At 42.7% G+C, this 144179-nt stretch overlaps 7 protein-coding genes across 10 annotated transcripts in view; 5 read left to right on the top strand and 2 right to left on the bottom strand.

Moving 5' to 3' along the window:
- Positions 1–3184: 3184 nt before the first annotated feature.
- Positions 3185–23363, bottom strand: LOC109891413 (stathmin-3-like). The gene is made up of 5 exons (XM_020483923.2): positions 23209–23363; positions 6844–6939; positions 6303–6478; positions 5930–6121; positions 3185–5275 (listed from the first exon to the last, which is right to left on the bottom strand). Exons 1-5 carry the CDS (start codon positions 23225–23227, stop codon positions 5216–5218), a joined length of 543 nt encoding a protein of 180 aa, XP_020339512.1. The 5' UTR covers positions 23228–23363; the 3' UTR covers positions 3185–5215.
- Positions 23364–39269: 15906 nt separating this feature from the next.
- helz2a (helicase with zinc finger 2a) lies at positions 39270–63437 on the top strand. Of its 4 annotated transcripts, none has more exons than XM_020483915.2 (20): positions 39270–39414; positions 41975–42593; positions 44684–44870; positions 47525–47632; positions 48471–48982; positions 49082–49735; positions 50058–50850; positions 51165–51240; positions 51343–54886; positions 54992–55074; positions 55968–56108; positions 56199–56360; positions 57042–57186; positions 57402–57518; positions 57667–57856; positions 57950–58084; positions 58272–58484; positions 58576–58732; positions 58844–59011; positions 62842–63437. In XM_020483915.2, the coding sequence occupies exons 2-20, from the start codon at positions 41995–41997 to the stop codon at positions 63006–63008; spliced, it is 8151 nt and encodes a 2716-aa protein (XP_020339504.1). In that variant the 5' UTR covers positions 39270–39414; positions 41975–41994; the 3' UTR covers positions 63009–63437. The 4 variants fall into 4 exon arrangements, with proteins under 4 accessions (XP_020339504.1, XP_020339503.1, XP_020339506.1 ...); XM_020483914.2 differs by having other exon boundaries at positions 39270–39438; XM_031825670.1 differs by lacking the exons at positions 39270–39414; positions 44684–44870 and having other exon boundaries at positions 42480–42593.
- Positions 63438–87116: 23679 nt separating this feature from the next.
- LOC109891410 (serine/threonine-protein kinase 35-like) lies at positions 87117–96777 on the top strand. The gene is made up of 3 exons (XM_020483912.2): positions 87117–87809; positions 90189–90961; positions 94072–96777. Exons 1-2 carry the CDS (start codon positions 87317–87319, stop codon positions 90908–90910), a joined length of 1215 nt encoding a protein of 404 aa, XP_020339501.2. The 5' UTR covers positions 87117–87316; the 3' UTR covers positions 90911–90961; positions 94072–96777.
- A 4996-nt stretch (positions 96778–101773) lies between these two features.
- LOC109891652 (proline-rich extensin-like protein EPR1) lies at positions 101774–103726 on the top strand. The gene is made up of 2 exons (XM_031823914.1): positions 101774–101778; positions 102025–103726. The coding sequence occupies exons 1-2, from the start codon at positions 101774–101776 to the stop codon at positions 103724–103726; spliced, it is 1707 nt and encodes a 568-aa protein (XP_031679774.1).
- A 20107-nt stretch (positions 103727–123833) lies between these two features.
- On the top strand, positions 123834–125866 carry LOC109891651 (fibronectin type III domain-containing protein 11). The gene has a single exon (XM_020484171.2). It carries the CDS (start codon positions 123841–123843, stop codon positions 124870–124872), a length of 1032 nt encoding a protein of 343 aa, XP_020339760.2. The 5' UTR covers positions 123834–123840; the 3' UTR covers positions 124873–125866.
- A 13983-nt stretch (positions 125867–139849) lies between these two features.
- LOC109891408 (serine incorporator 3) overlaps positions 139850–144179 on the top strand; it is a 46107-nt gene continuing 41777 nt past the window's right edge. The window contains exon 1 of the mRNA XM_031825669.1: positions 139850–139964. The gene's annotated coding sequence lies outside the window, so the exon portion shown is untranslated. The remainder of the gene's footprint in view (positions 139965–144179) is intronic.
- LOC109890299 (P2Y purinoceptor 1-like) lies at positions 140089–141642 on the bottom strand. The gene has a single exon (XM_020482279.2). It carries the CDS (start codon positions 141488–141490, stop codon positions 140471–140473), a length of 1020 nt encoding a protein of 339 aa, XP_020337868.1. The 5' UTR covers positions 141491–141642; the 3' UTR covers positions 140089–140470.

The following is a 144179-nucleotide window of genomic DNA, read 5'->3' as shown; positions in this document are numbered from 1 at the left end:
GATGGTCACTCTGACAGAGCTCTAGAGTTCCTCTGTGGAGATGGGAAAACCTTCCATAAGGACAACCATCTCTGCAGCACTCCACCAATCAGGCCTTTAATGGTAGTGGCCTGACAGAAGCCTCTCCTCCTAAAAAGCATATGACAGCCCACTTGGAGTTTGCCAAAAGGCACCTAAAGACTCTCACACCATGAGAAACAAGATTCTCTGGTCTGATGAAACCAAGATTGAACTCTTTGGCCTGAGTGCAAAGTGTCACGTCTGGAGGAAACCTGGCACCATCCCTACGGTGAAGCATGGCGGTGGCAGCATAATGCTGGGGAAGGCTAGTCAGGATCGAGGCCAAGATAAACAGAGCAAAGTACAGAGATCCTTGATGAAAACCTGCTCCAGAGTGCTCAGGTGTGCCAAGCTTGAAGCGCTATTGATGAGGAAAGATTTTACCTACATACTCTATTAAAAGATATTCATCGTACAGCATTTCTCCAATGCCAAACCTGTGTGTCTTCTTTGCAAAGAAACTATCGCTGTTTTGTAAAGATTTAAATCTAAGATGTCATTATGAATCTAAGCATTGTACTTTCAGGAGTTAATTTTCCACACCAGACATGAGGCACGAGTCCAATGCAGAAAGGAGGTAGGCCTATTTAAAGACAAACAGTGTACAAAACATTAGGAACACCTGCTCTTTCCATAACAGACTGTCCAGGTGAGTCCAGGTGAAAGCTATGATCCCTTAGTGATATCACTTGTTATATCCAATTCAATCAGTGTAGATGAAGGGGAGTAGACAGGGTAAAGAAGAATGTTTAAACCTTGAGACAATTGAGACATTGATTGTGTATGTGTGTGCCATTCCGAGGGTGAAGGGGAAAGACAAAAGATGTGTGTATCAAGAATGGTCCACAATCCAAAGGACACCCAGACAACTTGACACAACTGTTGGAAGCAATGGAGTCAACTAAGACTGATCCCATTTAGTCGACTGGTCGATTGTTTGGTCGATAGGCTGTTGGCCAACAGAGATTTCTTTAGTAAAGCAGTCTGTGGACTATTGTTTACGCTTAAATCATAGTCCACAGACGCTGAGACACCAGCATCCGATTGCGATAGCCGAGATCCTTTTAACTGTAAATTCAGATAGTCAAGATTTCTTCACCCTCATGTTGGTTATAGCAAGCTAGCAACCAGGCTAGGTAGTGCTAAGTATCAACAGCCAATCCACTAGGGGTTGGAAACTATAGTGAGAGTTGATTGGTCAATAGCAAGTACAAAGTTTTCCCAACTTTGGTCCAGCCCTGTTCAAGCTCCCTCGCCCATTCCAAAGATTATGGATATACTGACAAGATACATTTCTCTCCGCCCTAAACAATGGGAGTCTTTGTCCACAAAGCGCCACTGCTGGCTGTCTAGCTCCCACCTATCCTTTCTTTGGATTGGTGAATACATCTCATTATTTTAATGTTTTAAATATTAGATTAGGTTGTTGACGTCAAACACCAGTATTCAATGGAAAGATATGCTAAGCTACTAGCCTCATGTCATGAATATGCAAAGCCATACTGAGACAACTCTGATATTAAGTTTTTTTTTCTTAGTGACCGGGATGTCACGTGTCCTATTTATATCAGTACATTCTTACAAAACGTCTATTCCATCAAATAATTGTCCATTTGTGTAGCAAATAAGCCATAAATGTTTTTGTTGACCAAACTACTTGCTTGGTGGGCGAAACAACGAAAAAACGCCACCTGCTAGAGGGAGACAGATTTTCTGCCGAGCTGGGCCTCTCTCTTCCTCTTCCTCTCTGGCCATTCTAGCATCGCCCAACGGTCCTCCCGCGCACTTCGCTTCATTCATTGAAAATTAATGTGCTTCTGTTGTTTCATCGCCCCCAACTTGCTATATGGATCTATTGACCACCGTCCACGATGGACGCACAGCTCAAATTCCCAACCAACGCGGCTCCGTACCCGTTCTCTATTCATGTGAATGTGTTTACAGTTTACAGAAATTGTTAAAGCCGAGCTAAGAATGCGAAAAGTATGAAAGACACATATGGTCCAATATTTGTGCGTACACGTTTTGGACGGATCTTATAGGCCGCTTTACCTTGCATACCTTTCACCAGGAAACAATTAGATCATTTGTTTTCATAAATAAAAAAATGCAACATCAAGTAATTCCTGGTTTGATCTAGAAGGAAGTCGCAGGTTCGTCACATTATCAATTATTTACAGAACGTTCGCTTATAACCCACACATGGTTAATTAACTAATTTTAAAATGCTGAACTCACCTCAATAGTTTCAGGAGTTTTAACAGTCAGACATTTCACATTAAATTGAAACTCCAGTTTCTTCCGTTGTATCTGTTATAGTGGATATGGGGACAATAAATCCCTCCCATCGCTGGAATATAATTTAGTAATGGGTTGTTCGCGAATGAACGGCTCTTTTTGAACGGATCTTTTTGGTGAACGTCGGCAACCGAATCGCATCGGTGAAAGAGCCGATCATTTGGCTCCCTGATTTGCATACTGCTAGTACTGCTTTTTCCCTCCTGCTACTGCTTTTTGAGCACAAACTAACTTTTTTTTCTGCAGAGAAGTTACAAAATAATTATCTAAGGAGTGTGAATATTCAGGGCAGAAACAACACATAGGGGGGAGAATGCGTCAATCTAGTCCAGATTTTTTGCAGGCCATCTAATTTGGCCAGGTAAACGTTTATTTGAATGCAATTTAGCTATTTTTGTGGTTGTAGGTCGATTCTTAAGCATTTTCAACGAAGAACCGTTTGGCCTACACCGAAAAGACTCGGAATGCCCATCACTAGTATTGTATGCACAGTTAAGTTTCGTTTCTGTCATTCTGGGCGTCAGCATGAGGGCATCATCATATGATACTCTGCAGAATGACTCTAGTATAAACATACAGTTGATAAATAATACGAATAAGACTAGAGAATTCTTCCATAATCTCTGCTATAGACCCTCGATTATATCCGTTATCACATAACACATTTTACTGGTCAAACGTTATGACAGACAAATCATGCAAACGTTGATAATAGTCCGGGAAATAGCAGATAACTATCACATGATGATTCATCATCCATTTCGTTACCTGTGGGTGATTTGGCACCAGTCCCCTGCTCTTCGGATGAACCAGATAATCACAAATGTTTGAACGTGCCATGAAGGTTTTATTGATCCAGTGAAATTCATTCTGAAGCATCATTTTTTACCAGGCTAGATTTTTCAAAGATGTGTGAAAGCTATATCATCAGATCTCATGTGACATATTTTACTACCATTGTAAACAATACATATGTAAATGATTAAATGTCACGAATGTAAATTAAAAAAATAAGTTATCCCCAACTTTATTATAGTTTATCAGACTTTATATGCAAGCCACAACGGCTGACCTTGTATCAAAGGTGAGCTATTGTTGAGTTATTCACATAGAGTCGTATGTGCAGAGACTGTGTGTATGTAAGCATAATGGACTGGTGGACCCATCTTAGACAAAGATAATTAAAACAGTAGTTGGCACGATGTCAAGGTTACTTAAGGCAAGGCGACAACCAACCAAGTCAAGCACCAGCATAACGGGATTGTATCCTAGCATAACCCCACTGTGTGTCCTAGTGCAACCCCACTGAAGCTTAGCAGCATTATCCCAGCATTATCCCTGTATAATACTGTATAGGGAAACCTGGCACGAGTAACCTAGGCCTGCCTATATGCTGCTAGAAGGGCAAGTGTGTCTGGTAATACATTCAGGCTATGTCAGCATTTGATACCTCTACATCGCATGCCAAACTTCACATCATAAACCTTCTTATTTGCATATGATTTGCATAAAACTAGTTCTGTCACATTGACTCTAACTCACTGCAAACTAACTACGGCATTCTGTCGTGGAGTCATCTTTTTACTCAATGTAGTCCCCTACAGTGGCACTTACTCAACAGTCACAAGTGAGTGACTCTCAGAAATAAACAGACTGTGTGGAAGATTTCAGTAGCTCGGAAATGAAACTGAAGCGAGAACGAAAGCCACTCTTCAAGCAAATTAAACATATGTGTCGTAACCTAATTCATTTCCTGACCTACAGCAACGTGAATACTGAACTTTATTGAACTGAGGCCTAAATGTGACTATGCTCCATTTTATACACTCAATTGATTAACTTTACAAGTTTGATTGAAGACAGCTGCACAAACTGACAATGGGTGTCACTATACATGATGAATGGCCAGGTTAGTGTGTTTGCCTGTAGATTGTGCTGAATATGGTATATTATCCCGTTTCACGAGGTCTGAGCAAGCCTCTAGCACAGGGGCAACTCTTGAGTCCATTTAGCGTGGCTCTGCTCCCATGTCATAAAGTACCTTATGCAATAGAATTAGGGATTGTGTTATGACCTCAAGCTCATTTTTCAAGATAATGACAGTTTGGAAATATGTGGAACAAATTCACTCCCAGTACAGATGCAGTGTAGACATTGACTTCCTGTGAGAATTGAACATTACCTATTGAACTGCTATGTTTTGAATCGACTCACAGCCTTTCTCTCTGACGTAGGCGCACACACACCCTTCTGAAAAGGTGTGCATGAACACACATAAAACTAGCATCTGTACAAAATCCCCAACATCCCCAACACAGAAACAAACAGTAAAGATGTACACACACACACCAGCTCTTCTCGCCTGCCCCATGTGCCAAAACAATCAAATATTTCACCATACGCCACACTTTTACAGTAGCTTTTTAGGTCTGACACACAGACAGATTTTCCAAGCATTTACACTAGTGCAAAAATTAACTGGTCATTTTTCTGGACAGTACCAAACATAATTATTTTTTTTAAAAGGTTAAAAAAAAAAAAAGTCAGAGAAATAACTTTTCAATTGTTTTCATGTTGTTCCTTTGTATGAACTCACAGGTGCAGTCTTAACACAGGTACAAAGGTTTAGTAAATCTGACCTTTGACCTACTGTGAATCGCATTTCAAAATGTTTGTCGTTTAAAAAAAAAAATACACACAGAGATGAGAAACAATCTGTGTACATTTTTAGCTTGTGAAACCAGTGTATACTGAACAATGCAAGAGCCTTTGAGACATTGAGATTTTAAAAAGTAGCATTTCCTCCAACCAAAACCCATCAGATGAGAATCTCTTGACAAAACTGTAGAAAATGTTTTCAACCACAGAGGTCAGCTTGGAGCTCTTTGTTTCTACGGACCTCAGCGGCATGGATTTCCTGTGATGAAACAAAGTGAAAATTAGAGAAGATGTGCTATAAAATACTGCAATAGAAAGTAATTTACATAGTCACCACCATTGTTCTCTATTCTCTTTATTTACATATTTTAAACAGAAATTTAGTCGCAGGAAGTAGGGGTGTTGAGGGTACTGCAGTAAAAAATATATATATTTAAAAAATCCACAAAATTAGTGAACTAGGCCTTTATTACTCCTGTATGAGTGGAGAGAAATACTCCTCAGCGCCCTTCTTTCCTTTATTCTTCTATTAACACTGGTTAGAGTTTCAACATCAACTGCCATCAAACAAAAGTGAAGAATGTAGGAATCTGATTGTTTCTGCATTCAGCAATGCTAAATTGTTTCCTTGCCAATTTAAGTTACAGACTGGTCATCCATTTACAGACTGGCGTTCAGGCTAATCATTTCATGCTAATGCATATCCTCCTGTTGCCAGAAAGGCGGCTAGGTCATCACACTCCTCCAGTAAGTATTCACAATGCCCATGTCTACGGCCTTAGTTCTCCTTGTTTTTTCATTACAGTAGACCCCTAAACAAAAGATCACCTCCAATCATGTTTAGGATACTCTATTCTCTACCCACAAAACACTTTTTTCTAAGTTAGGCCATAGCTTTGATTGACAGTCTTACCTTCGCCCGGAGCCGCTGCTTCAGCGCATTCAGCTGGGCCTCGCGGTTCTCTTTGTTGACCTCCATCTTGTAGTTAAGCTTCTCTTCGGCCATCTTGCTGAAGTTGTTGTTCTCCTCCACAGCCTTGTGGAGCACCTGTCGCTCGTGCTCCCGCTTCTCAGCTAGCTGCTTCAGCACCAGGGCCTCCTGAGACTGCAGAGAGAGACGAGGGAGAGAGATGGTGAGGGAGAGAAGGAGACAATGATAGCGAAGAGGGAGAAAGAGAGAAGGGCGAGAGGAAACCGGATAGATGATGAGAGAGATTGTGAAGAGTGAGAAGAATCGAAGGGTGAGAAGAGATGCTGACCCATTCTCTGTCATGCTCTCCATTTACCTTCCTCCTCTCCTCCGCAGCTTCCAGCCTCTTCTGGAGCTCGTCCGGGGAGAGGTCCTTCTTGGGAGCAGAAAGCAGGGGCTGGGGCCTGTCCGGAGAAAGGTCAGCGGGGGCCTTCAGGATGATCTCGAAGGCCTGGCCGGATGCCCGCTTGTTCAGGGACTTCACCTCCATGTCTGTGGAGAACAACAGGTATTAGGGCAGTAAGGCTGTGGCGGCCAGGACTCAGAATTACTGGCCTGTTTGTACACCATGCTATGGTACTAACACACAGCAGCTTGAAGAGAGACAGAGAGAGAGACACAGAGAGAGAGAGACAGAGAGAGACAGAGCGGGACGGATGGACGGGCGGGCGGGCGGGCAGACATAGAAGGGCAGACAGACAGACATAGAAGGGCAGACAGACAGAGAAGGGGAGGGAGACAGACAGGCAGACATAGAAGGGGAGACAGACAGACAGACAGAGAAGTGGAGAGATCATATACAGCATTTATATAATCTCTAAGGGACACGGACAAACACAGAGCTCTTCACTACTAACCTCCATATTGGTAGAGGCTGTTGGGGTGTGGTTGTGAGTAGAAGCAGGAGCAGATCAGAGACAGCATGGACATCTCTTTGATCTTGTCGGAGTAGGCTGAAAAACAGGGAGACGAGAAAACACATCCACGGTTATCCTTACATTTAAAATGGCATGTGTAATTTATTGTGAATGCCACAGTAATTTAGCATTTGCTAAACTGGCTGATATCGTCATATGACTAGATAATGTATGCGTCTAATGGTAAAATGGTGAATCAAGGCTGTACTGTACAGTGCATTCGTAAAATATTCAGATCCCTTGACTTTTTCCACATTTGGTTACGACTTATTCAAAAATGTATAAAAAAAAAATTCCCCTCATCAATCTGCACACAATACTCCATAATGACAAAGCAAAACCCCAAAAAATCACATTATTTACATAAGTATTCAGACCCTTTGCTATGAGACTCGAAATTGAGCTCAGGTGCATCCTGTTTCCATTGATCATCCTTGAGATGTTTCTAGAACTTGGAGTCCACCTGTGGTAAATTTAAATTGATTTGACATGATTTGGAAAGGCACACACCTGCCTACATAAGGTCCCACAGCATGTCAGAGCAAAAACCAAGCCATGAGGTTGAAGGAATTGTCCGTATAGCTCCGTCACAGGATTGTATCGAGGCACAGACCTGGGGAAGGGTACAAAAAAATGTCTGCAGCATTGAGGGTCCTTAAAAACACAGTGGCCTCCATCATTCTTAAATGGAAGAAGTTTGGAACCATCAAGACTCTTCCTTGAGCTGGCCGCCGGGCCAAACTGAGCAATCGGGGTGAAGGGCCTTGGTCAGGGAGGTGATCAAGAAAACAATGGTCACTCTGACAGAGCTCCAGAGTCCCTCTGTGGAGATGGTAGAACCTTCCAGAAGGAGAAACAAGATTGAACTCATTGGATGCCAAGCATCACGTCTGGAGGAAACCTGGCACCATCCCTACTGTGAAGCATGGTGGTGGCAGCATCATGCTGTGGTGATGTTTTTCAGCGGCAGGGATTGGGAGACTAATCAGGATCGACTGGGAGACTTGCTATATTGTATTTACTTTGCCATCATGGCCTTTTTTGCCTTTACCTCCCTTCTCACCTCATTTGCTCACATTGTATATAGACTTGTTTATACTGCATTATTGACTGTATGTTTGTTTTTACTCCATGTGTAACTCTGTGTCGTTTTATCTGTCGAACTGCTTTGCTTTATCTTGGCCAGGTCGCAATTGTAAATGAGAACTTGTTCTCAACTTGCCTACCTGGTTAAATAAAGGTAAAATAAATAAAATAAATAAAACTAATCAGGATCGAGTGGGAGAATGGGAGAAACTCCTCAAATACAGGTGTGCCAAGCTTGCAGCGTCATACTCAAAAAGACTTGAGGCTGTAATCGCTGCCAAAGGTACTTCAACCAAGTAAAGGGCCTGAATACTTATGTAAATGTGATATTTCCTTTTCTTATTCGTCATAAATAAAAACCTGTTTTTGCTCTGTGATTTTGGGGTATTGTGTGTAGATTGATGAAGAATTGTTTTTAAATAAAGTTTAGAATAAGGCTTTAATGTAACAAAATGTGGAAATAGTAAATGGGTCTGAATACTTGCTGTATATGCCAGGAGGTATTTCATATATTTTTTTTTTTTTACCCGACTTCCAGTAACGTGAAGTATTCTCAATTATTCATACATATACTTTTATCTCTGGTCTTAACTCCACCCACTGGGACTGTGGTGTGTGTGTGTGTGTGTGTGTGTGTGTGTGTGTGTGTGTGTGTGTGTGTGTGTGTGTGTGTGTGTGTGTGTGTGTGTGTGTGTGTGTGTGTGTGTGTGTGTGTGTGTGTGTGTGTGTGTGTGTGTGTGCGTGTGTGTGTGTGCGTGTGTGTGTGATTGTGTGTGTGTGTGTGATCGTGTGTGCAGGTGGGTTAGGTTCCCTCCACTCTAAATGGATATGGATGAAGCTTGCCAGAATTTTTTTTCAGCCAAATTACTAGGGAGGCTGTGCAGACAAGTTACTAAGGAGGCCGTGCAGACAAGTTACTAAGGAGGCCGTGCAGACAAGTTACTAAGGAGGCCGTGCAGACAAGTTACTAAGGAGGCCGTGCAGACAAGTTACTAAGGAGGCCGTTCAGTCAACTTACTAAGGAGGTTGTTCAGTCAACTTACTAAGGAGGCCGTGCAGTCAACTTACTAAGGAGGCCGTTCAGTCAACTTACTAAGGAGGCCGTTCAGTCAACTTACTAAGGAGGCCGTCAGTCAACTTACTAAGGAGGCCGTGCAGACAAGTTACTGGGAGCACTGCCACAAAAACAGCCCGAGCTGCCAGTAGCTTCTCCACTTAACCCTGTGCCTCGTGTAAATAATATATAATTATAACAAGTGTTTAACGAGAATTATATTTTGTTTCACCTCTTGACGCCTCTTGCATACACACACACACACACACACACACACAATAACATACACACTATATACACACATACACATGGATTTAGTACTGTAGATACAGTATGTGGTAGTGGTGGAGTAGGGGCCGGAGGGCACACAGTCTGTTGTGAAATCTGCGAATGTAATGTTTTTAAAATTGTATAAAACTGCCTTAATGTTGCTGGACCGGAGGAAGGGTAGCTGATGCCGTGGCAACATCTAATGGGGGTCCACAATAAATATAAATATACATCTTGATGTTCAAGTAAACATATTGACTCAGGTTTGGGAATGACGCTAATCATGTTGACATTTGGAGTCAGCGGTTGGTTCTGCTCCATTGTCGTTGAAAGTAAGTGACAATAGAACTGGTTCATGCTGAAAAAATAGTTCCAACCAACTCAACAATGAACATAAAGTAAGTTGTTCAGGCTTTAGTCAACTCCCTTGTCATTTTCATGCCAAATCATGTTTGGGCAGCGATGAAGGAGTTGACTGAGGCAGAAACAAACTGGCACACAGGCTACAAGTTGAATGACTTTAAAGTAATACTTGTATGCCGCAAACCTCCTCCTCCCTCTCGACTCACTGTGCTTTGGCTTATGTAATATTTATATAGCGTAGATGAGCAGCAGGGCCCTCACGCAACGCATGTGCCAGGCTTCCCATGTTAGCAAGGATAGCCTCAACACAACTGAACTTGGCTAGGTTCATCAAGTTCATTTGTCTTTGTAGCAGCGACTTTTAGTATCACAAGCTCTTTCAACAGGGGTTTAAGTTACTTCATAGAAATGACACCTGTATCTGTATAAAATCATAAGAGATCTTCACTGATCTATTACTGACCAGCACAACAAAATAAGGTTAGAGGAGTGTCTAAATGTTCAATATGCCACACACAAAAATATTAGGGTTCCTCAATGGTTCTGGGAAGGGTGATGGTTCTATGTGGAACAATAAGGACTCAAGAACCCTTTGAGCTCTTCAACGGTTCTTTACAGTTCACTAAAGTTTTCTTTGCTCTTTTAAAATGTATGGTAGCTGAAGGATGGGACTAAAAACAAACAAAATATAACTATTGTAAAATATACTGTGTCTGTAGAATGTATATACAGTAGTAGGTATAAGCTGGAAGTAGAAGCCTAAGTGCTGTTGTCCATTAGGTGTGGTGGTGTTAGAGGAAAATAATTAAGGAAAATATACACTACCGTTCAAAAGTTTGAGGTCACTTAGAAATGTCCTTGTTTTTGGAAGAAAAGCAAATTTTTTGTCCATTAAAATAACATCAAATTGATCAGAAATACAGTGTAGACATTGTTAATGTTGTAAATGACTATTGCAGCTGGAAATAGCAGATTTTTTAATGGAATATCTACATAGGCGTACAGAGGGCCATTATCATCAACCATCACTCCTGTGTTCCAATGGCACGTTGTGTTAGCTAATCCAAGTTTATAATTTTAAAAGGATAATTGATCATTAGAAAACCCTTTTGTAATTATGTTTAAACAGCTGAAAACTGTTGTTTTGATTAAAGAGGCAATACAACTGGCCTTCTTTAGACTAGTTGAGTATCTGGAGCATCAGCATTTGTGAGTTCGATTACAGGCTCAAAATGGCCAGAAACAAGGAACTGAAACTCGTCATTCTATTCTTGTTCTGAAAAATGAAGGCTATTCCATGCGAGAAATTGCCAAGAAACTGAAGATCTCGTACAACGCTGTGTACAGTCGTGGCCAAAAGTTTTGAGAATGACTCAAATATAAATTTTCACAAAGTCTGAAGCCTCAGTTTGTATGATGACAATTTGCATATACTCCAGCATATACACACTCCCCCCCCAAAAAAATTCCACTGCATTTCAGCCCTTCCACAAAAGGACCAGCTGACATCATATCAGTGATTCTCTCATTAACACAGGCGTGAGTGTTGACGAGGATAAGGCTGGAGATCACTCTGTCATGCTGATTGAGTTCGAATAACAGACTGGAAGCTTCAAAAAGAGTGTGTTTTTTTATTTTATTTTATTTCACCTTTATTTAACCAGGTAGGCTAGTTGAGAACAAGTTCTCATTTGCAACTGCGACCTGGCCAAGATAAAGCATAGCAGTGTGAGCATACAACAAAGAGTTACACATGGAGTAAACAATTAACAAGTCAATAACACAGTAGAAAACGAAGGGGGGGTCTATATACAATGTGTGCAAAAGGCATGAGGAGGTAGGCAAATAATTACAATTTTGCAGATTAACACTGGAGTGATAAAAGATCAGATGGTCATGTACAGGTAGAGATATTGGTGTGCAGAAGAGCAGAAAAGTAAATAAATAAAAACAGTATGGGGATGAGGTAGGTGAAAAGGGTGGGCTATTTACCAATAGACTATGTACAGCTGCAGCGATCGGTTAGCTGCTCAGATAGCTGATGTTTGAAGTTGGTGAGGGAGATAAAAGTCTCCAACTTCAGCGATTTTTGCAATTCGTTCCAGTCACAGGCAGCAGAGTACTGGAACGAAAGGCGGCCAAATGAGGTGTTGGCTTTTGGGATGATCAGTGAGATACACCTGCTGGAGCGCGTGCTACGGATGGGTGTTGCCATCGTGACCAGTGAGCTGAGATAAGGCGGAGCTTTACCTAGCATAGACTTGTAGATGACCTGGAGCCAGTGGGTCTGGCGACGAATATGTAGCGAGGGCCAGCCGACTAGAGCATACAAGTCGCAGTGGTGGGTAGTATAAGGTGCTTTAGTGACAAAACGGATGGCACTGTGATAGACTGCATCCAGTTTGCTGAGTAGAGTGTTGGAAGCCATTTTGTAGATGACATCGCCGAAGTCGAGGATCGGTAGGATAGTCAGTTTTACTAGGGTAAGCTTGGCGGCTTGAGTGAAGGAGGCTTTGTTGCGGAATAGAAAGCCGACTCTTGATTTGATTTTCGATTGGAGATGTTTGATATGAGTCTGGAAGGAGAGTTTGCAGTCTAGCCAGACACCTAGGTACTTATAGACATCCACATATTCTAGGTCGGAACCATCCAGGGTGGTGATGCTAGTCGGGCATGCAGGTGCAGGCAGCGACCGGTTGAAAAGCATGCATTTGGTTTTACTAGCGTTTAAGAGCAGTTGGAGGCCACGGAAGGAGTGTTGTATGGCATTGAAGCTTGTTTGGAGGTTAGATAGCACAGTGTCCAAAGACGGGCCGAAAGTATATAGAATGGTGTCGTCTGCGTAGAGGTGGATCAGGGAATCGCCCGCAGCAAGAGCAACATCATTGATATACACAGAGAAAAGAGTCGGCCCGAGAATTGAACCCTGTGGCACCCCCATAGAGACTGCCAGAGGACCGGACAGCATGCCCTCCGATTTGACACACTGAACTCTGTCTGCAAAGTAATTGGTGAACCAGGCAAGGCAGTCATCCGAAAAACCGAGGCTACTGAGTCTGCCGATAAGAATATGGTGATTGACAGAGTCGAAAGCCTTGGCAAGGTCGATGAAGACGGCTGCACAGTACTGTCTTTTATCGATGGCGGTTATGATGTCGTTTAGTACCTTGAGTGTGGCTGAGGTGCACCCATGACCGGCTCGGAAACCAGATTGCACAGCGGAGAAGGTACGGTGGGATTCGAGATGGTCAGTGACCTGTTTGTTGACTTGGCTTTCGAAGACCTTAGATAGGCAGGGCAGGATGGATATAGGTCTGTAACAGTTTGGGTCCAGGGTGTCTCCCCCTTTGAAGAGGGGGATGACTGCGGCAGCTTTCCAATCCTTGGGGATCTCAGACGAGATGAAAGAGAGGTTGAACAGGCTGGTAATAGGGGTTGCGACAATGGTGGCAGATAGTTTCAGAAATAGAGGGTCCAGATTGTCAAGCCCAGCTGATTTGTACGGGTGGTGCTTGGAATCATTGTTATTCCTCTGTCAAGCATGGTTACCTGCAAGGAAACATGAGCCGTCATCATTGCTTTGCACAAAAAGAGCTTCACAGGCAAGGATATTGCACCCAAATCAACCATTTATCACATCATCAAGAACTTCAAGGAGAGCGGTTCAATTGTTGTGAAGAAGGCTTCAGGGCGCCCAAGAAAGTCCAGCAAGCGCCAGGACCGTCTCCTAAAGTTGATTCAGCTGCGGGATCGGGGCAACACCAGTACAGAGCTTGCTCAGGAATGGCAGCAGGCAGGTGTGAGTGCATCTGCACGCACAGTGAGGCGAAGACTTTTGGAGGATGGCCTGGTGTCAAGAAGAAAATAAGCCACTTCTCTCCACGAAAAACATCAGGGCCAGACTGATATTCTGCAGAAGGTACAGGGATTGGACTGCTGAGGACTGGGGTAAAGTCATTTTCTCTGATGAATCCCCTTTCCGATTGTGTGGGGCATCCGGAAAAAAGCTTGTCCGGAGCAGACAAGGTGAGCGCTACCATCAGCCCTGTGTCATGCCAACAGTAAAGCATTCTGAGACCATTCATGTGTGGGGTTGCTTCTCAGCCAAGGGAGTGGGCTCACTCACAATTTTGCCTAAGAACTCAGCCATGAATAAAGAATGGTACCAACACATCCTCCGAGAGCAACTTCTCCCAACCATCCAGGAACAGTTTGGTGATGAACACTGCCTTTTCTAGCATGATGGAGAACCTTGCCATAAGGCAAAAGTGATAACTAAGTGGCTCAGGGTACAAAACATCTATATTTTGGGTCCATGGCCAGGAAACTCCCCAGACCTTTAATCCCATTGAGAACTTGTGGTCAATCCTCAAGAGGCGGGTGGACAAACAAATCCCACATATTCTGACAAACTCCAAGCATTGATTATGCAAGAATGGGCTGCCATCAGTCAGGATGTGGCCCAGAAGTTAATTGACAGCATGTCAGGGCTGATTACAGAGGTCTTGAAAAAGACAGGTCAACACTGAAAATATTGACTCTTTGCATCAACTTCATGTAATTGTCAATAAAAGCCTTTGCCACTTATGAAATGCTTGTAATTATACTTCAGTATTCCATAGTAACATCTGACAAAAATATCTAAAGACACATGTCATTCTCAAAAATGTTGGCTACGACTGTACTACTCCCTTCACAGAACAACGCAACTTGTGAATTAACACAATAATAACACCAATGGAATTTTAACAATATTAAATGGCTGACTAGAATAAAAAAAATAACTGTATGATTCTTCAAAAGGATCCACAAAGAACCTATCAGATTGAGAAAGGTCTGTTGTATAACCTGGGGCGGCAGCGTAGCCTAGTGGTTAGAGCGTTGGACTAGTAACCAAAAGGTTGCAAGTTTGAATCCCCGAGCTGAATCTGTCGTTCTGCCCCTGATCAAGGAAGTTAACCCACTGTTCCTAGGCCTTGATTGAAAAAAAATGTTGGTTCTTAACTGACTTACAAGTTTAAGTAAGTAAAGATATAAAAAAACATTCTCTATAAAGGTTCTATAAAGAACCCCAAAAAGTGTCCTATATAGCCCCAATCAGTAGAACCCCTTTTTGGTGCTTTATAAAATCTTATTCAATGGTTCATTATAGAACCTTAGGAAAGTTTTACATTTTTTTTTATAACCCATACAGGTTCCATTTAGAACCTTGTGAGCATGGTTCTTTATAGAGCTTTTTAAAAAGGGTTCTATATAGCACCAAAAAAAGGTGAAACAATGTTTATAAGCCAAAGAACCCCTATCTGGTACTGTTTAGAACCATTATTTTTGTGTATACAACACAGTGTTAGATCTGGACATACTGGTAGGCCCACAACTGAAACAAACGTTAGCTTTTCTCTGACATGAGTCATGACGCTGTATGAACATAAATCACCCCAGTAGAGTATGAGCAGCACATCTTATCTGAATGTACAACAAACACTATGCTAATGAAACCAGCTTCTAGCGTTTATATCACCTTCATAGAGGTAATTGTTATGCATGTGTATTACTCATTTCCTCTCCCCAAAATATCACTTTATCCAAATGAATCATATCTAAACAATATCTAAACAATCTAAAATACAGCAAAGATCCAGTCATTGTGTTGGTATGTAGCCTGCCTTGGGAGGGGGAAGCCACAGAGATTTCCTCATATCAAAATAATGTTGTGAAAATATGCAGAGTGCATCCTCATTGTTTGACTTTTTTGTTGTTGTTAGGTGTTGGACACAGTCAGGCAGCAGTCATAGAGAAATGTTAGGATGACACAATGAACCTTATAATCAAATCTAGGCAGGTGTTATCTAGCAGGAGTCCAAAGGAACAGTCTTCCTGCTTTAAGAAACCGTATACCTAGACTAATGTTCTTTTTTTATCATTGAATGCATGATCGTAAATTCTCACAGACACCCCAGGTAATTGAATAGAGGCGGGTGTAATCAGACAATGGCACACACAGGCACCGTTTCCCGGGCAACACAGTATGTGGGTCAGTGGGTTCGTGCTGTGCCGAGTTGAAAGCATTGTCACTGTGGGTAGATGTCTGATGGGCGTGGGCGGCAGCAAGGCACTCTGGAAATCGCAGTCTTAGCTAGGCAGAGTGCAAACCCAACCCAACCCTCCCTTTCTCTCCACTCACTGCAGCAGTACTACTCAAATCAGCAGCTCAGAGACGGAGGGCGGGTGTGTGTGTGTGTGTGTGTGCATTCGAGTGAGTGAGTGAGTGAGTGAGTGAGTGAGTGAGTGAGTGAGTGAGTGAGTGAGTGAGTGAGAGAGCGAGAAAGAGAGAGGGAGAGCGAGAGAGAGCAAGATAGAGAGAGAGTGGAGGGGTAGCTTGTGTGTCTGTGAGTTCAGTGCTCCTAACAATGTCTACAATCACAGTGTGCTGCCAAGATGGCATCTCTGGCTGCTAGGCAGGGAACAGGTTCTCTCTATCAGCTAGATGATGCCATGTCTGAAGCAGCAGGCATAGACAGAACACCCTGAGGCTGTGGTCTACCTGTAGTACTGTGCCCCAACAATAACAACTGGCTATCGGGCTATTCAAGGGCCTCTTTTCACCGACAAATCCATATCTATTTATCAGTTTCTTCATTCTGATTCGTCATTCATTATTCAAATCATACCACATACAAGTCAAATCAAATGTTATTTGTCACATGCGCCGAATACAACAGGTATCACCTTACAGTGAAATGCAAGAAAAAAATAACAATAGGGAGGCTTTATACAGGGGGTGCCGGTACAGAGTCAATGTGGAGGCTTTATACAGGGGGTGCCTGAGTCAATGTGGAGGCTTTATACAGGGGGTGCCGGTACAGAGTCAATGTGGAGGCTTTATACAGGGGGTGCCTGAGTCAATGTGGAGGCTTTATACAGGGGGTGCCTGAGTCAATGTGGAGGCTTTATACATGGGGTGCCTGAGTCAATGTGGAGGCTTTATACAGGGGGTGCCTGAGTCAATGTGCTGGGCCACCGGTTAGTTGAGGTCATTGAGGTAATATGTATATGTAGATAGAGTTAAAGTGACTATGCATAGATAATAAACAGAGAATAGCAGTAGTGTGTCAAGTATTGTCATTAAATGGTTAATTTAATCCCAAGTACTACTTGAATTAAGCACTATATATATATATATATATATATATATATATATATATATATATATCTGTAAAATGCAGATTCAACTTGATTTCACTTGTTGCATACACATATTATGTTCAATATGAGATTGGTATAATTCTGTCCCAAAAGGACCTTGGACAACAATCGTTCAACTCAAGGTGGGATCAACCCTAGACACAACATTCAATCATCATCAATACATACATAAAGCTATTTAGATATACAAATCAAATCAAATTTCATTTGTCACATACACATGGTTAACAGATGTTAATGCGAGTGTAGTGCTTGTACTTCTAGTTCCGACCATGCAGTAATATCTAACAAGTAATCTGACCTAACAATTTCACAACAACTACCTTATACACACTAGTGTAAAGGAATGAATAAGAATATGGACATAAAATATATGAATGAGTGATGGCCGAACGGCATAGGCAAGATGCAGTAGATGGTATAGAGTACAGTATATACATATGAGATGAGCAATGTAGGGTATGTAAATGTTATATAAAGTGGCATTGTTTGAAGTGGCTAGTGATACATGTATTACATCAAGATGGCAAGATGCATTACAGCTAATGGCCTAGTGATGTAATAACAGTGGAGCAGATTGCTAGTTTTATGTTCCTTGCTTACATCACGGATAAATCCTCACAGGCACCATCATCAATTATTGACACGCTCGGCTGAGTACGATGCACATTAGACCCACTCAGGAAAATATGTGTTTGTGTTTGCTTGTGCGTGTGTGTGTGTGTTAGGGTTAATTTTATGGTTAGAAGCTAGGGTTAGGAGCTAGGGTTAGGAGCTAGGATTAATTTTAAGGTCAGGAGCTAGGGTTAGGAGCTAGGATTAATTTTAGGGTTAGGGTGTTCTTGCATGTGTGCGTGCATATGTGTGGAGAGGGGGTAGTATGCACAAAAATTCTAGAATTGTACCCTAGAATACCAGAGGGCAGCTTCTGACAGGACCAAATGTTCAGTACCTCCACAGAGATGGATCATGGTTTTATCTTCTGTCACGATCATCGTAAGAAGCGGACCAAATCGCAGCGTGGTGTGAATGCATCATTTTAATGGATGACGAAACACAAAGTAAACTGAACAAAACAATAAATGAACAACGACCGTGAAGCTATATATGAAATGCGCTGACACAAGCAACTAACATAGACAATCACCCACAACCCACAATGACAAAACAGGCTACCTGAAAATATGGCTAACACCTGCCTCTGATTGAGAACCATATCAGGCCAAACACAGAAACAGACAAACTAGACATACAACATAGAATGCCCACTCAGATCACACCCTGACCAAATAAAACATATACACAAACAAAGCAAACTATGGTCAGGGTGTGGCATCTTCATACATCAGTCCCTGTGGTCAGCTATCTATGAAACGGCCTGGAGAAACAACATGGCTCTATGGCTGAAAAATGACCCCTCTCTAGACAGACAAATCCCTAAGGTAATAGCCTTGGACTGATACAGCCATATTATTACCTCTGAGCTGTATATTGTATATAAGCTGTATATTGTTACCTCTGTGAGCTCTATTAAAACAGAACTAAGCTGTCTATTGTTACCTCTGTGAGCTCTATTAAAACAGAACTAATATGTATATTGTTACCTCTGTGAGCTCTATTAAAACAGAACTAAGCTGAATATTGTTACCCCTGTGAGCTCTATTAAAACAGAACTAAGCTGAATATTGTTACCTCTGTGAGCTCTATTAAAACAGAACTAAGCTGTATATTGTTACCTCTGTGAGCTCTATTAAAACAGAACTAAGCTGTATATTGTTACCTCTGTGAGCTCTATTAAAACAGAACTAAGCTGTCTATTGTTACCTCTGTGAGCTCTATTAAAACAGAACTAAGCTGTATATTGTTACCTCTGTGAGCGCTATTAAAACAGAACTAAGCTGAATATTGTTACCTCTGTGAGCTCTATTAAAACAGAACTAAGCTGTATATTGTTACCTCTGTGAGCTCTATTAAAACAGAACTAAGCTGTATATTGTTACCTCTGTGAGCTCTATTAAAACAGAACTAAGCTGTCTATTGTTACCTCTGTGAGCTCTATTAAAACAGAACTAAGCTGTATATTGTTACCTCTGTGAGCTCTATTAAAACAGAACTAAGCTGAATATTGTTACCTCTGTGAGCTCTATTAAAACAGAACTAAGCTGTATATTGTTACCTCTGTGAGCTCTATTAAAACAGATCTGAGCTGCAGAGGACATAGTGGTGAATCATATCCAGCCTCTCAGCCCCAGGCCGAAAACATGTCATTGCCCATCTGCAGCCTTCACTGTATATTACAAAAAGTGAGGGGCGGCAGGCTAGCCTAGTGGTTAGAGCTTTGGACTAGTAACCGGAAGGTTGCAAGTTCAAGGTACAAATCTGTCGTTCTGCCCCTGAACAGGCAGTTAACCCGCTGTTCCTAGGCCGTCATTGAAAATAAGAATTTGTTCTTAACTGACTTGCCTGGTTAAATAAAGGTAAAATAAATAAAAAAGAGAGAGAGAGAGAGAGACTAAACAGACTACACCTGTCTCTCTCTCTCTCAAAATGATGAGCTGAGAAGCCTATGATCTATGACATACTGTATATTGTTATGTACCTAATGTGAAAAAGGAGGACTTGAAAACTAAACCTCTTTGGAAAAAACTGAACGCCTAACGAGACACCTACTGTGTGAGCTGTAAGTCATTATTCCCCCAAAATACTTCAAAATGGCCGCCTTGTATACCAGGTCATTTTCAGGGTGCTGACTAGGTTGACCAGAATTTACTAAGACCAGAATTGACTTTTTAGGAGGTTAATAGAACGTACGCAGCAGGTTAGGAGAATTAACGTAGCAGGTTAGGAGACTGGGGTTAAGGTTAGGAAAAGGGTTAGTGTGAACAGGGAAACCCAAGAGCAGACTCAGACGAGGAGACTGGGATGAAGTAACCATGGTATTTATTGAAACACGGGGGGAAGATGGAGTGCAGGCCAGGGGAAGCTCAGGTGGGTTGCAGGAGGCTGAGGCTGGAGCGGGAGGGGTTGGGACAGGGTAAGCAGGTCCGGAGAGGAATCCAAGGATGCAGTGGAGTGGGGGGTCCAGGACAGAGTAGCGGGATGAGGAGATGTGGGCAGAATTGTAGCGTAGTGGAAAACCATGTCAGGCAAGGAAAACAGGCACAACAGGATAACAGGATCTAAATAGTAACAAACGGCTAGAAACATAGACTGACTGAGCAGAGATTACGATCTGGCAGTGTGGAAGTGGCAGGACTATGTATTTGTAGAGGAACAGGTTGCAACTGGTGGGGATCTGCTCTGACTCCAGCACACCTGTCTCCGACCACACAATCACACACACACAGAGAGAGGGGGAGAGGGAGAGAATACTGGGGGAGTGGTGGCAGGTCAAGGAGACACAGGATGAGCAGTAGAGGGCATGGCAGGAGCAGATGTAACATAGGGTTTGTATTTGTATTTATTATGGATCTCCATCAGTTCCTACCAAGGCTGTAACTGCTCTTCCTGGGGTCCAGTGAAATTAAGGCAGTCATACAATTTTAATTGCATTAGCTAAACTGCTCTCCTAACCTGCCGCGAAAAGTCCCTTCCGGCCGTTGCTGCACTCTATCTAATCACAACCCATTTTCAGGTTGAAAATATAACTTTCAAGACCTGTTTAGGAGATTAAGGAAATGTTTCAGTGATTCATTTTCAGAATGTGAACTCTTGTCTTGCTCGACAATCTGGGCATGAATTAGACACAAATTCACATGTATCTCTTTTTTCCTATAGTCTTTCCTTTTGACTCCCTACTGTGTGATAGAGGTGTGTTTAACCAGTAGCATATAACAATCTGTGTGTTTGAGAACAGGTTCAAACCACAAAAAGAGTATCACTAGCTGAATGATCAGCCAGGCTATGAGCAAATGCATAATTCACTGGGTTTCTGCAAATAAATGTTTTAGCGATTCCCTGAGGTTTTGGGGATTTATGTTGATCAAACGCTTCAATTTCATAAACGGATACTATGAACGTCCTATTAACATGATTTAAAATGTATATTTACCATGGTTTTAGCTAAAAGATCACTAATGTGAACGTACAGTACACTAGCCTCGTACAACCACCCTGAAGCTTTGAGAGCACAGCAGTTAGGATGACACCATACTCCCACAAAATACATTATTGACTGACAGGATATTGTTATGTAAAGGGATACTTTAGACATTCTTTTGACACTGTAACAACAGAAATGACAAGAAAGGATGATAATCCACATTGCCATAAGATGTTTACTGCTTTTTCCCGTGCTGTATATATACTACATCCGTAATACCTGTGCAGAGAACTGTTATTCTTTGATGAAAAAGTGGTGAAATTAGATATGTTGTTAATCTGCCTGACTTTTAGCTGGATGCATGGGGAATGATGCTTCTAGATCCTATAGCTGTTGTCAATGAGGTGCCGATTCTCTTTTTCCTCAATCAAGCGTGGAGCTATTATACTGTATGTCAATGTTCAGACAGAGATGAGACTAACCTGTGTGAACAGATGAATGGAAGGACAAGACGTAAAGAAGCTGCACATGGAACACTGAGTTACCGCTGGTTAATATCCCTCGTGTTAATGCGGTGGCCCATGGGGGTTGCAATAGGCCATCAATAAAGATATCCCTCTAGTGGTGTGGGGGCTGTGCTTTGGCAAAGTGGGTGGGGTTACATCCTTCCTGTTTGGCCTTGTCTGGGGGTGTCCTCAGATGGGGCCACAGTGTCTCCTGACCCCTCCTGTCTCAGCCTCCAGTATTTATGCTGCAGTAGTTTATGTGTCAGGGGGCTAGGGTCAGTTTGTTATATCTGGAGTACTTCTCCTGTCCTATTCAGTGTCCTGTGTGAATTTAAGTGTGCTCTCTCTAATTCTCTCTTTCTCTCTTTCTTTCTCTCTCTCGGAGGACCTGAGCCCTAGGACCATGCCTCAGGACTACCTGACATGATGACTCGTTGCTGTCCCCAGTCCACCTGGCCGTGCTGCTGCTCCAGTTTCAACTGTTCTGCCTTATTATTATTGGACCATGCTGGTCATTTATGAACATTTGAACATCTTGGCCATGTTCTGTTATAATCTCCACCCGGCACAGTCAGAAGAGGACTGGCCACCCCACATAGCCTAGTTCCTCTCTAGGTTTCTTCCTAGGTTTTGGCCTTTCTAGGGAGTTTTTCCTAGCCACCGTGCTTCTACACCTGCATTGCTTGCTGTTTGGGGTTTTAGGCTGGGTTTCTGTACAGCACTTTGAGATATCAGCTGATGTACGAAGGGCTATATAAATACATTTGATTTGATTTGATCAATAGTTAAGGAACATTTTTGTATTTTAAATATAAGGTTGCAAATTACAATTCATAATAACAGAAATGTTGGATTTTACTTTTCCCCCCACCCCACCCCACACACAAACACACACACACACACACACACACACACACACACACACACACACACACACACACACACACACACACACACACACACACACACACACACACACACACACACAGGCACAAAAGTGAAATGTCATGATCATGAACGCCATCAAAAGAGGGATTAGCAAATACAGTATCAAACTATATCAAATCAGATGAATTCAATATAATATTTTGTATCCGATACTGTACCATAGTTTTGTCAGAGGTTTACACCCCTGGTGATTCCTATATAATGAACTGTATAGGACCTAGAATTTGAACTGTATGATCTGCTGCGTGCACTGCAAGACTCAATGTGAGATTCCTTTTTTACTGCTTCAGATCTGCGTCATCAAGCCGGCAGTTTACCAGCAGGCACACCTTGGCTGTGTCACAAATGGCCCCTCAATTCCCCCTGGGGCCCTAGTCAAAGGTAGTGCATTACATAAGGAATAAGGTTACCAATTGAGACGCAGCCCTTGGTATGACTGGAGGTAAATCCCTGAGATCTCTAATCACAAATGGAAACCATCTGATCCCCTGAAATAATCCACACAAAGTCATTTTAGAGAAACATACTCAGTTTCAACATACAACCTTTAGAAGCACTCAAATGAAACAAATGCGAAACCTAGATCTCATCCATTCATGAATGGTGGAATTTGATGTGGCCAGACATTAGATCAAACAAAAGATGCTCTGAAGATCTATTTGACATGTAAAATGAAGAACCTATTTGAGCAATACATATCAAAATACCCATCAGTGCATCTCCAATAACATCTAGATATTCCATCTAAAACATCCAACAGAAGGATTTTATCTGATAAATACATACCCCCCCCCCCTTTTATAAACGATAGGTTGTAACATATGCCTTACCTGATACAGTGCTGGACATGGTTGCTGGAGATGGAGGCGAGAGCAGGATGTTGCCTGATGGAGGAGAAGAGAGAATGTGAGCGAGGAGGAGGAGAAGGAGAGACAGAGGGCTGAGTGTATATATCTGCCCACGAGTGGCGCAGTGCACAAGCTTTTCTGAGTGGCTGCGTTAACATTGTGCAGCCGGTTCAGCACTAGGGGCTGCTGCAACCTGCCGGGGGGGCACATACAGTAAATCATTTGTCTTGCCCATTCCCCCACTGAATGGCACACATACACAATCCACGTCTCCTCTGCTTCATCTACAGTGATTTAAGTGGAAATATCTCTGACATGGGGCGATGCACAATTGGCCCAGCGTCGTCCGGGTTAGGCCGGGTTTGACCGGCTGACCAGGCTGACCAGGTCGCCAGGTGTACGGTGTTTCCTCCGACACATCCGGGTTGGATGTACATTGTGTCAAGAAGCAGTGTGGCTTGGTTGGGTTGTGTTTCGGAGGACGCATGGCTCTCGATCTTCGCCCTCTCCCGAGTCCGTACGGGAGTTGCAGCGATGAGACAAGACTGTAACTACCAATTGAAAACCATGGAATTGGGGAGAAAAAACGGGTAATAAAAAATAAGATGGGTGACACCTGGAGGGGGGTGGAGACAGTCACGAGGACAGGTGTGACACTTACTGTGAAAAGGTTACTTAGAAAGCCCTTAACCAATGCCGTTTTTAGAAAAATACCTAAAAGAACAAGAAATAAAAGTAACAAATAATTAAAGAGCTGCAGTAAAATAACAATAGCGAGGCTATATACAGGGGCTACTAGTACAGAGTCAATGTGCGGGGGCACCGGTTAATCGAGGTACATGTAGGTAGAGTTATTAGAGTGACAATGCATAGATAATAAAATAGAGCAGCAGCAGTGTGAAAGAGGGGGGGGGGGGGGTGCAAATAGTCTGGGTAGCCATTTGATTAGAGTGAAGCTGTTTAGAAGCCTCTTGGACCTAGATGTGCTCCAATACCGCTTGCGTGCTGTCTGAAACAAAAGAGTATGTTGGCGCTAGAGCATTTGTATGATTGATGCCAGCAAGCATTTAGCCTCCCTGGATAAAAATATATCAGAGTTAGCCAAACAGGAGAGGCCAGTTTGGATTTGGCTTCACACCAATGAAATCACATTATAAGCAAAACATCATCACTGTCAGAAAAACGTGTCGGACACTCGTCGGATGTGGCAGGGTTTGCAAACTATTACAGACTACAAAGGGAGGCACAGCCGTGAGCTGACCAGTGACGCAAGCCTACCAGACTATTTAAATTACTTCTATGCTCGCTTCGAGGCAAGCAACACTGAAGCATGCATGAGAGCATCAGCTGTTCCAGAAGACTGTGATCACACTCTCCGTAGCCGATGTGAGTAAGATCTTTAAACAGGTCAACATTCACAAGTCCGCACGGCCAGACGGATTACCAGGATGTGTACTCGAGCATGCGCTGACAAACTGGAAAGTGTCTTCACTGACATTTTCAACCTGTCCCTGACTGAGTCTGTAATACCAACATGTTTCAAGCAGACCACCATAGTCCCTGTGCCCAAGAACACTAAGGTAACCTGCCTAAATGACTACTGACCCACAGCACTCACGTCTGTAGCCATGAAGGGCTTTGAAAGGCTGGTCATGGCTCACATCAACACCATTATGCCAGAAACCCTAGACCCACTCCAATTTGCATACCGCCCCAACAGATCCACAGATGATGCAATCTCTATTGCACTCCACACTGCCTTTTCCCACCTGGACAAAAGGAACATCTATGTGAGAATGCTATTCACTGACTACAGCTCAGTGTTCAACACCATAGTGTCCTCAAAGCTTATAACTAAGTAACGACCCTGGGACTAAACACCTCCCTCTGCAACTGGATCTTGGACTTCCTGATGGGCCGCCCCCCAGATGGTAAGGGTAGGTAGCAACACATCCGCGACGCTGATCCTCAACACGGGGGCCCCTCAGGGGTGATTGCTCAGTCACCTCCTGTACTCCCTGTACACTCAGGACTGCATGGCCAGGCACGACTCCAACACCATCATTAAGTTTGCCGACGACACAACAGTGGTAAGCCTGATCACCGACAACGATGAGACAGCCAATAGGGAGGAAGTCAGAGACCTGGCCATGTGATGCCAGGATAACAACCTCTCCCTCAACGTGGTCAAGACAAAGGAGATGATTGTGGACTACAGGAAAAGGAGGACCGAGCACTCCCCCATTCTCATTAACAGGGCTGTAGTGGAGCAGGTTGAGAGCTTCAAGTTCCTTGGTGTCCACATCACTTACAAACTAACATGGTCCAAACACATCAAGACAGTTGTGTAGAGGGCACGACAAAGCCTATTCCCCCTCAGGAGACTGAAAAGATTTGCTATGAGACCTCAGATCCTCAAAAAGCTATACAGCTGCACCATCGAGAGCACTGCCTGGTATGGCAACTGCTCGGCCTACGACCGCAAGGCACTACAGAGGGTACTGCGTACGGCCCAGTATATCACTGGAGCCAAGCTTCCTGCCATCCAGGACCTCTATATCAGGCAGTCAGAGGAAGGCCCTAAAAATGGTCAAAGACTCCAGCCACCCTAGTCATAGACTGTTCTCTCTGCTACCGGCAAGCGGTACTGGAGCGCCAAGTCTAGGTCCAAGAGGCATCTTAACAGCTTCTACCCCCAATGAGACTCCTGAACAGCTAATCAAATGGCTACCCAGACTATTTGCATTCCCCCCCCCCCTTTTACTCGGCTGCTACTCTCTGTTTGTTATCTATGTATAGTCACTTTAACTCTACCTACAGTACATGTACATATTACCGAAATTATCTCGACTAACCTGTAACCCCGCACATTGACTCTGCACCGGTAGCCCCTGTATATAGCCTCACTACTGTTACTTTACTGCTGTCTTTATCTATTTCTTATTTTTTACTAACTATTTTTTATTAACACTTATTTTTTCTTAAAACTGCATTGTTGTTTAAGGGCTTTTCACTGTAAGGTCTACAACTGTTGTATTTGGCACATGTGCGATTTGATTAGATTAGATTAGACATTTACAAATTGCAAGTGTAGAGGAGTACTACTTCAAGCAGTTATTTAACCATGTTATGGTGTGCTATTGGTTTACCAGTTGAGGTGAGGAAACCAAGATGTTGCCACAGGGTTCCAAATATGCTACAGACACCAAAAGCGTACTGAGAGTCAGCATACACTGTGAGGGATTTTCCCTTTTCCCAACACACATGCGCTTGTAAGTGTGACAATACAGAGGCGGATGCAAGATGCAAGCAACGATGGTTTAATGAATACAGTTACAGCAGCAACAGGACAGACAGACTGTACTCAGACGGAATCCGACCCAGGGACTAGGGCGCGTCTTCTGATGACAGCGTGCTGAGAAATCCAGGGGAGTGTCCACACAAGCAGATAATCCACACAAGGACACACGACACAAACTCAGAGAAGTAACAACGATCTGACAACAAGAAACACTGGTTACAGAACATATAAAGGGAAGATAAGTGATTCCAGCTGGCACAGACAATCAGGCCGAGATTGGGAACCACGCCCACACAAACACGGGAGAGAGAGAGAGAGAGAGAGAGAGAGAGAGAGAGAGAGAGAAAGAGAAAGAGAAAGAGGGAGGCAGTGGATTCATGAACCGTGACAATACCCCCCCCCTAGGAACGCCTCTTGGCGTTCCCAGGCGAATTTACCTGTCGATTGAAATCATCGATAAGGGAGTGATCCAGAATGTCCCTAGCAGGTACCCAACTTCTCTCCTCCGGGCCGTAACCCTCCCAGTCCACCAGGTACTGGAATCCGCGTCCCCTCCTTCTAGAGTCCAAAATACGATTGACAGAAAAGGTGGGTTCCCCATCAACAAGTCGTGGCGGCGGGGGAACCGGGACCGGCGGGTTAATGCGTGCCTGAAACACAGGTTTTATTTTAGACACATGAAAGGTAGGATGAATTCTCCTATACGCCGGAGGAAGCTTGAGCCGGACCGCCACCGGACTAATGATCCTGGTGACTTTGTACGGGCCGATAAATTTGGGGGCAAGCTTGTTCGAAACGGATCGGAGTGGAATGTTCTTAGTAGAAAGCCACACTCTTTGGCCAACGACGTATACCGGAGGCTTCGACCGGTGGCGATCGGCCTTAGCCTTGGTGCGCGCCCCCACCCGGAGAAGAGTCTCACGGGCTCTGCTCCATGCGTGACGGCACCTCTGGATGAAAGCGTGAGCGGAGGGAACAGTGACCTCGGACTCCGTACTGGGAAAGATAGGTGGCTGGTAACCTAAACTACACTCAAACGGAGAGAGACCCGTGGCTGCCACTGGCAACGAATTGTGAGCGTACTCAACCATAGAGAGTTGTTGACTCCAGGAAGAGGGATTCTTAGAAACCAAACATCGCAACACTCTCTCCAAATCTTGGTTGGCCCTCTCCGTTTAACCGTTGCTCTGGGGATGAAACCCTGAAGACAGGCTGACACTCGCTCCCAGTAACCTACAAAACTCTTGCCAAAACTTGGACACAAATTGGGGCCCCCTGTCAGAAACTACGTCCATCGGCAGGCCATGTAAGCGAAAGACGTGATCCACGACAGTTACCGCTGTCTCCTTGGCAGATGGTAATTTAGGCAAGGGAATAAAATGAGCCGCCTTCGAGAACCGGTCCACCACGGTCAAAACAACCGTCTTGCCCTGGGAGGGCGGGAGGGCGGTAACAAAATCTAGCGCGATGTGGGACCAGGGTCTCGAAGGGACCGACAGCGGTTGGAGTAACCCATCTGGGGGTCGATTAGAAGTCTTCCCAGTGGCACAAACCGAGCAAGCCAAGACAAAACTGTGAATGTCACGAGCCATCAGTGGCCACCAAAAGCGTTGCTTAACCAAAAAGCTAGTGCGGCTGACTCCTGGATGACACGCTACGTTGGAGCAATGCCCCCACCGAATAACATCTGACCGACACCCCTCCGGCACAAACAACCGATTAGGCGGGCAACCGGGCGGAGGCGTTACCCCTTCTAAGGCCGTTTTGACCCTCGATTCAACCTCCCATGTTAGTGTGGAGACCACTAGGGTCCCGGGTAGGATGCACTCGGGAGTGGATGGGCGTTCGGAATGGTCAAAAATGCGAGAAAGGGAATCGGGTTTGACATTCTTGGAACCCGGGCGATACGAGAGAGAGAAGTCAAAACGTCCGAAAAAAAGTGCCCACCGCGCCTGCCTGGAGTTGAGTCGCTTGGCGGTTCTGATATATTCTAAATTCTTGTGATCGGTCCAAACTATAAAAGGTACCCCCGAACCCTCTAACCAATGGCGCCACTCCTCCAGTGCTAACTTCACTGCCAACAACTCTCTGTTGCCAATGTCGTAGTTGCGTTCCGCAGGTGATAACCGATGGGAAAGGAACGCGCAAGGGTGCATCTTGTCGTCAGAAGAGGAACGTTGAGAAAGTACCGCACCTACCCCCACCTCTGAAGCGTCCACCTCCACCACGAACTGACGCGAGGGATCGGGAGCTATGAGGATGGGAGCCGAAACAAAGCGGCTCTTGAGTTTGGTGAATGCAGCCTCGGCTGTATCGGACCACCTGAACGTCACTCTGGGGGAGGTTAAGGCGGTAAGAGGAGCGACTATCTGGCTACAGTTGCGAACGAAACGCCGGTAGAAATTGGCGAATCCCAGAAACCTCTGTAGGGCCTTACGGGAATCTGGGCTTGGCCAATCCACCACAGCCTTAACCTTGTCAGGATCCATGCGAATACCTTCAGTCGAGACGATGTAACCTAGGAATGGAACGGATGGATAGGAGGGAGCACAGCAGATAATCCACACAAGGGCGGTGAGAGATGAGCACGGACACACGACACAAACTCAGAGAAGTAACAACGATCTGACAACAAGAAACACTGGTTACAGAACATATAAAGGGAAGATAAGTGATTCCAGCTGGCACAGACAATCAGGCCGAGATTGGGAACCACGCCCACACAAACACGGGAGAGAGAGAGAGAGAGAGAGAGAGAGAGAAAGAGAAAGAGAAAGAGGGAGGCAGTGGATTCATGAACCGTGACAGTAAGAGCAAAAAGCTCTGCTGCCTGTGCAGAGAAGTGGGAGGGCAGTCTAGCTGCCTCCTCAATACTGCGGGGTGTACACACAATATAAGATGCAACTGGATCACCTGAAGAAGAACGTTAAGCACAACCATCCACAAAATAGATTGAATCACTGCTAGGAATTGGCCCATCTTGGAGACCAGGATGTGGTTTACAAAAGAGGTCAACCACCTCACTGCAGTCATGTGCATCACCGTCAGACTGTGTGGGGAGTAAGATTGCAGGGTTTAAGACAGTGCAGAGTTTCAGAGTAACTTGGGGCTTTGTTAATAACACGTTCTTCCAATGTAACAGCCTTGCGGGGGTGAGTTGTTCTGTCCTTGCCTGTGAGATAAGGAAGAATACAGAATGAAGCACATGAACAGTCAATGGCCGCATAGCTACAATGTAGCTACAATGTCAGCACAGGCCAACACTGCCTCCGTTGCTGCCGCCACAGAGCGGTGGCAGGGGAGCATTGCACGCGCAACAGTATGGAAACGTTTCCAGTAGAAACCAACAGGTCTTATCTTACCACCGTTTGTGTCAGTACCGATTACATAAACCCATTATTTTCTGAAACGAATAAATGGAAAGGTTTGGAGTGATCGGATAACCCCAAACAAGGTGACAACGGGAGTGCCCGTTTAAGCCAAATTAGCGCTTTTTCACCATCTTTAGTGCACTCAAACTGATCCCCATGGCCAAGGGTTTCAAATGAATGAGATCAGAGAGAATTTTGACAATTTCAGAGTAATCAATTAACCACACTCTACAATAGCCTGTCATTCCCAGCAGTGAGAACATCTGTTCTTTTGTACTTGGTTTTGTACTTGGTTTAGGAACCCTGTCCGTAGCCAGACTCCTGCCCCCTGGTGTAATCACATGGCCTAAATACTTAACAGTTTGTTGGACACATTGTCGCTCATTGTGGAGGGGCTTGCAACGTAACCTTGGGGCAGAACCGCCCACTGATAGCGCTGTCTTTGAAAAGAAAACACAAACTAGTACTGAGAATCTGGGTGCACAGGAATGCCAAAAAAGGTATTAGCCAAATCAACAACTGTAAACCAATTTGAACCTGGCGGGACAGAAGAAAGGTTAGTGGCTGGACTGGGGCCCTGGCATACACTGCATCGTTAACAGCTCTAAGATCTTGTACCATTCTCCATTCACCAGATGTTTTTCTAACAGGTCAAATTGGCGTGTTGCAAGGTGATGACGTACAGGTGACAACAGCCCTCCTGCTCAGAAGAGAGGTCAGGATTTTGCCAATGCCTGCCTCTGCCTACTTATGCAAGGGGTACTACGCTGTGTGGGGTCAATATGTGCCTTTAGGAGAGAAGTTCACAGGCGTTGCTCCTCTCATCTTCCCTATGTCATATTCATCCATTGCCCATAAACAGTCCGGAACCTGAGACAACAGTGCGCTGTCAGGGGCGGGCTGGTTAGGTGCAATGGGAACAGGAACTTTATTGTCCCATCTGTGCACTGCGTGCGTGCTCCAACCACAGAGGAGAATTCTCTCCCATCTGGCTGAGCCTCCCAATGCATTGCCAACCTCAATCCCCTCACCCATGTACCGAATTCTTCCCATTTGGTATCCTTTATCTTGGCGATAGAGATACGGGGAACTGATTGGGGCACAGAGAAAAACTGTTGCAGTTCAATGGTTACATCAGCTACCACACCCAAAGTTCCTTCATACAAATAACATATTTTCAACTCTTCCTGCTCTTTCTCATAATGGCAAAGCGATTCAAACACATGGCCCTTCGACTATGACTAAATTTGGCAGTGCAGTGTAAGTGTTCCCACTTAGTTTGGCCTGGTCGAGCAAATGCATTCAGTGGGTCAAAGGGGTCAGGAAAGTCCCATGAATAATACCAATGGTGGCCTGGTACTTCCAGTGTGGTATAGACACCGATGCTTGGAGTTACAACCAGGTCCTCCTCACTGCAAGAAATGCTAACTCCTAATTTACACAATAGTTCTCTTCCCATTAGATTTACAGGGCAGGTAGGACAATAAACAAAAGTTTTATCACCAAGTTTGACCAAGAGAGGTTTAGTAAGGTTCTCTACCATTGGATTGCCAGATGCCCCAATGGTCTTTATTACATATTTTGACAACAGAACTTTTAAATTGTTACATTTAGATCAAATAGAAATGGTTGGCCCTGAATCAACCAGGAAGGAAATATTCACACTGCCCACACACACATTCCTATTAGGTGAATCTGCACTGTTAGAAGATAAAATGGGATACTCCCCAAAGTGGCATTGTTGGCTGTCTTTCCCTTTACTTCCTCCTCATCCTACCTCGAGTTTCCCCCTCTACCCTGCGGGTTAGATGCTGTCACATGTGGTGGTGATGGATAGCAGGTATCATTGTCCTCAGCTTCATCATAACCACCCATAGCACCCCTGTTCTGGGGGCAATTTCTTGAAATGTGGCCAGGCTGTTGACAGTTATAACACCTCCATGGCCCTCTTCCTCCTCCATGGCCCTCTTCCTCCTCCATGGCCCTCTTCCTCCTCCATGGCCCTCTTCCTCCTCCATGGCCCTCTTCCTCCTCCACGGCCTTCTTCCTCCTCCACGGCCCTCTTCCTCCTCCACGGCCCTCTTCCTCCTCCACGGCCCTCTTCCTCCTCCACGGCCCTCTTCCTCCTCCACGGCCCTCTTCCTCCTCCACGGCCCTCTTCCTCCTCCATGGCCCTCTTCCTCCTCCACGGCCCTCTTCCTCCTCCACGGCCCTCTTCCTCCTCCATGGCCCTCTTCCTCCTCCATGGCCCTCTTCCTTTTCTTGCTCTTCCAGCCCCCCTTCCTCTTCCTTTGTCTCCCAAGTTCCCTATGTTCCCTTCCTCATAAAACATCAGCTGGGCACTTGCCAGTTTCTTCTGTTGTTCCTCCCTTCCTGCAGCTTGTGTACAGCATGAGGCCAGACTGTAGTCTGGGGATGAGTTTATGGTGGAAAACTGGGTCCACCATTGTGCCCCTCTATGAGGGGGAGGGGGAAGATCCTTCATGATGTTCATCCTTTCTCCAATTTCCCAATTCCGCTGGACTAGGATGGTTGGAGCGGCGTTCGCGTCATGACCTGCCAATGGATGTGGTATTGGGGGGAAACAGTGCAGCAGAGGTTGGTGTGAAAACAGGAGGGGGAGGGGTTGTAAATCTGGATAGAGTTCACAAGTCATTTCGGTGACTAGTCGCTCTGGGGGCTTAGGGTCTTGGCGGGGGCGGTCCTGAGGTGTCGGAATTCTACTCTGGAACTCAAGTGTGTATGGTGGTCAGAGGCGTGTATTTTTCTTCTTGGTCTTCCTCAGATTCTCCTCCGTCCGCCCCCACAGCCCTCACTCCTGCTGCTGGGTGTCCATGTCGTGGAGGTGGTAGCTGTTGTTGAGGTGGGGGAGCGTAGGGTGTTGGACGATGTTGATACAGTTCTTCTTTACGTATGTTCCTACTTGCTTTGCCTTTCTTCAGCTTTCATCATTGCCTCTGCACCCTTCTATGCATGTTTCCTCTCTCTCTATCCTTGTCTCTGCTTCAACTTCCCACTTTCTAAAATTATCCCATCGTATATTATTTTTCTTGCCTTTCCCTAGTTTTTCCAACTGTTCTCTGACAAATTTCAACTTAACGACACTGAGGGTGCCTTCTTCTGGAAAGTCTCCATTCGTTAAGCAGGGCCATTGCGACACATCCTCGGCAACACTCAAACCCCACTCAAACCCTGTTGAACCACTGGAGAGCTAGTCCAAATTGGTATCGTGCCTACATAAAAAGTAAACACAGTTTTTCTATGATACTTAGTTTCAACTGTCCCTAATCTGATATTCTGTTCTAACATTTTCAGTGTATTAAACTGTATAGCCATATAGATTTGATGATGTTTAAGTTAAAATGGTGCTGGAATAGAGGAGGCAGTGCTCCTGATGTCTTTGTGCTGACTTGCGGTAACTCTGTGGTTCTAAATCAGTAGTTTAGTAAACTGTCAAACATTAACCATGATGCAGGTCTGTTACATGCAATATTTGCTTTGTGGACTTCACCAGTCAAATGTTCTTCTCCGGTTTTGTAATGAAACAAACATATGTGCAGTTGAATTTATTCCACCACTGTGTGACTGTTTGGCTGACCACTTCAGAAGGTGATCAGGGATGCATTGTGTGCAGATTCATCCTCAATCTGGAAGCAATCAGGCTACCGAAAGCTCATACAGTGGGAAACCTGGTCTCAGAGCATTTTGTATGATTCTGTATGTAAATCTGGAGACACTCCATTTAGTATGATACACTCTTGGAAAAAAGGTGCTATCTAGAACCTAAATGTTTGTCCGCCACTGTCGTCGTACCTGGAGTAGAGCCCGGTCGGCACTCATCAAGACCACCTCCAGGTATCAACGACAAGCGGGTCGCCATTGGACGCCGGCTGCCCGGTGTCGTCTCGAGTAGAAGGAATGGCTATCCACCCGGGATCTACCCCTCTGCCTTGACCTGTCTATTGCCTGCCCCTGTTGGTATAGTAAACTATTGTTTATTCCATGTGATCTGCATCTGGGTCTTACTGTAACGGATCTCGTCCTCCTCTTCTGAGGAGGAGTAGCGAGAAGGATCGGAGGACCAATGCGCAGCATGGTAAGTGTCCATAATGTTTAATCAAACACAACAGAACACTGGAACAAAACAATAAACGTGAATAAACGAAACAGTCCAGTGTGGCAACAAGCACTGACACGGAAGACAAACACCCACAACTCAAAAGTGAAACCAGGCTACCTAAGTATGATTCTCAATCAGGTACAACGATTGACAGCTGCCTCTGATTGAGATCCATACTAGGCCGAACACAGACATCCCAAATTATAGAAAAACGAACACAATCCACCCAACTCACGCCCTGACCATACTAAAACAAAGACATAACAAAGGAACCAAGGTCAGAACGTGACACTTACCTTCATACCTGATAAATACAACTTATTATGTGACTTGTTAAGCACATTTTTACTCTTGAAGTTAGTTAGGCTCGCTATAACAAAGTGGTTGAATTGAATTGAATTGACTCAAGACATTTCATATTTACATTTTTTATAATTTTTTTATTAATTTGTAAAACATAATTCCACTTTGGCCTCCCGAGTGGTGCTGCGGTCTAGGGCACTGCATCAGTAGAGACAGGGGTTCGATCCCAAGCCGTGACCGTGAGACCCATGAGGCGGCGCACAATGGGCCAGTGTCGTCTGGTTTAGGGGAGTGTTTGGCTGGCCAGGATTTCCTTGTCCCATCGCGCTCTAGCAACTCCTTGTGCAGGGCCGGGCGCCTGCAAGCTGACTTCGGTCGCCAGCTGGACGGTGTTTACTCCGACACAGTGGTGCGGCTGGCTTCCGGGTTAAGCGAGCAGTGTGTCAAGAAGCAGTGCGGCTTGGCATAGTCGTATTTCGGAGGACGCAAGGCTCTAGACCTTCCCCTCTCCTGAGTCCGTAAGGGAGTTGCAGCAATGAGACAAGACTAACTATCAATTAAATATCACGAAATTGTGGAGAGAAAAAAAATCCACTTTGGCATTATGGGGGTATTGTGTATAGGCTAGTGACAAATGTATTAATTTTTTTAATCAAAATGATTTTTTTGGACAGATGAGTTTGGATTGGTCTGCCATATAGCACGCTTCTGTCTATTTGGGCTGGTAATCCTGTCTAGCACAGCTTTATATACAGTGCCTTGCGAAAGTATTCGGCCCCCTTGAACTTTGTGACCTTTTGCGACATTTCAGGCTTCAAACATAAAGATATAAAACTGTCTTTTTTTGTGAAGAATCAACAACAAGTGGGACACAATCATGAAGTGGAACGACATTTATTGGATATTTCAAACTTTTTTAACAAATCAAAAACTGAAAAATTGGGCGTGCAAAATTATTCAGCCCCCTTAAGTTAATACATTGTAGCGCCACCTTTTGCTGCGATTACAGCTGTAAGTCGCTTGGGGTATGTCTCTATCAGTTTTGCACATCGAGAGACTGACATTTTTTCCCATTCCTCCTTGCAAAACAGCTCGAGCTCAGTGAGGTTGGATGGAGAGCATTTGTGAACAGCAGTTTTCAGTTCTTTCCACAGATTCTCGATTGGATTCAGGTCTGGACTTTGACTTGGCCATTCTAACACCTGGATATGTTTATTTTTGAACCATTCCATTGTAGATTTTGCTTCATGTTTTGGATCATTGTCTTGTTGGAAGACAAATCTCCGTCCCAGTCTCAGGTCTTTTGCAGACTCCATCAGGTTTTCTTCCAGAATGGTCCTGTATTTGGCTCCATCCATCTTCCCATCAATTTTAACCATCTTCCCTGTCCCTGCTGAAGAAAAGCAGGCCCAAACCATGATGCTGCCACCAACATGTTTGACAGTGGGGATGGTGTGTTCAGGGTGATGGGCTGTGTTGCTTTTACGCCAAACATAACGTTTTGCATTGTTGCCAAAAAGTTCAATTTTGGTTTCATCTGACCAGAGCACCTTCTTCCACATGTTTGGTGTGTCTCCCAGGTGGCTTGTGGCAAACTTTAAACGACACTTTTTATGGATATCTTTAAGAAATGGCTTTCTTCTTGCCACTCTTCCATAAAGGCCAGATTTGTGCAATATACGACTGATTGTTGTCCTATGGACAGAGTCTCCCACCTCAGCTGTAGATCTCTGCAGTTCATCCAGAGTGATCATGGGCCTCTTGGCTGCATCTCTGATCAGTCTTCTCCTTGTATGAGCTGAAAGTTTAGAGGGACGGCCAGGTCCTGGTAGATTTGCAGTGGTCTGATACTCCTTCCATTTCAATAGTATCGCTTGCACAGTGCTCCTTGGGATGTTTAAAGCTTGGGAAATCTTTTTGTATCCAAATCCGGCTTTAAACGTCTTCACAACAGTATCTCGGACCTGCCTGGTGTGTTCCTTGTTCTTCATGATGCTCTCTGCGCTTTTAACGGACCTCTGAGACTATCACAGTGCAGGTGCATTTATACGGAGACTTGATTACACACAGGTGGATTGTATTTATCATCATTAGTCATTTAGGTCAACATTGGATCATTCAGAGATCCTCACTGAACTTCTGGAGAGAGTTTGCTGCACTGAAAGTAAAGGGGCTGAATAATTTTGCACGCCCAATTTTTCAGTTTTTGATTTTTTTTTAAAGTTTGAAATATCCAAAAAATGTCGTTCCACTTCATGATTTTGTCCCACTTGTTGATTCTTCACAAAAAAATACAGTTTTATATCTTTATGTTTGAAGCCTGAAATGTGGCAAAAGGTCGTAAAGTTCAAGGGGGCCGAATACTTTCGCAAGGCACTGTATATATATATTGATAAGTGTTGCTTTCCACTTTCTGGAGGACCGAGTTTTGAAATCAGTGAAATTAGAGTATGATAGCTAAGGAGATTGAGAAAAAATACCTGTCTCCAGATTATATCTTCAAACTAAGGGCAACCATGGAATCCGTGACAGGGAGAAGCATCCATCCATGATGTATATGGGTAAGATAGTCCAGCTTGCCACATTTTCAGATATTACACATTTCTAATTTTGACAATGTCGTTTTCATTTCAAGTTAAAAGTGTACTGTTAGCTAGCTAGCTAACGTTAGCTGGCTGGCTCGCTAGCTAACGTTACGTGTATGAACTTATGATTCATATCTCAGAGCCATTTGCTCTACTAGTTATAGCCTAATGTCAGTTAGCTAACATTGAACCTGGTTGGTTAGCGACCTACAGATGCATGCAGGGTAATGAGTTGGGATTATGGTTCATTGTTTAGCTAGCTAGCTAACTACATGTCTTAACAAAAGACTCCAATATGCAAGTAACCATTTCAATAGAATGTCTCTGCGACAACTGTTGATAGACTTAGCTGGTAAATTCGCTCTGGCTATCTACTCTGATTTCCCATTCTCACTGGTATTGCCAGAGCTCAGAAAAACTGACGAAATTATGAACGCTCACAAATATGGCCTGTGTCAGTAAGCGTAAATTGTTGCCAGCAGCACAGTTGCAGTCACCAACAGCCTAACCAGCTCTGCTAGGGTGAGTAAAGTGGTCAGTGAGCTGTTCTCTCATTTGTGTCTGGAAGTAGCTAGCAAGCTAGCCAACTTAAGCCAGTTAGCTTGGGTGCTTGAATGTTTTGGTACCTACTGGAGAGCTCTGTCAAGGCTGTGGGTAACTGGTGAAAGGAGTCAGGCGCAGGAGAGCTGAGATGTGTGGACAAGGTATTTAATACAAGATAACACCAATATAAACACAACATTACGATGCGGGAAAAATACCGGTACCACAAAATAAACAGGAATAATAACAAAATACCAGCCGTCAGTAACAGCCTGAACAATAGAACAAACATGCACACAAACATGGGGGAAACCAGAGGGTTAAATAATGAACATGTAATGGGGAAATTGAAACCAGGTGTGTAGAAAACAAAGACTAAACAAATGGAAAATGAAAAGTGGATCGGCAATGGCTAGAAGGCCGGTGATGTCGACCGCCGAACGCTGCTCGGACAAGGAGATGGACCGACTCTGGCGGAAGTCGTGACAAGCTCTTCTTTGTCTAAAACCATACAGTATTGTTCACACCCTCTTAAGCTTTAGCCTGTTGTGGCAGAATCAGAATTCTTTAGGTAACATTGGTAAATAAGATGTTTTATTATTTATTTTCATAAGTATGCTTATGTGGGAAAAGTTACTTGGGTCCCAGAGAGGTGATAGGTCAGGTTTGTCTTATCTGTGAATGTGTCTGTAACTATTCCTAAAGCATGTGAAGGGATGGTGTGAATAATGGGGAACCAGTTAGATGGCTCCACAATGTCTGTGTGCCAGTCACTCCTCTCCGTAAGCTTGTCCAGGAGGGCTTGTATTTTTTATGGGAGTGTCTAGAATTGACAATTGATATATGCCATTGGATGAGGTAATGTTTTGGTCCTAAGTGGTACCAAGAACGAGATAAGAACTTAGTCTTATCAGGGCAAACTGAACGATAATGTATAGCCAATGCTGTCTGGCTATGGGATACTCACTCCTCTCTGAAGTAAAATCTTTCTTTGTGTAATGTTCCTAAGATCTGTTATTTGTCATGTGAGTTTAGATGGGTGTGTCTTTGCTATAAAGGATCTCAGTTGCCATTATGTTGACACTCTCAGAGAATTCATTTATAGACACTGAATTGATCTGAGAGTCACAGGGCTATGGTGAAGCTCATATAATTAAATATGGATATGGTTTGCTCTCTCATGATTTGGTAATACAGGAAATGTCCACAACAAGCCCCGCCCATCTCTTTAAGGATTGATCCGAGCAATCTGCCCTAACAAAAGACGTCAAGGCCGTTTTCTCAAACGTTTATCAGCTTCCAACGCAGAATTACTTCCCCATTGTTCCTCAAATGCAGTGTATGATATACCATTGTGTAGCTCTGTGTCACTGCTTTTATCCAATGTAAAAAACACAATTTCAAATGTTGCTACATAAGACCGAATCAAGGCGGTCGGTCACAAATGTGGAAAAAGTCAAGGGGTGTGAATACTTTCTGAAGGCACCTGATTCCACAATGTTATCATGCTGACTTTATGGTTTAATAACAGTGCCTATTTTGCATGTCAGCAAAGTATGACCTCACAATACGTCACTGTTAGACCTTGGTGTGTGCATTCCTTCCTGATAAATGAAACCTGATTTCCCTGCAAAGCCATCCTCCAGCTGTGGTGGTCAGTTATCTCAACAGTTCATCTATGTTCTACGCCCACCTCATAGTGAAACCTACAGTATGTTTTAGGTTTCATTTCAGCATAAAAACGAAACTGACGGAGTAGTGTTGTAATGTTGTTGTTGTTACTAGGGAGGGATCTAGTGGTTGTTGACATACACCATAAATACTGCAGCACTTCCTGAAGGGTTTCTAATCCAATACAAGACATTATGATATTCAGCCTAGAAGTGTGTTGGAACTGTAGTGTAACATGAGCTTATGAATAACTTCACAGACTTTATTTCAAGAGGACAACACATCATAGCCATGGTACATTTCACATTTTCCTAATAGGCAAGTATATTTTTATATTCCTGTTGTTGTTCATTATGTTGATAGTGGAAAGGTAAATGGTTCATACACATGAAGTAATATAGACAGATGGCCTAATGATGTCTATAACATGTTTTTTAATACTTAATTGAGATTGCTCTGCATTCATGTGTCATACCACATCCAGCTGTAGATGTTGTCAGACAGTGTACAAATTAATCAATTGGCAGTTAATGTTACTATTTTCTTGCTCGCTTAGTGTGACTTACAGTATACCTACAGAGGTTGGAATTGAATATCTCAGGAGTCACAGAATGTTTTTTAACAGTATACCTACAGAGGTTGGAATTGAATATCTCAGGAGTCACAGAATGTTTTGTAACAGTATACCTACAGAGGTTGGAATTGAATATCTCAGGAGTCACAGAATGTTTTGTAACAGTATACCTACAGAGGTTGGAATTGAATATCTCAGGAGTCACAGAATGTTTTTTAACAGTATACCTACAGAGATTTGAATTGAATATCTCAGGAGTCACAGAATGTTTTTTAATGAGATAGGGGGATACCTAGTCAGTTGTACAACTGAATGCATTCAACTGAAATGTGTCTTCTGCATTTAACCCAACCCTTCTGAATCAGAGAGGTGCAGATGGCTGCCTTAATCAACATCAACAGTGCCAGAATGACAGATTTTACCTTGTCAGCTCTGGGATTTGATCCAGCAACCGCCCAATGCACTAACCACACACCTGCAGTTCATAGCTATATCTGTATTGCTTAATGTTAATGTTGTCTGCAATTGGTTAATTGAGACCAGTTAGTTAGCCTGTTGAATTGAGAATAGCTTTATAGCTATATTAATTAACAAAAAATGTATATATATATATATATATATACATACATACATACACATACATACATACATACATACATACATACATACATACATACATATATATATATATATATATATATATATATACACACACCTGTATATATATTTCTTAATCATACATTTTGCTATTTAGAGGATATTGTTTTGAAGAAACTTTTATTGAGATCATTTGATCATTTTGGTGACAGGTGCAAAGCAAGGTCCAAGTCAAGCAGAACTTATATATCTGTAAAATAGGACTGGCTGTAACCAGAAATATATATATATATATATATTTCTGGTTACAGCCAGTCCTATTTTACAGATACTATAACAATTAAAGGTGCAATATGCAGAAATCGCACCGCCATTTCCTGGTTGCTAAAATTCCATTAGTTCGCCTAATTTCAGTTTATGTGACAAAACAAGCAATGTATAGTGTAGAGAATCATTCTACCATCTAAACCGCTGTGAAAAGTATTTTCAATAACCAAAAATATTGTATTTTCAGCTGTTTGAAGCTGGTGTACAAAACCGGAGGTAAAAGATCCAAAACTAAACTAAAGAAAGGGAAGCATAGAAATAGTGTACAATATAACAGATCTACCACTTCTTAGACTTGCTTTCAATGAGAATGACTGATCTATAAATAGCGAACATAGAACAGATCTACCGCTTCTTAGACTTGCACTTTGGTAAAGGTTAAAGGCTACAAAACATAGTACACACTGCTCATAACCAATTTTTGTTTTGGAAACAGAAAACTAAGGTCAAAAGTTTAATCTATGAGAAAATTAGCAGAATGTCGGCTGAGTTTCAGCTTGCTCCATCTTATCCTACTTGCGGTCACTGGTGGTGAGTGGAAGCCCCCACCGTATGCTTCAGATCATTACCCCTTGTGACACATTTGAGTTTCCCCTTTTATCTGTTGGGGAACAGCTATGGAGACTCCAACTTTATTTGCTATAATGTGCCTCTATGAAAGTAATATAAAGCTAAAAGGCACTATTACCTTCTGTTTGCATGATAATGAAATGTGCAGCTAGTGTTAGCCGAGTTACATGGACCAGTAGAAGGAATGTTCACTATTTTTTGGATCACAATACTCAAATTGCTATGATTCATTATTAATGTACTTATTACAAGAAAGGTTAAGACATAACTAAACTATCTCTTTAGTAAAAGCTTAGATATGCATGATATCAAGGACTGAAGTGTCACACAACCATTTGCCTCTATCAATAATCAATAATGGACTAAATGAATATTGTCACGCCCTGACCTTAGAGATCCCTGTTTATTCTCTATATTTTGGATAGGTCATGGTGTGATTAGGGTGGGTACTCTAGTTTTTGTATATCTATGTTTTCTTTTTCTTTGTTGGCCTAGTATGGTTCCCAATCAGAGGCAGCCGTCTATCGTTGTCTCTGATTAGGGATCATACGTAGGCATCCCTTTTTCCCACCTTCTGTTGCGGGATCTTGTCTTTGTTTGGTTGCATGTGTTTTGCACGACAAAGCTTTTCGTTCGTTGTAAATGTTTTAGTTTTTTTGCTGGTTCACATTTTAAATAAATATGATGAACCCAAATCACGCTGCGCCTTGGTCTCCTTCCAACAACGGACGTTACAAATATTGATATATGTGCAAAAACCTGTCATGCTTTGTCTTTTAATTTCAGAGAAAACCTGGGATCACGCTATGACTACGAAAGAGAGAATTCAGCGCCAGTTCCCTGGCACGTTCATGGAACTCTGCGAAACTTGCTTGCATCACAGACCACGTCAGTTCTCCCGTAAGGGCATCAACTTGAAGTGCAATTCCAGACACAGGCATGTTTGGAAGGCAACTCTAGTTCTTTATGACAAGAAAAATACACGGTTGTATGAGGAAGTCAGGCCGCTGCCCATCCTGCCCCACTTGAACATCAGCTCATGGCTGTACTGTAAGTATGTTGTGAATGGTGAGCCATGCTTGCATGGCGCCCATCGATGCTGGTTTGCACACAGTAAGGTAGAGATGACCGTGTGGAACGCTGAGAGCCAGGAGGGGTTTGTTCGGGCTGAGCTGCTTCAGGCTGTACAGAAATATCAGCCGGTGGTGGCAGCAGCTTCTCGGTCTCTGCCCCAGCACTTTTGCAAAGCCTGCGATCTATGGTTTCCATCATGGGGAGATTTCCAGAACCACCTCAACACGTTCAATCACATCAAAAGGACCAACGAGTATAACAATGAGACAACAACTGAGTGGAAGTATCGAGACCCACCTCAAACCAACCAAGCCTACAAATTGTGTGAAAGGTACATTACACCCACAGTCAGTATCACACAACACATACACTGAGTATACCAAACATTAGGAACACCTCCCCACCTGCCCCCCTTTTGTCCTCAGAACAGCCTCAATTCGTCAGGGCATGGACTCTACAAGGTGTCAAAAGCGTTCCACAGGGATGCTGGCCCATGTTGACTCCAGTGCTTCCCACAGTACTGTAACCCTTATTTCTTGTTGTAGGTATTTAACACTATCTCCATCGGAGGACTTGTGGGTTCAGCAGAACTTTTTTTAACATGGGTTATAACAGAAAAATATTGCTTGTGGTTTAATTTCTCCTGGACCAAGAGATATAGCCAAGCAGTCTCCTTCCCCCTCTCTCAAAATTCGCAGGTGCTCCTATGAATCCAGGGTACAAAGTAACAGTGCCTCAATACATTTAGGCGAAATAAAAGTCATAACAAAAGTAAGGCTGGAGTTGTCAACATAGCTGGATGTCCTTTGGGTGGTGGACCATTCTTGATACAGACAGGAAACTGTTAAGCGTGAGAAACCCAGCAGGGATTCAGTTCTTGACACAAACCGGTGCACCTGGCACCTACTACCATATCCCGTTCAAAGGCACTTAAATATTTATCTTGCACATTTACCATCTGAATGGCACACATACACAATCTATCTCTCAATGGTTTCAAGGCTTAAACATCCTTCTTTACCCTGTCTCCTCCCCTTCATCTACACTGTTTGAAGCTGATTTAACCTCTCTGGTACAAGTGGGACGGTAGTGTCCCACCTCGACAACAGCGAGTGAAATTGCAGGGCGCCAAATTCAAAAGAACAGAAATCCCATAATTAAAATTCGTCAAACATACAAGTATTATACACCATTTTAAAGATAAACTTCTTGTAAATCCAACCACAGTGTCTGATTTCAAAAAGGCGTTACTGCGAAAGCACACCATGTGATTATGTTAGGTCAGCACCTAGTCACAGAAAACCATACAGCCATTTTCCAGCCAAGGAGAGCGCTCACAAAAGTCAATTAATCACTAACCTTTGATGATCTTCATCAGATGGCACTCATATGACTTCATGTTACACAATACATGTATGTTTTGTTCGATAAAGTTCATATTTATGTCCAAATACCTCCTTTTTGTTCACGTGTTTAGTCCAGTAATCAAAATGCACAAGGCGCAAGCACAAAGTCTAGATGAAAAGTCAAAAAAGTTATATTACAGTTTGTAGAAACATGTCAAACGCTGTATAGAATCAATCTTTAGGATGTTTTTTATCATAAAACTTCAATAATATTCCAACCAGACAATTCCTTTGTCTTTAGAAAGGAAAATGAATGGAGCTTGCGCTCAAGGCCGCGCGCGACTAATCTAATGGCTTTCAGCCAGATGCCTGATTCAAACAGCTCTTATTTGCTCCCCCTTCATAGTAGATGCCTGAAACAAAGTTCTAAAGACTGTTGACATCTAGTGGAAGCCTTAGGAAGTGCATTATGAACCCATGGACGCTATATATTGGATAGAAAATCACATGAAAAAGATTTCCCACTTCCTTGTTGGATTTTTCTCAGGTTTTTGCCTGCCAAATGTTATACTCACAGACATCATTCAAACAGTTTGAGAAATGTCAGAGTGTTTTCTATTCAAATCTACTACTAATATGCATATCCTAGCCTCTGGGCCTAAGTAGCAGGCAGTTTACTCTGGGCACGCTTTTCATCCGGACGTGAAAATACTGCCCCCTACATCAAAGAAATATTTAACAAGGGACATCAATAAGGGATCATAACTTTGACCTGGATTCACCTGGTCAGTCTATGTCATGGAAAGAGCAGGTATTCCTAATGTTTTGTATACTAAGTGTATATTCCACAGTAGGCATATATTGCAAACAAATTAGTAAGTAGACAGCACACTGAAAATAAGACAATGCCGTTTTTCAACACAATATACACTAAGTCTCCTCTGACTAGATCACAGCCCAGCATAACCGTGCCAGTGATAAAATGAGTCTGATCCTATTCTTCAGACACTTATAGTTGGATATCTAATGTGATTCATATTTCTAAAACATTAAATGTAATGTAATTTATCCATAGGAGGGCCTCTACATGTGAGCTTGGGAGCAACTGTGTTGATGCTCACTCAGCGGAAGAACTACAGGAGTGGCGCACAAGAGACAAGACTGATCGGAAGGCAGTTATTGCTGCTGAAGAGCAGGGTTTACTTTCATACCAGGGCAATCTACTGAGAGAGTACAAGGATATAATTAAAAAGGCTGATATTGTAAGGCCATTTCTATTAAATATATATATTTACACTACCGTTCAGAAAATGTCCTTGTTTTTCAAAGAAAAATAAATAATAAATCCATTAAAAAAACAATCAAATTGATGAGAAATACAGTGTAGACATTGTTAATGTTGTAAATGACTATTGTAGCTGGACTATTGTAGCTGATTTTTAATGGAATATCTACATAGGCATACATAGGCCCATTATCAGCAACCATCACTCCTGTGTTCCAATGGCACGTTGTGTTAGCTAATCCAAGTTTATAATTTTAAAAGTCTAATTGATCGTTTGAAAACCCTTTTGCAATTATGTTAGCACAGCTGAAAACTTTTGTGCTGATTAAAGAGGCAATACAACTGGCCTTCTTTAGACTAGTTGAGTATCTGGAGCATTAGCATTTGTGAGTTCGATTACAGGCTCGAAACTCGTTAGTATTCACGTTCTGAGAAATGAAGACTATTCCATGCGATAAATTACCAAGAAATTGAAGATCTCGTACACCGCTATGTACTACTCCCTTCACAGAACAGTGCAAACGGCCTCTAACCAGAATAGAAAGGAGTGGGAGGCCCCGGTGCACAACTGAACAAGATGACAAGTACATTAGAGTGTCTAGTTTGAGATGCCTCACAAGTCCTCAACTGGCAGCTTCATTAAATTGTACCCGCAAAACACCAATCTCAACGTCAACAGTGAAGAGGCGACTCATGACATGCCATTGGAACACAGGAGTGATGGTTGCTGATAATGGACCTATGTACGCCTATGTAGATATTCCATTATAAATCAGCTGTTTCCAGCTACAATAGTAATTTATAACATTAACAATGTCTACACTGTATTTCTGATCAATTTTATGTTATTTTAATGGAGAAAAAAGGTGCTTTTCTTTGAAAAACAAGGACATTTCAAATTAACTCAACTTTTGAACGGTAGTGTACATTGTTTTGGTTATGATTTATGTGTATTTTATTTCTTTGTTTATTAATTTTTTGTTCATCTGACACTGTGATTGGTTTATACAAAGGGGTGACAACGCATTGAAGTGGGGAAGGACACAACTTGAGTGAAGTGATGATTTTTTCCTTGCACAACTGAACAGCTGTAACACAAATCAATAGGAAAGTTATTAGAATCCTATCAACCTACCACATTCAATAAATTATCTAGCTAATGTTGTCAATAGCTAACACAAAGATAGGCCTACTATTGGTTAGCCAGTTTTTTATATTAGTAAAATAATCATTAGCTATCTCAACAAGTTAGCCTACTAGTTGTCAAATCAGATCTAGCCTACTCACCAGCCAGCTAGCTAGATTCAGTTGTTGAGAGATGTGCATATGCAAGCACTAATTAGTGTTAGCTACATTAGGTAATTTTTCGTGTGAAACATAGCTACTATGAACTAACTTTCTAGACTAGGTATAAAAATGGGCCAACCAAGAACAACACATTGTCTCTGTCGGAAAAAAACCTTGTATCTCCAAAATTGAAATTGTTTTGGAAATTGGATAAAAAGGAGCATACAAATTCGAAACTTCAAACACTTAAATACATGTTCTTTGTCCTAGAATCATGAAATGTGCAGGGTACATTGAGGGGAGGTACTGGGAATTAAGACATTTTCTTCCGACAGCAACCTTAACATTAGCTAGATTGACTTAGCTAGATAGGTAGGCTGCTTAGTCTAAGAAAGCATGGCTTATTTTCTCTGTACTGCTTCGTATCAACTAATCACAGTGTAGTCAAATAAAATAAATTGAAAACCAGCTAACTGCTATTTAATAACCTGTTTAATGTTAATATTAAGTGATTGACCATATAAAACATATCTATCTTCATGAGAGGGACATGAACAGTACCTAGTAATGCCTTATACTCCTAGAAATCTTTACATTTTTAATTTGTTAAATATATTATTTATCGATGATTTCTATGGACTTCCAGCTAGCACATTTGGTTCCTTGGAAGTTCTGTGAACGTATATTTGTGGTGTCCCATTGGTTCTGGGAATAAAGCCATACGTTTCCTGACCGTAAAAGCTATTTATTTTTTTACCCCATTTTTCTCCCAAATTTCATGATATTCAATTGCTAGTTACGATCTTGTCTCACCACTGCAACGGACATGGGAGAGACATGCGTCCTCAGAAACATGACCCATCAAGCCACACTGCTTCTTAACACTCTGCTCGGTTAAACCGAAAGCCAGCCGCACCAATGTGTCAGAGGAAATACTGTTCGACTGATGACCAAAGTCAGCTTGCAGGCACCTGGCCCGCCACAAAGAGCCGCTAGAGTGCGATGAGCCAAGGAAACCCTCCCCTAACCAAGATGGCGCTGGGCTAATTGTGTGCCACCCTATGGGGCTCCCGGTCATGGCCAGCTATGACACAGTCTTGAATCGAACCCAAGGCTGTAGTGGCGCCTCAGCACTGGACCGCTAGACTGCTTCGCCTGGAATGACCCCGGAGTCATTCCAGGTCAACTGATTTGAAGCATGGAAGGGATTTGGTCCAACAGAAGTTGATTTTTAAGCAAATTACCTTGATACAATAATTACATCAACACTGTATAAAATATTGCAAGCTTTTTAACACAAACTGAAACATTCTGTGCCATTGTGATTATACCTTCCATTTTCAGATGTCTGAGGCAGTGTCTGGTGTCATTATCAGCTGTGACAAGGACATGATGATTTCAGGTCAAAGAGAAAATGTGCCGCTGACATGGAAGTTCAGAATACAGTCGGAGGTAAGGCTAACATACCATTATTAACTTGTTGTACTTCAAAGAGTACTCCATGCAAAGTCGCCACTCAGTGCTACAGTACAACTACAGTACAACTACAGTTATTCTGCAATTACTGCGTCCAAAATACCACAGTTGACTGCATTTACTGCACTTTTACTGCATCTAGGTTGCTCAGTGTTGTCATCGTCGTAGTTGCATTGCATCGCAAGAGATAGAAATCCATCCTATTTCACAGAAATGACTGTATGCAATGTCCAGTCAGCAGGAAAAGGTTTACATGACTCGTCATATCGTTCTGATCGGAACTCTGACCCAGTTGTCATGTCAACACAACTGTCAGTGCTGCTGTAAACCCTGACCAAAGATACATGGCAAAAAAATGATAGACACCATGGCTAGTCATGGTTCATGTACATAGTCTGGCAGTCAATACATTTAATTTGAAAAGTGAACCCAGACCTTTCTCTGTCCAGTTTTAACTGACATTGTTCAACATCAACTGCACTAGCTAGCAAGCTTAGCTCGTCGGTCGCTTGATTAACTAGCTAGCTTGTGAAAACATGATTGGCAATTAGGCAACTAATTGTACAGCCAGCATTTTGTCTATATTGATGGTGTTACAATTATCAAATGTTTGGATAAACAAATAATTTATGATACCATGATGTGATGTTGAATGCAATTTCCATTGCGTTTGAATTGCTTCGTGGAGCTGCAAAGTTGCTTGAGATGATGTCACTTGTAACTTCCATCTGCAACAGGAATTGTGTCCAAATTGCTTAACTTACAATATTGTAGTAGTGGCACCTAATGAATTCTGTCCAATGCTTTTTTACAGAAACTACTTGCACATGTATCACTACTGAAACAGGAACCTGGAGCCTCTTTCTCCCTGGTTGAAAACAGTCCTGAGCCCTGCACTTACTCCACGGGTGAATCGTTCTGTAACTCAGACATGACCTATGACATCACCGTGTCCTTCAAGTCCAACAACCCGGGTCTTTACGAACAGTGGTTAGTGTTCGACTTTGACACAAGGCCAGTGCTCTTGCAGAAACTCAAAGTTAATGTTGGAAAAGAGCCTTCCATTCAGCTAGTGGTGCCACCAGAGGACGACATCCATCTATCTTTAAATCAAGAACGCTGGCATCAGGGGAACAGGGACATCATCCCATATATGGAGAAGACAAAGGCACAGGAAAAGCTGCTTACGGAATATGAGCCTCAGATTTGTACGCCATATAAACCACTTGATGACCGCAACATGCCCATAAATCACCAGAACTACAAAGAGAGAATGCACAGCTTCCTGTACACAGAGGAGCAGGCAGAAGATCAGGTGGTTTCAAGGTAATGACTGAAAAACATTTACAATGGTAAATATACATGAGTTAAAATGGCAATCTACCTACCTACAGTAAATCTCTCCACATTCTAATACCTTTTTAGACTCAACGTTCAAACAACCATCACTTTGTCGGTCACCCTAGAGGCCACTGTAGACGACCCTCAGTTCGGGATGAAGATAGCTCCTCTGGGGGAACTATTCTGTGCTGTCTCAGTTCCTTATAATCTCACCCCAGACACCCCTGAGGGTTTGATGCTGAGACGAAGCATCCAATCAGCTCTCATAGCACCAGTATCTTCAGATAATCAAAGTCACAAGGTCTACGAAGCCATCATCCTCAAAGACACCACAAGTGAGTATAAAATACACTTGCAGCTGTCTAAAAGATGCTGCTCTGACCTGAAACTCCAAAACAATGAAACATGTGAAATGGAAGTTCAGTTCCAGCTGAATCGTCTGAGGTTTTGTGAGATGCACAAAGCCATAGATCTCCTTCCAGACACAGAGAGAGTGTTACCAGACTTCAGGAACTGCATTGTCCCTGTGAGCAAAACACAGCAAAATTACAACCTCAATGCAAAGCAGCAAGCAGCTATGGAATTTATCATTGGAGACACTGATGGAGCAGGAAGTGTGTCACCACTCCTCATTTATGGACCGTTTGGAACTGGGAAAACCCTTACTCTAGCTATGGCAGCTAAAGAGCTGGTACGGCAGCCTCACAATAGAGTACTGATCTGCACCCTTACAAACAGGTAGGAGATGATTTGATGTAAGTCACTCTTGATAAGACCTTGTGCTAAATTACTCAAATATAAATGTCATGTAAGTATAATATTCGTTATTCAATGGGTTGAATATACACTATGTGGCCTCCAAATCTTCAATATGTTTATAATCATAACAAGTATTTGTAATTAGAGCCTGTAATAGTACAGTAGAAGTTATGAAAAGTAATAGTCTTTTGTATAGTTGGAACATGCTATCCTTATTAAAACCTGGTGAATTATTATTGTTGGTACAAAAGTACATAGCAGGTGAAACCATAGAAGAGATTACACTCATTATTTTCTTCAGTTCTGCAGATTTGTATGTGAAAGGTCATTTCCATGAGTCTGTCAACTCTGGAGATCTTGAAATCAAACCTCTTAGAATAAAGGCAGAGGAATCATCGGTACAATCTACTGATGTGATCACCTTACAGTACTGTCATCGTTCCAAAAACGGACAATTCTTCTCCCTACCTGACAAAGATACAGTCGACTCCTGTAGGGTGGTCATAACAACCACTGCAATGGCAATGCACTTACATGACCTGAAGCTCCCTGGCGGCTACTTCACCCACATCCTGATTGACGAAGCGTCCCAGATGCTTGAATGTGAAGCTCTGATGGCCCTTGGTCTGGCTGGGCCAGTAACTCGAGTGGTTCTAGCTGGAGATCACATGCAGATGGGACCAAAGCTCTTTTCAGTGGACGATGACCAACGCTCCAATCACACCTTGCTGAACCGTCTGTTCCACTACTATCAAGCCCAAGAGAGTAGTGCAGCTTTGAAAAGCAGAATCATTTTCAACGAGAACTATCGCTCCACCAAAGAGATAGTAGAATTCGTGTCCACTAACTTCTATGTTGGCAAGTCTGATGCCATCAAGGCTGTAGGTAATGTCCCAGCTCATCCGAACTGCCACCCCCTGAGGTTCCACCATGTCAGAGGAGAATCTCACTTGGACAACACATCCATGTCGTGGTTTAATCGTGAAGAGGTTGCATCCGTGGTTGAAGTAGTGCAAAATTTGCTCAGAGATTGGCCACCTGCATGGGGAAATCAGGATCAAAGCTCAATTTGTGTCCTGTCTGAAGGATGCCAGGTAAATTGTGCTTTGAACATACCACCATTATTATAATGTATATCTTGAGCAAATGATAAACTATCAACAATATTGGGGCGGCAGGGTAGCCTAGTGGTTAGAGCGTTGGACTAGTAACCGGAAGGTTGCAAGTTCAAACCCCCGAGCTGACAAGGTACAAATCTGTCGTTCTGCCCCTGAACAGGCAGTTAACCCACTGTTCCTAGGCCGTCATTGAAAATAAGAATTTGTTCTTAACTGACTTGCCTGGTTAAATAAAGGTCAAATAAAAATAAATTTGAAGCCTTACATGTCATAATTTTATTGGTTGATAGGTTTCACTGATCAGGAAAGAGCTTCGGAAAAAAAGACATGGCCAAGTGACTGTGGAAAATATAGCCAATGTTCAAGGTATATTTTGACTGTAATTTTGACTTTCATATAATCTTTTCCTTGAACATAATAATGGGTTGTATACTCTAAAAACATTGACATATTTTCATTTCTTAACAGGCAAACAGTTCAGGGCAATAGTATTGACAGCCGTTCAAACCCGTGACAGCCTTCTTTCCTCTGACTCACATTGTCGAGAGTTTTTCAACGATGCTCGCGTATTGAACACGGTCATGACTAGGGCTCAATCCCAGGTTGTTGTGGTTGGAGATGCTGCTGCTCTCTGCTACTTTGGGAAAAGCTCAAGGATATGGAAAGCCTACATAGACCACTGCATCAGCAAAAACAGTGCAGATCCACAAACCCTTACTGAAGATTACTTGAAACAAGAATTAAGAGAGATTTCAAGATTTGTCAAAGGGGACGAGGAGGACAACAGTGATAGTGAGTCATCCATATCTGAGATACCCGACATAGATGACCCAATACTGAGGGAGCTTCTTGACGAGGGTAAAGATGTACGAGTCACTGTAACAGCTGACGGCCTGTTGGGTATCACCCAGGGGGAGGCAATTGTCAACCCATTAAATGGACTTGAGATGAACACAAGCCAAGACAGCTCCCCTTTGTACCTTCAGGCATTGATAAAGAGAGACCCGAGTATCTACAAACACTGTCACTTGAGTTTGGAGAGGTTTGACTCAGGCTACGCCATACCTCTTGAAGAGCCCTCCCTCCGCATTTCTATCAAAGGCAGAAAGAATATTGGTCGTTCTTTTCCTGGAGATCAGGTTGTTGTGGAGATCTTGGACAATGAGTGTCATCCCCCAAATGGGAAAGTGCTAGATGTGGTGGAGGTTGAAAATGCATCCATGGTGTTTGTCTGTACCATTGATAACTATGACGACCAGGTGATGACACCCATCAACAAATGCATCTCCAAAATTTACACCCCAGTTTGGAGGGACAAGCCAAACTACTTTGCCGTGCGAAAACTGGAGGATCTGAGATTTGAAAAATTTGTGAAGATAAATGAGGAATCCAAAAGAAACAATCTCTTTGTTGTCAAAGTCTTGAAGTGGCGAGAGAAATTTCGATACCCTTTAGGAGTTGTCGTAAAAGTCCTTCCCAAAGTGGCCTCTTTAGATAGTGGACTAGAAGTATTGGACATAGAGTACCAACTGACAAGGGCCACTTCTGTTGAGAATGACCATGAAATTCTCAAGGAACTGAACACAGATACGCAAAAACGAAGGTGTTATCAAGAATTCATAACATTTACAATTGACCCAGCACATTCCAAGGATCTTGATGATGCCATCAGTGTAAGAGATTTAGGTCAACACTACGAGATTGGAGTTCACATTGCTGATGTTGCAAGCCGTGTGACCAAGGGCAGCCAATTGGACAAAGATGCACAACAGAATGGAAGTGCTTTTTATCCCCCTGGAAAGGATCCTGTTTATATGTTCCCACTTTGTCTGAGCACCGAGCATTTCAGTCTACTCCCTGGATGTGAACGAAATGCCATATCACTGATGGTGCAAATTGACAAGAAAACAGACCGCATCAAGACAAGTAAGTTTAGCCTATCTAAAATAAAGTCTGATAGAAAGTTGTCATATGAGGAAGCTGAAAACATCATCCAAAACTCTGATGATAATGGCCAACGATATGACACTTTAGAGGGCTGCCTCACCAAAGCATGTCACTTTTCTGAGGTTCACAGAAAGGACAGGAAACAGGAAGACTGGCACTATAAATCCCCTGATGATGATGTAATCGTTGGTAGAAGACGGTCTCATAAGATGGTGGAAGAGCTCATGGTTATGTTTAACCACGCTGTCACTGAACTGTTGCTCAAAGATGCAAAGACAGTCAGCTGCACCCCAGTCAGATGCCAAGACAAGCCAAACACAGAGAAGCTTTGTCAACTAAAAGATAAATACAGTTCTCTGATTCCCCTGTCCATTCATTTCTGTCACTGCATTGATCAGATTGGTAACGTTGATGATAACCAGAGGGATGCGGTTTCTAAACCTTACCCAGGTGTGTCCAATCAGATGCTTGCAACGAGAACAGAGAATAAAAACCATCATGGTCAAATTGTCCAGCCATCTGAGACATTCTCTCTATTAACATCCATTGTGAGGAGTCTTGAGTCAGCATTTCAAGACAAGGATATCCCTAGAATTGTGGACCTGATAGCAACTGATGACATTCATCCCCAGCTACTGCCTTTGATCATTGAACTCAAAAAGACGATCCATAGAGCATATGTTCTACGCTCTAACTCAACATACCTATCTAGAGTTGGCCACTATGACCTTCAGCTTGAAAGCTACACTTGGGCTTCCTCGCCCATTCGTCGGTACGTGGACGTTATTGTTCAGAGGCTCCTGCACTCAGTTCTTGAAAATAAAGCAGTCAGGTACACTTCTCTGGAAATTGACCAGTCCTGTCTGAGTTTTTCGAGAAAATCTGAAAAGCAAAAAATGTATGAGAGGAAAGCACGTTGGTTGAGTTTTGCATCGCAGCTGAACAATCAAAGTGCACAGAAGATAGCCTTTGTCATTGATGCCTCCCCAGCTGGAAACAGTTTAAGAGTGTATTTTCCATTTAATCGATCCTCAATGCCAGAAAATATCCTTATCATGTATAGGGATCTGCAGTTGACAGACCAACCAGAGTTCAATGAACATGACAACCATGTGGTTCTGAAATGGAAGAGAAGAGTATACTCCTTCACAAATGAGAACATCCATGCTGAACTGCAACAACAGTCACCTCATCCATTTGTGACATCAGTGCCAACAGACTTGTGGAAAGGGATGCTGTCAGCTCTGAAGGAGGAGAACTTGGACATCGTGTTCCAATCCCTACAGACCATCAGCTCAAGTGTCAAGGATAACCAACATGTCTGCTCAGGTCTGCTCCAATGTACACCAACTGCCAGAACCAATCCAAATCCAGGTCATTACATTGAATTGCCATTGAGGGTAAAGACTGGTGAAACACTGGAGGTGCAACTGGGCACTGACACACAACGGGGATTATTAGTACCTGTGGTTCAGATGCTGGTTGTACGTAACAAGTTTGAGATTTGCTTGGAGCACTCAAAAGACCCAACTCTGTGTTTCTCCAAGTATGCATTCCATTCATCGAAGAAAACATACACCACTTACCAGGAGTATCAGAAGATATGGAAACCATTGTGTGAGATGGAGTCAGCCTCCAACGCTGTAACAGAAAATGACAGCATTGTCCTTGAAGATGTGCCTTTGACATGGAAACAGATACAGAAGGAGAGTCAACTCGGTGGATTCTTCCAGTTGTCACTTGAGAAGATGAAACAGTGGGCCATTGAGTATGGTCTCAAACACAGCTTTCTGTGTATCCGCATGAGGTACCAAAATCGAGTGGATTTGCCAAACAATGGCGCTGATGATGATCAGCATGTGGACCTCAGCAATATCCCATCTCTCATTTGGGTTGCTCATGGAATAACCACTGGTGTCACTGATGAGGATGAGGCTAAAAACCTCTCCTATGTCCAGATAGACTTCCGGATTAATCACATGTCCATGGCCAAGATTCCAGACAGGGTCTTCGGGAAAGATACAAGATTCACAGTAGAATTAATTCCAAAGCTGTTACCTGATGTGTAAGTATTTGGACTATTTAATATTCAAATATAAATGTGTTTTTTAGAGTCGAAAGAAGATAAAATGTGAAATTTTATGAATTAATGATCCTGTGTTATTTTCAGGCGTAAAGAGGCTGCCGTCGACAACCTCACTCAGGCTAATGAACTTGTGAAGAACATTGCTCTTGGCAAGAGGACAAACTCTGGTAAATACACGTACAGTGCCTTGCAAAAGTATTCATCCCCCTTGGTGTTTTTCCAATTTTGTTGTATTACAACCTGTAATTGAAATGGATTTTTATTTGGATTTCATGTAATGGACAAACACAAAATAGTCCAAATTGGTGAAGTGAAATTAAAAAAAGAACTTGCTTAAAAAAATTATAAAAAATTAAAAACAGAAAAGTGGTGTGTGTATATGTAGTCACCCCCTTTGCTATACATGTCTTGGAATGGCCTAGTCAAAGCACAGACCTCAATCCAATTTATGAATCTGTGGTATGACTTAAAGATTGCTGTACACCAGCGGAACCCATCCAACTTGAAAGAGCTGGAGCAGTTTTGCCTTGAAGAATGGGCAAAAATCCCAGTGGCTAGATGTGCCAAGCTTATAGAGACATACCCCAAGAGACTTGCAGCTGTAATTGCTGCAAAAGATGGCTCTACAAAGTATTGCCTTTGGGGGGGGGGGGGGGGGTGAATAGTTATGTACGCTCAAGTTTTCCGTTTTTTGGGGGGTCTTATTTCTTGTGGTATATAGGTATATATATAGGTATGTAGTGGTATATGTTGTGTAAATCAAATTATACAAAATCTATTTTTAATTCCAGGTTGTAAGACAACAAAATAGGAAAAATGCCAAGGGGGTGAATACTTTCTCAAGCCACTGTAACACATTTTTATTTCAGAACACAACACTAGACAAGCCACCATCTACAGTATACCAACAAATTAGATTTAAGCGCAAATTCACTTTCCGTTGAATTTTTACACATTTTAGTTTTAACTTTGACAAATAGATTCATGGTAAATTCATGTCTCATGTCTGTTGGTAATAAGTGAGGTTGTGAGTACGTTAATGTGGTAATATTTTACACAGCACCTGTAACTAAAGAGCTGAGACCTGCCAGGTTTGAGATCAAACTTCATTCCTCCAAGTTTCCTGATCTGAATATTAGTCAAACCAAAGCTATTAAAGAGGCCCTCGACAACCGATTCACTCTCATTCAGGGGCCACCAGGTAAGCACTTTGATGATTTACAAAGCCTATATTACCTTTCTCCTCATGCAGTTCAGTTAGAATCTTAATACATTCTAATCCTTTTCTTAGGCACTGGGAAGACGGTGGTTGGAGTCCACCTTGTTTATTGGTTCTTTCTGCAAAACCAAAAAGACCCAAACCACCTAAGGCCTAAAGCTGCTGGGGGGTCTTCAAAGAGGAGGTGCATTCTATATTGCGGACCCTCTAATAAATCGGTGGACGTTGTAGCTGGTAAGAATTTACCCCCCTTCTACTTATCCTTAGATGATGTTAGGTATGCCTGCATCTGCTATTTCAATGTGGGCCTGTGTCACTGTCTCTTTTTATGAGGTCTCATTGAGTCAGATACATCTGCAGTCAGATTGCCATACCACTGTCACAGCACCAGTACTATGCTTTGGCAGGTGCTTACCGGAACTGACTACCGGCACCTCAAATTTTTTTGAGTTCCTGCACCTCTTATAGAATATTAGCTCAGAAGTATTGAGGAGTTCCTGCACCTCTTATAGAATATTAGCTCAGAAGTATTGAGGAGTTCCTGCACCTCTTATAGAATATTAGCTCAGAAGTATTGAGGAGTTCCTGCACCTCTTATAGAATATTAGCTCAGAAGTATTGAGGAGTTCCTGCACCTCTTATAGAATATTAGCTCAGAAGTATTGAGGAGTTCCTGCACCGCTTATAGAATATTAGCTCAGAAGTATTGAGGAGTTCCTGCACCTCTTATAGAATATTAGCTCAGAAGTATTGAGGAGTTCCTGCACCTCTTATAGAATATCAGCTCAGAAGTATTGAGGAGTTCCTGCACCTAAATATAAACAGTACTGACACCCAAAATGAGTAACGGCATCCATTTCAGTATAAGTCAAGCACTGCATAGCACTAAAACTTGTCTCATCATATTTGTCAAAGGTCAACTTCTGAAACTCCCGAAGGTGTTGAAGCCACTTCGTGTTTACAGTGAGCAGATGGAGATGTTGGAGTTTCCCTACCCTGGCAGCAACCTGAAGCTGTCACGCAGGTCAATCAGGGAGGAGAGACCCAAGAGAGAGCTCAGGTCAGCTAACTTTTATTTAAGTGCAGAGAAAGAACTGTCAGTGTTTATGTTGGTTGTGTCAAGGAAGTGGGACTATAATGAAATTTGAGGCTTTATATTTGCATCGCACAACTATTTGTTTTATTACTGATCATTACTTGGAATAAACAGTTATGGCATGATGTCTGCATATGCATGTGTAAAGTATGGTTTGCTTTTTAAAAAATGGTTTTCAGTTCCATCACATTGCATCATCTTATGCGGATGGCTGAGAACCCATTCTCCAATGAAATTAGACATTTTGATGCAAGAATTAAAAGGGGAGAAGATCTCACAGACATGGAGATTGAGAGGTAACTTACTTTCATGTAAATAAATAACCACATAGGATTTTATTTGAAGAGAAAATGTTTACCTAATTCATGTATAATTATGAAATACATTTTATGATTTTTCTATCAATTTGGTGTTTTATTTTCCCATATACCTTTTAACTTTAAGCTACAAAGTCCTCCTAAGTCAAGCTCGGAATCATGAGTTGATGAGGCATGATGTCATTCTCTGCACTTGTACTGCGGCGTCAAATCCCAACTTCTACAAACTGGACTTGAAACAGATTATCATTGATGAGTGTGCCATGGCAACTGAGCCTGAAGCCTTCATCCCCCTTGTGACACATAAACCTGAACAGGTAATTGATAATCAATTGCTAATTTGTTACTCAATTTGCAAGCAGGGAAAGGTTATATATAACCTATTTTATGATTATGTATTCTCCTTTCAGATTGTTTTACTCGGCGATCACAAGCAATTGCAGCCTATCACACACAGTGATCTTTCAGCAAGGTTGGGCATGAGGAAATCTCTGTTTGAGAGTTACATGGAAAAGGCGTTGATGCTTGATACGCAGTACAGAATGGTATGAAGCATGGATTGGTTCGGGAAATATTTCCATGTTCTATTGTAGAAGTTGTGTGGTTTGATTCTTCTCTAACATTCCACATCTGATTAGAAACTTGCACAAACATTCTCTATTGTCTTTGTTATCATTTGCATTTTGTTCGTATAGAACTAGGGAAGCACTCACTGCAATTTTGTCTTTTCAGCAAGAGCGCATTTGTGAGTTTCCTTCAAAGGAGTTCTACAACGGTATTCTCAAGACTGGAGCAACTCGGAAAGACAGTGTCCTGCTCGCTCAGTCTCATCATCTGACGCCCATCCTTTTTGGACACGTTTACGGAAAAGAGATCAGTCTTGTGGTCTCCACCGAACGGGGGAATGAAAACTCAAAGGCCAACTCGGCAGAGGCTGAGGAATCGGTGAGCAACAACCACCAAGCAATGTTTGGAAACACTGTCAATGCATAATTCCGTGGTAACAGTGAAACATAAACATTTTGTTTTTTGTCAGGTTCGCATCGCCTCTCTGTTGATCAAGCGTGCTGGGGTGGCGGCTAGCGACATAGCTATTCTGACACCATACAATGCCCAAGTAGCCAAGGTGAACGAAACCCTGGAAATTAACCATATCCAGAACGTCAACGTGAATACCATCACAAAGAGTCAAGGTACAGTTATTTTGTCCATGAGGCACAAAGTTACAGTATAAAAAAAGACAATATATGGAAAGGGAAGGAAAACTGAACTCCAGCTGAGTGTTTATACTTTTTTTTCTACAGGAAGTGAATGGCGTTATGTCATCTTGTCTACTGTGCGCTCTTGTCCCAAGTCGGAAATTGAAACAGAGCCAACCAAAGCATGGCTCAACAAGAAGCTGGGTTTTGTCAGGGACCCAAACCAAGTCAATGTGGGCATCACTCGGGCTCAGGAGGGACTGTGCATTATTGGTAAGAAACTGTTCCAGGTGGTATTATATGGCCAATGTCTCTCTGCTCACCTTGTTGACTCATATCAGGCACCTCTGTACCACACAAAGAGACAATATCCCAGACAGATTTAGCCTAGTCGTGTACTAAAAAGCATTTTAATGTATAAACTCTATTGAACATGCTATTCGGGACTAGCTTTGATCTGTTGCCAGGAAACCGGCCCTTAGAGTCTAAATTAAGGAAATAGAGTGCACTGAAAATGTTAAATGTGCAACCAAAGCATGTTAAATGTGCAACCAGAGCATGTTAAATGTGCAACCAGAGGGAAAAAAACTCTAGACCACCTTTACTCCAAACACAGACGCGTACAAGCTCTCCCTCGCCCTCCATTTGGCAAATCTGAGCTCAATTTCAAGTCTCATAGAAAAGAGTCTGAATATTTTTTTAATATTTTGTTTTATACATTTGCCCCAAAAAATGTTAACCTGTTTTTGCTTTGTCATTATGACGTATTGTGTGTAGATTGCTGAGGATTTTTATTTATTTAATACATGTTAGAATAAAGCTGTAACGTAACAAAATGTGGAAAAAGTGAAAACAACAAAAAGCAAGCTGTCGATGAAAACAAAAAGTCCACTCACCATTATGATTATCATTTAAAAACGAAGTTCATTCTCCTGTCCTTCTTTATGAAATGGGCAATGGCAGCTTCATATAGATTGTCTTTTGATTTTAAATCCGAAATAAGTTATTTTTTGATTGCGATCAAAGCCAGGGCTGACAGTCGGGCCTGTCCAGTGGTGTTCCTGGAAAATGTCTTGATCCATTTTAGTGCAAAAAATGTTCTTTCTACTGAAGCAGTGGACACTGGAATGGTCACAACTAGACAGGTAAGCAGATACAATTGGTGCATACTATCAATTAGTCTCTTCTGCTGGAGAAAGTGGAGCAGTTCAGCTGGGCTCTTATCCTCGACGTCAGACATTGAGTACATAACGTTGAGTTCTGTTTTAAGCCGTGGCAAATCAAAATTAGGGCCATAGCTTTCCTCAAGACTTGAGAACATAACGTTTGGAAAGTTTGGTGTTTCCCTATATTTTGGGAACTTTTGTGGGTCAAGGAGGGCAAGCAACATGAGCCTTTCATGGTCATTGTGTCACGTCCTGTCACGTCGTTGTCTCTAATTGGGGATCACACTTAAGTAGCATTTTTTTCCACCTGTGTGTTATGGGATATTGTTTAAAGTTACTGCACGTAGCATCTCTGTAGTCACAATTCGTTGTTAGTTTATTGTTTATTTGTTTTTTGTCTTTTTTGTCACGCACGCTCCCTCAAGTGCGCCTTCCCAGTCTGGTACGTCCAGTGCCTGCTCCTCATACTCTCCCTGAACTGCGTTACCAATAAGTGCATCGATGACATTGTCCCTACAGTGACTGTACGTACATACCCCAACCAGAAGCCATGGATTACTGGCAGCATCCGCACTGAGCTAGAACTGCAGCTTTCAAGGAGCGGGACTAACCCAGAAGCTTATAAGAAATCCCTACATGCCCTCCGATGAGCCATCAAACAGGCAAAGCGTAAATACAGGACTAATATCGAGTCGTACTACACCGGCTCTAATGCTCGTCGGATGTGGCAGGGCTTGCAAACCATTACAGACTACAAAGGGAAGCACAGCCGAGAGCTGCCCAGTGACCTGAGCCTACCAGACAAGTTCAACAACTTCTATGCTCGCTTCGAGGCAAATAACACTGAAACATGCATGAGAGCACCAGCTGTACCGGAAGACTGTGTGATCACGCTCTCTGCAGCCGATGTGAGTAAGACCTATAGACAGGTCAACATTCACAAGGCCGCAGGGTTAGACGGATTACCAGGACGTGTACTGCGAGCATGGGCTGACCAGCTAGCAAGTGTCTTCCCTGACATGTTCAACCTCTCCCTGTCTGAGTCTGTAATATCAACATGTTTTAAGCAGACTACCATATTACCTGTGCCCAAGAACACTAAGGTAACCTGCCTAAATGACAACCGACCCGTAGCACTCACGTCTGTAGCAATGAAAGCAGTGCTTTGAAAGGCTGGCCATTGCTCACATCAACACCATCATCCCAGAAACCCTAGACCCACTCCAATTTGCATACCCCCACAACAGATCCACAGATGATGCAGTCTCTATTGCACTCCACACTGCCCTTTCCCACATGGACAAAAGGAACACCTATGTAAGAATGCTATTCATTGACTACAGCTCAGCGTTCAACACCTTAGTGCCCTCAAAGCTCATCAATATACTAAGATCCCTGGGACTAAACACCTCCCTCTGCAACTGGATCCTGGACTTCCTGACGGGCCGCCCCCAGTTGGTAAGGGTAGGTAACAAAACATCTGCCACGCTGATCTTCAACACAGGGGCCGCTCAGGGGTGCGTGCTCAGTCCCCTCCTGTACTCCCTGTTCACTCATGACTGCACAACACCAACACCATCATTCAATTTGCTGATGACACAACAGTGGTAGGCCTGATCATCGACAACAATGAGACAGCCTATAGGGAGGAGGTCATAGGGAGGAGACCTGGCCGTGTGGTGCCAGGACCGCAACCTCTCCCCAACGTGATCAAGACAAAGGAGATGATTGTGGACTACAGGAAAAAGAGGACCAAGCACACCCCCATTCTCATCGACGGGGCTGTAGTGGAGCAGGTTGAGCGCTTCAAGTTCCTTGGTGTCCACATCACCAACAAACTAACATGGTCCAAGCACACCAAGACAGTCGGGAAGTGGGCACGACAAAACCTCCCCCTCAGGACACTGAAAAGATTTGTCATGGGTCCTCAGATCCTTAAGTTTCTACAGCTGCACCATCGAGAGCATCCTAACTGGTTGCATCACTGCCTGGTATGGCAACTGCTCGACCACAAGGCAATACAGAGGGTAGTGTGAACGGCCCAGTACAATCACCGGGTCCAAGCTCTCTGCCATCCAGGACCTCTATACCAGGCGGTGTCAGAGGAAGGCCCTAAAAATAGTCAAAGACTCCAGCCACCCTAGTCATAGACTGTTCTCTCTGCTACCGCACGGCAAGCGGTACCGGAGCGCCAAGTCTAGGTCCAAGAGGCTTTTAAACAGCTTCTACCCCCAAGCCATAAGACTCCTGAACATCTAGTCGAATGGTTACCCAGACCATTTGCATTGCCCCCCCCCATTCTGTTTTTATCTTTGCATTGTCACTTTAATAACTTTATCTGGGCGGCAGGGTAGCCTAGTGGTTAGAGCGTTGGACTAGTAACCGAAAGGTTGCAAGTTCAAATCCCCGAGCTGACAAGGTACAAATCTGTCATTCTGCCCCTGAACAGGCAGTTAACACACTGTTCCTAGGCCGTCATTGAAAATAAGAATTTGTTCTTAACCGACTTGCCTAGTTAAATAAAGGTAAATAAATACATCTAGTACATATTACCTCGACACCGGTGTCCCCGCACATTGACTCTGTACCGGTACCCCCTGTATATAGCCTCGCTATTGTTATTTTATTGCTGCTCTTTAATTATTTGTTACCTTTATCTCTTTTTGGGGGGTATTTTCTTAAAACTGCATTGTTGGTTAAGGGCTTGTAAATAAGCATTTCACGGCGCATGTGACAAACTAAATTGGATTTGAAGTGAATTAACAATCCTCCCATGTCTATTGTTAGATTCTCATTCTGTTACATTGTTTTGTACACTTGAATTGAGAAGACTGTAGAACGGGACAAATGTGTTTTATTTTCTAATTCCTCATTCCTTACTGGCAGTGCTTTAACATGCAAATTGGCGGTTTAAATTTGCTCTTTGTTTCCTTTTAGGAAACCAAGAGTTGCTGAGGTGCAGCTCACTGTGGAAGAGGCTGCTGGTTCATTACCAGCAATGTGGCTGTGTGGTGGATCCTGCTAAGGACATTCAAGTTCAAAACCCACACGTCAAAACCAAATCAAAGGACAAAAGAGCCTCAAAGTTTCGAAACAGAAAATGAAAATGCTAGAGATTCTGCAGTACCCATAATGGACTGCTGGGGATCATTTAGAAAATTGAGATATGCATTGCTATGGTGCCGCTCGAAATCTTGATCTTTAACGCTTCTGAGAAACTGAAGACTTTTGCACTACTGACGAGAGCTAATGAATTTTTAACAAATGAATATAATATGGACTGTTACACATACAATGTTATTGTAATGATATTTCAGAACTATGTATAAAAGAAAAGCAACAATCATTGCACTGGTAATACAAGACATTTAATATATATTTCTACATGTTTGTTGCTAACCTTGACATTTGACACATTTTTTATTAGCTTTTTAAGTGTCAGACGTGCTTTATACTCAGTCAGATGTTTTGTATGTTTTAGAATGATTGTGAAATGTTTTAATCATTGTATATTAAACTAGCCTTACTATGTATTTAGTGTATATGTCACTTCATTATTTACTACTAGAGGGAGATAAGACCTCAGCACACTATATTTTCACCATATCACCCTGACCCATTATTCATAAGTATACTGCATGTGTGGATGGGAGTGAATGGGAGTTAAACTGTAACCTCACTGACACTCAATTTGATAGAGGCAATGATTCAACTACAGTGATGTCGATCTTGTAGGGATAGTTGAAGATTTATATTTTATATATATATATAAATACATTCCTCTATCACACATTTGATTTGTAGTAGTTAAAGTCATGCCATGATTAATTTAATAATACACAAAGTTATACATTTTATTGCAATACTAATTACCAACACCATGTACTGTCTGGGTCAACCAACAAGAGCCAAGGCAAGTAGAAAATCATGTACAATTTATTATCTGTTAACTATCCCTTTAAGACTGTAGCCTACTTGTATGTGAAGGTATAAGTGTTCTGTTAAGAGGTCTGAAGCTTTATGGCACAGGTGGTAGTGCACTCCCCTTGGCTGTTTCCAGCCCCACTCTGGCTGTTTCCAGCCCCACTCTGGCTGTTCCCAGCCCCACTCTGGCTGTTCCCAGCCCCACTCTGGCTGTTCCCAGCCCCACTCTGGCTGTTTCCAGCCCCACTCTGGCTGTTCCCAGCCCCACTCTGGCTGTATCCAGCCCCACTCTGGCTGTTCCCAGCCCCACTCTGGCTGTTTCCAGCCCCACTCTGGCTGTTCCCAGCCCCACTCTGGCTGTTCCCAGCCCCACTCTGGCTGTTCCCAGCCCCACTCTGGCTGTTCCCAGCCCCACTCTGGCTGTTTCCAGCCCCACTCTGGCTGTTCCCAGCCCCACTCTGGCTGTTTCCAGCCCCACTCTTGGCTGTTCCCAGCCCCACTCTGGCTGTTCCCAGCCCCACTCTGGCTGTTCCCCTCTCTACACTCTTAGAAAAAAAGGTGCCATCGAGAACCTTAAAGAGTTCTCCGGCTGTCCCCATTAGGAGAACCCTTTTAAGAAGCCTTTTTGGTTGCAGGTAGAACCCTTTCTAGAGAGGGTTCTCCATGGAGTCCAAAAGGGTTCTACCTGGAACCAAAAAGGGTTATTCTATGGGTATAACCCTTTTTGAACCCTTTTTTCTAAGAGTGTATCGCTGCTACTACACTCGCTTTTCTAAGAACATAGGACAGTATATAGCATTTAGTTGAGGAGAATAATACCGGCATTTTTACAAGATACAGACACAATTCACAGAAAGAATAATGTTACTGAATAAGATTCAACAAATTATACAAAAGAATAGTCCTGACCACTGTTGACATTTGTTGTAATGTATATTTTAAAACAGAAACAATGGAGCTCAGAGTAACCGATGTCTAGATATAATTTTGTCTCAACACTGTTTATGGTGTTCCCCTCACATAGGGAAGAACAGGAAACCACTGAATAAACAGCCATTATCGCTATCGCCATAGAGACTGAAGCTTGAGGGGAGGCGCGTGTAGACCAAGTCTCCCTCCATCTCTAGAATCACTCCATTGGAAACACTCACAACATTTCTGTTACTGTTCCACGGATGAGGCCACATTATACTCTGGTCAATCTTGAACAAGCATACTCTCAGGTATTGCGATTTGCGCTTATCTATGGCACTGACCCTGAAGTAGTATACTCCTCTCACTGGTGCTGTGAAGACACCTGCATCAGATGAAAGGCAGTGTGAGATCAACACTGTTCATCTCTCATAGACGCTGGAGCAGCCTCTTATAGTGATGGTGGACTCTATAGTTGGCCCCTGTGGACACTTGTGTTATACTATATCGATTGGTGTGTGATCAGTACCTGTAATTGGACTGTAGGCTTGGCTTATGTGGGTGAGGACTTTGGGGTCATACAGAGTGGTGTTAGTATTGAAGGGTCCAACATTAATACCTTAACCAGCAGAGAATGCCACCTTTGGCCTCTCTGTGAACACGTTTTTGTTATCGAACACACTGTACTGCATGCATGCCATCCCCTAGTGCTAAACGTTTCAGAACTACACTATATATACAAAAGTATGTGGACACCCCCTTGTAATTAGTGGATGTGGCTATTTCAGCCACACCTGTTGCTGACAGGTGTGTAAAATTGAGCACACAGTCATGCAATCTCCATAGACAAACATTGGCAGTAGAATGACCTTACTGAAGAGCTCAGTGACTTTCAACGTGGCACCGTCATAGGATGCCACCTTTCCAACAAGTCAGTTCATCAAATTTCTGTCCTGCTAGAGCTGCCCCGGGCAACTGTAAGTGTTGTTATTATGAAGTTATTATGAAGTGGAAACGTCTAGGAGCAAGTGGTAGGCCACAAAAGCTCACAGAACGGGACCGCCAAATGCAGAAGCACATAAAAATTGTCTGTCCTTGGTTGCAACACTCACTCCCGAGTTCCAAACTGCCTCTGGAAGCAACGTCAGCACAAGAACTGTTCGCAGGGAGCTTCATGAAATGGGATTCCATTGCCGAGCAGCCGGACACAAGCCTAAGATCACCATGCGCAATGCCAAGCGTCGGCTGGAGTGGTGTAAAGCTTGCCGCCATTGGACTCTGGAGCAGTGGAAACACGTTTTCTGGAGTGATGAATCACACTTCACCATCTGCTAGTCAGACGGATGAATCTGGGTTCGGTGGAAGCCAGGAAAACAGTACTTGCCCCAATGCATAGTGCCAACTGTAAAGTTTGGTGGAGGAGGAATAATGGTCTGGGGCTGTTTTTCATGGTTCAGGCTAGGCCATTTAGTTCCAGTGAAGGGAAATCTTAACACTACAGCATACAATGACATTCTAGACATTTCTGTGCTTCCAGCTTTGTCGCAACAGTTTGGGGAAGGCCCTTTCTTGTTTCAGCATTCATTTATTTATATTTTTATAGGTAGTTACAGTCTTGTCTCATCGCTGCAACTCCTGTACGGACTCAGGAGAGGTGAAGGTCGTGAGCCGTGCGTCCTCCGAAACACAACCCAACCAAGCCGCACTGCTTCTTGATACAATGCCCACTTAACCCTTAACCCGGAAACCTGGCGACCGTGTCAGCGTGCACTGCGCCCGGCCAACCACAGGAGTCGCTAGTGCACGATGGGACAAGGACATCCCTGCTGGCCAAACCCTCCCCTAACCCGGACGACGCTGGGCCAATTGTGCGCCGCCCCATGTTTTTCCCAGTTGCGGCCGGCTATTTCAGAGTCTGGACTTTAACCCAGAATCTCTAGTGGCCATAGGGCCTTAAACCACTGCACCACTCAGGAGGCCCTGGAATGAGATGTTTGACGAGCAGGTGTCCACATACTTTGGTAATGTAGTGTATATTGATCATTGTCTAATATGCTACATCGGAATAAATAAAATCATAAAATTATTCAATTTCTCTATGTACAAATGTTTGACAACACGTTACATAGTAACAAACTTGACTATTATAATAACAATATATTATGTAATTAATGTATAGTTAAGAAAAAATAGTAAATGGTATTCTCTCTCGTCAGCTCCTCCACCTCTCTTCACTGGCTGTCACTCTGACCCCCATGGCTGACAGTTCTGCTAATTCAGCTGGAAAAATACATCGAAGAAAAAATGTCTAGAGCACTCAGCCTGATCAAATGATCAATAAAACCCTATTTTATACTTTCATATCTATACTATTCCTGCATTCTCTCTCTTCAGCTCTTCCACCTGGGTCTCACTGGCTGTCATGACGTGCCCAAATGTCTATCCTCTGCTTCACTCCATGTTCACCCACGACTGCGTGGCTTTGCACAGCACCAACTCCATCATCAAGTTTGCTGGCCTGATAATCAACAACAACGAGTCAGCCTATAGGGAGGAGCTGAGTGAACTGGCATTGTGGTGACATGACAACAACCTCTCACTCAACATCAGCAAAACAGCGGAGTTGATTGTTGACTTCAGGAAGAAGAGGAGGGAACACGCCCGATCCACATCAACGGGACTGCAGTAGAGAATCATGAGTTTTAAGTTCCTCAGCGTCCACATCACAGAGACTTGTCATGGACCAACACCACCACCACTCTTGTCAACAGGGCACAACAGAGTCTCTACTTCCTAAGGCGGCTGAAGGAATTTGGCATGCTGCCCCGGGTCCTCTCCAAATATTACCGCTGTACCATCGAGAGCATCCTGACCGGTTGCATCACAGCCTGGTACCGGAATTGCTCTATCCATGACTGCAAGGGCCTCCAGCGAGCAGTGAAGACGGCCCAGTATTTCACTGGGACCATGTATCCCACCCATCCAGGACAACCACTCTAAACGGTGCCTGAGGAAGGCACGGATCATCATCAAGGACCTTAAACACCCCAGCCACGGGCTGTTTTCTCCCTTAACGTCAGGCAGATGGTATCGGAGCATTAGGTCTGACACCAACAGTTTCTATCTACAAGCCATCAGACTGTTGAACACTGTTGAACTGGACAGATCACCTGCTCTGATTCTGCACACCTTAGCATACATGCACTCACTCATGCACTCATCCACACACACACATATACATTCATGCTACACACACACATCACAACTGCTGCTACCAGACTTATTATACGGCTCAATTTATACACATAAAATAGGAACAAACTACCCATTATTCCCAGAATAAGGAGGCATTTTATTTGAACTGGCCCAATTTTGGTTAAATTTCAATTCTCATAACATTGTTCCTGCAATCACTAGTTATTAGTAGTTATTAGGAAATATGCTAAATCATGTTGACATGGTGATACAAAGCAACGTAACCTACATTTTATTGCACTAAACATAGCAAATTATTTTGATTGTAGACAGGCCCTGGAGTTTATTCTTGTCTACTACACTAATTTGTGTTCTTGCTCGCAATTGGACAGATATACAAATATTGGACAATAAATTGTACCTTCCTGTATTATGCTTATGCTAAAATGTTTAATCTATCCTACTAAGGCATTTACTTTATGTTCGTATTCTTATCTTTTATTATTTCTCATTGTTGTTGCATTGTCGAGATGAACCTGCAAGAAGGCATTTCATTGGGGAATGTATCCCATACATACCACTAATAAGACTTAATGAAAACCACTAATAAAGCTGTCCCTCTGGCCTCCATGGCTGACAGTTCGGCTGCTTGGGCTGAGAAAACATGTGTGTCACCTTTGTAAGGTTTGCATACATGCTTTTGTAGGTCTCTTCTCATTTTTGACCTCTTATCTTATTTTAAGAATGTCATAAAAAGCTAGCTGCTGCTATTTATTTTTTGTTCAGCAAGACCAGCTACAGTAGTATTAGGCCTTTCAATTTACAATGAACTGACTGGGGTGACTATGGTGACTGGCGACAGGGGTTACTCTGGATGCAGTTCTTTTGAAGTACACAGGGGGGCATCAAGACCCAATAAGTAGGCTACCATCTTAGTTGGTGAGTGGAACAACAAAGCAAAATCTTATTGTTTCAATACCAACGTCGAAGAGGAGATCTGTATGATGTACAACAAAAGAATGAGTCATGTTTAATGAGGATGTATTTGAAGAGTAATGATATTTTATCATTTGTATATCTGTCCAATTGCGAGCAAGAACACAAATTAGTGTAGTAGACAAGAATGAACTCCAGGGCCTGTCTACAATCAAAATAATTTGCTATGTTTAGTGCAATAAAATGTAGGTTACGTTGCTTTGTATCACCATGTCAACATGATTTAGCATATTTCCTAATAACTACTAATAACGAATGACTGCTGGAACAATGTTATGAGAATTGAAATGTAACAAAAATTGGGCCAGTTCAAATAAATGCCTCCTTATTCTGGGAATAATGGGTAGTTTGTGTCGTCCCCCCCCCCCCCCCCCCCCCCGAGACATTCTCTCACCAGAGACTCATCAGGGTGGAGGGTTGTGGTCATCTGTGGCCATCTTATATTTGTTTTATAGAAGCTGATGTCAGCAGTGTATAAGGCAAGGCTGTTTTCTAATGAATTACATCAGCAACCCACATGGAGTTATTGCAGACACGAAGAGGCACATGGGAAATGGGATGGGTTGACTAACCACAGTTCTGCCTTCAACCTACAGGATGGCTGTATTATTATGAATGAATAGTTATAATCCAAAACATTATTTAAATGTCAGCTAACCATTTTTAATCATTTCCCTAAAATGTACTGTTGCCTTATTTTAAAAGTCAGTGCAGGTTTGATTTTAGCAGGATAGTACCGAATGGCTTCATTGGTCCATATGGAAGAAGCGTTCCCAGTTAAAGGTTTACCCAACATGCTGTCATATAGCTGTGATATAACTCAACCTTGGTTTATGGCCAGTTTGTCACTATACACAGGTACACTCTTAGAAAAAGGGTTCCAAAAAGGTTCTTTGGCTGTCCCCTTAGGAGAACCCTTTTTGGTTACAGGAAGAACAATTTTAGGTTCCACTTAGATCCCTCTGTGGAAAGGGTTCTACATGGATACAAAAATAGTTCTACCTGGAATCAAAAAGGGTTCTTCAAAGAGTTATCCTATGGGGTCAGCCAAAGAACCCTTTAAGGTTCTAGATAGCACCTTTTTTTCTAAGAGTGTAGGCCTAACTGTAAGTTTCAGAGAACCCGAATTTGCAGCAACAGGCGGGTCACAAATATGTGCCACCAGAGGGAGAAAAAAATTCTAGATCACCTGTACTCCACACACAGAGATGCGTACAAAGCTCTCCCTCGCGCTGCATTTAGTAAATCCAACCACAACTCTATCCTCCTGACTCCTGCTTACATGTAAAAATTAAAGCAGGAAGCACCAGTGACTCAGTCTATAAAAAAGTGGTCAGATGAAGCAATGCTAAACTAGAGGACTGTTTTGCTATCACAGACTGGAACATGTTCCGGGATTCTTCTGATGGCATTGAGGAATACACCACATCAGTCACTGGCTTTATCAATAAGTGCATCGAGGACGTCATCCCCACAGTGACTGTACGTACATACCCCAACCAGAAGCCATGGATTATAGGCAACATCTGCACTGAGCTAAAGGGTAGAGCTGCCGCTTTCATGGTGAGGGACTCTAACCCAGAAGCTTACAAAAAATCCTACTATGCCCTGCTACGAACCATCAAACAGGCAAAGCGTCAATACAGGGCTAAGATTGAATCATACTACACCGGCTCCGATGGTCGTTTTATGTGGCAGGGCTTGCAAACTATTACAGACTACAAAGGGAAGCACAGCCGCAAGCTGCCCAGTAACACGAGCCTACCAGATGAGCTAAATCACTTCTATGCTCGCTTTGAGGCAAGCAACACTGAGGCATGCATGAGAGCATCAGCTGTTCCGGACAACTGTGTGATCATGCTCTCCGTAGCCAACGAGGGTAAGACCTTCAAACAGGCCAACATACACAAGGCTGCGGGGCCAGACAGATTACCAGGACGTGTGCTCCGGACATGTGCTGACCAACTGGCAGGTGTCTTCACTGACATTTTCAACATGTCCCTGATTGAGTCTGTTATACCAACATGTTTCAAGCAGACCACCATAGTCCCTGTGCCCAAGAACATACAGGCAACCTGCCTAAATGACTACAGACCCGTAGCACTCACGTCCGTAGCCATGAAGTGCTTTGAAAGGTTGGTAATGGCTCACATCAACACAATTATCCCAGAAACCCTAGACCCACTCAATTTGCATACCGCCCAAATAGATTCACAGATGATGCAATCTCTATTGCACTCCCACACTGCCCTTTCCCACCTGTACAAAAGGAACACCTATGTGAGAAGGCTATTCATTGAGTACAGCTCAGCGTTCAACACCATAGTACCCTCAAAGCTCATCACTAAGCTAAGGATCCTGGGACTAAACACCTCCCTCTGCAACTGGATCCTGGGCTTCCTGATAGGCCGCTCCCAGGTAGTGAGGATAGGTAGCAACACATCTGCCACGCTGATCCTCAACACTGGAGCACCCCAGGGGTGCGTGCTCAGCCCCCTCCTGTACTCTCTGTTCACCCACGACTGCATGGCCAGGCACAACTCCACACCATCATTAAGTTTGCAGATGACAACAGTGGTAGGCCTGATCACCGACAATGACGAGACAGCTTTTATGGAGGAGGTCGGAGACCTGGCCATGTGGTGCCAGAATAACAACCTATCCCTCAACGTAACCAAGACTAAGGAGATGATTGTTGACTACAGGAAAAGGAGGACCGAGCACGCCCCCATTCTCATCGACGGGGCTGTAGTGGAGCAGGTTGAGAGCTTCAAGTTCCTTGGTGTCCACATCAACAACAAACTAGAATGGTCCAAACACACCAAGACAGTTGTGAAGAGGGCACAACAAAGCCTATTCCCCCTCAGGAAACTAAAAAGATTTGGCAACATTGAGAGCATCCTGGTTACATCACTGCCTAGTATGGCAATTGCTCGGCCTCTGACCGAAAGGCACTACAGAGGGTAGTGCGTACGGCCCAGTATATCACTGGGGCTAAGCTGCCTGCCATTCTGGACCTCTACACCAGGCGGTGTGGGAAGAAGGCCCTAAAAATTGTCAAAGACTCCAGCCACCCCTGTAGACTGTTCTCTCTACTACCGCATGGCAAGCGGTACCGGAGTGCCAAGTCTAGGACAAGAAGGCTTCTCAACAGTTTTTACCCCTAAGCCATAAGACTCCTGAACAGGTAATCCAATGGCTACCCGGACTATTTGCATTGTGTCCCCCCCCAACCCCTCTTTTTACACTGCTGCTACTCTCTGTTTATCATATATGCATAGTCGGTTTAACTATACATTCATGTACATACTTCCTCAATTGGGCCGACCAACCGTTGCTCCTGCACATTGGCTAACCGGGCTATCTGTATTGTGTCCCGCCACCCACCACCCCCTCTTATACACTACTGCTACTCTCTGTTCATCATATATGAATAGTCACTTTAACCATATCTACATGAACATACTACCTCAATCAGCCTGACTAACCGGTGTCTGTATGTAGCCTCACTACTTTTATAGCCTCGCTACTGTATATAGCTTGTCTTTTTACTGTTGTTTTATTTCTTTACTTACCAATTGTTCACCCAATACTTTTTTGCACTATTGGTTAGAGCCTGTAAGTAAGCGTTTCACTGTTGTATTTGGCCCACGTGACAAATAAACTTTGATTTGATTTGTACTGTATTTTATTGTACATTACAACAACAACAAAATGTTGTCATGGTTTTCAAAACAGTCTTTCCAAAATCGCCTATTATTTCTGTATCATAACACAGACACAAACATACTTACAAGTCTATTATCTATCCTGTTGCCGAGTCACTTTACTCCTACCTACAGTCTATTATCTATCCTGTTGCCTAGTCATTTTACTCCTACCTTCAGTCTATTATCTATCCTGTTGCCTAGTCACTTTACTCCTACCTACAGTCTATTATCTATCCTGTTGCCTAGTCACTTTACTCCTACCTACAGTCTATTATCTATCCTGTTGCCTAGTCACTTTACTCCTACCTACAGTCTATTATCTATCCTGTTGCCTAGTCACTTTACTCCTACCTACAGTCTATTGTATATACTGTTGCCTAGTCACTTTACTCCTACCTACAGTCTATTATCTATCCTGTTGCCTAGTCACTTTACTCCTACCTACAGTCTATTATCTATCCTGTTGCCTAGTCACTTTACTCCTACCTACAGTCTATTATCTATCCTGTTGCCTAGTCACTTTACTCCTACCTAAGTCTATTATCTATCCTGTTGCCTAGTCACTTTACTCCTACCTACAGTCTATTATCTATCCTGTTGCCTAGTCACTTTACTCCTACCTACAGTCTATTATCTATCCTGTTGCCGAGTCACTTTACTCCTACCTACAGTCTATTATCTATCCTGTTGCCTAGTCACTTTACTCCTACCTACAGTCTATTATCTATCCTGTTGCCTAGTCACTTTACTCCTACCTACAGTCTATTATCTATCCTGTTGCCGAGTCACTTTACTCCTACCTACAGTCTATTATCTATCCTGTTGCCTAGTCACGTTACTCCTACCTACAGTCTATTATCTATCCTGTTGCCTAGTCACTTTACTCCTACCTACAGTCTATTATCTATCCTGTTGCCTAGTCACGTTACTCCTACCTACAGTCTATTATCTATCCTGTTTCCGAGTCACTTTACTCCTACCTATATGTACAGCACATATCTGCCTCAATTACCCCTGCACATCGACTCGATACTGGTACTCCCTGTATATACAGTGCTTTCAGAAAGTATCCCTACCCCTCAAATTATTCCTTATCTTGTTGTGTTACAGCCTGAATTCAAAATGGATGAAATAAAACTTGTTTTCACTCATCTACACACAACACCCCATAATGACAGGGTAAAAATCTGTTTTTAGACATTTTTACTAACTTATTGAAAGTGAAATGCAGAAATATCTAATTTACATAAGTATTCACACCCCTGAGTCTGTCACGCCCTGACCTGAGTATTCTTTTTCTTTATATATTTTGGTTAGGTCAGGGTGATGGGTGATGTATGTGTTTGTACTGTCTAGGGTGTTTTGTAGGTTTATGGGGTTGTTTACCATCTAGGTGTTTATGTATGTCTATGGTTGCCTAGAATGGTTCTCAATTAGAGGCAGCTGTTTATCGTTGTCTCTGATTGGGAACCATATTTAGGCAGCCATCTTCTTTGGGTATTTGTCTATGTGATGTTGCATGTTAGCACTCTGTTGCTATAGTGGTCATGTTCGTCAGTTTTTTTAAAATTTAATTTTATTATTATTATTTTATTTTTTCTCTTCGTCTTCATTAAACCATGCATTCACACCACGCTGCGCTTTGGTCCACTTCTTACGACGACAGAGTCAATACATGTTAGAATCACCTTTGGCAAGGATTACGGCTGTGAGTCTTTCTGGGTAAATGTAAACTTTACACACCTGGAATGTACAATATTTCCCCATTATTCTTTTCAAAATTGTTCAAGCTCTGTCAAATTGGTTGTTGATCATTGCTAGACAATCATTTACAAGTCTTGCCATAGATTTTCAAACAGATTTAAGTCAAAACTTTAACTCGGCCACTCAGGAACATTCATTGTCTTCTTGGTAAGTGCAGACTTGGCCTTGTTTTGGATTTTGTCCTGCTGAAAGGTCATCACCCAGTGTCTGGTGGAAAGCAGACAGAACCAGATTTTCCTCTAGGACTTTGCCTGTGGTTAGCTCCATTCTGTTTATTTTTTTATCCTGAAAAACTCCCCAGTCAATAATGATTACAAGCATACCCATAACATGATACAGCCACCACTTTGCTTGAAAATATGGAGAGTGGTACACAGTAATGTGATGTATTGGATTTGCCCCAAACATAGTACTTTGTATTCAGGACAAAAAGTGAATTTCTTTGCCACATTTGTTTTTTGCAGTATTACTTTAGTGCCTTGTTCCAAACAGGATGTATGTTTTGGAATATTTTTTTATTCTGTACAGACTTCCTTCTTTTTACTCTGTCAATTAGGTTAGTATTGTGGAGTAACTACAATGTTGTTCATCAATCCACAGTTTTCCCCTATCACAGCCACAGGGTTGGGCATGTTACTTTCTGAATGTAATCCGTTACATTTACTAGTTACCTGTCCAAAATTGTAATCTGTAACGTAACTTTTGGATTACTTAAACTCAAAGTAATCTGATTACATTTAGTTACTTCTAGATTACTTTCCCCTTAAAAGGCATTAGAAGAAGACAAAAATGTATGTTGCCAAATGATAAATCTATATATTGCAGGATAAATCAATGTTAAAGTTTACATAGCTGGCCATACATGGATGTTCAATTTTACTTTATGGGTTTGTTATGTAGGCTTCTTCTAAACCATCACTTTCTAATATAATTTAATTGTATTATTAAATGTGTCTTTAAATTAATTAATTATTCTATAATTTAGAAATCCAAAAATGGATGTAGCAACTACAGATTGCCCCTTTAAGTATATCAAAAGTGTGTGTGTTTGAGCATGTGTCCATTAGGTCTATGGATGTATTTTTTTATCAACATGAATTAGATTGAGAAATAAAAGCCCTACTTTAATTCCATAGGCACTATACAAGTGTTGCAAGAGAGGATTTTTCACTGGCTGTCCACTGGTTTCAAAAACAATTATTGATAGGCAGCTTAAACTTCTTGAAATCAACCATTATTGGGTTCAAATATACATTTAGATTTGTGAACAGACATCCATAACAAGCACAATCCGTAAGGTGCAAATAGCTAAATGAGAGAGCAGCAGTGTGATTCACATCAATGCGCTATGTAGTTATCAATAATAAGTGATATCCTTATTGCCATAGACTACACCACTGCTGTCATCCTTATCTACAAGCGTTTTTTCAAGTTGGACAATCTTTGGAATGCCGACAGCAGTCGCACCATTGGAAGACATGGCTTGGACTGTAGAAAAGCCCATTCCTCCTCTTTTTCCACGATCCATCAAACACATTTGGTGTGTCGTCATAGTGGTCTGACTTGTGGTCAGACTCATTCAGGTGGAACAAACTTAAATGTGTGCCTTTTTTCAATGCTGATTTGAATGTCATTGAGAAAACATAGAAGTGTCAAATACTTTTTTTGCAAACATCCTTTCTGAATTTAAAAGTAATCCTCGAAGTAATCATCTAGTTTTTCAAAAGTATCTGTAATCTGTTAAGAAGCCTTTTGGACCTAGACTTGGCACTCCAGTACCGCTTGCCGTGCAGTAGCAGAGAGAACAGTCTATGACTAGGGTGGCTGGAGTCTTTGACCATTTTTAGGGCCTTCCTCTGACACCGCCTGGAATAGAGGTCCTGGATGGCAGAAAGCTTGGCCACAGTGATGTACTGGGCCCTACGCACTACCCTCTGTAGTGCCTTGCGGTCGGAGGCCGAGCAGTTGCCATACCAGGCAGTGATGCTCTCGATGGTGCAGCTGTCAAAACCTTTTGAGGATCTGAGGACCCATGACAAATCATCTCCTTTGTCTTGATTACGTTGTGGGAGAGGTTGTTATTCTGGCACCACCCAACCAGGTCTCTGACCTCCTCCCTACGAGCTGTCTCGTTGTTGTCTGTGATCAGGCCTACCACTGTTGCGTCATCTGCAAACTTAATGATGGTGTTGGAGTTGTACCTGGCCATGCAGTTGCAGGTGAACAGGGAATACAGGAGGGGACTGAGCACACACCCCTGAGGGGCTCAAGTGTTGAGGATCAGCGTGGAAGATGTGTTACTACCTACCCTCACCACCTGGGGGCGGCCCATCAGGAAGTCCAGGATCCAGTTGCAGGGGGAGGTGCTTAGTCCCAGGATCATTAGCTTAGTGATGAGCTTTGAGGGTACTATGGTGTTGAACGCTAAGCTGTAGTCAATGAATAGCATTCTCACATAGGTGTTCCTTTTGTCCAGGTGGGAAAGGGCAGTGTGGTGTGCAGTAGAGATGTCATCATCTGTGGATCTGTTTGAGCGGTATGCAAATTGGAGTGGGTCTAGAGTTTCCGGGATAATGGTGTTATGCGAGCCATTACCAGCCTTTCAAAGCACTTCAAATAAAGTTTAAATAATAAATAACATTTTCAAATGTCAGTGAAGACACTTGCCAGTTGGTCAGTGCATGCTCACAGTACACGTCCTGGCAATCCATCTGGCCCTGCGGGCTTGTGAATGTGACCTGTTTAAAGGTCTTACTTACATCGGATGCAGAGAGCTTGATCACACAGTCGTCCGGAATAGCTGGTGCAATCATGTATGTTTTAGTGTTGTTTGCCTCAAAGCGAGCATAGATGTAGTTTAGCTCATATGGTAGGCTCATATCCCTGGGCAGCTCTTGCCTGTGCTTCCCTTTGTAGTCTGTAATAGTTTGCAAGCCCTGCCACATCCAACAAGCTTCGGAGCCGTTGTAGTACGATTTGATCTTAGTCTTGTATTGCCTGTCTGATGGTTCATCAGAGGGCATAGCGGGATTTCTTAGAATTTTCCAGAGTCCCTCACCTTGAAAGTAGCTCAGTGCGGATGTTGCCTGTAATCCATGGCTTCTGGTTGGGGTATGAACATATGGTCACTGTGGGGATAACGTCATCGATGCACTTATTGATGAAGCCAATGACTGATGTGGTGTACTCCTCAATGCCATCGGAAGAATCCCGGAACATATGCCAGTTTGTGCTAGCAAAAAAGTCCTGTAGATTAGCCTCTGCTTCATCTGACCACTTTTTTGTTGACTGAGTCACTGATGCTTCCTGCTTCAATTTTTGCTTGTAGGCAGGAATCAGGAGGATAGAATTATAGTCAGATTTGACAAATGGAAGGTGAGGGAGAGCTTTGTACGCGTCTCTGTGTGTGGAGTAAAGGTGGTCCAGAGTTCTTTTCCCTCTGGTTGCACATTTAACATGCTGATAGAAATTTGGTCAAACTCATTTAAGGTTCCCGGAATTAAAGTCCCCAGCCACTAGGAGTGCCGCCTCTGGATGAGCGTTTTCCTGTTTGCTTATGGTGGAATACAGCTCATTAAGTGCAGTCTTAGTGCCAACATCGGTCTGTGGTGGTATGTAGACAGCTACGAAAAATACAGATGAAAACTCTCTAGGTAGATAGTGTGGTCTACAGCTTATCATGAGATACTCTACCTCAGGCAAGCAAAACCTTGAGACTTCCTTAGATATCGTGAACCAGCTGTTGTTTACAAATATACATAGTCCGCCCCTTTGTCTTACCAGACGCTGCTGTTCTATCCTGCTGATACAGCATATAACCAGCCAGCTGTATGTTGATAATGTTGTTGTTCAGCCACGACTCTGTGTAGCATAAGATATTACAGTTTTAATGTCCCTTTGGTAGTTTAATCTTCCTCGCAGGTGATTGCAAGTTAGCTAGAAGAACGGAAGGCAGTGGGGGGGTTTATTTGATTGCCTACGAATTCTCAGAAGCCAGCCAGACCTCCGTCATCTTTTTCTCCATCGTCTCTTTACGCAAATGACAGGGATTTGAACAAAAAGCTTCTGCCAGTTCGTGGTGAGTAATCGCTGTTCTGATGTCCAGAAGTTATTTTCGGTCATAAGAGACGGTAGCAGCAACATTATGTACAGAATACGTTTTTTTTTTTTAAGTTACAAACAACGCAAAAAAAAAAACACAATCGGTTAGGAGCACGTAAAACTTCAGGCATCTTCTTTGGCACCATGATACGAGCAGTTTCCTTCCTCTTCGGGAACTGAGTAAGGAAGGATGCCTGTATCTTTGTAGTGACTGCGTGTAATGATATACTATCCAAAGTGTCATTCATAACTTTCCCATGCTCAAAGGGATATTAAATATCTGCGTTTTTTTACCCATCCACCAATAGGTGGCCATCTTTGTGTTTAATTGAAAAACCTCCCAGGTCTTTGTGGTTGAATCTGTGTTTGAAATGTACTGCTTGACTGAGGGACCTTACAGATAATTGTATGTGTGGGGTACAGAGATGAGGTAGTCATTCAAAAATCATGTTAAACACTATTATTGCACACAGAGTGAGTCCATGCAACTTATTATGTGAGTTGTTAAGCACATTTCTACTCCTGAACTTATTTAGGCTTGCCATAACAAAAAGGGGTTGAGTTGAGTTTATTTTTACAGGGACAGTTCACATTAATCAACGTTTCAGTGAAAGTGCCGGTTGAATACTTATTAACTCAAGAAATTTCAGCTTTAACAGTATGGGGTATTGTGTGTAGGTCAGTGACAAAAAAAAATCTAAATTGAATCCATTATAAATTCAGTCTAACACAACAACATTTGGAAAAAGTTATCTGAAGGCATTGTAGCCATGTTGTTTTCTACTCCCTATACAGTATATAGCATGTTGTTTTCTACTCCCTATACAGTATATAGCCATGTTGTTTTCTACTCCCTATACAGTATATAGCATGTTGTTTTCTACTCCCTATACAGTATATAGCATGTTGTTTTCTACTCCCTATACAGTATATAGCATGTTGTTTTCTACTCCCTATACAGTATATAGCCATGTTATTTTTGCTAATTATTTTTATTCATTATTCACTATTGTGAGCGGACCAAGTAATTGGGTGTCACTCTAAAGCGGGAAGGTGGAATAAACGAGTCAGGAGTAGGTTTTCTTGATTGAACACAGTTCTCTATTGAGGGCATTTGGTCAACACAAACACTCCAACATAATCAATGAAAATCTTCTAAGGAAAAAAACATACATCTTCTTCTCCAGATGAAACAGGAACACAATAGGATTATCTTTAAACTACAACAAAAAGTCACGGGATTGTCACCGTCTTAGTGGTTCTTCATGGATAGCTCCTCTCTCTCGGTGGCCATCTTCCAGAGATAGTTTCCCCTTTCTCTGCTGGTTCCATTCTCTCTCTTATAGGGGAAGGAGAGTATGTCATTAGTACCGTCAGCTGTGCTTAATTGCCTCTGGTTACCTTGTCTCCCATGCCTTGTTGGGCTACTATCCATGAGCCCAGCCTGCCCTCTGGTGGTCCTTCCACATACCTTCCCCCCCAGGACCGAACCGGAGGGTCGGGCGCCAGACGCACCGTCTTGGTCGCGTCGGGACAGCGCGTCTGCATTCCCGTTCCTCGATCCGGCCCTGTGGATGACATGGAAAGAGAACGGTTGTAAAGACAAAAACCATCTGGCTATTCTGTTGTTATTGTTTCTCTTACCAGCCATCCACGTGAGGGGCGCATGGTCAGTAACTAATGCAAACCTCCGACCCAGTAGGTAGTACCGGAGATAATCGAGGGCTCACTTGATGGCTAAGGCCTCTTTCTCTACGGTCGCATACCTCTGTTCCCGATCGCTGAGCTTCCTACTAATGAAGAGAATCGGCTTCTCTGCTTCACCTTTACCCTGAGCTAGTACGGCCCCGAGCCCTGTATCCGAGGCATCGACCTGCACAATGAACTCTTGTGAGAAGTCCGGAGCCTGTAGAACGGGATCAGAACACAGGCCATCTTTTAGCAATTGAAAGGCCTCTTCCGTCTCGTCTTTCCACTCTACCTGGTTTGGCAGGTTTTTCCTGATGAGGTTTGTGAGGGGGTTGGCAATGGTTGCATATCCCGGGATAAAACGGCGATAATATCCTGTTATCCCTAAGAAGGCCCGAACGTCTCGCTTGGTCCGGGGTCGAGGCCAGTCACGAATTGCCCTGGTCTTCTCTGCCTGTGGGCGTATTTTCCCATTCCCCACGGTGTACCCCAGGTATTCCGCTTCGGACAGGCCCAGGCAGCATTTATTTGGATTGGCTGTCAACCCGGTGGCTTCCAAACTCACGAGCACCGCCCGTAATCGCAGGAGGTGACTATCCCAGTCCTCGCTGTGGATGACCACATCGTCTATGTACGCCGCTGCATACTCTTGATGGGGCCGTAGAATGGCATCCATGAGGCGTTGGAAAGTTGCCGCGGCACCGTGCAGTCCGAAGGGCATCCTCACATACTGGAAAAGCCCCTCTGGGGTGGCGAAGGCAGTCTTTGGGCGATCCTCCGGAGCCACCGGCACTTGCCAATATCCCTTTGTCAAATCCAGGGTAGTGATGAACTTGGCCTTTCCTAAGCGCTCCAAGAGTTCATCCACACGGGGCATGGGATACGCATCGAATGTAGAGATGGCATTCACGCCCCTAAAGTCGTTGCAGAGTCTCATACTACCATCGGACTTGGGGACCAGGACTATGGGACTGGACCACTCACTCGTCGAGGGCTCGATCACGCCCATCCTCAACATCTCCCTCACCTCTTTCTTAGCGATGACTCGGCGAGCCTCAGGAATCCTGTAAGGGCGGATATGCACCTTCTTGCCGGGTTCCGTGTGGATATGGTGGAACAGGACATCTGTTTGTCCTGGGAATGGAGAGAATATTCGACCGAAGTTCATAATCAGCTTGTCTAGCTGTCTTGACTGCTCCGGTAGGAGAGTTTGGCCACGGCGCACCTGTTCCGTCGACGTTCCTCCCGTCGATCACCTTCACCTTCCTCATGGCCTCCTTTAGGTCTGGGTCTCTATGCTGCGAGGTGCCGAACTGTCCCTTTAATTCCTGGTGCAGGTCGACCTCGGTAGAGGGATGTGGAGGATGTTCCACATCCCCATCAGGGGTGACCGAGGAGAATCCCTTCCAGGTTCCCTCCTCGGATGGAGCTTCAAATATATCCCTTAGCGCCTGGTTGCTCCTTCCTTCCTGCGTTGTGTATAACCCTTCACATGTGTCTTCATCAGTGGTTTCCTGGAATATCTGTCGTAAACGTTGGGTCGCTATTTCTTCCTCTGCTGCAGAGGACGAGGACGCGGCTACGTCTCCTTGTAGGACTACTACCTCGGGCTTGGATTTTCTCTTCTTTCCTGTCCCCCTTCTTCCCGTGCATAACGTCATCTGCCGAAGCTCCTTATATAGGGGACAGTCTCTCCCGATCAATAATGGCACCTTCAGCTGGGGCACTTTCCCTGCCCTGACTGTACACCTTCCTTTTGGAGTGAGAATAGGCAGATTCACAGTGGGGTAATAGTGGGTGTCTCCATGGATACAGGATACGGCTACTTTGTCTGGTAACAGTGTTGCGGAGGTCACCATCCGCTCCTCTACTAACGTAACCATGCTTCCCGAGTCGAGAATAGCTACCACATCTTGTCCTTCGACTCGCACCGGAATCTCTGAGGCTGGGGCTATCTCTGCTAACCAACAGTGTTGATCCTGCCCCCTCAAAACGGGATGTGTGGGGGTAGGCAGTGATGACTCCGTGACCATGGGCTCATCCTTGCTAGGACATTGTGGGGCATAATGGTTGGGAGACTGACATTTATAACACCGACCCTGCTGTGTGGTGGCTGACTTCTCCCACCTCCGGGGGGGGCTTGGACGTTTCGGTGGCGGGCGCGCCGGGGTGAGTCGTGGTACGGGATTGGAAGACTCCTTCCGTTCCTCCTTGTCACTTTTTAACAACTCCCCTGTAGACCGATATGTTTCCACCGCCTGGGCTATGTCGTCGGCTGACAACGGGTTGGCTTGCCCCACAACCCTTTTTAAGTCACTGGGCAATTCTCTCAATATCTTGTCCACTACGAGAGTCTCTATCACATGTCCTACTCCCTTTCCAGGTTCTAGCCACTGTTTCGTCAGTCGTATTAATGCGAAGATCTGGGCACGGACGGGTTGATCAGCTGTATAGGTCCATTGATGGAACTTTACAGCCCTATCTCTGGCAGTCAGCTGGTACCGGGACAGGATCTCGGTTTTTAGTCGCCCATAGTCCTCAGCTTCGCGGGAATCCAGGTCAAAATAGGCTTCCTGAGCCACCCCGGTCAAAAGAGGGGCTAATGCGCTCGCCCATTCTGTGGGCGACCACTCTTCCAAGGTGGCCGTCCTTTCGAAGGTCATGAGGAAGGCCTCAATATCATCCTCCTTGGAGAGCCGAGGTAAGATGGCGTGAGCAGCCGCTCTTGGCTTAACTCTAGGTTCTTCTCGTCGGCTCAGCTGTTGTTGCAGGAGTTCTATGGTTGTCTGCTGTGCCGTGATCAACTGTTGTAGTAGGGCGTTATCCATCGTTCTTGAATGGTTCCTCCGGGTCTACTGGAAGAATCTTGATTTACTCACTTATCCTTGTGTCACTCGTCCACCTAATGCCCGCATTCTCCACCAATGTGAGCGGACCAAGTAATTGGGTGTCACTCTAAAGCGGGAAGGTGGAATAAACGAGTCAGGAGTAGGTTTTCTTGATTGAACACAGTTCTCTATTGAGGGCATTTGGTCAACACAAACACTCCAACATAATCAATGAAAATCTTCTAAGGAAAAAAACATACATCTTCTTCTCCAGATGAAACAGGAACACAATAGGATTATCTTTAAACTACAACAAAAAGTCACGGGATTGTCACCGTCTTAGTGGTTCTTCATGGATAGCTCCTCTCTCTCGGTGGCCATCTTCCAGAGATAGTTTCCCCTTTCTCTGCTGGTTCCATTCTCTCTCTTATAGGGGAAGGAGAGTATGTCATTAGTACCGTCAGCTGTGCTTAATTGCCTCTGGTTACCTTGTCTCCCATGCCTTGTTGGGCTACTATCCATGAGCCCAGCCTGCCCTCTGGTGGTCCTTCCACACTATGTATATATTCCTTGTATCACTATTTCAATGATTATTCTTTTTTTTATTGGATAATTTTTTTTGGGGGGGGGGCTTTTTGTCTTATCTTTAACTCTGCATTGTTGAAAAGGGACCCATAAGTAAGCGTTTCACTGTTAGTCTACAATCTAAGAAGCATGTAACAAATAACATTTGTCACTACCAGGCTCCAGAGTGATGCAGCAGCCTATGGCACTGCCTCTCAGAGCTAGAGGTGTCACTACAGACCCTGGTTCGATTCCAGGCTGTATCACAACCAGCTGTGATTGGGAGTCCCATAGGGTGGAGCACAATTGGCCCAGCGTCGTTAGGGTTTGACCGTCATTGTAAATAAGAATTTGTTCTTAACTGACTTGCTTAGTTAAATAAAGGTTAAAAAAACAACCCACTTTTTATTTGTAAATACATCCCATTATTATATGTATACTACCTCTTCTATATTTTATTTATTTTTATTTTATTTTACCTTTATTTAACCAGGTAGGCAAGTTGAGAACAAGTTCTCATTTACAATTGCGACCTGGCCAAGATAAAGCAAAGCAGTTCGACAGATACAACGACACAGAGTTACACATGGAGTAAAACAAACATACAGTCAATAATACAGTATAAACAAGTCTATATACAATGTGAGCAAATGAGGTGAGAAGGGAGGTAAAGGCAAAAAAGGCCATGGTGGCAAAGTAAATACAATATAGCAAGTAAAACACTGGAATGGTAGTTTTGCAATGGAAGAATGTGCAAAGTAGAAATAAAAATAATGGGGTGCAAAGGAGCAAAATAAATAAATAAATTAAATACAGTTGGGAAAGAGGTAGTTGTTTGGGCTAAATTATAGGTGGGCTATGTATAGGTGCAGTAATCTGTGAGCTGCTCTGACAGTTGGTGCTTAAAGCTAGTGAGGGAGATAAGTGTTTCCAGTTTCAGAGATTTTTGTAGTTCGTTCCAGTCATTGGCAGCAGAGAACTGGAAGGAGAGGCGGCCAAAGAAAGAATTGGTTTTGGGGGTGACTAGAGAGATATACCTGCTGGAGCGTGTGCTACAGGTGGGAGATGCTATGGTGACCAGCGAGCTGAGATAAAGGGGGACTTTACTTAGCAGGGTCTTGTAGATGACATGGAGCCAGTGGGTTTGGCGACGAGTATGAAGCGAGGGCCAGCCAACGAGAGCGTACAGGTCGCAATGGTGGGTAGTATATGGGGCTTTGGTGACAAAACGTATTGCACTGTGATAGACTGCATCCAATTTGTTGAGTAGGGTATTGGAGGCTATTTTGTAAATGACATCGCCAAAGTCGAGGATTGGTAGGATGGTCAGTTTTACAAGGGTATGTTTGGCAGCATGAGTGAAGGATGCTTTGTTGCGAAATAGGAAGCCAATTCTAGATTTAACTTTGGATTGGAGATGTTTGATATGGGTCTGGAAGGAGAGTTTACAGTCTAACCAGACACCTAAGTATTTGTAGTTGTCCACGTATTCTAAGTCAGAGCCGTCCAGAGTAGTGATGTTGGACAGGCGGGTAGGTGCAGGTAGCGATCGGTTGAAGAGCATGCATTTAGTTTTACTTGTATTTAAGAGCAATTGGAGGCCATGGAAGGAGAGTTGTATGGCATTGAAGCTTGCCTGGAGGGTTGTTAACACAGTGTCCAAAGAAGGGCTGGAAGTATACAGAATGGTGTCGTCTGCGTAGAGGTGGATCAGAGACTCACCAGCAGCAAGAGCGACCTCATTGATGTATACAGAGAAGAGAGTCGGTCCAAGAATTGAACCCTGTGGCTCCCCCATAGAGACTGCCAGAGGTCCGGACAGCAGACCCTCCGATTTGACACACTGAACTCTATCAGAGAAGTAGTTGGTGAACCAGGCGAGGCAATCATTTGAGAAACCAAGGCTGTCGAGTCTGCCGATGAGGATGTGGTGATTGACAGAGTCGAAAGCCTTGGCCAGATCAATGAATACGGCTGCACAGTAATGTTTCTTATCGATGGCGGTTAAGATATCGTTTAGGACCTGGAGCGTGGCTGAGGTGCACCCATGACCAGCTCTGAAACCAGATTGCATAGCAGAGAAGGTATGGTGAGATTCGAAATGGTCGGTAATCTGTTTGTTGACTTGGCTTTCGAAGACCTTAGAAAGGCATGGTAGGATAGATATAGGTCTGTAGCAGTTTGGGTCAAGAGTGTCCCCCCCTTTGAAGAGGGGGATGACCGCAGCTGCTTTCCAATCTTTGGGAATCTCAGACGACACGAAAGAGAGGTTGAACAGGCTAGTAATAGGGGTGGCAACAATTTCGGCAGATAATTTTAGAAAGAAAGGGTCCAGATTGTCTAGACCGGCTGATTTGTAGGGGTCCAGATTTTGCAGCTCTTTCAGAACATCAGCTGAATGGATTTGGGAGAAGGAGAAATGGGGAAGGCTTGGGCGAGTTGCTGTTGGGGGTGCAGTGCTGTTGACCGGGGTAGGAGTAGCCAGGTGGAAAGCATGGCCAGCCGTAGAAAAATGCTTATTGAAATTCTCAATTATGGTGGATTTATCAGTGGTGACAGTGTTTCCTATCTTCAGTGCAGTGGGCAGCTGGGAGGAGGTGTTCTTATTCTCCATGGACTTTACAGTGTCCCAGAACTTTTTTGAGTTAGTGTTGCAGGAAGCAAATTTCTGCTTGAAAAAGCTAGCCTTGGCTTTTCTAACTGCCTATGTATAATGGTTTCTGGCTTCCCTGAACAGCTGCATATCACGGGGGCTGTTCGATGCTAATGCAGAACGCCATAGGATGTTTTTGTGTTGGTTAAGGGCAGTCAGGTCTGGGGAGAACCAAGGGCTATATCTGTTCCTGGTTCTAAATTTCTTGAATGGGGCATGTTTATTTAAGATGGTTAGGAAGGCATTTTAAAAATATATATATACTTATATTAGGCCTACTTGTTATTTTGTATTTTACCTATTATTGATATTGATCAACTGTACTGTACATCACGACTCAAATTTGATTTGATTTCCTGTCCAGCTACCCTGGGGCAGGGCTGCGTGTGCTCCCTCACGTGTTCTCCTGCAAGGAGATGCACCCACGTTGAAGACCATGCTGGAAGGAAGAAGCCATATGGGGAATACATGAGGGGGGGAGAAAAGTACATACATGTGTCCAGGACACTTGGAAAAATGTAAGATTGTCCCGGATGTGCACGCAATTTTCATCCAAAGTATGAGTTCTATTGCGTAATTTAATTGTTGATGAAAGTAGGCTGTTTTAGAGGCATTGGACCTATTTCAAGAAGCCGAATTGAAGAAAGGGCCTCATGTTAGCAATGCCAGCATCATTCTTATCAATTATAAATAACGTTTGCTGTTGCGCAATTTTATGTAGGCCTAGTTTATTGGAGGATTTATACTGGAAATGCATTCACTGGCAAATGTTTAAACCAGCATCAGTAGAGAAAGCATTGTTGTGTTAATTTCCCATAACCTCATTCCTACACCCCTACTTTAAGAGAATGGTATAGTCTTTAGATTTGCCCTCCCCTCCTTGAATTTTTGCTCGGCTAGGCTCAGATATTGATTGTGTAAGATAACGCCATTGAGCAGTGTAATCAAATCATCCTCACAAACATTGGAAGGTGTATAAATAACAAGCGCTCGTTTGCTTTTTATTCGAAAGGTATGAAAGGAAAGCAGTGTATACCTCATTTCCTCGTGTATTCGCTTTTAACGTGAAGACATCCATGGATACAGGTGACAACAGACGTAGACGGGCGAGGAGTGTGAAAGCCAAAATAACTGGTACGCAAGATGCGTCTGCGAAAAGGGAAAATGCAAACGTCCTAAGATCTTTGAGTGTTGGGAATACAGACGACAATGATGCCATGGAGGATGACGCTGGCTTTATCAAAAATTGGAGTTTGGAGCGAAAGGTCATGGCTCCGCGGTACAGTTTACTCCGTGAGGTCGGAAGGGGCAGCTATGGCGTGGTCTATGAAGCGATTGCACGGAGGTCGGGTGCAAGCGTTGCAGTAAAGAAACTTCGATGCGATGCACCAGAAAATGTCGAGCTTGCCTTGGCAGAATTCTGGGCCCTGGCTAGCCTTGAGAAACGACACGAGAATGTGGTGCAATTGGAAGAATGTGTGCTACAAAGAAACGGTATGGCTCAGAAAATGAGTCATGGGAACAAGAGATCCAAACAATACTTGCGGTTGGTGGAGACGTCATTAAAAGGTATGCTGCCTATGATGATTGTGTGGAAATCACAGTTCCATATATATATATCAATTCACGTTACGTCATTTCTCTATGCCGGCAGCTGTCTTATGGTATATGGTGGGCATTTTGTGTTGGTTCCATTGTCTATTCAGTTCAACGAAAGTGTCAAATGAAACCAATGCGTGGAAGTGATTATTTATTTTTGTCCTCCAGTGATGACGTAACCTAATTTAGATGTATTATAGTGGCCTATTTTTGTCAAGCCATTGATTATCATATCCACTAGACTGGGACGTTTTAATATTCTAGTAGTATGAACACCGTAGATTTTGACGCTCACCGGTCATTTTCAAGATCAGTCGAGACTGTATAGCCTAGGTTAGGTTGAAGTGAAATGATTGGAAACGATGTTACAATGAAGCAGCAATTGCATCAGTTATTGTCCGGTCTTGGGAGCTGTTTTTTACGTGAATACTTCAATCTGAATGCTTTTGAGCAAAGCCATTTGAGATACGTGAGTTGGTGTCACGTACCAGCTCTCATTGGGGGTCTTTGTGAGTGTCGTCATCTTGGCTCACTGAATGGAAGCCTCTTTAATGGCTGTGTCGCCCTCTTGTCACAATGCTGGCCCTCTCTGTTATGCAAGTGCTATTAGCCAGGCCATACCATACTCTGTAAGCCCTAGGGTTCACCCTGAAATATTTGTTTTCATTACAGTATAGAATGTCGATTTGCTTTTTGTTTTGAAGCCTTAAGTTTACTTGCGTACAGTTTTATACCACTTGATTTGGTGATGGAATCAGTATTCAAAATACTTATTCGAGTGGGATAATTTATCCACAGAGGACAGATAATGATTGAGGTTCTCATTCTTCGCACGTAGATAATTGTATCCTGTTTTCAGGTAGGACCAGGACGATACCAGTAATCGCGATACTCATTAGTATTGTGGCAAGGAAATAAAACATGAACAGGTTTTAACAACCGCCCTAATGTTGTAAACAAACATTTAATTATGGTGTCATCTAGTCACATTTATTGTCCCCAGGTAGGGCACACAATATTTAACATGTATCAGGTTTTAAAGGACTAAAGAATAAGATCTGCTTTGTGTTTTCATTTTTGCCATGGAAAGAATATCGCAATAAGGCTATTGTCACAGCCCTAGTTTCTGGTAGGCATAATTGCTGTATTTTATAGTGGGTCAAGGTCTTGACAGTTTCCTATGAGTGCATTCTTTACCACTCTTTCCACTCACAAGTTCAACTGCCTTGTCATGTGAAGTAGTTTCTCTTGTTTGTATTCAAATTAGTACCTGATAGGATCACAGTTCGCCTGATTTGATTGCCTCATTAATGTTGTGTTTAACCCTTTCACCCGTTTGTATTTAAATGGGGATCCATTTGATAAACATTCTTTCTGATTTCTTGAGGTCATGCTTTGTTACAAAGCTTTGCATGAAGTTGCTCAAGGTTAGATTGTTGTTCAAGTAACAGAGGCATAGTGAAGAAAGCATTTGCAGATATCACTGTCTATAATATAGCCTAGGTTAATATGTATTAATGTAGGCCTAGGTTAATATGTATTAATGTAGGCCTAGGTTAATATGTATTAATGTAGGCCTAGGTTAATATGTATTAATGTAGGCCTAGGTTAATATGTATTAATGTAGGCCTAGGTTAATATGTATTAATGTAGGCCTGGGTTAATATGTATTAATGTAGGCCTAGGTTAATATGTATTAATGTAGGCCTAGGTTAATATGTATTAATGTAGGCCTAGGTTAATATGTATTAATGTAGGCCTAGGTTAATATGTATTAATGTAGGCCTAGGTTAATATGTATTAATGTAGGCCTAGGTTAATATTAGGCTTATAAGAAGTTTGTGTAGCACCATAGTCATATCTGTACCTGTTAGACGGCATTGTGTTGACAGTATACAAACAAGAGAACATTCAAGCTACTCCAAACCTGTTTTTTTAACAGCCTAGAGCCCACTTGTAATTCCTATATTTTGCAGCTTGTCACAACCTTTTTTCCTGGAACACACACACACCCTAGATAATGGGAGTTGGATTAACTGAGGTTATAGACTGAAATGTCCAATATGACTTCCTTGGCGATGCTGCGGCGATGGATTTTGTAATTAAAGCATCTTATGTGTAAATGTTGTAATATTATCCAGTTTGGGTATTAAACTGTGATCAGAAAAGAAAACCTCTTCATTACCTAGTCATGATTGTCTTTTTGTCAAGCTAATCATTCATCTGTTTATAATTTCCTTTATTTTTCACAGTATTGGCTCATTTGGTATCCATGGTTCTGTAAGGTAGGGGTTCGTTTTACTGTTTAGTACTGCTGCACTTTTTTTGATTCATGTCCATCCATTGCAGGTGAGCGAGTGCTGAGCCACCCAGAGGAGCCCTGCTACCTTTGGTTCGTCATGGAGTTCTGTGAAGGTGGAGACCTGAACCAGTTCATCCTTTCGCGACGACCCGACCCGCTGACCAACAACAGTTTCATGCTCCAGCTCACCAGTGCCGTGGCCTTCCTGCATGAAAACAACATTGTCCACCGAGACCTCAAGCCTGACAACATCCTCATCTCTGAAAAGTCGGGGACACCAGTTCTCAAAGTCGCCGATTTCGGCCTCAGCAAGGTGTGTGCTGGCCTAGGGGGTGCTGGGAAGGACGACGAGGGCGAAGACAAGAACAAAAACGTTGTCAACGTCAACAAGTTCTGGTTGTCGTCGGCATGCGGCTCAGACTTCTACATGGCACCCGAGGTGTGGGAGGGCCACTACACGGCCAAGGCGGACATCTTCGCCCTTGGCATCATCATCTGGGCAATGCTGGAGCGGATCACCTTTATCGACGCTGAGTCCAAGCGCGAGCTGCTGGGAACTTACGTGAGGCAGGGCGCCGACATCGTGCCAGTTGGCGAGGCACTGCTAGAGAACCCAAAGATGGTACTGAACATCCCGCAGAAGCGCAAGTCCTCCATGTCAGACGGGGTGAAGAAACTTTTGCAGGACATGCTGTCGGTCAACCCGCAGGACCGGCCCGATGCGCTTGAGCTACACAACAGGATGGACCAGCTCACATGTGCTGCGTGACCCCCCCCCCCCCCCCCCCCCCCAAGAATCGGAACTAGAACTCTTCCCCAGGTACTTATCCATACATTTAATCTTTTGTCTTGTTTTTGCATTGTCTACAATCAATGGTGGTTTTGTCTAGATGTACTTTATTATTCACAAGCACTGTTCTGTTGACAGATTGGCTTTGAAAGATGTCTTTGTAGCCCAGTAGAGAGGTATGCTTAGTGACAGAAGGTTCTGGTCAGGGCATCTGCTCATAAGTTCCAAATGTTTGTGCTGCCTGCTCCCCAGATGTTTTCAACTGAATTCCTTTAGCTCCAGCAGTTTAAACTGGTTGAGGAGTCCAGGGCTTTCTTCCTCATCCCAGCTGAAGGGCAGAGCTTTTTCTATGTAGAGAGACACTAGTGAAAACATAAGTGCAAGCCAGCAAAGAGATTAGTTAATGGAAAATGTAATACATTTTTTATAATCAAGGCACGTCTTGCATATAACTGCCAGAAGCATCCTTGGTTTGTTTTGTTCATAACACCACTTAGGAAAAACTGTTATCAGAACAGGAAACACAAACTACTGTTAAGTCAATGCTCCCTATGGGAAACGGCTTGGATTATGTCAGGGCTTGACTGAACAGCGTGTACTGTATGTCCTCCATAGGTGTATCCATGTGTAGAGAAGAGTGCTGTTCTCAGTAGATATAGACTGTGTTTGTGTGAGGGTCATTTCCATGACCACCAACATGTGAAGTTCATAGGAGCATGGAGCGCAGGTAGCCTAGTGGTTAGAGTGTTGGGCCAGTAACCAAAAGGTTGCTGGATCGAATCCCGAGCTGACAAGGTAAAAATCTGTCGTTCTGCCCATGAACAAGGCAGTTAATCCACTGTTCCCCAGTAGTCCACCATTGTAAATAAGAATTTGTTCTTAACTGACTTGCCTAGTTAAATAAAGGTTCAATTAAAAAAATCTCCATGGACAGAGTGCTGAGGCTTTAAATCCCCTTTAAACCAGTTACATAACAGGTTGGTGAGAAATAGGACGGCATCAGTAGGCAAGAATCTGCCACTGGCAGCCAAACAATGACAATCTGCATACAGTCCTCAGTGGTAAACGCAATGGATTTCAAATAACTGCAGAATATATGGAATACAAAAATTACTCTGTGGATTGATTCATGGGGATCCTAATAAAATACTAACATATTATAGAACCTAGGCCTTCCTTCAGCAAGGACCATGTGGATTTAAATCTCTCATGAGTCTTAATAATTCACATACAAGCGACTGTACTCCGACTGTAGAATTCGGCCAGTATATAAATCTACCCTCCCCATCCGCCTAATTGTCAAATGTGACCCGGTGGAGCTACTGTCACTAAAGTTGAAGTTGAATTTTCCTATTCCTTTTTGATGTAAATGTCATGTTTTATAGAAGGGTTCAGACTTTTCAATTTTTTGGGGGGGTGGGGGTCTTGTTTTTCAGAAACAATTAACTTACTCGTGTAGTATCAAGGCACGTAAAATACATGAACAAAAACCACCCAAATACGTCCTTTTACAAACGGACACACTCAGTATAGTGGTGGTCTTTAGATTTATTATACATTATCCGCAACGCTATATTCCATTTTGTGCATCACAAGCCGTTTCCTCTACCAGCTGTGCTGCGTGGGCTGTGTCTGTACTATAAAGACACACTCGGCCTCCACAACTGCGTGGGGGAAACGACTCAACCAAAATTGATTATAACGTTGCTGATAAAGTTTGTAATGACACAATTGAATGTTTACAACATCTAAAGACTTGCATCACTATACTGAGAGTGTGTCCGTTTCCAAAAGGATGGTGGGTGTTTTTTTGTTCCGTGTCTTTTGTGTGTTCCGATACCGCACAACAAGCAATGAGGAAGTGATTCGCAGCTGGGCAGGCAAAGTTTCCACAAAAAAACAAACAAAAAAACACACAAAAAGAGAGTCTGGACCCTTTTATAACAATAAAAATAGAGATTTTCTTCAGAAAAGGGCAAATTCTCCTTTAACCTGTTCCTTATCCCTTTTATAGTACCTTCTATCAGGAAGCCAGGCTTTAGAAGAAGCAAGGTTGTCATGTCTGGAAAATGGTATCTGTAATCAAGTTAATAAAAATTCCAGTGCAGTGCCTAACTAACAAAATCACACTGTCACAAACTAGCATCTTCATATTTAAGGTGATGTCACATACAACCCAAATATGACCCTATTACCTGGTTGTGTTTTTGCTGAGTAATGATATGATAAACAGTGCTATTGCGTCTTCGTGTCATGTTAGGGCCAAGTTTCAGTCAGCTGGGGTTTGTGGCTCAGACCCAGACAATGGTCCCACTGCAGTGGCTGCTGCAGATGAGTGGGACATGTAGGTAGTAGCCTGGTTATGGTCTGCAACAGGACGGACCACTGCTGCATTGACTCAGCAATACTAAACACTGACCTAGGCCACACAAGTCTGGTTTTGTAGGCTATAGTAAGATTAATGTATTTATTGTAGTGAATATGGCTGTTTATCAATCTGTTTTTACACACTCCATGCCTGTCTTTCAGACTATGTAAACACACTGGTGAGTGTATAGCCCCTCAGACTAGCTGGTGGTTTGACCAGTTCAGACGTCCTCCGTATGGCCAGTGTGAAAGACCTGGGTGTTTGTTTACCCTGGCCCGCATTCAGAGAAGGATTTCTGTGTGCAGTGTTAAGAGCCTCTAGTGTTTTAATGTCTCACACTAGCTGCCGCTGACCCATTTGCGCTTAAGCCACACATTTAGGTCATGCAACCCATTTAGGTTATGCAACTGAAAAAGTCAGCTGGCTTGACATAACAGTAGGTTTTTTAATAGCTTAGTCATTGAGATTCAATTGTTTATGGTTAGGTGTGAATGCTCTCAATTGTGGTTTTAGATTGTGTCCTTTTGTCTTGGCCCTGAACTCCTCCTCCTGCCACCCACACAACCTCGTGATGGAGAGGTTGGAAGGCCTAGCTACAAGGCTACATCTCTTTTTCCTGCGCCCCCTTTTTTTTTTTTTTTTTTAAACAATCTTGCTTAATACAATTTTTGGATCGAATATATCCACCTTTTTGTTTTAACTGAACATTCTTTGCATGTTAGCTCTGACTTAAATTATGCATTTATTATTATTTTTTTCCTTGTCTCCTCAGGTACCACTTTCAAACTTCCTGGACCCAATGAATCAGTGAAAGTACACTTTACTTTGGAAGACTGTGAAATATCTACCATGAGAAAAGAAAAAGGAAGCATTCGAGCCAACTGCTAATTGATACCGCAAATGGAATTAGTATTCTATCAGTACAGTTCTCAACCTATATTGTTACAGGGAATGTTTTACTTGGCCTGAAATTAATTGTAGAATAATGATTACACATGTACTCCATTTGTATTGATATACCTGTTATATCTGCTGCTTTGTAGTAGGATGGCCATGTTTGGTTGTTTGTTTGTCCTGAATGTGTCTGTTTTGGGTTCACCCTGTGAACCGGTGGCACTGTGTATCAAGACACGTTTGATATATGTTCAACACCTCGGCCACTTTGTGTGCATGCTTCACTGACACCCCACCATCTTGCCCCATCTTCCATTGACAAACTACATTATCCTACTGACAGCTTTTCATCCCGTTTCACTTTAACTTGTCCATCACTTGAAGGCATGACATAAAATGGTGAGCAAATTGTTGATTTGAAACCAGTGGACTGAAAATATATATTTTTTACAGATGGTCTGTGCACCTTTGCTTAAATGATTTAAATCCAAGTAGCCTTTTTTATTATGCCCCACCGTGCCTTGATAATCATCTGAAAGTGGGATTGAAATTACCATTTTAATTGTTTTCTTTAATTTGACACTTGTTTTCTTTAATTTGAATTTTGAGGGGGGGGGGGGGGGGGGTGGAAAGTGTGCATTTAAAGCCGATGGTTGCCATTTGAGATGTGATGAGATCGATGCTGTGGATATGGTGATATCACCCATAGGATATTCTTTGATTTAGACTCAGCCCAGTCGTTGGTAAAGAAAAGAAAAAAGCTGTTTAAGGTGTGCTGTGTTTTTAAACTATTGGATTGCTTCTAAGAGACTGGCTACCACCCTACATCACCTCTCCTCTCAACTCAGTATATTGACTGGTCATGTATTTTTGTGAATTGTTTTTGCCATCACACTTTACATAAGAGCAGCATATTGATCTATTTGATTCTGTTTTAAGATTGTTTGTTCTAAAAAAAAAAAAATGTTTTTAATGATTTTCTTTTTGAGCCATTTTGTTGAAGGGTATTTTATCTTTGAGCTTCCCAAACACCTGGTAGGATCTTACATATCACAAATGTGTGACAAACACAGGATGGCACAGTTTTCTATTCGGGATAGTGATTGTTGACTATTACTGAGAATCTTGATCACATTTAGAGAAATGTAACCTTTTCATCTGAGGAAATATCGACTGAAATTCACAATTGTTTTTAGTTCAAAGTTCATTTTAACTATGTAACAAAACAACAATCTCAGATTTCTTGTTGCTTTTTGTAAATCGTTTGTAAATCGTTGCCATTAATTGAGTTCACTTTTAGTTCTGCATCGAAGTGTTTTCCTCTTTTGTGTTTTAGTCACTAAGCAGCCATAGACTTGTTTCCAGTCCTCCTTTGTGTATTATGCTACCTCATTTGCCTGCACGTTTGCAGATACTTTCCTCAACTGAGCCATCATGTTTGTCTGTGTATATATATTTTTTTCTGATTCTTTAGGAAGTGCAAGGTTGCGAATCCCATTGCTATCAGAAGTAAGTTTATGTAAGTTGTCTGTTCTATTCAATAGTATTTTTCATATTTGTTGCTTAGTTTTCATTTAAGCAAAGAAAATGGGTCATTTCTTGTTTATCCTTAAGATCTAAAGGGTTATCCAAATTACACAACTTCTGTCATTTTACACAAGTGGAATGGGTCAGTTAGTTTTTTTGTCTGTGCCCATTTTGAGTTTGGTTTGCATTTAGCTGAAGCTTACTTTTAAGGCAGGCAATTGTCTTTCTAATACAATGGTCATCTTTCTCTTATGGTTTCTGCCATGTTTTGATCCCCCTTCCCTTGAGAAATATACCTCATGTTCCACTACTTGTTTTCTGCCCGGGGTTGGTAAACTGTATGACCTGTAACCAAGCTCAAGGTCAGAATTGTTGTTTTTTGAGATACCTAATTTAACAAAAGGGACCATGGAGACAAGTATGAGACTGTATTTTTTTTTTTTTTTTAAGAATCTTATTTATACTACTTTAATTCAGTTTATTTCAAGCTCTTCATGCAATCTTTTTACTCAACTGAAAATATTCCTGTAGTGTACTGTGGCAGGTTTGCTGTACAAGAGGTGACACCAAATATCCCAATAGTCTCAGATGTACAGTAAAACGAACTCTTCTTTTGCTGCTGGGTTTGGTAAATTACACATCTACCTGTCGATGTTTAGTAACGTGTGGTTTGCTGCTGATTAGAGACGCACTTTCGTCTCATGTTCTTTACTTTCTCAATCATGCAGAGATGGAGTATTTTATAGTTCCATTTGGTGATTCACACAACAAGCTTCTATGCAACCATCCCTCACTAAAAACACTGTGCAACGAAGCAGGTTTGACCTGTTTTAATTTTTTGCTATTTTAATTGCTTGTCATCTTTCTCTGAGGGTTTAGAGGAGGAATCTCCATATTATCGTGATGTGAATTATGCTTCCTATCATTTCAATGGAATTCACTGTCCTTGGTCTGGTCTTAGAGCGTACTAGATATGTTAGCTTCAGTGAAGACTTCTCTTTGGTATTGTTGTACATCTTTTGGTTTCTCTTCCAATAAAGTCTATGAACAAAAATAACATTTTTTTTGTCCTTTCTGGAAGAGTTTTAGGAAGTGTGTAGTCTGCCTGGTGAGACTGCAGTCAAACAGTTCCTATGAAAGCACTTTGGCATTGGTTTTTACAACGGTTAGATGATGCCTGTGCTTGTTTAAACATGCCTTAAGTCCAATACCCAAAGGATATTTTCACATTATCATTATCGCCTAGTTAAGTAAAGATGAAATATAAAATTAGCTGGGAAGGGGCAAGTCTTTCACAAAGAGAAGCTGTCTCCCTTGAGGCTTGTCTTTTTTGTATTTATTATGGATCCCCATTGGTTCCTGCCAAGGCACCAGCTACACTGGGATCCAGTGAAATTAAGACAGTTATACAAATGTAAAAACATTTCACAACACATTGTGCCCCCTCAGGCCACTACTCTACCACATATCTACTACCAAAACCCATGTGTGTGTGCACGTGTCTGTCTGTCTGTGCACGTGTCTGTCTGTCTGTGCACGTGTCTGTCTGTCTGTGCACGTGTCTGTCTGTCTGTGCACGTGTCTGTCTGTCTGTGCACGTGTCTGTCTGTCTGTGCACCTGTCTGTCTGTGCACGTGTCTGTCTGTCTGTGCACGTGTCTGTCTGTCTGTGCACGTGTCTGTCTGTCTGTGCACGTGTCTGTCTGTCTGTGCACGTGTCTGTCTGTCTGTGCACGTGTCTCTGTCTGTGCACCTGTCTGTCTGTGCACGTGTCTGTCTGTCTGTGCACGTGTCTGTCTGTCTGTGCACGTGTCTGTCTGTGCACGTGTCTGTCTGTCTGTGCACGTGTCTGTCTGTCTGTGCACGTGTCTGTCTGTCTGTGCACCTGTCTGTCTGTCTGTGCACGTGTCTGTCTGTGCACGTGTCTCCACAGTCCTCGCTGTTCCGTAAAGTGTTTTTATGTTTTTTATTTTTACTGCTTGCATGAGTTACTTGATGTGGAATAGAGTTCCATGTAGTCGTGGCTCTATGTAGTACTGTGGAATAGAGTTCCATGTAGTCGTGGCTCTATGTAGTACTGTGGAATAGAGTTCCATGTAGTCGTGGCTCTATGTAGTACTGTGGAATAGAGTTCCATGTAGTCGTGGCTCTATGTAGTACTGTGGAATAGAGTTCCATGTAGTCGTGGCTCTATGTAGGACTGGAATAGAGTTCCATGTAGTCGTGGCTCTATGTAGTACTGTGGAATAGAGTTCCATGTAGTCGTGGCTCTATGTAGTACTGTGGAATAGAGTTCCATGTAGTCGTGGCTCTATGTAGTACTGTGGAATAGAGTTCCATGTAGTCCTGGCTCTATGTAGTACTGTGGAATAGAGTTCCATGTAGTCGTGGCTCTATGTAGTACTGTGGAATAGAGTTCCATGTAGTCGTGGCTCTATGTAGTACTGTGGAATAGAGTTCCATGTAGTCGTGGCTCTATGTAGTACTGTGGAATAGAGTTCCATGTAGTCGTGGCTCTATGTAGTACTGTGGAATAGAGTTCCATGTAGTCGTGGCTCTATGTAGTACTGTGGAATAGAGTTCCATGTAGTCGTGGCTCTATGTAGTACTGTGGAATAGAGTTCCATGTAGTCGTGGCTCTATGTAGTACTGTGGAATAGAGTTCCATGTAGTCGTGGCTCTATGTAGTACTGTGGAATAGAGTTCCATGTAGTCGTGGCTCTATGTAGTACTGTGGAATAGAGTTCCATGTAGTCGTGGCTCTATGTAGTACTGTGGAATAGAGTTTCATGTAGTCGTGGCTCTATGTAGTACTGTGGAATAGAGTTCCATGTAGTCGTGGCTCTATGTAGTACTGTGGAATAGAGTTCCATGTAGTCGTGGCTCTATGTAGTACTGTGGAATAGAGTTCCATGTAGTCGTGGCTCTATGTAGTACTGTGGAATAGAGTTCCATGTAGTCGTGGCTCTGTAGTACTGTGGAATAGAGTTCCATGTAGTCGTGGCTCTATGTAGTACTGTGGAATAGAGTTCCATGTAGTCGTGGCTCTATGTAGTACTGTGGAATAGAGTTCCATGTAGTCGTGGCTCTATGTAGTACTGTGGAATAGAGTTCCATGTAGTCGTGGCTCTATGTAGTACTGTGGAATAGAGTTCCATGTAGTCGTGGCTCTATGTAGTACTGTGGAATAGAGTTCCATGTAGTCGTGGCTCTATGTAGTACTGTGGAATAGAGTTCCATGTAGTCGTGGCTCTATGTAGTACTGTGGAATAGAGTTCCATGTAGTCGTGGCTCTATGTAGTACTGTGGAATAGAGTTCCATGTAGTCGTGGCTCTATGTAGTACTGTGGAATAGAGTTCCATGTAGTCGTGGCTCTATGTAGTACTGTGGAATAGAGTTCCATGTAGTCGTGGCTCTATGTAGTACTGTGGAATAGAGTTCCATGTAGTCGTGGCTCTATGTAGTACTGTGGAATAGAGTTCCATGTAGTCGTGGCTCTATGTAGTACTGTGGAATAGAGTTCCATGTAGTCGTGGCTCTATGTAGTACTGTGGAATAGAGTTCCATGTAGTCGTGGCTCTATGTAGTACTGTGGAATAGAGTTCCATGTAGTCGTGGCTCTATGTAGTACTGTGGAATAGAGTTCCATGTAGTCGTGGCTCTATGTAGTACTGTGGAATCGAGTTCCATGTAGTCGTGGCTCTATGTAGTACTGTGGAATAGAGTTCCATGTAGTCGTGGCTCTATGTAGTACTGTGGAATAGAGTTCCATGTAGTCGTGGCTCTATGTAGTACTGTGGAATAGAGTTCCATGTAGTCGTGGCTCTATGTAGTACTGTGGAATAGAGTTCCATGTAGTCGTGGCTCTATGTAGTACTGTGGAATAGAGTTCCATGTAGTCGTGGCTCTATGTAGTACTGTGGAATAGAGTTCCATGTAGTCGTGGCTCTATGTAGTACTGTGGAATAGAGTTCCATGTAGTCGTGGCTCTATGTAGTACTGTGGAATAGAGTTCCATGTAGTCGTGGCTCTATGTAGTACTGTGGAATAGAGTTCCATGTAGTCGTGGCTCTATGTAGTACTGTGGAATAGAGTTCCATGTAGTCGTGGCTCTATGTAGGACTGGAATAGAGTTCCATGTAGTCGTGGCTCTATGTAGTACTGTGGAATAGAGTTCCATGTAGTCGTGGCTCTATGTAGTACTGTGGAATAGAGTTCCATGTAGTCGTGGCTCTATGTAGTACTGTGGAATAGAGTTCCATGTAGTCCTGGCTCTATGTAGTACTCTGCATCTCCCATAGTTTGTTCTGGACTTGGGGATTGTGAAGAGACCTCTGGTGGCATGTCTTGTGGGGTATGTATGGGTGTCAGAGCTGTGTGCTATTAGTTTAAACAAACAGCTCTGTGCATTCAACATGTCAGTACCTCTCAAAAATACAAGTAGTGATGAAGTCTATCTCTCCTATACTTTGAGCCAGGAGAGATTGACATGCATATTATTGTTAGCTCTTCGTATACATTTAAGGGCCAGCCATTCTGCCCTGTCCTGGGCAAATTGTACTTTTCCTAAGTCCCTCTGTGGCAGCTAAACACACGACTGAACAGTAGTCCAGGTGTGACAAAACGAGGGCCGGTAGGACCTGCCTTGTTGTTAGTGCTGTTTAGACTGCTTTATTATGGACAGACTTCTCCCCATCATAGCTACTGTTGTATCAATATGTTTTGGCCATGACAGTTTACAATCCAGGGTTACTCCAAGCTGTTGAGTCTCAACTTGCTCAATTACCAAATTATTCATTACAAGATTTAGTTGAATGAATGATTTGTCCCAAATAAAATGCTTTTAGTTTTGGAAATATTCAAATCAAATTTTAATTGTCACATGCGCTGAAAATTGCAGGTTTAGACCTTACTGTGAAATGCTTAGTTACAAGCACTTAACCAACAATGCAGTTCAAGAAATAGAGTTAAGAAAATATTTACTAAATAAACTAAAGTAAAAAATACAATAAAAAGTAACCCAATAAAATAATAGCGAGGCTTTACACGGGGGTACCGGTACCAAGTCAATGTGCAGGGGTACAGGTTAGTCAAGGTAATTTGTACATGTAAGTAGGGGTAAAGTTAGTCCTAACTTACCCATTCTGAATGCAGCTCTTAAGTGTTGTAGTGGTTTCACCTGCTGTGATAGCTGGTGTGTATAGTGTTGAGTCATCAGCATAACTGTTGATTCTCATGAAATACTGGTTTTGTTCATTCTAGAATAACCCCCCCATCACAACAGATGGGCCTTTGGAGCTGCGATGTCAAATGGCCGTCTCCCTCTAAGCAAGTTCAACAGAGGGAGTCTTGTGTGACTTCCACAAACACTGCATTCACACAACAGAAGTACAGTATGTAGCTATTCAAACGTGCTATTAGCACCTCTGACTGCACAATTCAAAATGAAATGCAGCGAACCCAGAGAGTCTTCTCAGAATCTAACACCCTAAAAAAATGTAACATTAAAAAGATATGATAGAACCAAATCATTGCAGGCAGGGCGCAGTGGATCTGCAGATTTCAAAGAGATGTTAGAAGGTGCCAGACTGCCAGTAATGATGTCAACAAGCCCACTCATATTACGCTTAATTAGAATCACCTCATGAAAATCATCTCGTAAAGAACACGGGTAACATGTCACAACACATCCCAAGTCACACCAGGTGAATTCCCCTCAGGGGTGATGCTGTACTCATATGAAAAGGAGGAAAAACAAGACAGAATAACACAACTGCCATTTTGTGTCAGGAAGAGGAAAGCCCTCTCCAACGGTCTTAAGAACTCTCCATCCTGGCAACTGAAAAGAAAAGGTCATATATAATGAAGAAAATACAACTGTAAAAATAATGCATGGTGGTGTAGGTGAAATTGCCATGGGCCACTGCCTCAAAAAAAGGTGGAAGGTGGAGGGCCACAGATTGTATATGAACACGTCATTGTGTCGAAATGTGAAGAATTGCAGAGAATTTTCTTTAAAGTAACTGTCCAGCGTTTCCAGATTTTGAAGAAATATGTCGTATAGTTAATTACAAAATGCGTGAGTTCCACTTATACTGCATTTTCAAAATACCACTCCATATACACCCCTCCAGATACCCCTCCATATACCCCCCTCCAGATACCCTCCATACTCCCTCAAAATACCCCCTCCATATACCCTCCTTACACCCCTCCAGATACTCCTCCAGATACCCCTCCAGATTCCCCCCCAGATACCCCTCCAGATTCCCCCCCAGATACCCCTCCATATACCCCCCTCCAGATTCCCCATCCATATACCCCCCTCCAGATACCCCTCCATATACCCCCTCCATATACCCCTCCAGATTCCCCCACCAGATACCCCCTCCAGATACCCCTCCATACCCCATCCAGATACCCCTCCATATACCCCCTCCAGATACTCCTCCAGATATCCCTGCATATACCCCCTCCAGATACCCCTCCATACTTCCTCCAGATACCCCTCCATACCCCCTCCAGATACTCATCCAGATACCCCTCCATACCCCCTCCAGATACTCCTCCAGATATCCCTCCAGATATCCCTCCATATACCCCCTCCATACTTCCTCCAGATACCCCTCCATACCCCCTCCAGATACTCATCCAGATACCCCTCCATACCCCCTCCAGATACCCCTCCATACCCTCTCCAGATACCCTCCATACTCCCTCAAAATACCCCCTCCATATACCCTCCTTACACCCCTCCAGATACTCCTCCAGATACCCCTCCAGATGCCCCCCCAGATACCCCTCCATACCCCCTCCAGATACTCCTCCAGATACCCCTCCAGATTCCCCCCCAGATACCCCTCCATATACCCCCCTCCAGATTCCCCATCCATATACCCCCCTCCAGATACCCCTCCATATACCCCCTCCATATACCCCTCCAGATTCCCCCACCAGATACCCCCTCCAGATACCCCTCCATACCCCACCCAGATACCCCTCCAGATACCCCCTCCATACCCCCTCCAGATACTCCTCCAGATATCCCTCCATATACCCCCTCCAGATACCCCTCCATACTTCCTCCAGATACCCCTCCATACCCCCTCCAGATACTCATCCAGATACCCCCTCCAGATACCCCTCCATACCCCCTCCAGATACTCCTCCAGATATCCCTCCATATACCCCCTCCAGATACCCCTCCATACTTCCTCCAGATACCCCTCCATACCCCCTCCAGATACTCATCCAGATACCCCTCCATACCCCCTTCCAGATACTCCTCCAGATATCCCTACATATACCCCCCTCCAGATACCCCTCCAGATACCCCCTCCAGATACTCCTCCATACCCCCTCCAGATACTCCTCCAGATACCCCTCCATACCCCACTCCAGATACCCCTCCAGATACTCCTCCATATACCCCTCCATACCCCCTCCAGATACTCCTCCAGATATCCATCCATATACCCCCCTCCAGATACCCCTCCATACCCCCTCCAGATACTCCTCCAGATATTCATCCATATACCCCCCTCCAGATACCCCTCCAGATACCCCTCCATACCCCCTCCAGATACTCCTCCAGATATCCCCCTTCAGATACCCCTCCATACCCCCTCCAGATACCCATCCATACCCCCTCCAGATACTCTCCCAGATATCCATCCAGATACCCCTCCAGATACTTCTCCAGATACCCCTCCATACCCCCTCCAGATACCTCTCCAAATACCTCTCCAGATACCCCTCCATACCCCCTTCAGATACTCCTCCAGATATCCCTCCAGATACCCCTCCAGATACCCCTCCATACCCCCTCCAGATACCTCTCCAGATATCCATCCATATACCCCCCTCCAGATACCCCTCCAGATACCTCTCCAGATACCCCTCCATACCCCCTCAAGATACTCCTCCAGATATCCCTCCACATACCCCCTCCAGATATCCCTCCACATACCCCCTCCAGATACTACTCCAGATATCCCTCCACATAACCCCCTCCAGATACTCCTCCATAAACCCCTCAAGAGAATAATAATTTGTCATCTCTAACAGTGTATAATTGCAGGATCTATGTTTTAAAATGTAAAAAACATTCCGGGTAGGACCTGTGGTGTAGGACCTGTGGTGTAGGACCTGCCGGGTAGGACCTGTGGTGTAGATATTCGCCCCCCAATATCTACACCACAATTTGCCTTGTGACGCATGGTAAACACAATGACAACTTTATATTGGTACTTTGTCGACCGTAACTGAGTTTACTAGTTGCTAATAGTTTCTGCAAGTGGCCATTTTTGTTGATTTCTAGATATAGGATATTAATTATGGGAAAGGCTACAAAGGTTTCTGCCTTACTGACTACATATATGAGTCTGGCAGAGCACCAGTCTCCCGGGGTACCCTGGGGTGTGACACCAGTGGCAAAATGACAAAAACAAAGGATTTCTTCCATTGTTCTTTGTGAAACGTCCTTATAAGTCATTTCCCAGCCCATTGTCATTGAGGAGCACCAGAGCACCACATTCGATCCCCCTCTAATTGTGTCACTCCTCCCAGTACAGGCAAGGCACCGTGGGGAGGGTTGTCTAAGAACCACCCCCCTCCCTTCAGTAAGAGCTCCAACAACATGTCACCTAACACTGTACTAACATGGCCATAAAAGCCAGGGTCAAAAAACCCACAACAGCCCACCAAAGAGCTGCTGACCTCTCGTAAAAACCTATACACTGCAAACATGCCTGGGTTCACAATAGTCATGTGTGATCACTACTGGGGGGATATATTTTTCACTTTATCAACAAAAGGGTCATTAGATACATGATGGAATGGTCTGTTGACTTCAAGATGAGTAATAAGAAACATGATGTGCTCTATGACAAAGCGCTATTGACATTGATGTTGTTTTAAGGTCAACGGTGACAAAGGAGATAAAGGAGAGGGCATGTTTCTTTCCCATTTGCGGAAATCCCTGAAGAATTTCCTGGTCTAGAAAACTGACATGAGGAAGGGTAACGTTCCAACTGAAAACAAAGGACCGAAAAAGACTTAAATTAACACATTTTCCTCCTTTTATTGTTGTTTTCTCGTCCGGATGGCTGTTAATTAATGAATAAATAGGTACAGAATATGACATAACAATTCATGCAAGTTCTATTCCAAGTTCTAGACCCACTTTTCTCAGGGGTTACTGATATAGAGGCCGTTGTTTGTGAGGAGCAATCAAACCAGGTGTTCAGTTGGTGGTGCATTTACAAGCATTTTGCTACACCCATAATAACATCTGCTAAACACATGTATGTGACCAATACATGTTTGTTTTTTTGGTGTCATATGCATATCTACTAGTTTAAAGACAAATCCACTCAAAAACCTTTTCCTTCATTAGTCCACTGTTAAAGCTGCAATATGTAACTTTTTGGGTGACCTGACCAAATTCACATAGAATTGTGAGTTATAGATCTGCCATTCTCATTGAACACAAGTGTAAGGAGTGGTACATCGGTTCTATGTGCTCTATTTCTATGCTTCCCATTCTCAAGTTTTTGCGTCTTTTACTTTCAGTTTTCTACACCAGTTTCAAACAGCTGAAATTACAATATTTTGGTTAAATGAAAATATATTTCACAGCGGTTTAAATGGTACAATGTTTCTCTACACCTTTCAAAGTCAACTCGGGACCTCGAAGCCAGTTTCACTGCATTTTTTCATTGTTCCCCTCTAATCAGGGACTGACTTAGAACTGGGACACCAGGTGTGTTTAATAAATTTTCAGGTAGAACAGAATACCAGCAGGCAACGGACCTTGTAGGGTAAAGGTGCTCTACATAATCCATGGATTGTTTTGTCACATAATCTGAAATTAGGCAAACTATTTGTACTTGCAACCAGGAAATGGCGGTGCGCCTTCTGCATATTGCACCTTTAATACAGTCCCAAAATGTTTCGCATGTCAGCAGTCACGATATTGGACACGACATTGGCCTTTCAAGAAGCGAAGTGTCACTTGCCACATCATCATGATGATGTAAAACGCGTCATCATATGATGCAAAATGCGTCATATGATTCAAAACGCATCATCATGATGATGTGGCAAGTGACACTTCGCTTCTTGAATGTCCACTATCTTGAAAACTTGACCGCTAACATGCAAAATATTTTGCGACTGTGTCAACAGTGGACTAATGAAAAAAATACCAAAATATAGTTTTCGAGTGGAATTTTCCTTTAAGAGGACCAGACTGACATGTGGTAGTAAGTAAGGACTACACAACAGCCAGCCAACAACCATACAGTACAGCTAAACATGGGAGACAAAGACAAAAACAGGAAGCTACCTCAAGCATATGGTGGAAGGGGATTTCGCTAACAGGGGGAGAGTGTGGACAAAGTTAGGTATTTGCTCACTGAACATGGGGGAGGGGTAGCATCTATGAAAATGAGAGGGTGAGTGGAGAAAGGCTGCTAGGGGGAAGAGGAAGAGTGTGCGCATGCGTGTGTGTGCGTTTATATGTCTGGGTGTGTGTGTGCGTGCACATACATCTGTGTGTCTGCACTCAATGACTGGGCAGAGGGAGGCACCTAGGGAATGGCAGTATCACGAGGGTGGGTTTGCAGCCTTGTGTGTGAATGGAGTCAGTTGCTGATGATGTTATGTCAGCTGACTGACAAACACTGGTATGTGGAAGGCAAGTCTGATAGACAGTAACTGATAGCCCAGTGTGTTAGAGCTTAGTAGTGCTTATTGTGACTGAGTAGTACTTTCAATGTAAATGTGTTGTATTGTTTACGCCACACCTAGACTAATAGGTCTAGAGGCAAAATAGAGGGACAATAGTACTACTGTAATGGGGAATTAAACCAAACGCTGTAGCTCATTTTCTGACGTACGACATGTTTGTTTGTTTGACAGATTATTCGATTGTATGGATGTCTTGATCGCCACAATGGCCAACACGCAGTACAGTTGCGTGATAATACGCAAACACATACTGATGTAAGCATTATCATATTACAAAGCCAGAGACCGTTTCCAAGTACAGGTATTCAAATATCTTTTCTCTGCCAATAACCTGTCAGGTAAACTCACTAGGCACACGGCCATCAAATATCTACTTCTCTCACATTACATGCCTCAACACTCATAGAAAAACCAACAAACAAACAAAACTTCCACTAATTCATGAGCACAGCCGATTGGGCCTTTGAAGCTGTAAAATGTGTTTAACAGGTGAATTAGGCTGAAATGGCATGACAGATTTCTGTGGCTATTGATCAAAACAAAACAGCCTGACAGAGCGCACCAGTATAATCCCATTTAGCAGAAGCACGTAACCCCAAACCCCTAACCTTATACTTTTTTTCACACTAGTGAGCTATTCCTGGGCTGGCTACGCATCCATCACTACTGTACTATTCCTGGGCTGGCTACACATCCATCACTACTGTATTATTCCTGGGCTGGCTACACATCCATCACTACTGTACTATTCCTGGGATGGCTACACATCCATCACTACTGTACTATTCCTGGGCTGGCTATGCATCCATCACTACTGTACTATTCCTGGGCTGGCTACACATCCATCACTACTGTACTATTCCTGGGCTGGCTATGCATCCATCACTACTGTACTATTCCTGGGCTGGCTACGCATCCATCACTACTGTACTATTCCTGGGCTGGCTACGCATCCATCACTACTGTACTATTCATGGGCTGGCTACGCATCCATCACTACTGTACTATTCCTGGGATGGCTATGCATACATCACTAGTGAGCCATTTCTGGGCTTGCTACGCATCCATCTCTACTGTACTATTCCTGGGCTGGCTACGCATCCATCACTAGTGAGCCATTCCTGGGCTGGCTACGTATCCATCACTACTGTACTATTCCTGGGCTGGCTACGCATCCATCACTAGTGAGCCATTTCTGGGCTGGCTACGCATCCATCTCTACTGTGCCAAGTCGAGCTATCTTGAGCTGGTTACGCATCCATCACTACTGAGCCAAGCCGAAGTGTCCTGGGCTGGCTACAAATCCATCACTAGTGAGCCAATCCTAGCCGAGCTGTCCTGGGCTGGCTACAAATCCATCCCTACTGTGGCATTCCTGAGCTGGCTAAGCATCCATCACTACTGAACCAAGCCAAGTTGTCCTGGGCTGGCTATGCATCCATCACTACTGAGCCAAACAAGGCAGAGCTGTCCTTGGCTGGCTATGCATCCATCACTACTGAGCCAAGCCAAGCAGAGCTGTCCTGGGCTGGCTACGCATCCATCACTACTGAGCCAAACAAGGCAGAGCTGTCCTGGGCTGGCTATGCATCCATCACTACTGAGCCAAGCCAAGCAGAGCTGTCCTGGGCTGGCTACGCATCCATCACTACTGAGCCAAACAAGGCAGAGCTGTCTTGGGCTGGCTATGCATCCATCACTACTGAGCCAAACAAGGCAGAGCTGCCCTGGGCTGGCTATGCATCCATCACTACTGAGCCAAACAAGGCAGCGCTGTCCTGGGCTGGCAAGGCATCCATCCCTACTGATGGAACCGCACTGGAAGGGACAATATGAAAAGAAAAATATCAGAGCCAGCACGGTACAATTTGGGGCAGGCCAACATGTGACTCATGCATTCGATTCCTGTGCTATGACAGGAAACATACTCAGACAAGTGCACTTTGTCCCCTACCCTCTACCCCCAAGGGCCTAGGCCTGTCATGTAGATCTGAAAGAGTTGAATAGGTAAAAGGGAAATGGTGGTAACTCCACCTTCCCCTATGTGGAAATTTTGCCATATTGCTTCATACCAATTCCATCCTTTTTGATCTGCAATGTACGTTAGGGCTAGTCAGGGGCTATGGGTTGTCTCTGGACAGTGCCAAACAACTCAGACACTCAAAACAAACCACTTTTACATTCACTTCCCTCCAGACGCTCAATTTGAACCCTGTGACCTCTAGTATAATCCACAAAAGGCTTCCTTTCCTCAGTGTAAATCCTAGAGCCATAACACCACAGTGTCAATCCAAACCACGTGACTGGGGCCTTCCTCATAATCTCATACATGGTTAGTTTAGCTTTTCCATTTCCTCTCACTGCAGTCTTACAGCTTTAACAGCAGCAGGTGGTTGGAAGGCACAGTCCTCTTCTATTTCAGGAAGTCGACATGCAATGTAAACCTGGTCAGTGGAGTAAAGTTAACAGACTATTTCATTAAAACCCATTCATAGTTTGTGCATCTTTATTTTATTACATGCATGTGTATACACTGAGTGTACAAAACATTAGGAACACTGTCCTAATATTGAGTTGCACCCCCTTTTGCCCTTAGAACAGCCTCAATTTGCCAGGGCATGGACTCTACAAGGTGTCAAGCATTCCACAGGGATGCTGGCCCATGTTGACTCCAATGCTTCCCACTGTTGTGTCAAGTTGGCTGGATGTCCGTTGGGTGATGGACCATTTTTGATACACATGGGAAACTGTTGAGAGTGAAAAACCCAGCAGCGTTGCATTTCTGGACACACTCAAACCGGTGCGCCTGGCACCTACTACCATACGCCGTGAAAGGCACGTCAATATTTTGTCTTGCCCGTTCACCCTCTGTATGGCACATAAACACAATCCATGTTTCAATTGACTCAAGGCTTAAAAATCCTTATTTAACCTCTCCTCACCTTCATCTACACTGATTGAAGTGGAATTAACTGTAAGGCATCAAAGCTTTCGCCTGGATTCACCTGGTCAGTCTATGCCATGGTGTGTGGAGCAAAGCTAAGGTGAGAAGATGGTTGCCTTGACTGTTCGTGACAGGAACATTTACTGCTGGAGTGAATATCTGACGGTGATTGGAAAGGAGAGACGTTCTGTGTAATTACATAAAAAAATACTTGATTTATTTTCCTGGGAGTCTATCTATACAGGATGGACAGATGGAATCTTGGAATGTGACAGTGGGATTTTGTGAGTTCAATTATGGAAACGATTTAACCTTGTAATTGCTCACACAATCTGTCACCCACAGTGACAAGCCTGTCATTACAATTACAATCATGGCTAAAATATTTTCTGGCACAACCCACCTGCAGGTGTGATCTACCAACACGTGAGTAGATATCAGAACACTGGTTCCATTGTTGAAATGCTCAGATTTTCCGACTATCATCCGTTTACTTCCCTTTTGATTTTGAGGAATCTCTTTATAGTTGTATCACTTGACTGAAAGTACAGCACCAGTCAAAAGTTTGGACACACTTACTCATTCAAGGGTTTTTACTATTTTCTACAGTGTAGAATAATAGTGAAGACATCAACACTATGAAATAACAGATGGAATCATGTAGTACCCAAAAAAGTGTAAAACAAATCAAAATATATTTTAGATTTTAGATTCTTCAAAGAAATCACCATTTGCCTTGATGACAGTTTTGCACACTCTTGGCATTCTCTTAACCAGCTTCATGAGGAATGCTTTTCCAACAGTCTTGAAGGAGTTCCCAGATATGCTGACCACTTGTTGGCTGCTTTTTCTTCACTCTGCGGTCCAACTCATCCCAAACCATCTCAATTGGATTGAGGTCGGTGATTGTGGAGGCCAGGTTATCTGATGCAGCACTCAATCACTCTCCTTCTTTGTCAAATAGCCCTTACACAGCCTGAAGTTGTGTTTTGGGTCATTGTCCTGTTGAAAAACAAATGATAGTCCAACTAAGCGCAAAATAGATGGGATGGCGTATTGCTGCAGAATGCTGTGGTAGCCATGCTCGTTAAGTGTGCCTTGAATTCTAAATAAATCACTGACAGTGTCACCAGCAAAGCACCATCACACCTCCTCCTAGAGGCTTCGCGGTGGGAACCACTCATGCCGAGATCATCCATTCACCTACTCTGCGTCTCACAAAGACACGGCAGTTGAAACCAAAAATTGCACATTTGAACTCATCAGACTAAAGGACAGATTTCCACCAGTCTAATGTTCATTGCTCGTGTTTCTTGGCCCAAGAAAGTCTCTTCTTCTTATTGATGTCCTTTAGTAGTGGTTTCTTTGCAGCAATTCGACCACGAAGGCCTGATTCATGCAGTCTCCTCTGAACAGTTGATGTTGATTTGTGTCTGTTACTTGAACTCTGTGAAGCATTTATTTGGGCTGCTAATGAACTTATCCTCTGCAGCAGAGGTAACTCTGGGTCTTCCTTTCCTGTGACGGTCCTCATGAGTGCCAGTTTCATCATAGCGCTTGATGGTTTTTGCAACTGCACTTGAAGAAACTTTCAAAGTTCTTCAAATTTTCCAGATTGACTGAACTTCAGGTCTTAAGGTAATGATGGACTGTCGTTTTGCTTTGCTTATTTGAGCTGTTCTTTACATAAGATGGACTTGGTCTTTTACCAAATAGGGCTATCTTCTGTATACCACCCCTACCTTGTCACAACTGATTGGCTCAAAAGCATTAAGAAAATACATTCCACAAATTAACTTTTAACAAGGCACACCTGTTAATTAAAATGCATTCCAGGTGACTACCTCATTAAGCTGGTTGAGAGAATGGCAAGAGTGTGCAAAGCTGTCATCAAGGCAAAGGGTGGCTACTTTGAAGAATCTCAAAAATATAATATATTTTGATTTGTTGAACGCTTTTTTGGTTACTATATGATTCCAAATGTGTTATTTCATAGTTTAGATGTCTTCACTATTATTCCACAATGTAGAAAATAGTAAAAAATAAAGAAAACCCCTTGAATGAGTAGGTGTGTCCAAACATTTGACTGGTACTGCATGTATGTGTCCCTCAGATGTTGTAACACCAGGATATGGACACTAGCCCTTACTTCCTCTCCTAGTGTCTGTGGCACTGTTGAGTTTCCTGTTTCAGCGTACAGACAGGGTGAAGTTGCTCCTAGACGGTGATCTTGGGTCAGTTTTGCATTTCCCACACTAATGGTTAAGGTTAGGATTGGGGGAGAGGAAGTACTTAGGGGAAACTTTACCCTGGGGCCATAGAGGGAGGCACAATAGAATGTATTTTCTTCTTGCCACTCAAACCAGGTTAATCCTAATCTCATTGGTCCTATTATAACATGGCAGGGCTAGGATTCAAGTTCGTAGTGAAATTGGTGGGTAAGGATCATTGGATGAATAGGGACACTGACTGGAGCAGTGAATAATATCTTCATATATTGGGCCTATAAGTAGCCTTGGCTTGTGCAAGCCAGAGCAGCTCGTAGGAGCAGGAGCCTATATCCTGTTTCTATGGCGTGAGGCATCTTAATGGCAGCTTTGGATAAAAATGTCTTCTAAATGGCATAAATATTGATGTACATGTACACCCCCTGGACAGGACGCTAGTCTATCGCAGAGCCTTACCCCTAATCTATTTAGTTAATACTAAGTGCCAAACAGAGATGCATCTGGCCCCATTTTACAGCGTTTTGTATGACTTAGCCAGGGATCAAACTCCCAACCTTCCAAACTCTAACCACAAGGCCACTAAATAAGTTAAGTCCTATACTGACAGATATATTTTAGCAGATCCAATAGGCATGGAGTTGTATGTTCCTTAGACCGTAGGTTATGGAACATGTTGAGACATCACACTAGTTATGATAGTGATGATTCACAGTTTGTGCAAATTCAAAGTGGTGACTGATATCAAACCAATTGAGGGGTCTAAAGCAACATGTTTACGTCAATGTGCCAGGCCATGCAAAACTGAAAATGCTAAACTGATCCCAGATCAGCATCTAGGGGCAACCTCACCCTACACCCGTATTGTATAACCAGGTAAGGCCATGTAAAGTCATTATCTGAATTTAAGTTAATCTCTACTGCTGCAATGTTAGTTTGACCTCATGAGGATTATCACTCGGCAGAGTGCAGTTCCGTTGCTTGAGCAGAGAGTCATGGTTAAAATTGGATCATTGAACCAGGTGGCCTTCTCCCCACCCAAGGGGAAGAATGGAACTGATAGGAATTGATTTGTCAAATCTCATGATATACAGCAATAATAAATAAAACAATTCAAAGTGTTTGAAACTAAACATACATATTTTATCTTAAATTGTCTTTTAGACCTAGCAAACAAGAGTACTTCTCACGGTCGTGCTGCCAATCGTTTATATCCAAATCTTCAGTAATCTTTTTACAGTAATTGATTAGTTCAATGATTTCATGGACGCACAAAAAAAAAAACATTCTGGTCAGTTTGTATTCAGATGTTGCATTCCCACGGCTGCTACCAAAGGAAATTGGGTCACCTAAGATGGAGGGTGTGTGTGTCAGTCACCAAAAGGGTTGAGTTCAAAAAGGGTTATGACTGCTTCCCAAATGGAATACTATTCCCTATATAGTGCACTACTGTTGTAGAGCTCTAAATGGGAAAAAGTGTGCCATTTGGGATTTAACATAGTTCTTCTTCCTAGAACAGAAAGAGTGAATAGCGAGAGGACTACTGCACATTTAAAAGAGAAACAGTGAATGAAGAGAGGACTACTGCACCTTTAAAAGAGAAACAGTGAATGATAAAAGGACTACTGTACCTTTAAAAGAGTAACAGTGAATGAAGAGAGGACTACTGCACCTTTAAAAGAGAAACAGTGAATGATAAAATGACTACTGTACCTTTAAAAGAGTAACAGTGAATGAAGAGAGGACTACTGTACCTTTAAAAGAGTAACAGTGAATGAAGAGAGGACTACTGTACCTTTAAAAGAGTAACAGTGAATGAAGAGAGGACTACTGTACCTTTAAAAGAGTAACAGTGAATGTGAATGAAGAGAGGGCTACTGTACCTTTAAAAGAGTAACAGTGTATGAAGAGAAGGCTACTGTACCCTTAAGAAATAATAAATTAATGAGGGGGGGGGGGGGGTCCTGGGCCTCACAACCAGTGGAGAGGTACACATTGTACAGAGACAAAGGTTACCTCACAAATGGCACCCTCTTACCTCTATAACCCGCTACTTTTGACCAGGGCCTATCAAAATCATATCAGAGTTTTGTCTTATGCACAGGATACAGTGGTGTGTAAACTGTACAATTAAATGTTTACTGAGTGGTCTGGCCATAGGGGTCTGGTCAAAAGTAGTGCACTGTCTATGTAGGGATAGGGTGTAATTTGGGACGCAACCAGAGACAGAGACAGACAGTCTGTCGACATGTAGGCCTGATGCTCATATTTCGCCTTATCAGGCTTGCCATGAATGGGCAAAATGTGACCATGTGCTGACAAGCAGAGGCAAAATTGGTGCGCTTTGGGGGAATTTTCCCTTGTAATCACTGTATGATCTGAAGAACCTTTATTGGTTTCTTGGTAACAGATTCTCTCTATGGTGTTTTTTGGTCTGAATAGAAGGTCATTGGGTTATTAAGATCTCCGTGGGAGAGGTCCATCATCACAGATCAGTCCTGGAAGGCAATGGTGTTGCTGATAACAGACTGCATAGACTTTTACTGAAATACCTCCCACATAAACAATGCAAAACATAATAGATGCTGCCCCCTAATAGTAGAATCTATACATTGCCATATTCATGCTATCTATGGTTTATAAACAAATCTCAACCTAATTGGATAAAACAAATATTTTAAATTGGGTGTTGGATGAAATGCAATGTGGAATCCAATAGAAATTACAGATTTATAAGTTAAGGCGAAGCAAAACAACTATGTTGACAAAGTGATGGTAATACCAATATAGAATAGAGCTTATATAACGATTCATCCAATTATAGCCTTATAAGATGTCAGAGATGTTGTCATTTCAATATGTAAAAACACTGGTGACATAAGACTTAATCGTGTAGCTAGAATAAACATTTGGAATATTCTCTTGACAAATCCAGTCATATGATTGAATATAATTGTTGAAACAAGCCTATGTAATGATGATTTATTATGTGTCCCAAATTGTACTTTATTCCCTACATAATGCACTACTTTTGACCATAGGTCCTGGTCAAAAGTGGTGCACTATACAGGCCAGGGAATAGGATGCCATTTGGGACGCATCCCCAGCTTTTAACGCAACTCTGATATACTCATATTATGAGTACATCAAAGTTATTAAGTGTAGACCTACTACATTACTCACTGGACTATTACAGTCACAGATTGGAATGAATGCATTAGAGGTTGATAATGTCATCTCTGTCATAATGTAATCTCCTTAATGTCATGTCCATCCAATAATGTCAGGGGTGAACCATTATCCCATCTTATCAAATCAATGTTTATTGGTCGTGTAGGCTACACAGATTTGCAGATGTTATTGCACGTGCAGCGAAAATACTTGTGTTTAAAGGTTATTCTCCTGGCACCAGTCCGCCAGGGCTCTCACCTCCTCCGTGTAGGCTGTCTCATCGCTGTTGGTAATCAGGCCTACCCCTGTTGTGCCAGAAGAGGCCTTATAGAAATGCTTTACAATCGGAACTGTCTATAGGCCTATGGTCATTTATGATCATTTCAATTAATATAGACCCTAATTCTTGGTCTTACATTGTGAAACAACAATTCATTTCCAACTGAAATGCAGCTAGCCTTTTGATTTGGAACCTGGGCACCCTTGAAAATGACAATTTCCTTCAGCTGATTTTTCAGTAGGCTACTTTACCTCATAAGTTTGTTATTCATTTTATAATTACATGTATTAAAAGTACATTTCTTCTTTGAGAAGTTTTTGGTACAAGATGACGCTGACAGACATGGAAGCTCTGCTTCTAGCTCCTAAAGTCCAAGCATTTAACTACACCCACAATAACATCTGCCAAATATGTGTATGTGACCAATAACGTTTAATTTGATCTTCCCAAGTGCACATGGTATGATTAGCCTAATGAACAGACAAGTGAAATGACTTGGGACTGGTTTTCCAATGTTAGGCTATATTTGTGTGTGTATACGGCTTTAGATCATAGTCCTAACAATTGTTTTGAAGGTTCAAGCATATAAGTCTATTGTTCAATCAGATGGTGTGATTAACAAGTCATTACTGCAGTTCCAGTGACAATTGCATAAAGCAACAGATGGTCTTTACTGCCACTTTGTGGTCGTCAATAGATGGTGCAGGTCTCAATATTCTCTCCATCATAGGTTTAAATGTCGGATTACGTCCTTTTCTCTCTAAAAAAAAGTTGTATTATCTACTGGAAAATATAGATTTTGGAATGAAAATGTCTTGCATTTCATGGTATTGGGGTAGGCCTAACGGGTGTAAAAATAAGCTAGTAGTGCAAAGTCATTCGAAAAGACGCATGATCTCGCAAATGATTAATAGGCTAATAATCAATGTTATCGAACATTCAGTTTGCAACGCATTATAAAGAGGTATAATATGTAAAAAATATATATAAATAAAAAATCGTTTACAATCTGATAGGTTACTGGAAGCAGAAGATGATCCATTATATTGTAATGAAACAGCAGGGAGCAGGTCTGGAGTTGTGCCTAGAAATTAAGCCAAGACCTCTGGCTACTGTAATCGTCTCAACATGTATGCAAGTATGACCTCACAATGTTGCACCTGTGCCATTTGAGTTCGTAGCTATGGTAACTTTTAAAAGCACCAATTAAAAACAACATTTATTTTCAAACTATTCGTGGTGCAAGACGGCAATGCATTAGACCGAGCAGGTAAGAAATTATGCTTGAATACAGTAGGCCTAATGAACACCGTCGGTTGGTCAAAGAGAGTTGAGTTTCTGTGAAATTAGCTTCGCCGTGCATGTTTTGAACACTGTATCGAAAGCCTAGCCCTTCTGTACATTTGCACAATGTTTTTAGTACAGGAAGAGGCGAAGCGAGAGTGATAACTGGGCCCAAAATCTGTCTTGTCTAGCAGGTTGCGGTTTTTAGTTTTTTTTTTTCGCTCAACAACCGATTAGTTTTTGTATGGAGGTCAGTGAGTGTCGAATTTGGTCCACAAAAAATGTAATGGCTTATTTGCTGCGTGAGGCGTATTTGATCGAATAGAAGTGCCGTACTGCTTACGTTGTTACGAGTGTACGGGATAGCTAGCTAAGTAGGACACGTGACATCCCGGTTACTTTGAGAGAAAAAATATTTTTTATTGCAGTTGTGCCTATTGTTCACATGCGTATTTGCCCTTTCATTGGCTAGAAGGGTCCCACCTGATCTCGACTCCTCCTGACTGCCTCCCATTTTCGAAGGCATTTATTTTAATTGTTAGAGCAGCCATTTGAGTATCTGGTCAATAGTGTAACGACCCTGGGTTTATGAGCGCGGAAATCAACGCAAGAGCATGCTTTTGCGGCACAGTCGATAGCGCGCCGGACCTCGGGCTAGAAGGTCGCGGGTTCGAGACCTGCTCCCTGCTGTTTCATTACAATATAATGGATCATCTTCTGCTTCCAGTAACCTATCAGATATGAATAGTCTGGATACCGTCTCAGTCATTTGAGGAGTGAAGATTAATATATTTTCAACTGGGAGAATTTCCTGGTGCTACTGTAGCTAAGAATTAATCATGACTGAAAATCTATTAGCCTATAATTTGATGAGCAGGCATAGGCCATAGCCTACAGATTCAGTCAAATATTGGCAGACTGACCCTTGTATGAATCACTATTTCTTTTAAAATACAGCACCACTCAAAAGGGGTTTTCTTTATTTTTAGTATTTTCTACATTGTAGATTAATAGTGAATACATCAAAACTATGAAATAACACATTGAATCATGTAGTAACCAAAAAAGTGTCAAAAACATCAAAATATATATTTTAGATTCTTCAAAGTAGTCACGCTTTGCCTTGATGACAGCTTTGCACAGTCTTGGCATTCTCTCAACCAGCTTCATGAGGAATGCTTTTCTAACTATCTTGAAGGAGTTCCCACATATGCTAAGCACTTGTTGGTTGCTTTTCCTTCACTCTGCGGTCCAACTCATCCCAAACCATCTCACTCTCATCACTCTCCTTCCTGGTCAAATAGCCCTTATACACCTGGAGGTGTTTTGGGTCATTGTCCTGTTGAAAAACAAATGATAGTCCCACTAAGCGCAACCCGGTGGGATGGTGTATCGCTGCAGAATGTGTTCCCTGAATTCTAAGTAAATCCCTGACAGTGTCACCAGCAAAGCACCATCACACCTCCTCCTCCATGCTTCACAGTGGGAACCACTCATGCATTCACAGACTCTGCGTCTCACAAAGACAGCGGTTGGAACCAAAAATCTCAAATTTGGACAGACCAAAGGACAGATTTTCACCAGTCTAATGTCCGTCCATTGCTCGTGTTTCTTGGCCCAAGCACGTCTCTTCTTCTTATTGGTGTCCTTCAGTAGTGGTTTATTTGCAGCAATTCGACCACAAATGCCTGATTCACACAGTCTCCACTGAACAGTTGATGTTGAGGTGTCTGTTACTTGAACTCTGAAGCATTTTTTGGGCTGCAATCTGAGGTGCAGTTAACTCTAATGAACGTATCCTCTGCAGCAGATTTAAGTCTGGGTCTTCCTTTCCAAATGTTTTCATTTGTTTAACACTTTTTTTGGTTACTACATGATTCCATATGTGTTATTTCATAGTTTTGACATCTTCACTGTTATTCTACAATGTAGAAAATACTTTTAAAAAAATAAGAAAACCCCTTGAATGAGTAGGTGTGTCCAAACTTTTGACTGGTACTGTACATTGAAATTGAAAAATCTTTTGGTGTTTACATGTGTATTTGTTTAACTTGTTACTTTATTCCTAGTTATATGTACTGTACATTTCTATTTCAATTACCTTGTGCCCTTGCACATTGACTCAGTACTGGTACCCTGTGTATAAGTTATTGTTACTCTTTGTTTATTTATTATTACTTTTATTATTACATATTTACTTTTTCAACGTACCCTGCAATCACACCTGCAACCCTGTACATGTGACTGTTAAATAATCTGAATCTGTTATTTCTCCATTTTCTTTCTCTCTACATTGTTGGGAAGGGCCCAAAAGTAAACATTTCACTGTTAGTCTACACCTGTTGTTTACGAAGCATGTGACAAATAACATTTGATTTGATTTGACATACAACTGCACAGGACCAAGCATAAAAAAATCTCAACTGAAATTTAGATTTTTCACTTCAAAGTCAAAAATGTCCTGGACTAAATGATAAAAAATTCGAATGAATTTAGTTGGAAGCAGTTATTCTCATTTACTGTATAATTTATCTCACATGTGGTAAGTTGCAGGTGCCTACAGGGGAAAAATAACAATTCAACCAGTTTTGAAAAGATTAAACAGAACATTCTGCTCCATTCAACTGTGCCAATATATTTCACCGCATCGATCTGTAAATAGCGATTTCATTGTATATTTCATTTATTCAGACATATTTTAACCAACAAGCTGTCAATGTATTATTTAATTTCATTGTGGATTTCATTTAGGATTTTTTGTTCAAGCAGGTAGCCAATAGTTTTTTATAAAAAGGCCAAACGTTGTCCAACTTACTTTCGGTCTTGCTGTGTTTGTTTTGAGGGCGGAAAAACATTAACGTTGATCATTGGCTAAGCCGACTTCTTACCTGCTGTACATGTGTTAATGTGCTCTGTTTGGTCTAGCCTATATCTCAGTCTGACCTTTGGATCTGGAATTTTTCACACTCCTTCTATACAACTGGAGCTCTCCAATATTTTGAATGTGAAACATGCTGGCATGCAATTGTGATGGAAATGATCATGTTAAAGGGAAAGAAAAATTCGACCATTTGTACAAAATAATCATGAAAAAGAAAACACAAATATATCTTGATAAGATATGCATTCTTACTTACTTACTTACTGACTTTCAACTCCCTGAGTCAATACATGTTAGAATCACCTTTGGCAGGGATCACAGCTGTGAGTCTTTCTAGGTACGTCTCGAAGAGTTTTCCACACCTGGATTGTGCAACATTTGCCCATTATTATTTTTTTAATTGTTCAAGTTTTGTCTAATTGGTTGTTGATCATTGCTAGAGAACCATTTTCAGGTGTTTTTATAGATTTAAAATCAGATTACAGTCAAAACTGTAACTCGGCCACTCAGACACATTCACTGTTACTGGTGTAGATTTGGTCTTGTGTTTTAGGTTATTGTCCTGCTGAAAGGTGAATTAATCTCCCAGTGTCTGGTGGAAAGCAGACTGAACCAGGTTTCCCTCTAGGATTTTGCCTGCGCTTATCTCCATTCCATTTATTTTTTCTCCTGAAAACCTCCCCAGTCCTCAACAATTACAAGCATACACATAACATGACGCAGCCACCACTATGCTTGAAAATATGGAGAGTGGTACTCAGTAATGTGCTGTATTGGATTTATCCCAAACATAACACTTTGTATTCAAGCCAAAAAGTTAATTGCTTTGCCACATTTTTTTTGCCGTATTACTTTAGTGCCTTTTTGCGAACAGGATGCATGTTTTGGAATATCTTTTATTCTTTACAGGTTTCCTTCTTTTCCCTATGTCAATTAGGTTAGTATTGCGAGTAATTATAATATAGTTGATCCATCCTGTTTTCTCCTATCAAAGCCATTAAACTCTGTAACTGTTTTAAAGTCACCATTGGCCTCATGGTGAAATCCCTGAGCGGTTTCCTTCCTCTCTGGCAACTGAGTTAGGAAGGATCAGTGGTGTAAAGTACTTAAGTAAAAATACTTTAAAGTGCTACTTAAGTAGCTTTGGGGAGTATCTGTACTTTACTTGACTATTTATATTTTTGACTACTTTTACTTCACTACATTCCTAAAGAAAATGATTAACTTTTTACTCCATACATTTTCCCTGACACCCTAAAGTACTCGTTACATTTTGAATGCTTAAAAATTGTCCAATTCGCATACTTATCAAGAGAACATCCATGGTCATCCTTACTGCCTCTGATCTGCCAGACTCATTAAACACAAATGCTTAATCTGTAAAGTATGTCTGAGTGGTGGAGTGTGCCCCTGGCTATCTGTAACGTATGTCTGAGTGGTGGAGTGTGCCCCTGGCTATCTGTAACGTATGTCTGAGTGGTGGAGTGTGCCCCTGGCTATCTGTAACGTATGTCTGAGTGGTGGAGTGTGCCCCTGGCTATCTGTAACGTATGTCTGAGTGGTAGAGTGTGCCCCTGGCTATCTGTAAAGTATGTCTGAGTGGTGGAGTGTGCCCCTGGCTATCTGTAACGTATGTCTGAGTGGTGGAGTGTGCCCCTGGCTATCTGTAACGTATGTCTGAGTGGTGGAGTGTGCCCCTGGCTATCTGTAACGTATGTCTGAGTGGTAGAGTGTGCCCCTGGCTATCTGTAACGTATGTCTGAGTGGTGGAGTGTGCCCCTGGCTATCTGTAACGTATGTCTGAGTGGTGGAGTGTGCCCCTGGCTATCTGTAACGTATGTCTGAGTGGTAGAGTGTGCCCCTGGCTATCTGTAACGTATGTCTGAGTGGTGGAGTGTACCCCTGGCTATCTGTAACGTATGTCTGAGTGGTGGAGTGTGCCCCTGGCTATCTGTAACGTATGTCTGAGTGGTGGAGTGTGCCCCTGGCTATCTGTAACGTATGTCTGAGTGGTGGAGTGTGCCCCTGGCTATCTGTAACGTATGTCTGAGTGGTAGAGTGTGCCCCTGGCTATCTGTAACGTATGTCTGAGTGGTGGAGTGTACCCCTGGCTATCTGTAACGTATGTCTGAGTGGTGGAGTGTGCCCCTGGCTATCTGTAACATATGTCTGAGTGGTAGAGTGTACCCCTGGCTATCTGTAACGTATGTCTGAGTGGTAGAGTGTGCCCCTGGCTATCTGTAACGTATGTCTGAGTGGTGGAGTGTACCCCTGGCTATCTGTAACGTATGTCTGAGTGGTGGAGTGTGCCCCTGGCTATCTGTAACGTATGTCTGAGTGGTAGAGTGTACCCCTGGCTATCTGTAACGTATGTCTGAGTGGTAGAGTGTGCCCCTGGCTATCTGTAACGTATGTCTGAGTGGTGGAGTGTACCCCTGGCTATCTGTAACGTATGTCTGAGTGGTGGAGTGTGCCCCTGGCTATCTGTAACGTATGTCTGAGTGGTAGAGTGTGCCCCTGGCTATCTGTAACGTATGTCTGAGTGGTGGAGTGTGCCCCTGGCTATCTGTAACGTATGTCTGAGTGGTGGAGTGTGCCCCTGGCTATCTGTAACGTATGTCTGAGTGGTGGAGTGTGCCCCTGGCTATCTGTAACGTATGTCTGAGTGGTAGAGTGTGCCCCTGGCTATCTGTAAAGTATGTCTGAGTGGTGGAGTGTACCCCTGGCTATCTGTAACGTATGTCTGAGTGGTGGAGTGTGCCCCTGGCTATCTGTAAAGTATGTCTGAGTGGTGGAGTGTGCCCCTGGCTATCTGTAAAGTATGTCTGAGTGGTGGAGTGTGCCCCTGGCTATCTGTAAAGTATGTCTGAGTGGTGGAGTGTACCCCTGGCTATCTGTAAAGTATGTCTGAGTGGTAGAGTGTGCCCCTGGATATCTGTAACGTATGTCTGAGTGGTGGAGTGTGCCCCTGGCTATCTGTAACGTATGTCTGAGTGGTGGAGTGTGCCCCTGGCTATCTGTAACGTATGTCTGAGTGGTGGAGTGTGCCCCTGGCTATCTGTAAAGTATGTCTGAGTGGTGGAGTGTACCCCTGGCTATCTGTAACGTATGTCTGAGTGGTGGAGTGTACCCCTGGCTATCTGTAAAGTATGTCTGAGTGGTGGAGTGTGCCCCTGGCTATCTGTAACGTATGTCTGAGTGGTGGAGTGTGACTTTTGATACTTAAGTATATTTTAGCGATTTACATTTACTTTTGATACTTAAGTATATTTTAAACCAAATACTTTTTTACTTTTACTCAAGTAGTATTTTACTGGGTGACTTTCACTTTTATTCGAGTCATTTTCTATTACTTTTACTCAATTATGACTATTGGGTACTTTTTCCACCACTGGGAATGCTGCCTGTATCTTTGTTGTGACTGGGTGTGTTGGCACATGATCCAATGTGTAATTGATAACTTCACCATGCTCAAAGGGATATTCAATGTCTGATTTTTTGTTTTTACCAATCTACCAATAGGTGCCCTTCTTGGGACGCATTGGAAAACCTCCCTGGTCTTTGTGGTTGAATCTGTGTTTGAAATTCACTGCTCTACTGAGGGACCTTACATTTAATTGTGTGGGGTACAGAGATGAGGTAGTCATTAAAAAATCATGATAAACATTATTATTGCACACAGAGTGAGTCCATGTAACTTATTATGTGACGTGTTAAGCACATTTTTACTCCTGAACTTATTTAGGTTTACCATAACAAAGGGGTTGAATACTTATTGACTTACTCATGTTTTTTTCTTTTTTTAAATTAATTTGTAGAAATTCCACTTTGACATTATGGGGTATTGTGTGTAGGCCAGTGACAAAATCAACATTCATTTAATCTATTTAAAATTCAGGCTGTAACAAGACAAAATGTGGAAAGAGTCCAGGGGTATGAATACTTTCTGAAGGCCCTGTACTTAGGCCTATTTCATGACCTCTAGCATTGTCTTAGGTCAGATGGCACGACAGCTTTCACGTTAGAATAACACCATCTGCCGGAAGACGGTGGATCTCTAGCCTATTCGTTTTTTCCCTTAATGTTGCATCATTTCAACTGTCAAGTGGTGAACCACAACATTTTTCTTTACAGGTTGACAGTTTGTGGCTTTTCTCTTGAAAGAAGAAGTCTCAAATCTGTCTTCAATGGAAAGCCTGAACAAAGAAATAACTAGCCACGTTTGTTGTTGCTTATCAATCTTCAGAGTACATTCATTGTAAAGAAAAGTTTGTGGTCACATGCTCATCCTTAAAAAAAGTAGGCGCCTGGCTAATGAGGTATATATATACAAATTTCACCCATAGGTTAGACTGTACAAGGTGGAAAATTGGTCAATGTGCCATTGAGCAAGGCATTTAACCCTATTTTGCTCCAGGGGCGCCGTACTATTATAGCTGAACTTGTAAAACAACACATTTCACTGCACCTATCCGGTGTGTATGACAATAAAACATAATGTTTTTTTACATTCAGTTTAATCTTTACATAAGAGAGAAAACATGTAGCTCACCAAAGTAATACAGACAGAGATGTTTAATTATATGACGAAGGAAAATCTCCTTGTGTGTTTTGCAGCTGACATGAAAAGAATGATGACCCCCCCTAGCGATGACAGTGACGTAAGCGATCAGCGCCACCCCATGAAGACACGCTGCGCTGGTGGCCAGGGAGGAGACAGTCCCGGCATGGACCCGAAAAAATGGATCACCTTCAAAGACCTCCATGACCGGGTCACGCAGCTGCTCTCCACTAAGCTCAACCCCTGTAACATCAAGCAGTGCAAGTCCAAACTGGACATCCTCAATAAGTGCTCCTATTACCTGGAGGTCATGCGCCAGGACACACTCCACCAACCAGACCCGCAGCAGAACTACCTGTCCAACTCCACCATCCTCCACCTCATCGATCCCTGGAAGTTCCAGCGGATGAAGAAGCTGGGCCACAGCCAGGTGCAGATCCAGCTGAGCCTGCTGGAAGAGCTCTACGAGCAGTTCTGTAAGGGCAAAGTGGAAATGGAGGCCATAGCCAGCCAGAGCGACTATGGCGATCAAGAGGTCGCCCACATAAATGGGAGGATAGCGCATCTCATTAAGGCGTTCACGGACTTTGACTCGACACTGATGCCCGGGGAGCTGCACACAAAGCACCGGCTCATCTCCGAGACGGGCAATGCCAAGGTGCCCCAGATCCATTTGAGGTTGTCCGTCAAAATGCCAGTGATGTTCGACACGTCACGCTCGGAGGCTCTGGCCGACTGCGCCCGGCTGCACTGGGAAATGGCCGGGCAGGAGCAGCAGGAGCCTGGGGAACAGTTTGAGATCCGCTACAAGCTCCTCCAGCCGACCAACACGGAGGAAGGGAACCAGCTAGGAACGGTGACCTGCAACTCCTACTGCATACAGGTCAACAACCTGTTGCCGCAAAGGTGCTACGAGTTCACAGTGAAGCGGGCTGACGCCTGCTGCCTGGTCTACGGGTTCTGGAATGACACCATGGTGCTCAGAACCATGCCACTATCCCCAGGGGGCTTCACCGGGAGCCAGGAGAAGAGGAGGAGGCTGTTCCCCTGGTAAAGGGCTAGCGTGAGTGCATAGCAATATGAAAATAAAGACATTTTAATTTTTTTAAATCTCTCTAATAAAAGACATTGTCAAGATTTTGGGGATTCGAGCCTAGTCCTTTAATCATGATACAGAGCAAAACAAATATTGTCCTTGAGAATGTGTCTGATATGTTGTTATGGCATTGTTATGTCTGCCACCTAGCCATATGGCCATACCAGACATAACTGTGGAGAGAGTGAAGAAGGTTTTTCATTTCCAATAGCAGCATAAACATGGACATTTCAATATAATAGCGGATGTCCATAATTATGACGGCTCCCATGCACTTGTCACAAATGCCTTGTTCGCCGTATTGTACATTGATCTCTTTTTTTTTCTTTGCATTGTCTTTAGCAGAGTATACTGTACATGATCCCAATTTTATCTCCAAGACCGTGGAATTAAAATTTAAAAACTATACAGTATATTGGCGTATTGAACCATGTTGTGCACCGTAGTTTCATAACTCTGTGGATTATGCTAAAACAATGAAGTCATATCTGAATCCCACTATCTTTACGCAATTTCGCCATTGCAGATGAAATACATTGTTGATAATTTGCGTTCAAGCAGTGCTTTGACGGTGAAGAAAACACATTTCTTTTGTGCACTTTTTTGTGGTATAGCATCTCTGTGGTCAGGGTTACTCACAATCAAACAATCTGATGTTTAACGTAATACACTGTTTAACTTAATACACTGTTTAACTTAATACACTGATGTTTAACGTAATGCACTGTTTAACTTAATACACTGTTTAACTTAATACACTGACGTTTAACTTAATACACTGTGCTTATGCAATCATATAGGTTATTATTGTACTAACAATGACCTATATTAATTGTGTAACTAATGACTATGACCAGCTCGCCCAGCTACTCACTGGACCCAATGATAACTTGGTTATGTATGCCTCTCCCTAATGTCAATATGCCTTGTCCATTGCTGTTTTGGTTAGTAATTATTGCCTTATTTCACTGTAGGGCTTCTAGCCCTGCTCAATACTCCTTAGCTAACCCTTTAGTTCCACCTCCCACACATGCGGTGACCTCACCTGGTTTAAATTATGTTTCTAGAGACAATATCTCTCTCATCGTCACCCAATGCATAGGTTTACCTCCACTGTATTCACATCCTACCATACCTTTGTCTGTACATTATGCCTTGAATCTATTCTACCGTGCCCAGAAACCTGCTCCTTTTACTCTCTGTCCCGAACGTTCTAGATGACCAGTTATTATAGCCTTTAGCTGTACCCTTATCCTACTCCTCCTCTGTCCCTCTGGTTATGTATAGGTTAATCCAGGCCCTGCAGTGCCTAGCTCCACTCCCATTCCCCAGGCGCTCTCATTTGTTGACTTCTGTAACCGTAAAAGCCTTGATTTCATGAATGTTTACATTAGAAGCCTCCTCCCTAAGTTTGTTTTATTCACTGCCTTAGCACACTCTGCCAACCCGGATGTCCTAGCCGTGTCTGAATCCTGGTTTAGGAAGACCACCAAAAACCCTGAAATTTCCATTCCTAACTATAACATTTTCCAACAAGATAGAACTGCCAAAGGGGGCGGAGTTGCAATCTACTGCAGAGATAGCATACAGAGTTCTGTCTTACTATCCAGGTCTGTGCCCAAACAATTTGAGCTTCTACTTTTAAAAATCCATCTTTCCAGAAACAAGTCTCTCACCGTTGCCGCTTGCTATAGACCCCCCTCAGACCCCAGCTGTGCCCTGGACACCATATGTGAATTTATTGCCCCCCATCTATCTTCAGAGTTTGTACTGTTAGATGACCTAAAATGGGACATTCTTAACACCCCGGCCGTCCTACAATCTAAGATTGATGCACTCAATCTCACACAAATTATCAATGAACCTACCAGGTATAACCCCAAATCTGTAAACACGGGCACCCTCATAGATATCATCCTAACCTTCCGTCAGTAGAGGATGCCTGGTTATTCTTTAAAAGTGCTTTCCTCACCATCTTAAATAAACATGCCCCATTCCAAAAATTGAGAACCAGGAACACTCCAGACCTGACTGCCCTTGACCAGCACAAAAACACCCTGTGGCTTTCTGCATTAGCATTGAATAGCCCCCGCGATATGCAACTTTTCAGGGAAGCTACGGAGCAATATACACAGGCAGTTAGGAAAGTAAAGGCTAGCTTTTTCAAACAGAAATGTGCATCCTGTAGCAGAAACTCCAAAAAGTTCTGGGACATTGTAAAATCCATGGAGAATAAGAGCACCTCCTCCCAGCTGCCCACTGTACTGAGGCTAGGAAACACTGTCACCACCGATAAATCACGCGCTCGCGCTCCAGCAGGTATATCTCACTGGTCACCCCCAAAGCCAATTCCTACTTTGGTCGCCTTTCCTTCCAGTTCTCTGCTGCCAATGACTGGAACGAACTGCAAAAATCACTGAAGCTGGAGACTCATATCTCCTTCACTAACTTTAAGCACCAGCTGTCAGAGCAGCTCACAGATCACTGCACCTGTACATAGCCCATCTGTAAATAGTCCATCCAACTACCTCATCCCCATACTGTTATTTATTTTATTTATTTTGCTCCTTTGCACCCCAGTATCTCTACTTGCACACTCATCTTCTGCACATCTATCACTCCAGTGTTTCATTGCTATATTGTAATTATTTCGCCACTATGGCCTATTTATTGCCTCCCTTATCGTACCTCATTTCCACACACTGTATATACAGTAGACTTTTCCTATTGTATTATTGACTGCATGTTTGTTTATTCCATGTGTAACTGTGTGTTGTTGTATGTGTCGCACTGCTTTGCTTTATCTTGGCCAGGTCGCAGTTGTAAATGAGAACTTGTTCTCAACTAGCCTACCTGGTTAAATGAAGGAGAGAAAAAAAAGAATAAATAAAAATGAGCAGTAGGGATTGATTCTCCGCTAACAAATGGAAAATGCTAATATTTATAATGTGTTTATCTACGAAAACACGTGTGAGGCCTTAGTAAGCCCTAGACAAAACAATGTATGCATCCCAAATGGCACCCTATTCCATATAGCACTCTATTCCCTATACTATTCCCTATAGCACTCTATTCCCTATACTATTCCCTATAGCACTCTATTCCCTATACTATTCCCTATAGCACTCTATTCCCTATACTATTTCATATAGCACTCTATTCCCTATACTATTCCCTATAGCACTCTATTCCCTATACTATTCCATATAGCACTCTATTCCCTATACTATTCCCTATAGCACTCTATTCCCTATACTATTTCATATAGCACTCTATTCCCTATACTATTCCCTATAGTACTCTATTCCCTATAGCACTCTATTCCCTATACTATTCCCTATAGCACTCTTCCCTATACTATTTCATATAGCACTCTATTCCCTATACTATTCCCTATAGCACTCTATTCCCTATACTATTCCATATAGCACTCTATTCCCTATACTATTCCCTATAGCACTCTATTCCCTATACTATTCCCTATAGCACTCTATTCCCTATACTATTCCCTATAGCACTCTATTCCCTATGCTATTCCCTATAGCACTCTATTCCCTATACTATTCCCACTCTGGCACTCCAGATTGAATTTACAAACGCACCTTTAAGCTGAACATGCCATTATTGTACTAAGAATGACCTATATTAATTGGGTAACTAATGACTATGACCAATGATAACCAACCAATAACAATTCTTATGAGGCCTTAAGAACCCAAACTTTCATAACCAGCATAATACAGAAAACACTCACACTTAGAAACAAAAGCAACATGTACAGGTTTGCTGAGACAGAAGAGCAAATTGTCTAAAATAGGCAGAAAGCAATATAAATGTGATGACAGATCATTGATATGCATTTCACTCACACTGGTGAATCTCAGAGAATGTATCTCTTCACATACTGTATATTTCCCAGAGCGAACAGACTTGTTTTGAAGATCCTTTAAAATACTCCATTGTTTATTATTATCACGCAGCTGCAAACTGCTTTTCGTTTTATTCGACAAATCCCATGGTTTAGCATGCCTGTTATCAGGCAGATGTAAGATTGATATGTTTCAATGATTCATTTTCCAGACATGATTAATCTTCTTCTGTCTATGTAAAAACGTCATTTCTATTTTGCATAGTGTCTATCCACCGTTCTATATTAACCGTTCAAGTAGCAGTCTTGTGTGACAATAAAAGGAGGAACTCTCTACGACCTTCTCCTAAATCTATGGGTTTATAATACTCTTGTCATGTTCTCCAGTGTACATCATGACATTAAAGAAGTTGAAGTGAAGTTTCAATTGTCGTCCTCTCCATTCTTTCACAGTCAATCTCATATCCGGCCTCCCACGTACCAGACAGATAAGAGGGTATTGTGAAATATGTGCATGTTTATAGTCAAATCAAATTTCAAATCAAATCAAATGTATTTATATAGCCCTTCGTACATCAGCTGATATCTCAAAGTGCTGTACAGAAACCCAGCCTAAAACCCCAAACAGCAAGCAATGCAGGTGTAGAAGCACGGTGGCTAGGAAAAACTCCCTAGAAAGGCCAAAACCTAGGAAGAAACCTAGAGAGGAACCAGGCTATGTGGGGTGGCCAGTTCTCTTCTGGCTGTGCCGGGTGGAGATTATAACAGAACATAGTGCATAAGAACCTTGCAGCATTAAGCCCAAGAACACACCCATACTTCCTAGTTTTTACATTGTGTCATGTTGGCTATGTGTCAATTATTTCACCAGAAGGGCACTGGGCACTAAAGTGCAGCATTATTGTGCGGAAATTTCTCCAGTTCATTTCAAGTTCAAGTTCTTGAGTCCAGGGGGTTACTCTGTCTTTCCCTAGCCTGGTCCCATATCTGGTCGATCTCCATCATATCACATCCTCCTCTTCAACTGTGTAATCCTGTTTACTGCCGTGTCATGAGCCAAAATGCAAACCAGAGAGGAAGTGCTGTGTGTCATGGACTGCAGATTAATGAATGAGCAGCTTCCAGATCCTGTTGATCACTGCAAAGACAGGACACGTTGACCACAAGGGGCCAGAGCTGTTTATGACTAGATGGAGTATAGCCAAGACCAGAATTACATTTACGTAGCAGGTTAGGAGACCATTTCAACTCATCCTAACCCTAATTCCCTTAACCTGCCAAGTTAATTCTACCTAACCTGCTGCGTAAATTCTCTTAACCTGCCATGTTAATTATCCTAACCTGACATGTTAATTATCTTAACCTGCTTTGTAAATTATCTTAAACTGCCATGTTAATTCAAATCAAATCAAATCAAATTTATTTATATAGCCCTTCGTACATCAGCTGATATCTCAAAGTGCTGTACAGAAACCCAGCCTAAAACCCCAAACAGCAAGCAATGCAGGTGTAGAAGCACTTAACCTGCCATGTTAAATCTCCTAACCTGCCATGTTAAATCTCCTAACCTGCCATGTTAAATCTCCTAACCTGCTCCAAAAAAGTAACTTCAGGTCATAGCTGTATACCACCTACAGATGTATGAGCCAGTTTGCTACAGCAGGCAAATAATCCTGCAGCAACAGGAAATATGAATTATTCTGGGCATTGTAATTAATAGACATTTTTGTAGGGATTGATACATTTTTCATTTGGGCAAATCAAGTCTGACATTTTAAAGTGGAAATTACACACATTTGAAGCCTTCTTAAACCCTGAATAAAAACGTGACCATGCCCCCATGTAGCCTACAGCCATAGGGTACTCCTGTTACTCCCATGTAATTAGCCTAACTTTGGCATCATCCTAAACTGACACTTTTTTGTTGTTGTTTCAATAAACGCTTTCAGCTGCCTCACGTGTCATTATTAACATACTTGGATGTTACAACAACAAATGATTTGGATGACACTAATTTGTTACCTGGCCTGCTAACACTGACAGTAAAGCTAGTAAAGCTGTCGCATTATACTGACGTCACTGTTTGTTCACTTCTAGCTTTTTTGCCAATTAGTTGACGTTAGCTAGAGAAGTTAATCTGGTTCTAATTCGTGTAACTACTTCGATCTCGATCAACTGGTCGATCTCCAAGCCATTCCTAGTGACTCATCAAACATTTCTGTAAAAAACAATAATGATAAAACCTTGAGTTCCTATTTATTAAAATGTTTTCCGCTGTTGGTGGTAGGGGCACTTGATTCAGCAGCCATAGTGCTGGGAAGGTGAAGTATTCCCATTTTGAACCATTTCATGTGTCTTTTTATTTATTTTATTTAACCTTTAATTAACTAGGGAAGTTAGTTAAGAACAAATTCTTATTTACAATGACGGCCTAACAAAAGGCCTGCTGTGGGGGGCAAAACACACATCACGACAAGAGAGACAACACAGCACTACATAAAGAGAGACCTAAGACAACAACATAGCAAGGCAGCAACACAACATGACAACAACATGGTAGCAACTCAACATGGCAGCAGCACAACATGGTAGCAGCACAAAACATGGTACAAACATTATTGGGCACAGACAACAGCACAAAGGGCAAGAAGATAGAGAACAATACATCACGCAAAGCAGCCACAACTGTCAGTAAGAGTGTCCATGATTGAGTCTTTGAGTGAAGATTGAGATAAAACTGTCCAGTTTGAGTGTTTGTTGCAGATCATTCCAGTCACTAGTTGCAGCAAACTGAAAAGATGAGCGACCCAGGGATGTGTGTGCTTTGGGGACCTTTAACAGAATGTTACTGGCAGAACCGGTGTTGTATGTTTTTTAATTTTTTATTTATTTGACCTTTATTTAACCAGGTAGGCAAGTTGAGAACAAGTTCTCATTTACAATTGCGATCTGGCCAAGATAAAGCAAAGCAGTTCGACAGATACAACGACACAGAGTTACACATGGAGTAAAACAAACATACAGTCAATAATACAGTATAAACAAGTCTATATACAATGTGAGCAAATGAGGTGAGAAGGGAGGTAAAGGCAAAAAAGGCCATGGTGGCAAAGTAAATACAATATAGCAAGTAAAACACTGGAATGGTAGTTTTGCAATGGAAGAATGTGCAAAGTAGAAATAAAAATAATGGGGTGCAAAGGAGCAAAATAAATAAATTAATTAAAATGAAATACAGTTGGGAAAGAGGTAGTTGTTTGGGCTAAATTATAGGTGGGCTATGTACAGGTGCAGTAATCTGTGAGCTGCTCTGACAATTGGTGCTTAAAGCTAGTGAGGGAGATAAGTGTTTCCAGTTTCAGAGATTTTTGTAGTTCGTTCCAGTCATTGGCAGCAGAGAACTGGAAGGAGAGGCGGCCAAAGAAAGAATTGGTTTTGGGGGTGACTAGAGAGATATACCTGCTGGAGCGTGTGCTACAGGTGGGAGATGCTATGGTGACCAGCGAGCTGAGATAAGGGGGGACTTTACCTAGCATGGTCTTGTAGATGACATGGAGCCAGTGGGTTTGGCGACGAGTATGAAGCGAGGGCCAGCCAACGAGAGCGTACAGGTCGCAATGGTGGGTAGTATATGGGGCTTTGGTGATAAAACGGATTGCACTGTGATAGACTGCATCCAATTTGTTGAGTAGGGTATTGGAGGCTATTTTGTAAATGACATCGCCAAAGTCGAGGATTGGTAGGATGGTCAGTTTTACAAGGGTATGTTTGGCAGCATGAGTGAAGGATGCTTTGTTGCGAAATAGGAAGCCAATTCTAGATTTATCTTTGGATTGGAGATGTTTGATATGGGTCTGGAAGGAGAGTTTACAGTCTAACCAGACACCTAAGTATTTGTAGTTGTCCACGTATTCTAAGTCAGAGCCGTCCAGAGTAGTGATGTTGGACAGGCTGGTAGGTGCAGGTAGCGATCGGTTGAAGAGCATGCATTTAGTTTTACTTGTATTTAAGAGCAATTGGAGGCCACGGAAGGAGAGTTGTATGGCATTGAAGCTTACCTGGAGGGTTGTTAACACAGTGTCCAAAGAAGGGCCGGAAGTATACAGAATGGTGTCGTCTGCGTAGAGGTGGATCAGGGACTCACCAGCAGCAAGAGCGACCTCATTGATGTATACAGAGAAGAGAGTCGGTCCAAGAATTGAACCCTGTGGCACCCCTATAGAGACTGCCAGAGGTCCGGACAGCAGACCCTCCGATTTGACACACTGAACTCTATCAGAGAAGTAGTTGGTGAACCAGGCGAGGCAATCATTTGAGAAACCAAGGCTGTCGAGTCTGCCGATGAGGATGTGGTGATTGACAGAGTCGAAAGCCTTGGCCAGATCAATGAATACGGCTGCACAGTAATGTTTCTTATCGATGGCGGTTAAGATATCGTTTAGGACCTTGAGCGTGGCTGAGGTGCACCCATGACCAGCTCTGAAACCAGATTGCATAGCAGAGAAGGTATGGTGAGATTCGAAATGGTCGGTAATCTGTTTGTTGACTTGGCTTTCGAAGACCTTAGAAAGGCACGGTAGGATAGATATAGGTCTGTAGCAGTTTGAGTGTCCCCCCCTTTGAAGAGGGGGATGACCGCAGCTGCTTTCCAATCTTTGGGAATCTCAGACGACACGAAAGAGAGGTTGAACAGGCTAGTAATAGGGGTGGCAACAATTTCGGCAGATCATTTTAGAAAGAAAGGGTCCAGATTGTCTAGCCCGGCTGATTTGTAGGGGTCCAGATTTTGCAGCTCTTTCAGTGGAGGTGGAGGATGAGGGCTGCTGTAGATATCTCAGATAGGGGGGAGTGAGGCCTAAGAGGGTTTTATAAATAAGCATCAACCAGTGGGTCTACAGAGATGCCACTTTTATATGTTTACATACCCTACATTACTCATATCATATGTATACACTGTACTCTATACCATCTACTGTATCTTGCCTATGCCGTTCTGTACCATCACTCATTCATACACTCATTCATATATTTTTATGGACATATTCTTCATCCCTTTACACTTGTGTGTATAAGGTAGGTGTTGTGAAATTGTTAGGTCAGATTACTTGTTGGTTATTACTGCATTGTCGGAACTAGAAGCACAAGCATTTCGCTACACTCGCATTAACATCTGCTAACCATGTGTATGTGACAAATACAATTTGATTTGATTTACAGAGTATAGAGTGTAGTGATGTGTCCTATAAGGAGCATTGGTGGCAAATCTGATGGCCGAATGTTAAAGAACATGTAACGGTTTTCTTCCGTCGAAGGAGAGGAGGACCAAAATGCAGCGTAGTTCGTGTTCAACATGTTTAATAAAAGACGATTAACGTGAACACTACACAAATACAAAATAACAAACGTGGCAAAACCCGAAATAGTCCTATCTGTTGCAGAGAACACAAAGACAGGAAACAAACCCCCACAAAGTACCCACAGAATATGGATGCCTAAATATGGTTCCCAATCAGAGACAACGATAGACAGCTGCCTCTAATTGTGAACCAATCTAGGCAACCATAGACATACAAAACTACCCAGAAAGGGAAACCGCCCCATAATCATACAAAACCCCTAGAGCAGACAAACACATAAATCCCCCATGTCACACCCTGACCTAACCAAAATAATAAAGAAAACAAAGAATACTAAGGCCAGGGCGTGACAGAACATCTAGCTGCTCGAGAGCACCCTTACCTGCCGACCTATAAATTACGTCTCCGTAATCTAGCATGGGTAGGATGGTCATCTGAATCATGAGGAGTGAAAGAGGAGCAATTACGATAGAGGAAACCAAGTCTAGGTTTAACTTCAGACTGTAGCTTTGATATGTGCTGAGAGGACAGTGTACCTTCTAGCCACACTCCCAAGTACTTGTATGAGGTGACTAGCTCAAGCTCTAAACCCTCAGAGGTAATCACACCACATGACCTTTGTTTTGGAGGTGTTCAGAACAAAGTTAAGGGCAGAGAAAACTTGTTGGACACTAAGAAAGCTTTGTTGTAGAGCATTTAACACAAATCCAGGGATGGGCCAGCTGAGTGTCTGAAGGTAGAACTCTGCCTAGCCGGCAGGCCAAGAGGACTAATCAAGTGCCCCTATAGGTCTACCGCTGGCCAATCAGATAGCTGTCTGCACAGTTTCGTCACGCCATAGACTTTGAAAATAAGTCTTGAACACACTTGAAACCATGAATAGAGAGAGACTCAATGAATACAGCAATGAGCTGCTGTTTATATGACTAAGCTAATATTTAACTTGTTATTCAGCACTGTCAACACTTTGTTCAACAGTTTTATATGCCATAAAATGTGTGTTCTCCCTACTTCCATTCACGCTACAACTAGAACAGCAGGTGCTATGAATGATAGCAAAGTGTTTCAATAAACTTGCATTGTTATAATTTGTGTCTTGTCTTTTTTTTATATCAAGGAATATTTTACTTTCTCTGGTCATAGGAGTAACAACATGAATTGGTGCACGTGGCAGAAATAATGCAGTGTGACTAAGTTTCTCCATCAGCTGGAAGACTGTGTCCCTTCAGCAGAGGGAGGGAGAGAGGAGGGATGGTGAGTGGGATGAGAGGCAGCCTCACCACTGCACCCTCCCCTCAGACTGACCAGCAGATGCTCCCTCTCTCCCCTCAGACTGACCAGCAGATGCTCCCTCTCTCCCCTCAGACTGACCAGCAGATGCTCCCTCTCTCCCCTCAGACTGACCAGCAGATTCTCCCTCTCTCCCCTCAGACTGACCAGCAGATGCTCCCTCTCTCCCCTCAGACTGACCAGCAGATGCTCCCTCTCTCCCCTCAGACTGACCAGCAGATGCTCCCTCTCTCCCCTCAGACTGACCAGCAGATGCTCCCTCTCTCCCCTCAGACTGACCAGCAGATGCTCCCTCTCTCCCCTCAGACTGACCAGCAGATGCTCCCTCTCTCCCCTCAGACTGACCAGCAGATGCTCCCTCTCTCCCCTCAGACTGACCAGCAGATGCTCCCTCTCTCCCCTCAGACTGACCAGCAGATGCTCCCTCTCTCCCCTCAGACTGACCAGCAGATGCTCCCTCTCTCCCCTCAGACTGACCAGCAGATGCTCCCTCTCTCCCCTCAGACTGACCAGCAGATGCTCCCTCTCTCCCCTCAGACTGACCAGCAGATGCTCCCTCTCTCCCCTCAGACTGACCAGCAGATGCAGGCCATCAGTCCAGTAAAAAACATATATATATTATGCTCACTCAGCTGTGCCTAACAAGTAATACAACAAATGATCTATTTCCAGTGTGATCATATGCCTAACATTTGTAAATATAATTTCAAAATGGTCTGAGAATAACAACATTGGCAAGGCAATTCAAGCATAGCCAATATGCAGTGATAATATAGTGATAGCCTACTGCGCAAACCTCATTGCTGCAGAACTATTTTTAATTGGTTAATGTTGCAATGTTTAAGTCCTCTTTTTAAGAAAATCTGAGCGGTAGATCTTGGGTTGCATTTTGACCCAGAAAGTGATCTTAAATCAGAAAAGGTTGGTGACGCTAGTCTAGGTACAGTAAGTGGACTTTATAAAGGAACATATTGTTTCTAATAAAACAATAGCCAGTTTGGGTCGCAGTTGCACATTATTTTGTAAAACCAAATAGGCTATGTCTGGCCCTCGAATTAGTTATGTTTTTTCAATATGGCCATTGCACTGATTGCATTTGACACCCCTGGGCTAGCGTATATATTTATGTATCTAGCTATTTATTTAGCAAGCTAGAAACACGGAGCCTAACGTTAGCTAGCTAGCTATCTGCTGGGAGGATGTCATGTCATTGGAGGAGTGGGTAAGCGACCGACTTTTTCCCCTCATATCGTTTTTTGGTGACTACAGCTAGAGATGCAGGTGTCATTTGGCTAGCTAGCAAAGAAATGTGAATCATGTTGCTAGCTATGCTGAACTTGTATGACTGTTATCCACAGTTAGCATATCTCTTAGTTGTCAATAAAATGTATTTGGCATTGATCAAATGGGCGGGCAGGCAAGTTGCAGGAGGACAAGTTTCATAGTCCAGTTCAAAGTAAATGATAGCAGCATCGTGTGGGAAATGGCTTATTTGCATATAGGTGTTGGACAAGCCCAATGTTTTTATTAGGTTTTATTTACTGCAGTGTCTATTAATTGTCCAAACGCACGGCCACTTTCCCACTCTATATTACTATCGAATTTTCACAAATACCTTACTATACATCATTCCCAAACATTCTATGAATTTCTAAACACATGAAAATGACCATATCTCAGTTCTCGCTTGTCAGAGAATGTTAAAAAAAGGTGTAATATTCTTCTTTAATAAGATTTCATGTTGCTAAAACCCTGTCAGTTCCACTTTAAGACTAGATGGAAGTATGTTAAAAATTACCAACCAAGCATATCCAAATGTTTTATAGAATGACGTTAAGTCACGCCTCGCCATGTGTGTATCTATCTATACACTACAAATTTGCATTTCCTGCTGTGCAGGAACATTCTCAGCAACAAAAGAGTGAACAAAGTAAGATCCTACATCTGTAGTCAAAACTGCCATGGTTTGACATCAGACCTGGGTTCAAATGCTTTTTGAAATCATTCAAAAACTTTCAAATACTTTAACTTGATTATCAAAAAAGCTTGATTTTCAAAAAGCATTTGAACCCAGGTCTTCTGGACAGGACAAAGGATATGACAGAGATGCTGTAGAAGTCAAAAATAATTAATGACAATTTTGCAGTCATTATGGGTTTTCCCCCCTCATTATCTCCACACACTTTCCTGTTTTACTTTGTGTGATTAATGGGTTTTGGAGGGAAGGGTGGGGTTGCTTGTTTTATTTACCAGAAACAGCTGTTGTGAGGGGAACAGATTTTATCAGGTCTGTTCTTGTAAATGGTGGTTCATTTTAATTTCAGATTAAATGAAAATACCATTTTGACTTTTATTTACAGTCACCGCTGGAGACAAGCAGGTGTTTGGAGTTTCCCTTGTCTTGCATGGCCAGCTCTGATTATGAAACACGTAGAGTCTGTACACTGTACACACTCTACAGCATGCCTCTGTCCTTGGCACTTGTCCAGTGTATTATTGAAATTGGTGTATTGTGGTAAGGCTTTAAAAGGAGTTGCTACATACATTTCTGGACTTAAATTAACGATATGTAGCCACCGATTCTTGAAGAATATAACGTATAAATGCCTCATGAGCTTAGTTCAACTATCGAACACCGTCAAAACCCCAAATATAAGCTTCTTACTCCAATGTTTACACCAAGTAAATGTAAACAAACACAATAGAGCCTCAAACATGGTTAAAAAGACAAGTTTTATATAATGCATGGTCAGTCCTTGCATCCATAGCTATGTCTATGAATTTAAGAGTGGTTACATTAAATTAAGCTATTGGCTTAGTCTACACCTGTTGTTTACGAAGCATGTGACAAACTAAATGTTCTACAGCAACATCCCTCAGCTTTTTACCAAAATATGGGCATGGAGTACGCTTTGTTATTGTGTCTACTGCTGATCGCCACTTTAACAAGTGTTTTTTAGATAAATGAGTACATTGAACTCTGTTGTACAGTATGTGTGACTGATAGAAGTTCCTTAGCCTGGCCACAGATCTGTTTGTGCTATCATGTCAACTCCTTGTCACTCATTGTCATACTGTTATTCTTAGCTGATCTTGTGTAAATTCCCTCGGTGTACATACAGTACCAGTCAAAAGTTTGGACAGAGAGTGTGCAAAGCTGTCATCAAGGCAAAGGGTGGCTGATTTTGAAGAATCTCAAATATAACATCTATTTTGATTTGTTTAACACTTTTTTGGTTACTAAATGATTCCACATGTGTTATTTCATAGTTTTGATGTCTTCACTATTATTCTACAATGTAGAAAACAGTAAGAATAATATTTTTAAAAACCTGGAAGGAGTAGGTGTGTTCAAACTTTGTTTGGTTCTGTACAATGTACAGAATCTACATGTCATGTAGATTGCATTTGATTACTGCTACAGTGTATTTGGGTTGTTAATCAGATTGGTACTTCCGTTTCTGATTTTCTTCCCCCTTCGTCTGAATTGTTTGACATTTGACTAGATTGTTAGAAGTTAGTAACATAACCACTTTGCTGCACCCACTATAACACCTGCTAAACTGAGTACACAACCAATAAACTTTGATCTGATTTAATAGCAAATCGTAGGTTGATGGTTTTCTTAACCTGCTGACCTGGTGAGGTCATTCCCTAGCTATAAATGATCAATGCCGTAGATTCCAGACATTGCACTGCAGACTTCAAATTAAATTAGATTTATTTTGGCACCGTTTTCTCATAACACAAACAGTCATCCACTAGGCCTGCACTAATGTCAACCCCAGCGTCCTCAGAAATTCTCTCAGTGGTCTGTGAAAGTGACAGAGTGGAGAGAAATATCACTGCATGCTTTTGCTGCTGGAGAATGAGACTTCTGAATACGCCTGGGTGGATTAAATTAGATTATTTATCATCAATCTCAAACTTTGACTTTGATTCAGTCATTCACTATTTACTATTACTCCTGCTCATAAGTCTTAGTGGACAATGCCACTAACATTAGCCTAAAAAACAGACTTGTTTTGTGCTGACAAGCCACTCCTTGTACTCGAATGCTAGCATACTTGTGGTTTGTTTTGTTTTTATCAACTGTTCTTACATGAAAGTTATTTATCCAGGGTATAAACTGCTATCATCCTAGCCAGTCAAACAGTCTCCCTCTTTTATGTAAGGATGAGAGATGTCTGTGTCTGCTAGGAGAGAGTAGACACATTTCTATACAAGATATCTCTGGAAACTAGTAGTTGTTCTCTTATTTTCACTGCTCTATTTGCCATTAGGTTTTAATTATTATAATTTCTTTTAACACTATGTTTGCTCAGTCTTCTCAATAAAGTGAGCCTCAAGGCCCCGTTCTGTAACCCGCACCTGAAAAGCACCTGACCAGTCATATGACATGAATAAACATATAGGACATACATTTCCAGTGCATTTTTGTGTTGAGGGATTGTTCCCCTTAAGGGAATGAGTTCAAATCTTCTGTTTCCCCTGGGAAGACAATGTGGAGGAGTTGATATTATCTCAAGCACAAGGTAAGATGGACAGTCCTTTGAGCTTGATACCTTTTTATTATTTATGGACAACAGAGATAAATAATCCAGCTGGTAGGCTATGTGTAATAAACTGCTGGAATGCATGGAATTATTATGCAATATCTGAAATGCATATTGAGTTTATGTTTATTTCAGTGACATAGCCCTGCATATCACTGACTAATCGAATGGAACAGTATTTCACTTTACACAAGGGTATTTACACATTGTTATCTAAGATAGTTATGGAAACCAATAGTTAGCTCTGCATATCACTGACTAAATGCATGGCACATTATTTCACTTTACACAAGGGCATTCAACCACAAAAAGGATCTCACGTTTACACAATAAAATACTCTGAGAATGATACATAAAGTGTAAAGAATAGCATATGTACATACTTACAGGCCTTTGGTACAATAATGGCGTAGACAACATCAAATACTAGAATAGCTGACAGTCAAGTTTAGGTTTTAAATAACTAACTGGTCAAAGTTTACTGGTTAAGATTCTTCTGTTGCTGGATCTGCCTCGGGTGTATTGCGGTAAATCACAGCACCAGTCCATTGAACAAGAGACATCCTGGCTTGTTTGCTGAGATTATGAAAACGCATGATGAAATCATCATTTCCAACTAAATAAATTAACGGATTGATTGCGCTATTCATGCAAACCAGACCGCGGCTGATTTGATGAGCAACATAAATATCATCGAAGCTTGCTTTGCAGGTGCCTTCCATTTTCAAAATCCTTATTTTCAAATTTAGATTTCTCAAAACATGATAAGGGATAAAGCAAATTGAGAACAACACAGTCAAGATGATGACTAGTTTTAGACATCGTTGTTTCAACAAAGTATTGACATTGGCTTTGGTGGCAAGGACCACTACTATATGTCCATAGCAAGCCAGAATGATCAGTAATGGTATAACGAATCCGGTAATGGTCCAGCCAATACTGTACGGAAGGTAATCCTTGATAAAGTCGTCGGCTGTTGAGTCATAGCACGAATATGAGGAATTTTGCGCTGTCTTGTCAAAGAACATATCGGGAAGTATCTGAATGAAAACCAAAATCCAGACAAGAAAACTCATTGCCACTGAGTGGCGAGTGTGGATTTTTCCCATCACTTTCATTGGGTGCACAATACCGAGGTATCGATAGATACTAATGCATGTCAGGAACCCAATGCTGCCATAGAGATTCAAATTGAAGCAGAATCTGGTGATCTTGCAGAATGTTTGTCCAAATATCCATTTACTGTTTAGCGCGTAATAGACAACCAAAAATGGTAAGGTAAATAAGTACAGCAAATCAGCTATTCCAAGGTTGAGAATGAATATGTTTATACTCCCAATTTTCTTCCAGCTTGTACAAACAGTTTTTAACCCACAGAAGTTTGCAAATGTCCCGACGACAAACACCAGCATGAACACAGCAGGTAAAAATCTGTGCGTAAAACGAAGGTTAATTCCTTCACATGCGGTCATGTTGAGAACGTGTGTGCTGTTGTCATCTGACATTTTCCCCGTCTTTTTGATCAAAGTGAAGTTTAAACACAAGCTATAGAATATGAATCGATGACGCCCAGAAGTGAATGAAATCAAACTTGGTCATGGAAACACATCGTAAATCGCAGCCGTCCACCATCATGTTGAGCATGGTGAAACCAAGATATTACACCCAGTGAGTACAGAAGTCCATGGACGTTGAAAAGACATACGCGTCTGGCCTTGATTTTAACGTCCACAAATGTCGTTTTTTTTTGTCCAGACCTTGATTTCACCCACTTGGGAGCAAGGCTCACCCACTGGGGAGCCAGGCCCAGCCAATCAGAATACTTTTTCCCCCACCAAAGGGCTTTATTACAGACAGAAATACTCCTCAGTTTCATCAGCTGTCCAGGTGGCTGGTCTCAGACGATCCCACAGGTGAAGAATGTGGAGGTCCTGAGCTGGCATGGTTGCACGTTGGTTGGGAGGCCAGTTGGATGTACTGTCAAATTCTCTAAAACGACTTTGGAGGCAGCAAATGGTAGAGAAATTAACATCAAATTCTCTGGCAACAGCTCTGGTGGACATTACTGCAGTCAGCATGCCAATTGCACGCTCCCTCAAAACTTGAGACATATGTGGCATTGTGCTGTGTGACAAAAGAGGGGCCTTTTATTGTCCCCAGCACAAGGTGCACCTGTGTAATGATCATGCTGTTTAATCAACTTTGTGATATTCCACACCTGTCAGGTGGATGGATTATCTTGGCAAAGGAGAAATGCTCACTAACAGGGATGTAAACAAATTTGTATGCACCAAATTTGAGACACATTTTTTTTTGTGCGTCTGAAATATTTCCAGTATCTTTTATTTCACCTCATGAAACATGGGACCAACACTTTACATGTTGCATTATTTTTTGTTCAGTATAAATGTAAGTGAATGTATGTATGATTTAAAGATGGCCATAGGAACAATGACCAAAAAAGGACGTCTTTCAACATCTGTAAAATACCTATTTTCAATGTCTGTAAAATATGTATCTTCAACATCAGTAAGTTACATATTTTCAATGTCCGTATAACACACCTAAAATGAACCTGATTCAAAATTCTGGAAATTAATTCTCAAATATGTATTTTCAATGTAACTTTGCTCATTGAGCGCCCACTTCCTGGTGGGCACTTCCTTCATTCCATAGTTTCCATGTGATAGTATCCAGAAGGAAATTAGCAGAGGAAATTAGCAGAGCTAGAGTACAGTTATTTCTGCAAGATATAAGTAACAACAGGCTATAAAGGCTTGAATGTGAGACGTTCAATATTTTATTGGTGATGTTTTAGTTATTATCAATACCGATCTACAAGATAGTAATCCAGGCGTCTTTTTGGTCATTGTATCATAACATAATAACAATATTACTTAAAATATAATATACAGTTGAAGTCGGAAGTTTACAAACACTTAGGTTGGAGTCTTAAAATTTGTTTTTCAACCACTCCGCAATTTCCTTGTTAACAAACTTTAGTTTTGACAAGTCGGTTAGGACATCTACTTTGTGCATGACACAAGTTATTTTTCCAACAATTATTGGAAAAATGACTATCACTGTATCACAATTCCAGTGGGTCAGAGGTTTACATACACGAAGTTGACTGTGCCTTTAAACAGCTTGGAAAATTCCAGAAAATGATGTCATGGCTTTAGGTTAATAGGTTAATTGACGTAATTTGAGTCAATTGGAGGTGTACCTGTGGATGTATTTTAAGGCCTACCTTCAAACTCAGGGCCTCTTTTCTTGACATCGCGGGAAAATCAAAAGGAATCAGCCAAGACCTCAGAAAAAACATTGTAGACCTCCGCAAGTCTGGTTCATCCTTGGGAGCAATTTCCAAACGCCTGAAGGTACCATGTTCATCTGTACAAATAATAGTACGCAAGTATAAACACCATGGGACCAGGCAGCCATCATACTGCTCAGGTATGAAACGCGTTCTGTTTCCTAGAGACGAACGTACTTTGGTGCAAAAAGTGCAAATCAATCCCAGAACAACAGCGAAGGACCTTGTGAAGATGCTGGAGTACAAAAGTATCTATATCCACAGTAAAACGAGTCCCATATCGACATAACTTGAAAGGCCGCTCAGCAAGGAAGAAGCCACTGCTCCAAAATCGCCATACAAAAGCCAGACTACGGTTTGCAACTGCACATGGGGACATGTCTTCTGGTCTGATAGAACAAAAATAGAACTGTTTGGCCATAATGACCATCGTTATGTTTGGAGGAAAAAGGGGAGGCTTGCAAGCCGAAGAACACCATCCCAACTGTGAAGCACGGGGGTCGCAGCATCATGTTGTGGGGGTGCTTTGCCGCAGGAGGGACTGGTGAACTTCACAAAATAGATGGCATCATGAGGATTAAAAATTATGTGGATATATATATTGAAGTAACATCTCAAGACATCAGTCAGGGAGTTAAGACTTGGTCGCAAATGGGTCTTCCAAATGGACACTGACCCCAAGCATACATCCATTAAGGGCAACAAAGTCAAGGTATTGGAGTTGCCATCACAAAGCCCTGACCTCAATCCTATAGAACATTTGTGGGCAGAACTGAAAAAGCGTGTGCGAGCAAGGAGGCCTACAAATCTGACTCAGTTACACCAACTCTGTCAGGAGGAATGGGTCAAAATTCACCCAACTTATTGTGGGAAGCTTG

Source organism: Oncorhynchus kisutch, linkage group LG5 (assembly GCF_002021735.2).
Source record: "Oncorhynchus kisutch isolate 150728-3 linkage group LG5, Okis_V2, whole genome shotgun sequence".
NCBI lineage: Eukaryota > Metazoa > Chordata > Actinopteri > Salmoniformes > Salmonidae > Oncorhynchus > Oncorhynchus kisutch.
The sequence above is the reverse complement of the archived record's forward strand: the minus strand, read 5'-3'. Positions and strand labels throughout refer to the sequence as shown.

What these genes read in the sequence shown, in the direction of transcription:
- LOC109891410 (XM_020483912.2), top strand. Translation starts at nt 87,317, where the DNA reads ATGGATACAGGTGACAACAGACGTAGACGGGCGAGGAGTGTGAAAGCC. An exon ending in GGTGGAGACGTCATTAAAAG is followed by an intron (nt 87,810 to 90,188) that starts GTATGCTGCCTA and finishes CATCCATTGCAG; the next exon opens with GTGAGCGAGTGCTGAGCCAC.
- LOC109891651 (XM_020484171.2), top strand. Translation starts at nt 123,841, where the DNA reads ATGACGAAGGAAAATCTCCTTGTGTGTTTTGCAGCTGACATGAAAAGA.
- LOC109890299 (XM_020482279.2), bottom strand. Translation starts at nt 141,490, where the DNA reads ATGTCAGATGACAACAGCACACACGTTCTCAACATGACCGCATGTGAA.
- helz2a (XM_020483915.2), top strand. Translation starts at nt 41,995, where the DNA reads ATGACTACGAAAGAGAGAATTCAGCGCCAGTTCCCTGGCACGTTCATG. An exon ending in CCAAAGCTGTTACCTGATGT is followed by an intron (nt 54,887 to 54,991) that starts GTAAGTATTTGG and finishes TGTTATTTTCAG; the next exon opens with GCGTAAAGAGGCTGCCGTCG. An exon ending in ACAGACATGGAGATTGAGAG is followed by an intron (nt 57,519 to 57,666) that starts GTAACTTACTTT and finishes TTTAACTTTAAG; the next exon opens with CTACAAAGTCCTCCTAAGTC.
- LOC109891413 (XM_020483923.2), bottom strand. An exon ending in CAGCCTCTACCAATATGGAG is followed by an intron (nt 6,479 to 6,843) that starts GTTAGTAGTGAA and finishes TGTTCTCCACAG; the next exon opens with ACATGGAGGTGAAGTCCCTG. An exon ending in AGCAGCGGCTCCGGGCGAAG is followed by an intron (nt 5,276 to 5,929) that starts GTAAGACTGTCA and finishes GTTTCATCACAG; the next exon opens with GAAATCCATGCCGCTGAGGT.